A 144,179-nucleotide genomic window follows, 5' to 3' on the forward strand; every position below is an offset into this window, starting at 1 on the left:
TCCTTAAAAATTCCAACTTGGAACTAGAATTGGCGAAACCTTGCTAACTGTGCGAAATGACAATTTTAAGGCAAATTTATTTGGAAAATACATCTAAAATGTAAATGGCAAATTTATTTATAATTGAAATCTAGTTAAGACTAATAAAGTTGTAGGAATTTTATATACTAATCACTTTTAACATCCAACATATTCTGGGTGATCTCATTCATATTTGTAGGTATTTGTACGTTCATTTTTGAACGTTTAGTTAGACACTGATAGACCTTACATCTAAAACTATGCAAACTTTGAGAAAATCTTTACATTTACATTTGGCAGATGCTTTTATCCAAAGCGACTTACAGTGCACTTATTACAGGAACAGTCCACCCGGAGCAACCTGGAGTTAAGTGCCTTTCTCAAGGACACAATGGTTGTGGCTGTGGGGTTCGAACCAGCAACCTTCTGATTACCCGTTATGTGCTTTAGCCCACTACCACCACCACCACCACTCCTCCAAATATATCTAAGACTAATAAAAGGATATTATTTGCACTCTTTGTATGACTGAATTTAATTATCATCAGAGTTCAGCAAGTGTGAAATATAAGTAAACAGTCAATGTTACGTTTTTGTGAATTAAGCTGTTACAATGTGAAATGTAACTGTGTTAAATAGATATGATGCTGTTAAAGATGTTAAATTAATCTAATTTATTGGAAATGCATTTAAATACAATTCAATCTAATTGACTATGCTATGAACCTCAAAAGATTTGTGAACATTTGGACAGCTCTAAAGTTGTACATGCAATGCGTTTACACTTCAGAAGCCCTCCATACCTTGAAACATTTACATGTGTGACTAGCTAAACATTTTATGTTCGAATACCTTTAAATACTATCACACAAGATCACATTGAAATATTAGCTCTGTTGGCAATTTTACAACAATTCCACATCCGTTCTTCAAACCTGGAGTGTATTGTGTATCTTCCATTTCTATTTAAAGCATTAGTTCCTAGGGGTTTTTCTCAACAGTGAATGCAGGTTTTGTTCAGGTCCCTGTGGGATGTGTGCCTCCGTAATGAAAAAGGTTCCTGCTCGGATTTTTAAGTGTTTGGACCAAGTGGGCTAGACACTTTCTAATTTAGAGGAAATTTGGTAAAATGGCTAGATTAGTTTTGTCCTCCACTCGGCCTGAAATGTCTTGTTGTGGTTTGTGTTTTCTGCCCTGGAGTGGAGAGAAATGTGGGTCGTTTCCAACCCAACTGTAGGAATTAGCTGATAGACATCAAGGCAGATAACTGAGACCTGCAGCATTAGGATGGGAAAGCACATTAATCTTTCCAAAATTAAAATCTGCGACATGTAGGATTGAGGCTACCACATACGCTAGCTGCCCGACCGCCAGTTTTGATAAAACTGTTTAAGGAGAGGAGAGATTTAGATAAATTGCCCGTGGTGCTACTATAAGTGCGGTGGAACAGAGGAGGGGAGGGGAGGGGTCCCTGTTAACCAGGAACACATGGATTCGAGATGGCTGTTTACCAGAACCCTGGTGAGGCCGTCAAGACCACCAAACTAATAACCTGCTGTTATTGATATCAGGGTGCAGAAAGCCAGCGCTATCTGCATGTGTTGCATACAATGCAGAGTTTGTGAATGATGTAGGTGCATGTTTGCGGTTTAAAGGTGCATGGAGGATTCTTGGGTCTCTTGTTGGTGGTTGACACTTGTGTGGATTTTTCGGTGGCCTGTATGGCAAAGCCATATATTGCATCAATTCCTGTGAGGCCTTGAGAGCAAAGGATATGAGTATTCCTCCATTTGAATGTTCCCCAAGACCACAGAGCTCGGCCTGCGAGATCATGGAGAAAGCTGCACTGCTTCCCGCTCCAGCAAACACATGAAGTGTGTATATGTCAATCCGGCTAGCTGGTGGGTTTTTCAGGATTACAGATCTTTCATGCGGTTACTGTAGCGAACACATACACACAAGATGAGACAGTCACAATGTCGGATGAAACTGCTTTATTAAAAGAAAGCAGTGCAGGCGAATAGTACAAAGGGCAAATCCAGTGAAGGGTTGTCGAGGGAAGCGTAGGGTCAAAAGCCGGGGAATCAAAGTATCAACAAGGGGCAAATCCAATGAGAATGGTCGAGGGAAGCGAGGGTCAAAAGCCGGGGTAATCAGAATAGAGTAGCGGGAAGGACTAAACAGGGGAGCTAGGGGAACAAGAGAGCTGGCAAGCTAAGGGGTAACGAATCAAAGGGGGGTCAAAACTAGATGAGACTAGCGGGGGGGTCAGAACTAGACGAGACTATCGGGGGGCAAAGATACGGGAAACTAAACACAATAACCAACACCCGTGAAACGGAAGTGCTGTGGTATTTATAGGGGAAGGTGCAGGTGTAAACAATGAAAGGTGATGAGATGAGTGCAGGTGAAACTAATGTGCAGGAGGATTGGAAGCGCATGAGAAACTCGAGGAAGGGAGATAACCTACGAGCATGTGAGCGAGTAGGAGCAAAGTGGGCGTGAGGGCTCGAGCGAGCAAAAAGAGTGTGAAAAGCTTGAGGGGGCAGAGCGAGGGAGTGAGGTCGAGGGAGTGAGTGTGTGTGCGACGAAGCGGGGATGGGGCAGAGGAGTGGGGTTCGTGACAGTACTCCCCCCTCTGAATAGGACGGCTCCTGACGGCCGCGGGAGGCGGTGCAGGATGATCCCAACAAACAAAAAAAATCCCTGAACAGACAACCCACAAAACACACAAACAAAATTGAGGGCAGTCCAAGGGGCACAGAGGGAAATGAGACAGTCCATGGGGTCAATGGGCAGTTTCAAGGCAAGGTCAGGAGGAACATAGCAGACAGGCGGGTGGTCGGGAGATCTAGGGGGCCGCCATAGGGCAGAGACTGGGTCAGGGGGTCTGGAAGGCGACTGTAGGACAGGGACTGGGTCCGGGGGTCTGGAAGGTGACCACCGGACTCGAACAGGGTCAGGAGGCCAGGGAAGAGGCCACAGGACAGGGAGAGTATCAGGGGGCCACCGGACAGGGTCAGGGGGCCAGGGAAGAGCCGTGAAAGGCGGAGCCGTGGAGGACTTGGGAGATGGAGCCTTGGAAGACAGAGCCGTGAGAGACTTGGCAGGCGGGGTACTGAGAGGCTGAGGCGGCGCCATGGGGAGCCCAAGAGACAGGGCAGAGGGAGGTGGTGCCGCAGGAGGCTCTAGAGGCGGAGGCCTGGAAGGCTCCGGAGGTGGAGCCGAAGGAGGCTTTAGGGGTGAAGGCCTGGAAGGCTCAGGAGGCGGAGCCAATGACGGTGGCGCCATGGGCGGCTCCAGCGAGGGAGGCCTGGAAGGCTCTGGAGGTGGAGCCGAAGGAGGCTTTAGGGGCGAAGGCCTGGAAGGCTCAGGAGGTGGAGCCGATGACGGTGGCGCCGTGGGAGGCTCTAGCGAGGTAGGCCTGGAAGGCTCTGGAGGTGGAGCCAAGGGAGGTGGCGCCGTGGGAGGTCCCCGAGGCGACGACCTGGCAGGCTCTGTAGTCTTGGGGGGTAGAGCCGTAGCAGGCTCGAGGGGCAGAGCTCTAGAAAGCTCTGGAGTCTTTGGGATCAGAGCCGTGAGAGGCTCGGGAGGTGGAGCCGTGGGAGGCTCTGGAGGGGAGCCGTAGGGAGGCCCGAGAGGCGGAGCCGTAGAAAGCTCTGGAGTCTTTGGGAGCAGAGCCGTGAGAGGCTCGGGAGGTGGAGCCGTGGGAGGCTCTGGAGGGGGAGCCGTGAGGAGGCTCCGGGGAGGCAGAGGCCAGTAGGAGGCTCGGAGAGGAGCCGGAGGCCAGGAGGCGAGGCCTCGGGAGGCTGGGAGCCAGTGAGGAAGCCTCGGGAGTCTCTGGGAGTAGAGCCGTGAGAGGCTCGGGGAAAAAGGTCGTGGAAGACTCGAGAGGCTCTAGAGGTGGGGCCCTGGAAGGCTCGAGAGGCTCGAGGGGGAGAGCCATGAAAGACTCGAGAGACGAAGCCCTGAGAGGCTTGGAAGGGGGTGGAGCCCTGAAAGACTCGAGAGGAGAAGCCCTGAGAGACTCGAGAGGGGAAGCCCTGAGAGGCTTGAGAGGGGGAGGAGCCCTGAGAGAATCGAGAGGCGAAGCCGTGAGAGGCCTGAGGGGTGGAGCCATGAAAGACTCGAGGGACGGAGCCCTGAGAGGCTCGAGGGGAGGAGGAGCCCTGAAAGACTCGAGAGGGGAAGCCCTGAGAGGCTTGAGCAGGGGAGGAGCCCTGAGAGACTCGAGAGGCAAAGCCGTGAGAGGCTTGAGGGGTGGAGCCATGAAAGACTCGTGAGGGGAAGCCCTGGGAGGCTTGAGGGGAGGAGGAGCCCTGAAAGACTCGAGAGGGGAAGCCCTGAGAAGCTTGAGAGTGGGAGGAGCCATGAGAGACTCGAGAGGTGAAGCCGTGAGAGGCTTGAGGGGTGGAGCCATGAAAGACTCGTGAGGCGAAGCCGTGAGAGGCTTGAGAGGTGGAGCCATGAAAGACTCGTGAGGAGAAGCCCTGGGAGGCTTGAGGGGTGGAGCCATGAAAGACTCGAGGGGAGAAGCCCTGAGAGGTGGCGCTCTGGGAGGCTCAAGAGGAAGAGCCCTGGGAGGCTTGAGAGGAGCCCTGGGAGGCTTGGGAGGAGGAGCCTTGGGAAACTCGAGAGGCAGAGCCGTGGAAGACTCTGGGGGCGGAGCAGAACCCGGCAGAGCCGTGGAAGACTCTGGGGGCGGAGCAGAACCCAGCAGAGCCGTGGAAGACTCTGAGGGAACCTCTGCGGTCTTGAGCACAAGACGAGACTGGGGAGAAGGCACCCTCTTCCTTCTCTTATGTCTTCAGCCAACAGGGGACGTGGCCATGGGGACGGTCGAGGCTACAGGCGCTGGCTCTGGGGCGGTTGAGGCTACAGGCGCTGGCTCGCTGACCGTGGCGGACATGGGCGCTGGCTCGCTGGCGTGGCGGCATGGGCTGGCTCGTTGGCGTGCGGGCATGGCGCTGGCTCGTTGGCGTGGCGGGCATGGGCTGGCTCGTGGGCCGTGGGCGCTGGCTCGTTGGCCGTGGCAGGCATGGGTGTTGACTCGCTGGCCGTGCCAGGCTTCGAGGCTGGGGCCGTGACAGGCCTCGGGACTGGGGCCGTGTCTGGCTTCAAGACGGGGGCCGTGTCAGGGAACGCTGGTTCAGTGTCTGCCTCCCCTACAGTAAACGAGGAACCAGCGTACAGTAGGGCGAGGTCAATAAACTGAGCCAGGTTAAGGGAGCAGCGGCCACCAGGCATGAATGATGAGGCTGGCTCATTCAGTCCATGTTGAAAAATGGTTTTCAGAGCCACCTCATTAAAATTCACCTGGTTGGCCAGGGCACAAAAATCCACAACATAAACCTCCAAGGGTTGACTCCCTGACGCTAACCCCACGAGTCGGGCCGCTGGCTCCATAATGTCGAGGGCGGGGTTATGAGTTACACAACCGCTGCCTCGCATAAAAAACCCTTGGTCAGCGTCCGAAGAGCCATAAAACCTCTCCGAGGGTGGAGAGTGCACGGCGCTCAGAAATGCACTGGAGGCATAAACGGGCCCAGGGGCAGACACAGGTGAAATAGGGTGAAACAAATCAGAAATAGCGCATACCTGCTGCCCCTGGGCCGTGAGCGCGTGGTCATCTCTCCACACTGTAGCTCCTCGCGCCGAATGTGACGTGCTTCTCCGCTCTAGTGAGCTGCGCGAATCCCTAGAGCGGGGCATTGTGACTGTCAACGGTGAGGTTGGTTATTCTGTAGCGAACACACACACACAAGATGAGACAGTCACAATGTCGGATGAAGCTGCTTTTTTAAAAGAAAGCAGTGCAGGCGAATAGTACAAAGGGCAAATCCAGAGAAGGGTTGTCGAGGGAAGCGTAGGGTCAAAAGCCGGGGAATCAAAGTATCAACAAGTGGCAAATCCAATGAGAATGGTCGAGGGAAGCGAGGGTCAAAAGCCGGGGTAATCAGAATAGAGTAGCGGGAAGGACTAAACAGGGGAGCTAGGGGAACAAGAGAGCTGGCAAGCTAAGGGGTAACGAATCAAAGGGGGGTCAAAACTAGACGAGACTAGCGGGGGGGTCAGAACTAGACGAGACTAGCGGGGGGCAAAGATACGGGAAACTAAACACAATAACCAACACCCGTGAAACGGAAGTGCTGTGCTATTTATAGGGGAAGGTGCAGGTGTAAACAATGAAAGGTGATGAGACGAGTGCAGGTGAAACTAATGTGCAGGAGGATTGGAAGCGCGTGAGAAACTCGAGGAAGGGAGATAACCTACGAGCATGTGAGCGAGTAGGCGCAAAGTGAGGGAGTGAGGTCGAGGGAGTGAGTGTGTGTGCGACGAAGCGGGGATGGGGCAGAGGAGCGGGGTTCGTGACAGTTACCTGCAAATAATTTGCAACGGCAAGTTGCTGCTGGGTCACCAGTGCTGGCATCATAATAAAATGATCAGACTGAAACTTGCACAATGGGGTTTTTCTGTATAACTGTGACTGGGTATTTATGCAGTGAGTATTTTTACATTCAAAAATTGGCCCCCATTTACTTCCATTGTAAGTGCCTCACTGTAAACCAGATTTTAGAAAAGGTGGGGCGCAGGGACCTAGGTAGCTCAGCAAGTAATGACACTGACTACCACACCTGGAGTCACGAATTCGAATCCAGGGTGTGCTGAGTGACTCCAGCCTGGTCTCCTAAGCAACCAAATTGGCCCGGTTGCTAGGGAGGGTAGAGTCATATGGGGTAACCTCCTAGTGGTTGCGATTAAGTGGTTCTCGCTCTCAATGTGGTGCGTGGTAAGTTGTGCATGGATCGCGGATTGTAGCATGAGCCTCCACATGCCTTGGGTCTCCACGGTGTCATGTACAGTGAGCCACATGATAAGATGCAGGGATTGACTGCCTCAGAAGCGGAGGCAACTGAGACTTGTCCTCCGCCACCCAGATTGAGGTGAGCAGCCAAACCACCATGAGGACGTACTTAGGAGTGGGAATTGGGCATTCCAAATTGGGAGAAAAGGGGATAAAAACGTAAAAAAGAAGGTGGCAGTTCCAAATACATTTTTGTGGTAATCAGTATTATGCCACAAATGCTGTCCATTGAGCTTAATTTGTACTGAACCCAGAATATTCCTTTAAACTTTTTGCATTGTGACTTTATTTTCAGGACACTTACAGTAAGCATTTTAACCTCCAATTTTCATTACCGTACGGACAATTTACGTTCACTATTCACATTGCTTTCGATGATGATTCTCATTACAATAACACAGATGTTTTTTTTTACTGTATTATTTTATTGAAATTTGTGAAAATACAAGGCAGTACCAAGGAAGTACTACTATAATGCAGAAATATATATATATATATATATATATATATATATATATATATATATATATAAATTCACTTTATTGAGTATATGAGAATATCTAATGACCATATTTATTTAGTTATTGCATTGTAATAAAAATGTTGGTGTAAAATGTGCATTACTGTCCTGAAAATGATGTCAGTAAAAGGCTTAATTTTCTATAGGCAAAATATAATTTCTTAATTTTTTCTTTTGGTTTTGGAGTAAAAAAGTTCCAGGACATTTTCTTGACAAGTTTCATGAATATCACTCAGTTAATTTATAGAGTTTGGAGTTCACCTAAAATGAACATTTTGTCATCATTTACTCACCCTCATGTCCTATCAATCTTGTATGACTTTCTTTCATGAAGCAAAAAAAGATACTTTAGGCACAAAAAGCTTTCAGAAGAATTTGAATATATTCAGGGGTGTAAAGTAACGAATTACAAATACTCACATTACTGTAATTAACTACTTTTTCCTAAGAATTGTACTTTTTTATGTAGTTTAAAAACTGTATAATTTTAATTTTCCTTGAGTTCATTTTAAGTGCTGTAACTGTTTTTACTGCGCTATTTTCCCATCGTCTGTGTTTGCTACTACTCTGTCCTGATTTTATTTTTATCTATCAACATTATTGGCTAGGGAGAGTCATGTGATTCCCATCCAATCAAATCACAGGTAAAAATCTTGATCGGCAGATGTAGATGTGGCACCTACTGTAATGGATGTGGAGAATGCCTCAAGCACATTTCAACACCTGAAATGGCTTTTCTCTGTGAAAAAGGCCAATTGCTTGATCGTGTCATGTGAGTTTAACTTGCTCAAGCCAGATATCAGCATTAATCCTGCCTCTAATTTGAGGAAACATATTGAGGTAAATTTCATATTTCTTCTTACTAGATTCTGTGTGTAAATGAACTATCTATCACTGAGATTATTGGGTTTGATGTGAGAAATTAAGGCGATGTTATCAATAGGGCTGGACAATAAACTTGATGTTTGTCTGAAAAATAAAAAAAGAGAGATCGATATTGATGATAAACTTTTGAGTAATTTTCTATTTTTAGCCTATGTTCTACATCCAGAAACAGGGGTGTTCATTACAATGATTGCGATAACAAGACAAACACTGGTTGGTTGATCTATATAGAATATAAGAGATTTACTTTTTATTTCCTGACGTCTGTAGCTGCTGTTTGATTGACAGGCGGTTAACATTTGAGCGCTAAATGATCAAATACACTTTATAATTCCACCAATGCCCGTCTTGATGAGGATTTAATGTAAACACAGTCGGTTTGGTTAAAAGTGAATGTATGTTGTTGGACATATCAAATGTCAGACTTGAAGTGTACATGTAACTGAATTGAGCTCTGTCTCGTAGGCTGTGTCATATAAAGGCAATTAATCAAACAACAGAAACGAGGAAACCATTCACTACTTTTGGCTGAATAACTTGAGTAGCTTTAAAAGTATTAATGTAATAGAATAAAACAGTGGCATTTTATAATAATATTTTTAATTATATTGTTAGTTTTTAATAATACTGACCCCTAATGTAGAGAGTGTGTTAATTGGTATAATGAATTGCCAGGAAAGTAGAGATGATATTCTTCTAAAAATCTTAATTTGTGTTCAGCATAAGAAAGAAATTCATACACATCTGGGATGGCATGAGGGTGACTAAATAATGAGAGAATAAAAATATTTGTGAACTATCCCTTTAAAGCCCGATGTGGCCCCTGTACCAAACAACTGCTCTATTGTGCCAAGTGACCCCTTGCTTTAATCATGTCGCCCTTTTATTTATTTGTTTAAATCAGATTCATGTAGTGTTTACAGTATCATAGATAAGTGATGTATTTTAAAAGTTGTCAATCACAAACACATATAAAGTACCTATATTTTTTATTCTTTCTGGCAAACAGACATAAAAGGGAATGTAAATTATGGTATGTGTGCTTCATTTTTAAATTGTAGCATAGAGTTATTATTATAAAGGGTCATAGCTTTCACAACTCACTTCTCATGAGTACTTCTAAATGAGCAACTCTTTTACTCTTACTTGAGTAGATTTTAGGACAGCTACTTTTACTCTACTCAAACTACATTTTTTACATATTCCCTGAATATAGTGCACAATTCGTATAGACTGCTTTTAGGCTTTGGGAGTTTAAATCACCATCCACTTTCATTGTATGGAAAAGGACAGTTTAGAAAGTTTGCCTAATGTCTCTTTTTGCATTGGAAAAAAAGAAAGAAATAAAGGTGTCAGAACGAAGTGAGGGAAAGTAAATGATGTCAATATTGTCATTTTGAGATAAATATTCCTTTAAGACAATAAAATGCATGAATGTGTCAAAGTTGCTACATCACGATAATTAAACCTTTTTAGCAAATGTTTGCAAAGACTGGTAAAACACGGTGAATGATCTTCTTTGTCGAAAATCGTACACTTGCAAAACAAATGCTAGTATTTCCGTTTCATTGTAAGTCATCTTCCAAACATTGATCAGCAGAGCATCTTTATGGTTCGACTCAGAAGTTGCAGATATCAAGTAGGACATTAGTCTCAAAACACCTAACTATCTAACTATCCTTGCTGAGAGCCAGAAAAATACATGGATGCTCTCTCTGACCACTCCCATGTAATCATAATCTCCCCAACAGACGGCCATGAAATTGACATTTAAGAATAACTGGACAATTGGAAAGTAATACAATTCTGCAAGGTACATTTCAGCTGTACGGACGGTAATATGTCCAGAATGGCTCATTTTGGGCTGCATCTTTGTATGTGTGTGCGACTGGATGCGTGGGGTGGTTTAGGATGCCGATGGCAAAAACAGGCAGATTACCAGGCTCATGTCGGAAAGATAGAGCTACCAACCCAGCTGAGTGGCTTATCTCAAACGGCCAGCGCTGGTCTGGGACCTGTCTGACGATCCTCCGCACCTGTCCCACAGCCCACCATTGACCAGCTCCCCTCCCCTTCAATACACAAGCAATTACTGACCCAAACAACTGTCAGGGACTATGATCAAATAATTTAGCTAGAGTGAGGGGACCTTAATTCAGGTCAATTTCACTCTGTTAGGCATGGTGGCTGAGGGAAACCAAGGGATGGCATTTCCAGCCTGTCAGGAGAAGGCTATTGCCGAATTTAAAGGTTACATGCTGCTATCCTGAAATATACTATTCCACGCAGAGCCAGAATACCATCCGAACCACAAGCCACGGAACCAGTTCTACATTATGTGTAATCTGTTGTATGAATGTTTAGGTGATAACTGAATAAGATGGTGGGGGTTTGGTATATGAAAATGACAGAGAGCTAAAACGAGTAAATATGAAGTAGTTACACTACAAAAACTAATTTTAATATTTCTAAACATTGATAGGGGTCCAAAAGTCTGAGAGCACTAGTTGTTTGTATTCTTTGCATGATTTGAGAATGTTTCATAGAGTATCTTGTGTGTTTCAATGGAAGCAGGGAAATCTGTCCTAACATGGCCAATGTTACAAATCTGCTTATTTGATTAGTGACCAGGGCTGGATTGGGAAGAGAAATCGGCCAGGGATTTTACATGGCAACTGGCCAAAAAGTTGTTGAGCGTGGGGGTTGGGTTGTTGGGGGTTGCTGTCCTTCTGCATATCGCGGCACCGTTTTGTGGTCTATTCTGCATAACGCGGCGGGTCATTTTATCTTATCGCGGCCCATTCGGCACGTTTCGCGGTTGACCCACCAACCGGTCCGGTTCTCCCGATGCCCAGTCTGCCCCTGATCGGCCCCAAAGTGCGTCAGCCCACAGGGAAAATGCCCGGTATGCCAGTTTACCAATTCAGCCCTGCTAGTGGCATAATATTGCAGAATCATAACAGAATAATCCAGGTTCAATACAAGATAAGCTCAATCGACAGCATTTGTGGCATAATGTGGACTACCACAATAATTAATATAGACTTGTCCCTCCTTTACTTAAAGAAAAAGAAGCAAAAATCAAGGTTAGAGTGAGGCACTTACAATGGAAGTGAATGGGGACAATATATGCAGGGTTTAAAGGCAGAAATGTGATGCAGATAATTTCATAAAAGCACTTACATTAATTCTTCTGCTAAAGCTAATGTATTATTTGAGCTTTACAGTTGTTTAAATCAACGTTTTTGCATGATTAAAGGGTTTATGGAGTTACATTGTCATGACAATGAAGTTTAAAATTGGATATAACTTTACAGAGAAAAGGTTAGTACAATAAGTGATTTTATCACACTTAAACATGTTAACATGCATATTGTTTGCATTTTGTGGCTACACTTTTGAAACAGTGAGTGTTGTAGTATGTACGGATTGGCCCCACTCACTTCCATTGTAAGTGCCTCGTTTATACAAAGATTTGAGCTTTTTTGAAATAAAAATGATTTAAAAAAATTGTGGTAATCGCTATTATGCCATAAATGCTGTCAATTAAGCTTAACTTGTGAAACGAAGAAGAAAAACTTACAGCCTACATCTTAGCTGTTCTTTGTTTTAAATTTGTCAATCTCAGCTTTTCAATGTGGTCTCAGACTTTTTAGACCCAATCCCCGGTGAACCACTCTCATAATATTTACCTTCGAAACGAGCTTGCCATGCCATTTTTGATGGCCCATAAAAATTATTTCAGTTTCTGCAGGTGTTTGGAGTTGGCATGGCGAATATTAGCATTGTCGAGATTCAACTAATCTTGCTCAGCCTTCTCCAAAGTACAATCTCATCTGCCATCTAACCTTGGTCTAGACCATTATCAGATCTGGATCTAATTGAACCTTCATAGAATAAACCTTGTCCAGCCACAGGGCACGGAAATCTTGATATACTCCATAAGAACTGTCCATGACATGGGGTCTCTAGCAACTAACTTTGTTCATTTACACACTTTACCACTTTATCGGCAGTCTGTACTGGCCTTTGTCTGTAACTGTATTCAGTGAGCACTGTGAGAATTGAAAAGATAGTTTGTTAATTTTTTTTGAATTAATGTTGTGCTACAAAATATATCTCAACAAATATAGGCTTTAAAGAAAATAATAATTAAACATTTTTGATAGTAAACCATTTGGTAAGCCCTGGTTGATGGCTTTATCCTTCTTCTCCATCATGTGATTTGTCTTTAAATAGAAAAGACAAGGCCTGGAGCCTTTCGCGAGCTTATTATGGTAATAATTAGGAGACTGATTTTATCTCAGGCTGTACAATCACAGTGAGAGGCAATGGCTAAATAAACAGCCAAAGTCCTTGTGTCCCCAAGGGCTGTTCAATGTAATTAAAATCAATAGGTTCTTCCTCTCAGGGCCTCTTTAACCCACCAAGCTAAGCCAAGGTTCTTTTATTGTTAAGCAGTTCCCATCCAGTTCTCACACCATGACATAGAGCATTCTGATGGTCACATTTCCATGATGATAAATTGATGTGTAGACTTAAAAAATGTGAATAATTTTACGGATCCTTTTTAGCATCATTAGGGAGAGGCGAGACAGCTTTATCAACAATCCAGCATCCAGTTACACAGTAAAGATTGGCAAGGTTAGATCAACCTTGAGAAGGACTAGCTACCCTTGCAAAGATTTGATGGAAACACTATTTTGTTATTATGCTGGTTTGACAAAAGCCAACATACCGATATTCTATTGAAACTATTTAATTACGATTCTTCTTCTTTGACCTGTCAACTGCTTAACAGTGCCCTACTACCCACATAGATCACCTAAGCAACCACCCGGAACACTCTAGCAACCACCTAGATACCACCCAAAACACCATAGCAACCACCTAACAAAGGCATAGCAACCACATAGAGCGCCTTAGCAAAAGATAAGCAACCCCCTAGCAACCACCCAGAACAACCAACAACATTATAGCAGCCACCAGCCATTAGAACACCTTAGCAAAACCCTAGCAACCACCTAACAATGCCATAGCAACCAAATACTGTGGAACACCTTTGCAACCACCTAGTAATGGACAAGCAATTGCACAGAACATATTAGCAACTGTCATCTTAGCAACAACTTAGCAATGCCTTTGTTGCCAACCAGAACACCATTGCAACTACCTAGCAACTGCATTGCAACCACATAGAACACCTTTGCAAAAACTTAACAATCCCCTAGCAACCATCGAGGACACAATATCGACCGCCTAGCAATGGCAAGCAACCACATAGAACACCTTAACAAATGCTTAGCATGGCCTTTGTAACCACCCAGAACACTCTAGCAACCACCCAAAACACCCTAGCAACCATCTAGCAATGGCATTGCAACCATAGAACACATTTCTATGTACTATTTGTTGTTTAAAATGTCTAATTGTGTTTTTTATGTGAATTTGTTGGTGCAGCCATCTTGACCAGGACTCCCTGGGAGAAGAGATCTTGTATCTCAATGGGACCTTCCTGATTAAATAAAGGATAAATAAATAACAATTAAATTATGGTTTTCTTGCCATTCACAGGACTGTTGTTAGCCGTTCATGCATTGGTTACACAGGTTTTGTGAGCCGCACATTTCATCAAATGTCTTTAGACTATAATTTGCCATCAGTTAGTGAAAACGCCAGCAAGCTTTTTTTGTGGACTCCCTGGTTGACAAATGAGATATCAACGGTTGTATGAAGCTCAACGCGAGCTGTCCTTCCTGTTCGTGCTATGCACATCAGTCCTCTGATGCAGTTGTTGCACAGATGACAACATGGCATCCGTGCAATGCCAGATCCTCTAATAGCCCTCCGCCTGACAGACTCTGTCGTGATGAATCGCACAGCTCTTCCCTGCCTTTTCAGACTTAATTTTCTGAAGATTGCTTGCCCATTCAAGAGGAGAGAGACCTGATTCACACTCCTGTCCAGGAGCCTGGGGCCCTGATGAGATGTCACTATTGTTCAGCAGAGCCTTTGGCATGGAGGCTTAACAACTAGTGGCTTATTTTAAGACATTGGCCTGAATTACTTGACTGGCAAAGCTAAATAGCAATTAGACAGCTCGCCCTCCAAACGGAAATTAGAAATTTGCCAGTGAGCTTAAGATGGGACTGAGTTTTCCTGCCTGTGCAAACAGTTTCAAACCACCTACATGAGCCTATCAGAGCTGAAATGGCTTCATGGGTCATTTTACCACTGTCTGAATGGTATTCCTCACCCCTAAATCCACTACGGAGCAGCTTTCTCTCTTGGAATCTCCTGTGGACACTCTGAATGTGTTTGGTGGTTAAATTGGATTGCCATAGGCAACATTTACTTTGGGGACCTTTATTTTTTTTTTTTTACCATGGATTAGTTTTGTTCCCACCACTTAATAAAATAGTTAGGGATGTTTTTAACAAGCAGGAATCAGCTCCTACTGTTTATCTGGATCCATTGTATTTCGTTTTTGTGTGCTAAAATGTGTGGCAATCCAGCAGTGGAGATTTTTTATGATTTGTTAAGTGGTCGTTTCGGAATATCACGGAAAGTTACAGCTCTCAGATGCGCTCTAACGATTGTTTTTCCGCAACTCGCTATTTTGTTCACAAAAATGCAAACAAATGTTGCCTTGCCCTTGTTATGCATCCACTGCCTTTTTGGTTCATTTAAAAATAAAAACGTAGTTTTTAGGGGTAGATTAGAACTAATAAACAAATGATTAATCATGTACCACAAGATGTACGAATGCTTTTCATAGGGAATCTTCATGCATGCTACGTAGTCTATTAGACAACATCACCTTGCATTACAGGCGATAAAATCACAGTACAAAGCTGCGCGCGCTCACCTCAACATTTCTTGCACAAAACGTGATGTCTGTATGAACCAACAGGTTTTTATATATATTTCTATTGTGAATAAGTCCTTTTTTAGTCAAAATAAACTTTTGACTCCACAAAACAGCAAGTTACCAATTGTAACAAGAAAATAATAAAAAACGAATAAATAACTGCAAACTGTGAGGCAAGCTTATTAATTATTCAAGCCCAGCACAAGCTGGGAACAACAGCTTCGAAAAGTTACGTAAAATGTACTTATTTTATTTAGCTGTGAAATTTACTCCAATTGGCGAATAAATATGACAACGTTTTCTTCTAACTCATCTAATTTGATGACACATTGTAAAGATAACAAACAAAAAAATGTACTTAAAAGCGAGCATAAATATATTATTTTTCATTTTTTAAGTATAAATGTAGAATTTACTTAATATTTCCAAGTTCACACTTATACTAGCATATTCAGTGTAGAAAGTCTTTCTTTCTTTCTATCTTTTCTGCTTTATTTATTTATCTTTACTTAAAGATATTTTTTCAGTGCTGTTGAAGTTATGAAATTAAATATAACTTCCTTGAAGCTATTGAATTGGTCAGCAAGAATGACAGCTTCCTTAAATCAATGAAACTAGGCTTTATGTCTAAAAATGCTATTGAAATGGTTGTTGAACTGATTTTGTTTTGACAGTAGTAAATGTGACGTAATCCTTTACATCTCAGTTATCATGTACAGTAAATACTCTACTACAGACCTGACCTTTGGATCAATACTTCACATAGACTACTTATGTAAAAAGTACATAATGATGCATCATTTAATGAATATTGAAAAGCGAAGGCTTCGGTGTGCTTTTAAAAACATGATGCCAATGCCCATGTGACTTGCGCTGGAATATTTCAATATACTTGCGCTAAATATGGTGTTTCAACAAACTGATATGTTTTGTCATCTTGCATATCATAGTTTGTCTATCAAATGTTAGATTATGATAATCTCTCGCCTGTCCTCCACCTTCCGAATTATAGTAATCATGATTCCCTGACCACATGCGATTCTCATCCGATGCAGAGGTAATGTTTGATAAACAGATGCAATAAGAGCAGTTTAGTAAGTCTTATTGACTGAGGATATCCTGTCAACGGCAATGATCTCTCATTCACTGAGATGAGAGACGGCTATATTTTACTGTAGTTGGATCCATTTTATCCAGTCACATTTGCATGAACATTATTTTGTTTACAGTTTTTTATAGGAAAGGCTGTTAGTTTGTAACATTCTACCTACCAGATTTTGTCTTGCATGGAAGAAAGAAAGTCACTGGGGGTTTTGGGGTGAACTTTTACTTACAAATGCTTTTTTAGGGGGGCACTGTAAATGCTCTATAGCCTACTGATTATTACTTCAAGGAAACTTTGATACAGGAAAAGGGAACATTTTTGACTTTGTGTGCACAAGCTCAGTGCTGTAGAACAAACGGCTATCAGACTCTCTGTTTCTTTTCTTACTGTGATGGTAGAGTGAAATGCAGCCTGAGAATGAATCAGATGGACAGAATGAAATCCTGCAGATCTGTTCCTCAGCTCTAATCCACTTGTTCTCACTTATCTCGTGCGACAATGAGACTTCCTTTCAGACTACAGGACTTTTCCGTTGTTGTTTGTCTTCCAAAAGCAAATTTGTCTTGTCTAAGTGTCTTATACCTCCAAGACAAACCGTTTTCTACTGTCAGATACAGATTTTGTCAATGCTTGAATGTTGACTGTCAGGTAATCTCCTCTTGCTGTTGGAAGAGTGCCGACTTCCCGCAACAGATATCTACATGTCTTTCCTCAAATGCAGGGAAACTCCAAAAGTGAATACACCAACAGATCAATTTACCTAAAGCCATCAAAGGCACCAAAGGGCATTTCTTCCAGTCAGTTTTTGCAAAGAACTCAAAGCAAAATAACAACAAGAAAAATACTTAAAACACACTTGGACCTTGTTTGAACACACCCTTAAAGGAATTGTTCACTGTATATGGGTATATACCTTATTCACGCTAGCACTATCCCTTGCAGTTTAAAGCGTTATTGGATCGTTCCATGGACAAAACATTGATCAAATATCTGTCCAAGAACATTCAGTATACAAAGACCTTGTGGAAAATCAGATGTGATCTAGGAGCTTTATAAAGATTTATACCATTCATGCCATTGAAGAGATGGTTAGTGTGTCCCTCACAGCCTCGTTTTCATTCCCATTCAAAATCAGTGATGGCGTTAGCGTGAATAAGGTCTATTAATGTTAAGCCTGAAAAGTGTTGAAACTATTGCAGCTATACGTCCAAAGTGAAAATTCTAACCTGTTTACATGGGCGTTGAACGGGGGGTCCCCCCCCCCCCCGCACTGCTACAACTCTGCTTCGACGTGCGGTGTGCAACAGGCATTACCATAAAATTCAATCGACATCAATAAACCCATAATATGTAAAACTACGACTACATGCCCTTTTCCACTTACTTGAGGCGACTTTTCCCTTGTTGCATTTGCATTCAACAAACGGAACCACCATAGTGATGTCATCTAGTATCGACCATTTTTATTCTGATGTTATTTGCACATATGTTTCAATAGCAACAACAAAATCAACAACACCGACGGAGGACGCCTGGATCAGAGCTACATTTTTGTTTGTTTAGGGCTGTTTTATGCAAAATGTTGCTGCACCAGAAAACGTCGGCAGCTGCCTTATCAGTTAATGGTTTAAACAACAGTGTTTTTGGATGAATGGAACTCTCTGAACAGTTTAAAAGGCACCTTATTTCATCCTACCTTCATCCATCCTTGTACAGCCTCTCAAGGCAGCATTTACAAGTTTTGAGACACATCTTGTGTCTTCAGGTTACACTTTAAACTGGTGCGCAGGCCGCTCTGTGCTCCCGCCAGAGAGATGAGGCGGTGAAAGTGCGCTTTAACCACAAAGCACACGCTGAACTCAGTGGCCATTATGTTGAAAATGCACTATAAACCTATTTATCAACACAATCTTTTACAATAAAGGCTTTTATGACTCAGCATAAATTACTGTATTGAAATACTCATTGACTTAAAAAAGACGTCTTGATGAAAGTTAACCATGCAGTAACAGACACTCACACAATACTTCCCTCATGTAAGATTTAATGATGGTTTAGTGTATAATAAACGTCTAGGTTACGTATGTAACCTCCGTTCCCCGATGGAGGGAACGAGACGTTGTGTCAGAGAAGCGACACTAGGGGTCTCTCTTGAGCGCCGATATCCACCTCTGATCTATGAAAAAAGGCCAATGAGAGTTGGCAACCAGTATTTGCATGTCCCGCCCCCGGACATACGGGTATTTAAGCGGCGCAAATACGGGAGTTCATTCAGGATTTTTCTGAGGAGCCGGAAATGGTCCAGCCACAACAGGGGCTCGGCTCAGCGACGTGGCAGGGGAGACACAACGTCTCGTTCCCTCCATCGGGGAACGGAGGTTACATACGTAACCTAGACGTTCCCCTTCTGTCGCTCTCTCCACGTTGTGTCAGAGAAGCGACACTAGGGGTCCACTTAAAAAGAGCCATGCGCTGAGCCATGTACGTGATCTGCTGATACAGGAGCGAGCAGGTATTCCTACGTGCAGAACGACCAACTGTATCAGGCTGCACGTACCCTTCCCCAATGCCAGCCTGGCTGGGCCTCTTTTCTCTCTATGTTTCTCGCATAGAGCAGCTACGGCCGGGGCCCTTACTCGCATTGAAGGAAGGGGGTCTTAGCCCTTAGTAGGGCGGAGAAGACCCTGCGGAGGCCACACCTACCCGCGAGGGGAGGCAAATTTTGAGTGGCAAATACATCGCATGGCCTATACTTAGGTCTTATGCGGAACAGTAGTGCGGTGGTAGATCCAGCCTCGCAGAGGGGGGAAGCATACAGCACGGCACCCGAGGCAGCTGTAACTGCCTAAGGAAAACACGGAGTCAACTCTCGTGAGGGGACAGAACCGTGGTTTTACACACAGGGGAGTCCGAACAGGAGGCCTTACCTGTGGGGCACCTATACCAGTACAGGTAGCTAGTGGTACCCGCAGTGGTTTGGGTCGGCGAGTTCCTCCGCAGAACTGCGACCCACGAGGGCTAGGGAGGAGTCAACCAGTGTCCCAAACCTGGGATCTCCTGGGAAAGAAGGCGCACTGTTTCCCCTGGTTAGGGGGAAGGGCGCTGGGTGCAAGCGATTCACCCGGTCAGATCGTGGACGTGCCACCGAAGTTCTCACGGGCTCGGTACCTGAGAGAACACGGGACGATACTGACTCAACTCGGAGATTGTAGAATCTCGCAAAAGTGTTAGGTGTTGCCCAGCCCGCTGCTCCACAAATGTCTGCTAGGGCAGTGCCCCTAGCCAGTGCCCACGAGGACGCAACACTCCTGGTGGAGTGGGCTCGGACCCGCAAAGGGGGGCACGGCCTGGGTGTGATAAGCCAGGGAAATGGCGTCGACAACCCAGTGGGCGAGTCTCTGCTTGGAGACAGCATTTCCTTTCTGCTGTCCCCCAAAGCAGACGAAGAGCTGCTCAGAGCGTCTGGTGCTCTGTGTGCGGTCCAGGTAAATACGTAAGGCACGTACTGGACACAGCAGTGAAAGGGCTGGGTCTGCCTCCTCCCGGGCAGCGCTTGCAGGTTCACCACCTGATCCCTGAAGGGTGTGGTAGGAACCTTGGGCACGTAGCCCGGTCGCGGTCTTAGGATCACGAAAGTGTCTGCCGGACCGAACTCCAGGCAAGCGTCGCTAACAGAGAACGCATGCAGGTCCCCGACCCTCTTGATGGAAGCGAGCGCGATCAGCAGGGCGGTCTTGAGAGAGAGGGCCCTGAGTCCAACTGAGTCAAGCGGCTCGAAGGGGGGTCTCCGGAGTCCCATAAGGACGGAAACAGGTTTCCGTCCTCCGGGGGTCTCCGGAGTCCCATAAGGACGGAAACAGGTTAGGCCGGGAGGGAGTCATCCTCCGGGCACCTTTTAGGAACCTGACGATTAAGTCGTGCTTACCAAGAGACTTGCCATCTACCGTGTCGTGGTGGGCTGCGATAGCGGCAACATACACCTTGAGGGTGGAGGGGGACAGCCTCCTCTCCAGCCTCTCCTGAAGAAACACGAGCACTGACCTAACTGCGCACTTCTGTGGGTCTTCGGCTCGGGAAGAACACCAGTCCGCGAACAGACGCCACTTCAGGGCGTAAAGATGCCTGGTCGAAGGGGCTCTGGCTTGGTTAATAGTGTCTATGACGGCCGAAGGTAGGCCGGCTAGATCCTCCGCGTCCCGTCCAGGGACCAGACGTGGAGATTCCAGAGGTCTGGATGCGGATGCCAGAGCGTGCCCCGTCCCTGAGAAAGAAGGTCCTTCCTCAGGGAATTCGCCAGGGAGGGGCTGTCATGAGGAGCGTGAGATCCGAAAACCACGTCCGGTTGGGCCAGTAGGGGGCCACCAGAGTGACTTGCTCCTTGTCCTCCCTGACCTTGCATAGCATCTGTGCAAGAAGGCTCACTGGGGAAAAGCATACTTGCGCAGCCCCGCGGGCCAGCTGTGCGACAGAGCATCTGTCCCAAGGGGAGCCTCTGTGAGGGCATACCAGAGCGGACAGTGGGAGGTTTCCTGGGAGGCAAACAGGTCTACCTGGGCCTTGCCGAACCTGTCCCAAATCAGCTGGACCGATTGGGGGTGGAGCCTCCACTCTCCGCCGGGCAAGGTTTGTCTTGACAGTGCGTCTGCTATCACATTGAGGTTGCCGGGGATGTGAGTGGTGCGCAGTGACTCCAGTCGCTGCTGACTCCAAAGGAGGAGACGACTGGCGAGCTGTGACATGTGGAGGGAGTGTACTCCACCTTGGCGGTTTATGTAGGCCACCACCATGGTGCTGTCTGTCCTGACTAGGACATGCTTGCCACGAATCAACGGTAGAAATTTCTTCAGGTCAAGAAAAACGGCCAGCAGCTCTAGGCAGTTGATGTGCCAGCGCAGCGGGCCTCGGTTCCACCGGCCTGCGGCTGCGCGCCCATTGCACACGGCGCCCCAACCCAACTTGGAGGCGTCGGTTGTAACCAGAACGCGACGGGACACCTGCTGCAAGGGTACTCCTGCCCGTAGAAAGCAGAGGTCTGTCCAGGGTTTGAAGGTTTGGAGGCAGGCAGTGGTAACTTCCACGCCGTGCGTGCCGTGGCGCCATGCTCGTCTCGGGACTCGAGTCTGGAGCCAATGCTGAAGTGGTCTCATATGCATCAACCCCAGTGGCGCGGCCGCCGCGGAGGATGCCATATGCCCCAGGAGCCGTTGGAAACATTTCAAAGGGACCACGGTGCCTGGTTCGAAAGAAGCGAGGCATTCCAGCACTGACTGAGCACGCTCGTTGGAGAGACGTGCTGTCATTGAGACTGAGTCTAACTCCAAACCGAGAAAAGAGATGCTCTGGACCGGGGTGAGCTTGCTCTTTTCCCAGTTGACCTGAAACCCTAAACGGCGGAGGTGCTCGAGCACCTGGTCTCTGTGTGCGCGTAGTAATTCCTGCGAGGAGGCCAGAATGAGCCAATCGTCGAGGTAATTGAGTATGCGTATGCCCGCTCCTCGTAGCGGGGCAAGAGCCGCCTCTGCGACCTTCGTAAATACGCGAGGGGACAGAGACAGGCCGAAGGAGAGGACCTTGTACTGATACGCCTGGCCGTCAAACGCGAACCGTAGAAAGGGTCGATGTCGAGGGCGAATTGAGACGTGGAAGTACGCGTCCTTCAGGTCTACCGCTGCGAACCAATCTAGATGCCGGACACCAGACAGAATTTGTTTCTGGGTAAGCATTTTGAACGGGAGTTTGGACAAGGTCCGATTGAAAACTCGCAGGTCCAAGATCGGTCGTATGCCGCCGCCTTTCTTGGGTACAACGAAGTAAGGGCTGTAGAAACCCTTCTTTGTTTCGGTCGGAGGGACAGGCTCTATCGTGTCCTTGATTAGAAGGGAGGCGATTTCCTCGCGCAGGGAGTGGGCATGTTCGCCGTGCACTGCGGAGGAACGAACGCCCATGAAGGGGGCGGAGACCTGGCAAACTGAATTGCGTAACCGAGTCAGATGGTCCGGTGCAGCCACCGTGACGAGCTGGGCAGTGAAAGCCATGCCTCTAAGCTCCGTGCTAGGGGCACCAAGGGGACGAGTATTTTGGACGTACCCGGCGGGGCTTCGCAGCGGTGCGGAATAGGTAACGCGGCGTCGGGAGGCGCTGTGGCATCCCGAGGCTCTGGTGCTGAGAATAAACTCAAAGCACTTACCTTGTTCCGCGCACCCAGCAGGGGCCGGGTTCGTGACTGAGGAGGAGGTCTGATGCTGGCGTCCTCTGGACTCGTCTGAACCGGCCGGCCGGGGAACAGTCGTGGGGCTGAGGGCGGAAGCACCGCATCCTGGGCGCCGAGACTGTTGAGGCCTGAAAGCAAGGTGCCGTGAGGACGGCATTTGCGGGCCATGTGACCCAGAGGTAAAGGAAATAGCTCTTTTATTGAGAATTTGGGTGGCAAATGAAAAAACAAAAGATTCTCCTCCCGACCCTCCACCGGGGGACGGAGCGGTCTTACCATCTCCGGAGCTAACTTCTCGTCCTCTGGGTCCGCTGTCTCAGGGACGCCTGGGAGCCTTCCGGGTCCTCGACGGGGTCCGTGAGGCAGGGGGCGTACACTTCCTGCGGTTTGCTCGACGCCGGGGCTGAGAGCTGGGCCCAGGTTGGGGCGGAGCAGAAGGTCTTCTGGCCGCGGGAGGACGCCCTCGGCGAGCAGGTGGGGCCTGGGCCGTGGCGGCAAGCTTACGCCGCGGCATGATGTGCGAAATGGCCTCCGTCTGCTTCTTCACCAGGGAGAACTGCTGGGCAAAGTCCTCAACGGTGTCGCCGAAGAGGCCGAACATGGGAGACAGGGGCTTTGAGGAAGCGAGTCTTGTCGGCTTCACGCATCTCAACCAAGTCCAGCCATTGCTGACGTTCCTGGACCACCAGGGTGGCCATCTCCTGCCCGAGAGCCTGCGCTGTGACCTTCGTCGCTCTCAGGGCGAGGTCGGTCGCTGAGCGCAGTTCCTGCAGCGTGTCGGGATCAGGGCCACCCCCGTGCATGTTGCGAAGTGCCTTGGCTTGGTGGACCTGCAGGAGAGCCATGGCATGCAGGGCGGAAGCGGCGCATCTGGTAGCGCTGTAGGCCTTCGCGGTGAGCGAGGATGTTGCTCTACAGGACCGGGAAGGGAGTACAGGGTGGCCCCGCCAGGTGGTAGTGCTTCCGGGACATAAGTGGAGCGCAACAGCTCTATCCACCTGGGGGATCTCCGTGTACCCGTGGCGCGCTCTGCCGTCGAGGGTGGCGAGGGCGGATGAGCAGGTGGCGGTGCGACGAGTGGAGAGGGGTGCTCTCCACGAAGACGTCAGCTCATCATGCACCTCCGGGAAGAAAGGAACCGGGGGGGGGGCGAGGCTGTGAGCGGCGCCCCATGCCCAAGAACCAATCGTCCAGCCGTGATGGCTGTGGGGAGGATGGAGGGTTCCAATCCAGGCCCACGCTGTTGGCTGCCCGGGAAAGCATATCGGACATCTGCGCGTCGGCCTCCTCCTGGGCGTGCAAGCCCGAAGGCGGCAGCCCAGAGGAGCCCTCAGCGTCAGAGCCCATGCCCTCCGATGTCGCGGCGAACTCATCTGCTTCCATCGCAAGAGGGTAGGCAGACTGGCTGTGAGGCGAGTCGCCGCCACCTCGAGCGGGGACGGGAGTCAACGAGCGTGCCGGGGCGCGGGTGGTCCGAGGGGGCGTACCCGGCGGAGCTGCACCCGCTGCCATCCCCGAATCGCCTCCATCACCAGCCACATCGTCCTCAATCCCGTGGGAAGAAGGAGCTACGCGGGGGGCGGCTGGAGTGGCTTGCTTACGGTTGTAAGCAAGCCGCGACCGCAACGTTGTCATGGTCATGTTCTCGCAATGAGAACATGAACCATCCACAAACGCAGCCTCGGTGTGATCGCTGCCCAGACACACGAGACAACGCCTGTGGCCGTCGGAAGCGGAGAGTACTCTACCGCATCCAGAAACAACACAGGGGCGGAAAGGCATCTTTAAAAAGACGCGTCCTTAAAAGAACGTTCAACGCCGCTGTGTTTTTGCTCTTTTAGAGGAAATTACTCTTTTAAATAAAATCACTCTTTTATGAATGAAAGACTCGTGAGAGATCTTTCTTATCTGCAACTGTCGATGCGCTCAGGGGCAGGACGTGCACAGCCGTGCAAACAGGAGAAAGCCGCTGTTGTGCGCCGTAGAATCCAACAGCATGCAGCAGAGGATAGCAGGAACTCGTGTGTAATACGCAGCAGTCTGCAAACACGACCATCGGCTCCGAAGAAATTTTCTGAATGAACTCCCATATTTGCGCCGCTTAAATACCCGTATGTCCGGGGGCGGGACATGCAAATACTGGTTGCCAACTCTCATTGGCGTTTTTTCATAGATCAGAGGTGGATATCGGCGCTCAAGAGAGACCCCTAGTGTCGCTTCTCTGACACAACATGGAGAGAGCGACAGAAGGGGAAGTTAAATTACCCACTCTCGATAAGTGTCTGATTGTTTATATCTGTCATCTAGAGAGGGTCTGGGTAGCTTAGCGAGTATTGACACTGACTACCACCCCTGGAGTCACGAGTTCGAATCCAGGGTGTGCTGTGTGACTCCAGCCAGGTCTCCTAAGCAACCAAATTGGCCTGGTTGCTAGGGAGGGCAGAGTCACATGGGGTAACCTCCTCATTGTCACGATTAATTGGTCCTCGCTCTCAATGGGGCACGTGGTCATGTGAGCGTGGATTGCAGAGAGTAGCACGAGCCTCCACATGCTGTGAGTCTCCGGTGTCATGCAAAGCGAGCACGTGATAAAATGTGCGGATTAACTGTCTCAGAAGGCAATTAAGACATGTCCTCCGCCACCTGGATTGAGGTGAGTAACCGCGCCACCATGAGGACCTAGTAAGTAGTGGGAATTGGGCATTCCAAATTTGGAGAAAAGGGGATAAAAAAAACTATTAAAAATTAGTAACCAAAAATCACTTTATTTTCTGTATAGTCACACAGTATAGATGCGATGAAAATTCAAATAGTGTCTCCCGATGAAGACACACACACAGATGTGAAACGGAGGATTCTCTTTGGATACTTTGTTAAATGTTATTTCTGTAAAGGGAAATATAAGCACAATCCTCTGAATAGCAGACTAGCAGCTGGTTTGTTTACTAACTGTGGCTGTGGAGCTCCTCTCCTTTCTAAATGCAGGTTTTTGACCATTCACCGGCAGCAGCACCTCCCACAGTCCCTATACTCCCTAAGTATCTGCCCCTGAGTAGGAGCTAAAAATGTTATCTAAAACGGTTTCGAGGAACTATAGTTCCTTATGTGCAAAAGCAACGGATTGCATTACAAATTTAACCTAAAATGGGCAATAGTACCGCCAGTGGGAAAGGCCCTTATAATAGAATATTAGGAACAATATCATATGTTTCAAATTAAAAAGAACTCGCTACAAAGAAGAAGAACTCAATACTCAGAACTCATTTTTGCCCTGAGCTCCTCTTAAAGGAATATTCCGGGTTCAATACAAGTTAAACTCAATCGACAGCATTTGTGGCATAATATTGATTGCCACAAAAATTTATTTAAACTCATCCCTCCTTTTCTTTAAATAAAGCAAATATCTAGGTTAAATTGAGCCACTTTTTGGATGGATAAAAGTCTTTTCCAATATTCAGTTTCCATGAATTCTTCTGTTAAAACTTTATTTTAAAATTTTTAAATTTAAGTTATTTAAATCATAATTTACCAGGATTACAGGGAGTACAGCATTACGCCGTCAAGTCAGATGCTGATTTATCTGGTTGCTATTCTTTTGAAAGAGTGCGTATTTTAACGTTTATGTATTGCCATATTCACTTCCATGGTAAGTGCATTTTTTTTTCATTCTTATTTTTGAGGCAATTAACATTATACAACAAATGCTATTTATTGTGCTTACTGTAACTTGTATAAAACCCGGAATATTTCTTTATTCCAATTTCTGACCCTGTTCAAAACCCATTTGCTGTTATTTTTTCAGTGGAACACAAAAATAGAATTTTTGAAGAACCTGCATGCAGCTCTTTTCCATTTAGCAACACACAATAGTGAATATGGTTGTCAGGCATAAAAGTATTACAAGTATTTTGAAGCAATTCTACAGATTTGTAGTGAAGAACAGACCAAAATTCTAGAACATTGTGGTGTCATGCTATTATTACCTTAAGCATGTTTTTGGACTTGATATAACTCTTAAAAATGACTTTGTTGGTGTAACCTAATGCTAAGTTTGATTTAGTCACAATAATTGTGAATTGAATTATTAAGCCTGTTAATTTAGATGTTATCACAGTTTAAAGTTACCTTCCAAAACATTTCCACAGTGTAGGAACTACTGTTGTATAGAAAAGAGCTGCGTGAAGATTCTTCAAAAATTCTCCATTTGCATTCCACTGAAGCAAGAATATCATACAGGTTTGGAATGACATGAGGGTTGCTAAATGATGACAGAATTAAATTTTTAAGTGAACTATCCTTTAATGTGACCTGTGATTGTATTGCACATAGCTTTATGGTTTGAACCCTACAGTCATGATGCAATTCACAATTCCTGAGTCCACGTATAAGCTGGGAAGCATTTTTTTTTTGGTGTAAGTTGAATGGCAGTGGTGAGCATCTTAAAACAAAGCGTCCCCATTAGAAAGTGACAGGGAGAAAACAGCCACAGCAGTCACTCGCTCGCTTTGACAAAGTGTAGCCATTATGCAAGCGTGACAGTGTTTCTATGAAGGCAATTTCAAAAAATTATTCCAACAATGTAACAAGTGAAATGTCACCACTCGCTAATTATGTTTATGCTAATTGTTAATTAGCCTCTCAATGAGCATTGTCTTAATTAACAATGGCCATAAAAATATGTGCAGGGCAGAAGAACAATAAATGAAATCCAGTAATTACCAACATGCAGTGATTAACACAGATATATTGGGGTTTTACGGCTTTTGTTGTAATTTATTTTTATTTTCATTTCTGCTAATAATTTCTCTGTCTACTTAATATCCTATTAGGTTTGAAAAAGAGAAGTTTATATCTAGCTTTTGTGATTGCAAATTTGAACACTTTAAAGCATTAAAAACTCTTTTTTTCTGTATGCAAAAGGTTATAAGCCTCTCTTTCCATATATTATGTTGACTGTATCCTATACCTAGTTGATAATACTTGATTATGCCACATGAATATTACATTAGTTAAAGAGCTCATAATATACCTTTTATCCAGTGGAGCTTCAATGCATTAGTATGATGCAGATGTTAATTTTACACAATACATTAGAGCTCCATTGAGGTTAACTGGGCTAGTTGACAATGGTTTAGTTCTATGTTTTAAAAGTACATTTATTATCAACAAATCATTAAGTATGGGACTATTGGCCAATGCCATACACTTTACATTAAGCCTGTATACTGTATATAATGCACTATAAATGTATTCATAATTTGCATTTGCATTGTAATTATAAAAACCCACAGGGATTATTTTGCGATAATGACCGGCTGGCTGTACATTATCTCTTATAAAACTGTGGTTAGAATTCATACCATGATTATGAGGTTTATTATAAGGTATTATGAATGCATGTGTGCAGCCTGATCTCATGGAAATTCTGTGACTCTAGCGACATTTTTGCAAAAAGATTACGCGGTTCCTTACACATATAACGGCAGTTCCGTGGTGAAATGTCCACTGAGTGGTGCTAAAAGAGAGTAACATTTTCTCCCAAACAGATTGAAGGTTAATGCTTTGTCATTTTTTAAATCAACAAAACCTACCTTAAACCTACAGTAAACCGAACCGATGGTGTCATAAAAAGCAAATGTGAAATGAAAAACGCAATTCCTGAAGCAACCATGTCATTTTTTAACACTTTTGGCTTCCTTGTCGAGTCGCATGCTCTTCAGGACTAGTGCAACGCTCCATCAGTTGAGCTACTGCGCAATTTTATGACACTCAAACAAGCTTGTAAATGTAGTTTTTCCTTGTAATGCAAATGTTAATATGGATCACATTACAAATCATGTGCAATAGGAAAAGCGTTTAGATGTGATAACACAGCATTGTGTGAGAAACAGGGTGAAAAGTAAGTGTTTATGACATGATAATCTGCCCTTTTACGCATGACTTGTTTAAAAGGGGATGAAAGTCATCGTTGTCGTAGTGCCTCTAGTGTTTATTTCACAAGGAAACTGCAGCTATACATTCAGCGAGCCACATTAAAATCGTTTTGCAAAAATGGAGGTATAGTAAATACCTACTATACCTACCTATACCTATTAAATCTGGGCATCACAGAAACTGTGCTGGACTGGTTGACCTCCTATCTCTCAGGTAGGTCCTTCAAGGTAGCCTGGAGTGGTGAGGTATCCAAGGCACATCAATTAATTACTGGGGTACCTCAGGGATCAGTGCTTGGACCACTTCTCTTCTCTATATACACAACATCACTGGGACCCATCATTCAGTCACATGGTTTCTCTTACCACTCCTACGCTGATGACACGCAACTCTACTTGTCTTTCCAGCCCAACGACACCACAGTGACCGCTCGAATCGCTGCCTGTCTGGCAGACATCTCGGCCTGCAGGAGGAACACCACCTGCAACTCAACCCAGCCAAAACCGAACTCCTTGTCTTTCCAGCCAACCCTGCTGTTGAACACAACATCACCGTGCAGCTGGGTCCAACTACAGTTTTGCCTTCCAAAACGGTCAGAAATCTAGGGGTAACCATTGATAACAAACTAAATTTCACAGGCCAGATCTCAAAGACTGCAAGATCATGTAGATTTACACTCTACAATATCAGGAAGATAAGACCATTCCTCTCTGAACATGCCTCACAACTGCTTGTTCAGTCACTTGTCATAACTAGACTGGACTACTGTAACTTTCACATCAGGCCTCCCTGCATGTGCAATCAGACCCTTGCAAATGATCCAGAATGCATCAGCAAGTCTGGTCTTTAATGAATGAAAGAGAGCACATGTTACACCACTCTTTGTCTCTCTCCACTGGCTGCCTGTTGATGCATGTATCAAATTCAAGGTTCTGATGCTGGCATACAGAACAGTCATTGGGTCTGCTCCAGCATACCTAAAAACATTTCTGCAGATCTACATGCCTACCAGAAGCCTGCAGTTGGCTAAGGAACGTCGCCTTGTCGTACCAACACAAAGAGGCACCAAAACACTTTCCTGGACTTTCAGTTTCGTCATACCATGTTGGTGGAATGACCTTCCCAACTCAATCCGTGAAGCAGACTCACTCTCTGTCTCCAAAAAACGATTTAAAACATCTTTTCCATGAGCACTTAACCAGTCACTGTTGCACTTTAATCTGTTTTGTATACTATTCTGATGCTAGTGAAACGTTGTAGTATGGCACTTTTCATATGACTGTCTCCTTAATATGATTTGCTTGTGTTTTCCTCTTTTGTAAGTCGCTTTGGATAAAAGCGTCTGCCAAATGCATAGATGTAAATGATTCTATGGGATCAGGTTGCAATGAACAGTTATTACCCATAGGAGCCACTATTGTCTGACTATGAGAATGTTGTACAATTGCTTCCAAGTGGAACATCTTGTATTAATTATCCATACTAAAAGCCATGGATAGAGCTATTCAGAGGCTTGATTGAATTTGACATGAACAGGGCAAGCGTTGTGAATGAAGATTACTGCAGTGCAATACTAATGACTTTTCAAAAATGTTAATTTCCGTACTCTGGTTTTAACAGTACATCCTTTGTATCTTTCTACAATATCAAGGAACCAAATGTTTGGTTCTGTATTTTGGTACACATTTTATTTACAGGTCTCTAAGTAGACCACAAGTTGTAGATCTAGTTTTAAAATGAAGCAGTCCATGTGTGCCAAATGGCATTTTGTAGACAACATTAAAGTGATACTTTACAGGTAGTGTCACTCCAGCCAAATAAAAGGGGATTCATGGTAGTTGCAGTTGGCAGGGACAATAAAAAAGGAAAACAATTATAAGGAGCCACCAAAGCTGTGAAGACATCTTATTTTTTGTTGTGTTTTCTTTTGCAGTAGTCCAGATTTTATCCACTGGACCAAAAAAAAAAACTAACACAAAGAACAACAACATTTTTAGCTCTATCTTTCTGTCTCTGATGACACACAGATATATCTAGTATTGGGGATGATGATAATCTGCCTCTTTAAAGTGAGACATTTTTGTAAATGTTTCACCTCTCCACACATGGCCGAATGTATCTACCACAGTACCACAGTTGCACAGAGAATTTCACAAAATGTTAATAGTGGACACATATATGCAGAAATTTGAATGTAATTTTTAACGTGGCTTCGCAAGGGCATTCATATGAAACAGATAAAAACAGATATTTCCTAGATGTCAAAAAGATTAAATGGAGCCTTTTGCTTCTACTTCTAGTGAACTTTCAAAGCCTCAAATTGCTGTTCTCTCACCTCTCTACAATGTGCATTTTCAGTGGATTTACAGCCATCATTCTGTCTGTTAATTTAGCTTATGGTATTCCTAGTTTCAATGCATTTAAACAACTCCTGTCTGCTGTGATGCACAATTTAGAGCTGGATCTGCAAGTGCAGCTAGAGATACCAGCCCATCCTTGCATAAATCCCCCGAAACAGTCTCTCGGCGTGGAGAAATAAGACGGCAGCAGAGGTAAGACAAATTCAAACTGTCATCAATACGTCCCCCTTGCCTCACTTCTCAGGGAATGTTTATCAGAGAGCCAAACGGCCGTATTGCATATTGACTGAGGCGCCATAACCTCAAGCTGACACAATAGCAGAGGCCTCTAACCCCAAAGCAGAACGATTGCCCTTAGCGCACCTTTTTATTATCACTTTGAAGTGTTCATTGTTTATAGGTCCTGGATTTTGATGCTGGTTGTGTCCTTTTGTCTGGCCTCAAGGGAGATGTCAGTAAATGCAGCTATTGGTTAAAAAACAAAGAGGAATGATATTATGCTAATTGTATTGGGTGGATCTCGTGAAAACATGTTCAGGTCGTCTTTCACCATACAGAAAAATAAATAAATTATATTTTGCAAAAAGGTAAAAAGAACGCCAATTTTTAGGATCATTTAGATTTTCATTTAATTAATTAATTAATTACTTTTGCATTGTGTCATTATTTTCATGACAACTGAGCATTCAAATCCTAAAAATGTATCACCATATAATAAGTCTAGACGTTTTAGGCCACGTCCACACTAAACCGTTTTCGTTATAAAATGCATTGATTTTGCTACGCTTACGCCTCTCATCCACCAAAAACTGAGTGTTTCGAAAACGTGATCTAGTACCACATACTTTGCGAAACGATGATGTTAGAGAACTGAAGACAAATTAGTGTAGATGAGGCCCTATGAGGGGATATTTGTTTAATTACTAGTATTTACAATGTTAATTCTCATTAGATTACTGTAACATAGTCATTTTTACTTTAATTCTGTAATAAAAATTCTTTGATACAGTGAATTTTAATAGCCATAAATTAAAGACCGTACAACAAATACATTATTAATTTTTTTACAGCATTTATTAATTTAGGTTAAAATGAATAAAACAAAATACAAATGTTCATTGTTAATTCATGTAAGTTCATGAAGCATTCATCTTTCATTTCAAAAATGTATTATTATATGTTGAAATAAATAATAACCAAGATTGCAAAAGTATTGTTCATTGTTAGATCATGTTAACTTATGTTACAAAATACAAACTTATTTTGAAGTTTTAAATGCTTCGAATAATATTTATAAATAATATAAACACATATAATATACATTTTGCAATACAGTAATAATAATGAAATTTTTTTGTATTATGGTAATGATAATCTTTCATTTTCTTTAAGCAAAATAATTTAAAAAAAGATAATTTTACCATATAATGAAATGTCAAATTATTCACTTACCAAACAAATCAAATACTTTCATCACGTATTTTTTATTTGATAAAATTTTTCTGTTTTCTCATCTCCATGTTTTCATTGAAGAACCTTTTGATGTTTATACCATTGAAAACTCCATAAATACATTAAGTTGTCATTTATTTAAATCATCTTAATTTCTCCTCTGAAATATGCATACTGAGTTGTGTAATGCCAGATTAAATACTGCAGGTTCAAAGAGAAGCACAACGCCCCCTTCTGGCACATTAAAGCATTGTGAATAGCATCAACTGCTTTCTTTGCAGTACACACTTTGTCTCCTTTGTAGTATTAATAAACAGGACATACAATAAAATTTATTTAGACATATTTGTGTATATTTCTGGACACTTTAAACTGTCCATCAAAGCAATTTTATATCACACTAATGTAGATTTCAACCAAAACATTACATTTAGAGACGAAAACCATCCATTAAGATGAGATTATTGACTTGTTATGAAACAAGATGTCATGTCATTTTGAATTTCCTTTTGCTTAACAGCATAAATGCACCTTAATTCATAACCGATCGTTGTTATTTGCATGTTTTTCTCATTCTTTTTCCTCTATTCTCCTCTTGTCTCTCCTCTCTCTCTCCCTCTACACTGTGTATATTTGTTCCGTTCACAAGCCCTTGGTGCTAAGATTGGAATCCTCCTTTCTCATTACCAGTCTTAATAGACTCCTTCGACCTCCCCTTCCAGTCTCTGATATTATCTGATCCATAGAATTAATTAATTATAGCCCAAATATTATAGATTATTAAAAATAGCATAAGTAATAGTGTAATATCTCAAGCTGTCGAGTTTAATAGTCAACATTGTCTTGGCACCTCTTATCAGTGGGAGACACCCGGTCAGAATATTGATTTCTAGTCGTTTTAACCATCATCTGCTGTTGTGATGGAGAATTGTCAGCCTTTTACTACTCTGTGCTCATTTAAAATCATTAGATTGCTTCTGACGCCTCGACTGAAGATGTCTTTTCTCCCAGAGCAATGGAACGGCACAATATTTTATATTGGTGCAGTTGTGTTGTCCCTGCAGGAAAAAAGACAATAGCAGCACAGTGTTATTTAGTTGTTTATTTAGAGCTGATATTAGTCAACAAAATATCATATTGTGTTCTAAATATCTGTGATTTTGTTCTTCATGAAAAAAGGCCTACTTTCGACCTGTCAGAAAGTTTTAAAAATCAGTCATGGATCTAAAATATGTAAACATTTAAATTTGCTTTTCGACATATAAAGTCTCCTGTAGTCTGCATTTGTTATAGTTCACACAAAAATGATCGTTCTGTCATCATTTACTCACCCTCGTGCTGTTCCAGAGCAGCATCAGAAAGTTAGTCCCCATTTACTTTCAATGCATCTTTCCTCCATTCAACGAATGTGAATGGTGACTGAGGCTTACGTCTACTTCTGTGCTCCACGGAAGAAGAGCGCATTCATAGGAGTTTGAAACAGCATGAGGGTGAGTAAATGATGACAGAATCTATTTTGTTGTATTTTTGGTTCAACCCCTAAGAGCTTTAGCCCCATTCGCTTTAACTCAACAGAGGTTATTCTGGTCAATTTAAGTGTTTTGTGTTATTCTATGCCATTTGAAAATATATAGATTTATGCATTTTATATTAATAGCTCGATCAAACTGAAAGAAATTGATCAAATGATGTGGAATATGTTACTGAACATGTTGGATGCAGGTGTGTGCTTTCAGAATGGTTTGGGATGCTGTTGTAGGAGCGTCTTGGTTATTAAATTGTCGATGATGAACATGTTATTGTCAATGATTTTCTCACTTGATGTTGGTTGAGGCCGTGAGCAAGTTGGTTTTAATGCGTTCTGTGGGTTGTAGACTGGGAGGTCTGTGAATAGGACAATTTACATGCAAATTGTCATGCATAATATGATTAAATTGCCAAAATCATTCAACGTGCTACCAGGAAAACCTTCTAATTACAACAACAATTCCCCAATCAGCTGGCAAACCAGTCTGACCAACTCAGCAGCCAAATCACTTGCGTCTTCATGGATAGACATGTCAGACAAGTCAATTTAGGACAGTTTCAAAGAACAAAAACCATCATTTGCATTGTAAAACAATTCAGCTTCTTAACATGCTGTGCTATTACCTGCTTGATGACTTTCATGAATGGCTCAGGTTGACTTAAGTCACATTGAATGAATTGTGTTTTTGAAGTCTGAGCTGCATATAGGGATGTTTTAAAGTGGTGAGCTTTAAGATTTGCCTTTATGAGAAGATGATTATTAAAGATTATTAAGCTTATAGTTTTTTCAAACCTCTCAGAAGAGATGCACAAAATTGTATGTTTTAGCACGTGAAATTGGGACACACACATGGGAAAGCCTATTATGATCACTAGTATTCAGATCCATGATAGATCAGTTTTAAAGTTGAGCGTCATGGTCTCTGAGGCTGCAGTATTGTTGAAGGGGCTTATCGTTACTCCCAGGGGCCCAGTGATGATGGGATAATCATGTTCAGTCTTACAGCTGATTGTTTTACCCATTATTTTGTGCAACTTTTAATTTCTTGCTTCCAAAGGATCATTGCCCTCAGTAATTGCAAAGAGCTGACCTTGTTCTTGTCACCCGGTCTGAACCAGACAAAGGAAAATTCAATTTTGTTGCACATCTACGTTGTTTTTGTGTGTAAACGGCACCATTAGGCTTCTACACTGAAGGTTATTATGAGCCTCAAATCTTAAAGGAATATTCCGGGTTCAATAAAAGTTAAGCTAAACCAACATCATTTGTGGCACAATGTGAACTACCACAAAAAAAGCAAAAATATGGGTTACAGCGAGGCCCTTTCAATGGAAGTGAATAGGGGCCAATCTGTAAATGTTAAAATACTCGCTATTTAAAACAAATAACCACGAGGTAAACAATATGCGATTTAAGTGTAATAAAATCACTTATTAGCCTTTTCTGAATAAAATAATATCTAGTTGTACAACTTTTGTTGCTCCATAACCCTGTAAACTCTGAAACAACTGTAAAAATTTGATTTAAACAACTTTACAGCTCAAAAAATACACAAGTTTAACAGAAGTGCTTTTATAGAATTAGAAGCTTCACATTTCTGCCTTTAAACCCTCCAGAAATGATCCCTATTCACTTCCATTGTAAGTGCTCCACTGTAACCTCAATTTGTACTTTTTTAAAGGGACTAGTTTAAATAATTTTCAGTAATTGTATATACTGTATATAAATCCAGGTTTTTTGTTGTTGTTGTTTACCAGGGGGGCCCATGGGGGGCCATTGACGTATAACATAGGCTATAGATTTTCTAATGAATATATTTCAAAGTTTATTTCTCAACATGGTTTAAAGCATTTTGTAAAAGTGTTGAAGTTAATATACAATATTACTGATAAAATATGACTTGTTTTTACTCCCCCCACAACAGTCAATTAACGATTAAATATTATTTTCTATCTGTCGTAAATGCTTTTGTTTTGTTGTAGTGCTCTAAATGCATTATAAAGACTCACTCACTGTTAACCACTCCAAGACTGCTTTTAAGCGCCCCATTTTGTCATTAATTTCTCTGGAAACAATCATTATCCCAACCTTAACCTGGTCCGGGGAGATGGGAGGGAGAAAGTAAGGAAAAATAAGCCTATTTAGTGACTTTCCAGTCCAGTGCTCTCACATTGGGTGTGAGTTGACAGCTGTGTATATCAGGAGCCACATCATCACTCTCCTCTGGTGCTCCTCACACTCGCAGATGGAGATAATAGGCTATTAGAGGCATGGGATTAATTTGTAGCCAATTACCACTCACAGTAGAATATGAATGCATAAATAAGTCATGGCTTGTGTGTCTAAGTTTTTGGCAATGATCAGAGGAGGGTAAAGAGGAGGAGGGGGAGCCAGCCAAGCCAGCCAGGCGTGTGTGTGCGACATAAACGTTTGGGGTGTCCTAAGGGGAATGGTTCAAACCCAAAAAGGACCTGAGCAGGGGGGACATCAGCATCAGCACCCAGAGACCGACTGGATCAACTCCTGTGCGGTGACCAGCTGAAGCGCAGCTTCCAACGGGCATTTAAACAGCGCACTGCACTTATTTTGCCGAATTTTCAACAGTATGTCTCATGTCGAATTAAAACAGTAAAGATAGTCTAAAATACTAGTCTGAAAGCTGTCCTGACCTCTGGAGAGCTATGAACAGGGAGAAGGTGCAGGTCGGCGACTCCATCGTGCCTACTGCGCCCGGCGTTATCGTGGTCGCTCCGCAGGACGGCATGGACGAGAAGCGCCTCGCTGCAGCTGAATTGCCGGTGTTTTCCTGCGCTGGAGGGAGAGACGCGGAGAGCAGAGACACCTCGCCGAGACATGAACCTGCGCCCCCGGGCGCGCCGCCAACCGGTCACCGGACCACCTCGTTCTCGGTTCTGGACATTTTGGACCCGAATAAGTTTACTAGTAAGAGGCAAGCGCCCAACAGGACAGAATTCGCGTTTGGTGAAGAAAACAGAGGAAACGATGACTCGAATCACACGATCGAGCACAAGTCTTATCCAGAGGACTACGACTGTAAAAAATCGTCGGGAATTTTAAGTAAGTATAAATGTTTTTATTCCCTTCATATTCTGGGTATGTTCAAAATTAGCAGTTATTACAGCTTGGGTAGGTAGTTACATAACATGGGCATTTAGCCTACTTTTTAAAACATAGAGGTTTGGTTTAACATGCAGTTATTTGACTTATGGAAAGTTATTTGAAAATGATTTCAAATGCTCTGTTAAATAGAAAGTGTATATGTAACTGGCGACTAGTTCCTAGTTAAGTTGTTGTTTGTTTACTTAGTTCAGAGGTGTGATAAATTATTCTTTAAGTACATATGTACCAAGTTGTCTGTCAATTATTAAGAAGCCATAAAACTGCATGCAAAATTATTATGCAATGTTTGCTAAAGTGTTTAAAATAGTTTTAGATGAAGTATAGCATGTCCCTGTGCTTGTTATGCGTTATTAACTGCCCATATTCACATCTTTTATTGACAAAATAATAATCTGTTATAATGGTTAATATACAAATATGCCTTAAACCCTATTTTTTCCTAGTTGATTCCTAAAGAACAGCTTTAACGAAGGTCTATTACAAAATTATTAAAAAGTGTCTCTTTAAATACGTTTTTGGAGTGAAACGAGGTTCAATTAAAATGTCAAATCTTTTCTCAGTTAGATTTGTTGAAATGTAATTAATCTAATTAGAATTTTCTCAGCATTTATTTCTAATTGTGTGTCTGTCATGTAAACAACTTTAAGTCAGATGAGTCTTCAGTTTGAGACTTATTTCCCAGCACTATTTTCATGCTGTTCCAGCACCTTCTGCTGTTTTTTAGAGACCGGTGATCGATATCTCTCCTTATAAGTATAATAGGTTTTAATCTAGTAATTATCCGAATTTTGGCCCTATAATTTAGATGTTGAAAGTCACTTTGCAAGATGCCTGAAAGAGACATACTCATTTCAATAATAGGATATCGACCAGTCTGGGCCAGATCCCCCCATTATCAGCGTCTTTACGCAGGAACTTGCGTTAAATTAAACGCAATCGAAAGGGTCTAATTGTTATTGTTTTGTTTTTTAGATATTTTGGTGCTTTGTCTCGAGTCTAAATGGTGAAAATTTAGAGGATTGTCTCGGGCAGTAGCTTCATGACCATCATCTTATTATCTGCGCCTGTATTTGCAAGGACAAATATGTGTCAGCCCATATGATTGATTGGAGGCAACGCGCGCAAGCAATTTTCAATAAACAGTAATTGTAGGCTGCAATAATTTGATAAGGTTTGTGCTGCCGCTTTAAGTGGATGAGTAAATTGTGAATTATCGATTGGACGGCCATGCTATGATTTAAGATGTCAAGACGAATTGTCACGCCAAAGGAAGTGCCAACTATTCACTCTTTACTTCAAATACAAGGGGAAATAAGATAAAGAAAGAACAGACTAAAATAGCAATGACATTTTTGATTAAAAAAAATGCAATAAAACTTAAAATAATTAAATGTGTTATGATTTAAAATAAGTTTACAAAAATGATGTACATTGAAAACGTTCAGACATGTTTAATACATTAAATAAAAAAATAAAAAAATTGAAATCACTGTTCTAAATTGATAAATATATATATGTGTAGATGAGAAAATTAAGGACTAAAAAATGCAGAAATTGATAGTATCCATTATAAAAAATAATCAAATATCAATTTAGTTTTCGTGTTAGTAAAATTATACTAATTTAATTAGGCTATTAAATAATTACATTTCATAATGCAGGAAATTAAGATAACATGTGGGTGAAACCAAACCCAGGTCAGTGCGTTTAAATTAAATTGACATTTTATCACATGGGCATTTAAGGGAAATTCCGGGTTCAATACTAGTTAAGCTCAATTGTAACATAATGTTGTTACCACAAAATAATAATAATAATAATATTAATAATATCCCTTCCTCTTCTTAAAATTAAAATTAAAATAGAGGTTACAGTGAGGCACTTACAATGGAAGTGAATGAGACCATCAGTAAACTTTAAAATATTGCTTTCAAAAGTATAGGCACAAGAACAAAAAGGTGCGAAGCTGAGTTTTGATAGCAATGTTTTGTGTTCCTACAGAGGATGGGTTCGTGTTCCGATCAGATGAATGTGAGAATGATTTTCCCCGAGGGAATCAGTCAGACAGCGAGCTTCAGGATGATTTGTGCAGCGAGGAGAGCAGCGCCCTGACTGGAAACAACGACGCTGAATTTGGACATCATGAGGACGACGACCCGTTAAATAAAAGCCCAGACGGACAGCAGAGTCAGCAGTCAGCCTCAAACGGACAGAATCACTCAACCAAACCCAAACGGAAGCGCACCGGCTCGGACTCAAAGTCTGGCAAACCCAGAAGAGCCCGGACTGCGTTCACGTACGAGCAGCTGGTGGCTCTGGAGAACAAATTCAAGTCGACGCGCTACCTGTCCGTGTGCGAACGGCTCAATCTGGCGCTGTCCTTGAGTTTGACAGAGACCCAGGTGAAAATATGGTTTCAGAACCGCCGGACCAAGTGGAAGAAACAGAACCCGGGCGCGGACACGAGCGCACCGACCGGTGGGAGCGGAGGGGGACCGAATGGCCTGAGCAACGGTTTGGGGAGCCTGAGTCCACTGAGCCAGTCTCCTCCTATGAGCGGCCACCTGTCCATGCACACCAGCTATCCGGGTCACACGCCCGGAGGACTAGTCTGTACCGCCCAGTTGCCCTTTCTACCGGGCCATGCAGTACTGTCACCCTTCATGCTGGGCTCTCAAACTTATGGAGCACCAACATTTTACGCGCCGCACTTATAAGCACAGAACTATAGGAGAAATACTAATGTCCAGTCCAGTGTGACAGAACTTTTCAACTTGAAGCACTGTCGGTGTTATAGATTGCAGAGACACTGGATAGGGTCGTCTTGAAAAGCTAAAATACGTGTCAACCTTGTTGCACTGTGGTAAATCCAGAGACGTGTTTACGAATAATTTGCTATGTCCGGCAATATGATTAGGCCTACGTAAGAATAATTTCATTTCAGTTTGCTTCATTTTGATAAAATGTAAATATTTCTCTAGGTCAAACTGTAAATATTCAGTTATTATGAATATGTGTTTAGACATTAATTTTGAATGCACATGCACATGTTGTAGGGAATAAAACGGATTATGCATTGAAAAAGAATGAGCTTGTTCCACTGAAATATTGCACAGATATATAGGCCTAATGAGAGGTTGACCTGTTGTTTATTTTACTGTGTAGGACATATTATTTATTTCAAAAGTTGCATATAGACTATGCTTTTTTATTGTTTCGCACCATGAAAAGGTTTAAATAAATGACACTCAATTTTAGATGGCAACCATTTCGATAACATTTACCCGATGTTTATTAACTAAATGTAAAATGTACATAGTTTAATATGATCTTGCACAATATTTAAAGAATATTGGAAGTCAAGCAGCTGTGACGACAAACGAATGAAATTGAACCGCTTTTAATTTCGCTGTGAGAAACTCGAAAATGTCTTTCCATTTCTATGGAAATATTTGCAATGGAAATAATGACATAGAAAGTCTGTTCGCCTTTATGTTTAAGTGTAATAGCTCTTATCTGGATTCGATGATTGTAAGATTGAACCAATCAGCTTTATTTTCAATGAACTTGTTAACAATCTAAGAACAAATGAGAAGAAATGAGAAACATGTTTAATATTTAGAAAATAAGGGCACGTGTCCGCTGATCTTGTATAACGTTAATTAGGCTACATTAGTCCTAATTGTTTAGATTGTTTAGAGCACTAATGACATACATTCCTAATTAACTTCCTGCTTATTGATTTGATAGTGGCTTATATATCCTATATGGTCAGTTGTCATGCATCTGCTTTTTTGAAAGTTAATGCAAGTAATAAAATTAGTATAAGTATCGATTAGGCCTACATTCTTTAATCTGGTGTTTGTTTAAAATATTTTGGATAAAATGCCATTCCTATTTCGTATGTTAAAGTCATTAGACAGTAATGTAAGGGTGTAGGCTACTCTGAAATATTTTGTCTGAAATTTGTGCACACTTTTATTAAATATTATGTGCTCCAACATATTTAAAATACATTTTCTTATGCTGCTGAAGATGTTCTACCTCCTTGAAGCGATTTAAGTTTTCCGTGCATACTTCATATTTTGCTTCTTTAATTATTTGATATTAAAAACTCGTAAAATAGTATGTTAAATATACTTATATTCCACAATCCGACATTACAAACTAGCTATTTATGTAGCTACTGTACTCATATAGCCTACTCGCTTATAATTTTTTATTTTGTAGGCCTATTACATGTGTGCATTTTGACAATTTAATTTCTTATTTCGTGCGTTTTGTTACGTTTTCCTGCCTAGTTTCATGGTCACACATCTAAACAGCGTTTTCAAATGGTTGTGAAAGCAGACTTGCAGAGGCTGACGTCATATTAGTTGCGTACACTCATTGTGGTTATTAATGTTTTCATTTGTTACAGTTGCTACAGAATAGTATTTCTTAATGTGATGCCGTCAAATAACGTTTCACTCACACGAAAACATTTCGAGATTATTACGCGTATATTATAATACAGAATTAGCTCATTTGATGACGTGTTCCAAAAGAGTTTGAAGTTTATCTTACAAAATGTCAGTAGGCTAATTTGTCTGAGATATCACGAGTTTATATTTTAAATACATTTTGAGCTGTGATTTTTGAAGTACGTGAATACGATGCTCTAAAAAGTGTGCATATTCTGTTTGGAGAGTTTATATGGAAGGTGGTTGAGAAGAGGAACTTGTGCAGCCTTCAGTTCCATCATTACAGTCGCCCTATTAAAACCTCAAAGCACACCGAAAAAACATTTATTTCTTCTGCCATAAGAAATGGCATTTCTTCAGCAATGCACTCCTATCCTGAAAATGTTGCTTCTATTTAAGTGTATTTACAAATCCTAGTTAAATAATTCTGTAAGTCATTCTTCTCTGCTTTAAAGTGGTATTAAAAATGGATTATCACTATACTAATACATTTAAACTATGCAGTTACTGTTTCAGCGGACCAGTTAAAAAAGGGAAACTGCAATTGTAACTTGATAACAATGCAAACCTCAACATTAATATATCAATAAAGTTGCACATAGAATTATTCTTTGTGAGAGTATTCTTAGCGGCCTTATTCTTGTGTAAACAGCTCAAATAACGACATATTTAAAGTAAACCATTTCTGTAGCATTTCAATGTACACAATAAAACATATATTTTTAAAAAGTCAAAAAAATTACAACTATTAATTGTGCTATCAATAATATTCAAATTATTTTTGCATACATTGGCAAAACATGCCGACAAAAGTACAGTAATATTAAAAAATCTTAATCACATATATTAAAATCAATGTAGCAACAATTAGAAATATGGCAAAAAATACATTGGATTAAGATGGAAAATATAATTTAACATCTGTTAAGATATTAGATATTTACCATACATATGTAAAAAATATAAATATATATTTAATTCAACAACAAGCAATATACAAATGATAATCTACAGTGTTTACATTTATTAAAGTTTATTCAACTTTATTTAAGGTGCAGCTTTTTCCGCTTGTCCCTCTTGTTCATGACCTCTGTTACTCGTCTTATGGAGCTCCTATAAGCAAATCATCACTCTTAATACTTAGAAAACATATTGTTGTTTAATATCCAACAGATAAATGTACTTCTCTTCACTAGAATCCACTCCTATGAAGACACCAGCCCTGTTTAGAGGTGTCTTCAGTTACTTACTTGTTAAAGACTTTCTTCTCTAGTCTGGCACGTGACGTTTTGGCATTTTGGTTCAAGTCTGTAAGGTTTGGGTACTTCTTTTTCTTTCCTTTGTTTCCCCTTTTTTTTCATCGATGAGCCCAGATCTTCTTCCAGTCCCTCATGAGTTCAGGGTCTCGCCAATCTAAGCCAATGAGAGAAGCATTGGGTGATGTTTCACTTTATGCAACAATATCAGTATCAATGCACCATTTATGACATTTATGAGTGCTTCTTCAATGAGGGGCACTTTTGAATCCTTAAAATGAAAAAAAAAAAAAAAATAATTATAATTTTAATTCATGAAACTTTTTCAACCTATGTTTCATCTACTGCATGTTAAATCATGTATTGCATATCCTGGAAGATCTAATCATGGCCACTCTCAGGTGGATTTTATTATGTGTTAATGTGTGATGATAAAATGTGACGGTAATGACATTTTTCACTTTTTGGAGAAAGTCTGGGAAAGTGTTGGACCAGCTAACATCAAAGTTCTTCACATATCAGAAATTAAAAGTCAAAGAAAGTGCATTAAAATAAATAAAAGTTTCAAAAATGTATATATAGTATATTACATAAAAATATAACAATAATAAAAAGTAAAACATTCATTTACACAAAAGTAAATAAAAAATAAAAAATATTTTATTCTAAAATAAATGAATTGTTTTTGGCCATAGTGATATTTCTGTTATAAATAAACTATGAAAATGTGCAGTAAAATTTGTGTTATTTTTTAGCACTTTTATACATTTATTATAGAGGGGAAGTTAAAAAATCTGGGTAGGAACAAGCCCAAAATTCAACACTCTTAAAAATGTGGAAATGAAGAATAAAGCCAAGTTATTGTGATTTTTTTTATGATAATTTTTTAATTTTTTTGAATGATTATGATACTTTAAATCTTTTTAAAACTAAAATATCAAAAAAAAAATAATGGTTCAATCTGTCAAATGTTTAATGTAAAGCAGTAGTAATGGTTGCCCCACATGAGAGTTGCTGATTCCGCATATTCCGTGGTACGTAAATCTTTCTCATTGGCTTGCGACTCAAAACTTTAAATCATTTAACTTTTTATTAAGGATGTCCCTTAATGTTGACACATCCACATCTTGCGATGATAAAAACGGTAGCTGGTAAATTATTTACAGTCTCCAAAGTGTTTAATTGCACAGACCACTGCGGTTCATCAGTCTGTACTGAAACGCATGCTGCAACAAACAGCTTTTTCACATGCCTTTCAAATGAATATGAGGGAGTTGGTCTTCCCTATAAGGATTTATGGAGGTGAAAGGCCCCTGTTATACGAGTGCTACGATCCGTCCCTGCTTACAAGTCCAGCCTAAAGGGGCTTCATTCCTGCTGTGATGATGATGGGGGGCCCTGTATTTAACTTAAGATGTGCAGCAGGGCTCACTACTCTGTCAACAGCTCGCATCTGCATTAGTCGGGGACAGGAACACACACATGCAAGCGCATGCATACACACGAGCATCACAGGCGACAGCTGCAGACATGTCAGACTATTTATTTATCTCTTCATAATCCATTTAAACATGATGAGATGATACGATGTTCATGAGGTGTGTTGTAATACTCCTCCTTGGGTTCTTCATTGCAATCTAGATTTTTTGAATGTTACGAAGACAAACGGCAGATGTAAGGCCAGAAACATACACAATGCTAGTACGAAAATGCAGACGTGAAAGCTTGGCCTTTGCATTGCAAGAGTACATAATGTACTTAATGTTGTGCGTTCTTGCGTTACTGTGATGATACACATCTCAACAGTTTAAATATCTGTAACTTGCTCAACGGTTGCATTGCCATGACTAGTAGCTGATCTGAAAAACTGACTGAAGAATACGTTTACGTTAATGCCTACTACAGCACCCCTTGTGGCAATGATGAGAATGAGACGTGCTTTCTTTGTGTTATGAACTGTTTAAACTAAGGCTGTTGTTTTAAAGCTTTAACTATTAATCAAGCTGTACGTAAATTCCGTCACATCCCCAGCTAATGCATGCATGCAACAAACCACGCTTACAGAGAGCAACCAGCACAAAAAGAGTACAGGAGGACTGGGTTCTTGTGTTCAAAGACAGCTGGACGGAGCACAACTCCGAATGCCGGGGTTTCAAACTGCATTTAACTTGACACAGTGTACTAAAAATTCAGGGTTCATGGCACGAGACACTGAAAACCAGTGAAACACTAAAGCATATAGACACTCTAAAGCGGAGGGGCAGCTGTGGCGCAGGTGGTAGAGTGGGTTGGCCACCAATCACAGGGTTGGCGGTTCGATTCCCGGCCCACAGGACTCCACATGCTGAAGTGTTCTTGGGCAAGACACTGAACCCCAAGTTGCTCCCAATGGCAGGCTAGCGCCTTGCATGGCAGCTCTGCCATCATTGGTGTGTGAATGTGTGCGAGAATGGGTGAATGAGTCACAATGGGTGAATGAGTCACAGTGTAAAGCACTTTGAATACCTTTAAGGTTAAAAAGGCGCTATATAAGTGCAGACCATTTACCATTTAAAAGCAAGCAACAAAAATAGGGAAGAGCGTGTCGTTCTGTCACAACTGGTATAATAAATTGTGTTTCTTTACCTCAGATTATGCTAAAAAAGCATCTTGTACAGCTAATGCACATTCTCGTGTGTGTTCTCGAGTTGATTGACAAGCGATTACTTATTCTAAAAGGTGAGATGGCCATTTTATCTGTAAGGCAGGTTGACCTTTGGCTGCCGTTTGGCATTCCAATTTCTCCCATTCATTTTAATAGAGTGGCCCATCACTGCTAAATAGTCTGTTTCAGAAATGTTTGTGGAACAACTATGTCATTTGATGTCACCAACGAACAGTTCTTGAAATGGTCTACATTGAACTTTTTTACTGAAAATCTGCACTTTCAATTTCACATTCAGCCACCTACTGGTCAAAGTGGTCTGCACTTATATAGCGCTTTTTTAATCTTAGCGGTTTTCAAAGCGCTTTACACTGTGACTCATTCACCCATTCACACACGCACACACACACACACACACACACTCATACACCAATGTCGGCAGAGGTGCCATGCAAGGTGCTAGCCTGCCATTGGGAGCAACTTGGGGTTCAGTGTCTTGCCCAAGGACACTTCGGTAGGCCGGGAATCGAACCACCAACCCGCTCTACCTGAGCTACAGCTGCCCCGTGGAGATTTATAGTAAAAAAACACCTCTCACCAACACCTGTCATATCACTTCTGAATACATGGATTTAACCTCTGGAGTCGTATGGGTTACTTTTATGCTGACTTTGTGTGATATTTTGACCTTCTGATTTCTGGTCACCATTCACTTGCATTGTATGGACCAACAGAGTTCAGAAATTCTTCAAAAAATGTTTGTTTGTGTTCAGCAGATGAAAGAAAGTCTGGGATGGCATGAGTGTGAGTAAATGATGAGAAAATTAAAATTTTGGGGTGAACTATCCCTTTATCTAATGCAAAAACAAAATGTTGTGCTTATTGAAACATTTATGGGCATTATCTGGCCTCTTTTAATGTAAATCTGTGGGATTTTTCTACCATTTTATCATCTGCCAGTCGAAAATCGTGCATCCGATCTCTTAGTAAACAGTATTGGGTAGTAATGGACTACAAAATCTACATTTATTTACATTTACAATCAGTTTAATTGGTAATTAGATTACATACAATTTTTAAATGTGTGTAATCAGATTACAGTTATTGATTGTTTGAGTTTGTTCACAACTGTTCATCAAAACATGCACCAAATAATCCAAAATTAATCCAAAAGTAATCAGATTAAATTGCATAAACAGTGTAATATAAAGGATTAGGTTATTGATTACAATTTTGCAAACTTGTAATTAGTACTAGATTACATTCCAGAAGTCACCCAACACACTGTTACTGAAGTAATAGCACACCTCTCCTCAACAAACAACATGATTTGAAGCATCATTCAAGTCCATATCCTAAACGGTCTTGGACAAGTTATGCACTTAAGTTTAAAACGTAACAGTTAGGGGATTGTTCAAATCCCTAACCCCAAGTATGTGCAATAGCAACAGTGATGCTTGCCTTAGCAAACCCCACTAATGACACTAACGAGAAACGTATGCCGTAATGTTGGGAAGGCTGAATCCTGTTTAGAGGCTCTGAAGCAGAAATCAATGGCCCAGCAGGCGAGCGAGTGTTCAGTCAGTGATGGACGCTACGTGCACTGGCAGCACGGGAGAGTGGGTGGGGTGTCCTGTGGTTACCGTGACAACCGGCATGTCGACGGGCAGAGGGCGTGATGGAGTCGCGGGGGGATCGATAGCTTACTTAGTTACAAAAGATGCTATTTCACAAGCCAGTGGTCAGCGGGCGCCTGAAGTCAGTTCCCTGAGATAACTGTTTGTTAACAAGTAAACTGTGGCCAAAGAAAGTGCATCCGACGCTCCAGTGACAGCACAGAGACACGACTTAATTGGCTTTTAGCACCCGAGTCCACAAGAAAAGGAGGAAGAGAGAGAGAAAGAGAAAGAGAAAAGTGAGTGAGTGAGATGCAGCCTGTCCTATTATCAGAGTATTGATGATGACTGGGATGGGATTCCATCAGTTCACCCCCACCCACCCACCTGATTGGTCTGTTGTCCACTCACTGTGTTATAAGGAAGGAACTGTGGGTAATGGATGTTTAGGATTTGGTCTGGTTACTGGTTACTAAAGGGCTTTTGACAAATGTAAGAGGGCTTGGGGTCTTCAAGCACTAGGCTGAGATTCAATCCATCCGAACATGAATGAAAAAAGATTATTGTGCTTTCAGGTGTGGTGTGCAATGCCAGTTTGGAAAGGATGTACAAAGAGGGACTTAAAAATTCTGTCATCATTTACTCACTCTCATGTCTCATGTGTGACTTACTTTCTTCTGTGGATCACAAAATGAGATGTTTTGCAGAATGCCCGGTTGCTCTTTTCTACTCAATGAAAGTGAATGGGAACAGATGCTACATAAAAGCACTACATCATGTACATTCAAATATTGCATGTCAAGATGCATTGTACCAGGTTTGATGTCAATGATGCCAAATGGTGCTGGTTCACGAGAGTGTCGTAACCAAACGTGAAGTGCCATGTTTGCATATGTGGAAGCACGAAGGAGGTTTGAGAGCTACAGTGGAGGTGAAGATTTTCAGTGAATAACGTCTTAAAATGTAATCTCACACAAAGCTATCGTATGGCTTCAGAAGACTTGGAATACTTTTATGGCGCTTTTTACAGTGTGTTGTATGGAAAAGTGCAGGGCAAACATATTGCAAAACATTATTAATGCACCTCTGAAATGACATGAGAGTGAGTAAAAGATGACAGATTTTTCATTTTTGTTTGAACTATTCCAGTAAATGTGAGATAAAAAAAAAACCTTTTAAAAAAAATGCCATCTAGTTCTGACAGTTGAGTAAAATTTGTTGTATATGTGTTTTCAAACCTGGCTGCTGCTCTTCGCGTTGTCTCTTTTGTTTCTCCAGTCGCAATGCACCTTCTGGGTTAAGCGTCCATGGAACGGGCACTGAAATTAAACAACATTTAAAAATCACCTGTTGTCTTTTGATCATTGTCTTGATCACACATATTTTTTCTGATACCATGTAGTATGATTTGTTTTTTTACCATTCCACCAATTATAGCTAAACTATGGCCACATTTCTTAGTATTACATGTATTATTTATTTTTAAAATTAGGACATTTTTACTGTTATTTTTCTAACCTATACTCTGTCCTGATGCTCACACAGAGACCAATTTGGCATTGGCGCTTTGCACTTGTCCCACGAAGGTGATATATATCTAGACTTCATCTGTGCAGAAAGCTCCTTGTTCTCCACTTCCTCCTCCACCTCATGAGGCACCCAGAACTGGTGCTGGGAGTTTTACCTGAAACCAGTGAAGACAAGAGGCTCTTACTGCAGAGTAGGTCTGCTACACTTACTGTTAAGTTTGGTGATTTTAATGTGTTTTAATTTTTTTTACAAAAAACAACAACAACAAACAACCCTCCACAATCTATATTAGGGTTTCCTACACCTTTGAATATTTTGAAATTTTATGTATTTTTTCCAATTGTTCAGGATCACTGGATAACAACGTTTGTAAATATTTCTCTACAGATTGCACTCATAAAAAGCAATCTCTTAGCTAGGAAAATGCATATTCACTTTAGAAATTTCCATGATTTTTTTCATGACTTTTCTAGGCCTGGAAATCACACTTTAAAACTGAGCTGATAGTTTTCCATGAGCGTGGGAACCCTGTATATTGTGCATGTAAACATTGTCAAAACCAGTACAATATTATCAGCACTTAATTTATGTCAATAGGAAGTCACTGAGTAACAATGGTGCTCTCTAGTGGCCACTTCACCCAAAATGTTAAAAATCAATTTATACTTCAATAAGAAAGTAACTAAGAGGCTGACAAAATTGGTGATAAACCAAAGTGAGAAATGATCATGGAAAATTGTAAAAGGATTTAGAGTGTCTTTTACTCACACTAATTATACAACAGTATATTTCAGAAAAATTATACTACTTGAAAAATATGTCTTATGAATGTGACTGCCGGCAGTGGGCTGCTCCTCACCCCAGTAGTAAAGATCCACACCAAAAGGAACCACAGGGGCTTTATTGTTGTTCATATCCTCCAGATCAGTGCTACTACCCGCGGGCTCAGCAGAACCTTCCGGTACACTGAAACAACCAGGACAGGGCATAAATCTCAAGTCATTCAAATAAACTCTTCTCTAACAAAATATCAAATGACCAAAACATCGATACCAACAATACATACATTTCTTTATGAATTTTTTAAAGATTAAAAAAAAATAAAAAATTATATACTGTAAATATATAATAATAAAAAGATGTACATATAAAAATAAATATATACAATCTGATTATATATATATACATATATATTTATTTATTTATTATTATTTTTTTTTTAAGTATTGCAATATATCTTTGAGTTCCATTTAATTATTGAATCTTCTGAAAACTGAAATTGTGACAGCGCACAAGTCTAAGTCACCATTCACATTCATTGCACTTTTTTTTCTCCATAAAATGAAAGTGAATAGTGACTGAGGATAACATTCTGCATCTCTATTTGAGTTCCATGTAAGAAAGTAAATGATGACAGAATTTAAATTTTTGGGTAAACTATCCCTTTAATAGCTAAAGTTAGTGCGTGGAGGGAGGGACAGATCACCTTGTGGATGTGGCGGACAGAAGCTTCTGTTTGAGCACACGCAGGGTAGCGGCAGCACAAGTGGGGTCCTCTTCATCATGCATCTTCCTCTTGAGTCAAGCTAGGCTGGAGGACATGGGAGGAACAGAAGTTCTATCGGGAAGACACGCAGGCTTGGGTGAAGTTTAAGATGCCATTTATTTGATGAATGTAAAACAAAGTAATGTCTCTCTCTTTGGAGTAGGCCCCGTCCGGCGGTCCGAGGGAGTTGTACCCGGAACCGTCATGTCTTGCCGGAGATAGGAGGCAGGGGCGAGGAGCCTACCCCATGCGGGACAGAGCTCAGCTGGTGGTGGTGGGGTGGTGGATGTTGCCTGCGTTTTAGCACACTGAAACAGCAATGTGATAGATAGTGAGCAGACTTATAAAGCAATGGCTTACGTGCGATTGGCTAGGAATTACCCAGCTAATGATGTGATGATGTACAGCTGCTAGTCTTCCCGCTAGAACTACGCTGCACTATGTTGCACTTCCATGTCTTACCGCAGGCATAGAATGGCTTTGGTTTGGCCATAGATGTTGAGGGAACTTCACCAAGACCTATAAGAGACAACAAGAAAAAGGATTGTGATGTAATGTGGTGGTGGCATAGTGGGCTAAAGCACATAACTGTTAATGAGAAGGTCGCTGGTTCGATACCCACAGCCACCACCATTGTGTCCTTGAGCAAGACACTTAATCCAGGTTGCTCCGGGGGGGATTGTCCCTGTAATAAGTGCACTGTAAGTTGCTTTGGATAAAAGCGTCTGCCAAATGCATAAATGTAAATGTAATGTTCATGGCACGTCCATATATTTGCATACATTACATACAGTTGCACATGTTTAAGAAGAGGTCTGAATATCTACCACTGCTAACACAGATATAATTTGAGTATTGTATTCAGAAAACAGCAATTCAATAACATTGAAGATGAAGAGTGCAACTTCTGCGCCACTAGCGTCACCAAACGGAATTGCGAAAATAATAACTGTTTTCAAACAGATTTCCCAAACACTCCTCCCGACTTACATCTGTCGACCAAAATAGATAGTTCCGGTCAATGTTTATCTGTCTGGCTTAAAAGTGCAGGGTTTTTTAGTTTTTTTTGTTAACGCTTCGCAAAAGTCAAATTGTTAACACTTTTCGCTGGAATCAACCTACGGATGGCTTTCTTATAGTTGACTCTGCATATTAAGCTGGAAAACCAGAAATAATTTTAGCATTGAAAAAATTCAAACACACTTTATAAGCTTTATAAGGAGGCTTTTTCTGTTGGCTTTCATGAGAAAACACCATTACATCCACTTCAGCAGCTTTGTTTGAAACTCTCTCTGTAGTGCACTGCGGCAGTTCTAGCAGTAGTGTGCAGGGGATTAAGATGGTCTTAAGAGCGACATAAAGATCCAAGATCCACTCTAAACCTGCCTAGCATCCTGAGGGAGATGAAATTAAAACTTTAAAGTGACACCTGACCACAGCACACATGGACCATCAATGGGCGTATGAGGACTTAAATCCTTCAGCTGCAGTCCAACTCAAAAAAACATGCTCACTTCAACGAGGTCTGTTCCTATTTCATAACAACATAGATTGAGGAGACCACATGGATTTGTGTTATTATTGATTTATATTTTTCATAAAGAAACATTGTGACAATCACTAATCAAATGTGATACTTGTTAACTCTTTTGTACAAAAGCAAACTCTTTTCAATTGTTTCCATTAATGATTGATTAGTACTTTCAGTCATTTTTTAGAACATTGAAAAGCGCTGTATTTTTTTGTGGTGTAAAATCATAAGAACTGCCTCATGAAAGAAATGCCATAGATTTGGTTTGAACATGGGGCGGGGGGTCCAAATATAGGTCTGGGGATTGCGAGATGGGATGTGTTTTATCGGTTAGTACCGGGGCATGCTGTGGATGGAATTCGGTTTCAGCAGTATTTGTAAACTATTATAAAAATCCTCATCCAGCAAAAATAATCTATTGTGATTGGCCCATCCAAGCCAGCGTTGAGAAAAGCAACAGGTACCACATGTCAGCAGAGTCAACGTGCTGTTTTGCATTTAAATTTCAGAATGTTTTATACCAACAAAGACCGACAATTACAAGGATTCATACCTGTAAATGGAAATCTACCTACGCATTATCTTTAAAATAATTTTTACAAAATCCTCATTCAGTAATAATAAACGACTGTGATTGCCCCATCCTGATCATGAAAATCATACGGTTGCAGTACTATTTAAAAAAATGGGTTTTTGGTTCCTTTTCTCTACTTTTCATTCAAAATGTTATGCTGATAATAGAATTTTAATTAATTTGTTTTATTAAATTAGAGAAATAGGAGCATTTTTATGACACATGCACACTAATATGTTTTCGTATCCACACAAGAATGCCATTGTCCTCCACAAAAATACAGACACTTTCACTAAAAGTGATGTAAAGTGATAGGAAACAAACAAGAGAGTTTTCCAACAAAAACGTAAGAGTGTGGATGCCTTTTTTTGGACCCCCATTGTTTCTAACTTTCACTATAGTTTTAGTTTGTAGTAGTGGTGGTGGAGTAGTGGGCTAAAGCACATAACTGGTAATCAGAAGGTTGCTGGTTCGGTCCCCACAGCCACGACGATTGTGTCTTTGACCAAGGCAACTCCAGGTTGCTCCAGGGGATTTTCTCTGTAATAAATGCACTGTAAATCGCTTTGGATAAAAGCGTCTGCCAAATGCATAAATGTAAATGTAAGTTTGTTTTAGCGTACATTTTGTTTCCTTACTTTGAGAGAAGAATAGACATGGTGGGTAGTGGGTAAACAACAGAAAATATGTAACAATATTTGGACAGGATGAGAAACCTTTGGCCTGAATCTTACAATCCACATCATGATCCTCTGGCAATACAGTTAATCCAGGTTCAATCCCTTTCAACGACTGACTTCATCGGGTGTGCGGAATCATGAAATGCGACCAAATCTTTTCTTTTTCTGTTCAAATTGACCAAAATGGTAGCTATTTGTCTGAGGCAATAAAGTTGCAGGTGCTAAAGAGATAAATCAATAATAGGAAATAGAGAGGGCCAACAGCAGACATAGAGTGAAGCTGCCAATGGTGGCGTTATTGATTTTACTGAGTTCAGCAGGCCTTGTAATTAAAATGTAAATTTTGAGAGAGATAACGTCCTGACAGGAATGCTGGGATAAAGGGATAGATAAAAGCTTGGTGGTGAAAGGAACAGTGAGAGAGAGAACAGAGGAGAATGAAAGCTTTTCTCTCCAGATGAGAGAGCCAGAGTGGTTTTGAAAGAACGGAGGGAAAGATTAGTCAGAGATCAGCTGAAGTCCTTAAACAGGTTGATGTAATATGTAATGAAAGTGCTGATACTAACCTGTGCTGATTGATAAATAGTTAACTTGGCAGTAAATCAGAATTATATTTCTTATGTAACGTTTTAGGAGTGTTTTAATGATATTGCGAATGGTTGCAACTTGCACTCTTAATGAACAATTTTCATTTCCAATTTATATTCTTCTGCATGTCGACTACTTTCTTCTGCTTTTCACTTTTAGCTCAATAGCAAAGAAAGAAAATACAGCTGCTCAAACCAGCCTCGGATCTGATGTTTATTAGTGTATTTGCAAAACACCAAACTCCTAAACCTAAGTATAACTAAGTGAAGTTCAACTTTCATCCCTCACCGTTTGTGTTACGGACATGAATGATACATCAAATAATGTGCCTTATTGAGGAGAGGTGTGCTGTAACTTTCCTAAGTGATCAGACTTGCCATTTTTGCCAGGTGAATAATAAAACAGCACATACATCCCATTAGATTTACAGTATTTTGAAGGAAGGCCCAAAAAATATTGAGGGACCAGAATATCATAGAGACTTCAGGGTGTCCTCTATTGACTTGTGCCAGTAAGCAACTACCTAACAACCACAAAGAACACCCTAGCAACCATTTAGAAATGCCCTCGCAACCACTCTGTTTTAATATGTAGCACAATTTAACTAGTCCAAAATTAAGGGTTATTTTTGCATAATATGGTCTTGTTTGGTAAATGGTCTGCACTTATATAGCGCTTTTTTTAACCTTAGAGGTTACCAAAACGCTTTACACTGTATCCCAATCACACACACACATTCACACTCACACTCATGAACCAATGGTGGTAGAGCTGCCATGCAAGGCGCTAGCCTGCCATTGGGAGCAACTTGGGGTTCAGTGTCTTGCCCAAGGACACTTCGGCATGTGGAGTCGTGTGGCTCAGGGATCGAACCGCCAACCCTGCGATTGGCAGACGACCTGCTCTACCAACTGAGCCACAGCCGCCCCGTTTAGTCTGTTAACAGATGCTGTCAGAGTTTTAGGGCACTGAGGCAGGTGAGCAGTGTTAAGTGCAGCTCTAATCTAATGGAAGCTCATTAACACCATTGCATTGTAAATTTGGCATGGCTGGTACACTGATCATTAAATACTTTAAAGCAGCTTGGCTCTGTAGAGTCGTAGAAATTATATCCTAATGAATCTTCAGTTAGTGCCTGCTTAGCACGGCCAGAGAAGGAGAATAAAGAAACAGAACAGGAGCGGGTGGAGAAATCATATTCTATCTCATAATTAGTGTTCAGTACTATAGAGTTCATCATATGTTACCTGGAGAAGTAGACTACTTTCAAAGTGCTACGTGCTTCCTGTTAGTCAGCTTTTCATGACAGTATATTCAAAATTGGGTGGGATTTGAGGTCAAATATAATCTGAGGTATTTAGCTTAGGTGTGACCTTTTGCTTGACCTCTGTCTTTTGCCTGTGGCTTCTTGTCAATAGAGCTGTCCTTGCACAGATGGACAAGAATCTTTGCATGTACAAATAGTCAGCTGTCAAAACAGATTTCTATTAGTCGCCCCAGGTTATAATTGATTTAAACCAGGCTTAAATTGATTAATCACTTTACAGAGAAACACCAGGTTTTATTAAATGTGCAGCTGTTTGTACAATTATTTTGGTTATTTCGAATTGACCAGGGCACATAAAGACAACTATTTTTCAAGAAAAAATTAAATGAAGCCTATTTTTAGCTCATGCTCATTGCCAAAGTGTGCCTGGACTTTTTATTTTTGGATTTTTCTGTTAATCCCATGATCCTCAAAATTGATTCTCATGAGATTCTTGTTCAAGCAATCCAACATTTTATTTTTATTTTATTACAATATACACTGGCAGCCAAAAGTTTGGAATAATGCACAGATTATGGTAAGAAATTGGTACTTTTATTCACCGAAGTGACATTTAACTGATCTCAATGTATAGTCAAGACACTAATATTGTGAAAAATTACTATTACAATTTGAAAAAATGTTCAGAACTTCTTAAACTACTTTGAAAAGTTCTCATCAAAAAATCCTCCACGTGCAGGAATGACAGCTTTGCAGATCTTTGGCATTCCAGCAGTCAGTTAGTCCAGATTCTCAGGTGACATTTCACCCCACACTTCCTGTAGAACTGGCCATAGATGTGGCTGTCTTTTCGGGCACTTCTCATGCACCTTACAGTCTAGCTGATCCCACAAAAGCTCAATGGGGTTTAGATCCATAACACTCTTTTCCAATTATCTGTTGTCCAATGTCTGTGTTTCTTTGCCCACTCTAACATTTTTGTTTTTCTGTTTCAAAAGTGTCTTTTTCTTTGCAATTCTTCCCATAAGACCTGCACCCCTGAGTCTTCTCTTTACTGTTGCACATGAAACTGGTGTTGAGCGGGTAGAATTCAATGAAGCTGTCAGCTGAGGACATGTGAGGCGTCTATTTCTCAAACTAGAGACTCTGATGTACTTATCCTCTTGTTTAGTTGTACATCTGACCTTCCACATCTCTTTCTGTCCTTGTTAGAGCCAGTTGTCCTTTGTCTTTGACGACTGTAGTGTAAACCTTTGTATGAAATCTTCAGTTCAAGCATTGTATAGCCTTCATTCCTCAAAACAATGATTGGCTGATTTTACAGCTTTGTTGCCATGATGATGTAATGTCAACAAACCCTAAACCCCTAAAATGAACTTTACAGCTCAAATAAAACATGAGTTTTAACAGAAGAATTAAAGTAAGTGCTTTTATAATATAAGCTTCAAATTTCTGCCTGAAAAAATCTGTGCAAAAATTGGCCCCATTGACTTCCATTGTAAGTGCCTCGCAGTAACCTCGATTTGACCTTTTTTTTAAAAGAAAAGGAGGGACGAGTCTAAATAAATGTTTGTGGTAATCAACATTATGACACAAATGCTGTCGATTGAGATTAACTTGTATTGAACCCAGTCTTTTTATTCTGATAAACCAATATTAATTGCTATAACATTGCATTCACAGTCAAGCTGTTATTCATTTTAAAACTTAAACTCATTGCTTTTCAAAAAGAGCACAACGACTTTTCTGCCTTCAAGTTTCCATTGTGCTTTAAAGCTTACTCTATAGCTAATCATTTCAACTAAACTTGCCTTTGTTCTTCTAATTCTACATTTAAACTTCCCCTTCTGCCTTTAAGCCTACACATACAAACAGTCAGGCCTCCCCAGAGGAAGTTTCAGCTCGTATCTGTTTTCAAGCAGACACTATAAGTGTGTGACGATTTCCTATGTGGGATTATTTGGATTATTAGAGTACCTAAAGTGAAAGTCAGTCCCTCTATTAATTGGTTTGTCTTATTGCGTCAGACTTCATATCTGCACCTGAACAAACTCACCGTACTCTGCCCGCAGATGTGGAGGAACATGCAGTTCATAGCCCTCCTTCTCTGGCACCTCTTCAAAATCATCATCACCCTCTACTTCATCCTCAGGAGCTCTCATCTAGTTTGGAAAAAGAGAATCGGTTTTGCACTATAATAATAAATCATTTTTGTAATAAACTAGGGAAAAACCTAACTATAAAAAATAGCATTTTAAATACAGTACAATGAAAATACTGCAAAAGAACTGTTGTGAAAAATGCATCTTTTTTTTCTCTCGTTATCTCTAAATAATGTTTTTCTAGATTAAAATTTTCAAAGGACATTCTCAATTCTCTCATGGCCGAGTATGTATTCTACCAAAAAACTAATTTTGTAAAAAAGGCCATAATGTGCAAGGGAAAAAAGTAACCACAAGCCTGTTTTGCATTTTACAACAACAGCATTTCAGATACAATGCAAATGCTGTAAAAACTTCTAATGTGCAAGGAACCTTTTTTGTAATTATGGGTTTATTTTCCATGGTTTACTTTATAGTCTTAAACAACAACGGCCTTTTACATCAATGAAAACACTAAAAAGTACTGATGCGAAATATTTCTCTTTTTTGCCGTTTTTCAAAACAATGGCCTTATTACTGAAACAAGATTAGAACAAATTTGGCGTAAATCCTTCATGAATCCATTGTTACGTAAATAGTCCCATTGAATTCAATGTGCATATTTACATAAGACTGGTCCAACTAAAAATGTATGAACAAATTTGCTCTATTCTCATATTTGTATTAGGCCCAATGTTCACTAGGTCACAGTTTACAAAGGTGATCTGCAATTCTCTCCTGGCTGGGTTTGAATTCATCAAAAAAATATTTTCATATCTTCATAATGTGCAAGGAAAAAATTTAAATACTTGTCTATTTTTTTTTTCTCGGTTTGCTTTAAAGTCTTAACCAACAATTGTATTTTACAACAATGAAACACCATAAAAACTACTGATGCAAAAATAAATAAATTAATAAATAAATACAAATCTCCTATTTATTTAGCAGTTTTCAAAACAATGTTTGTTTGCTGACAGTTTAGAAAGGAAGTCTGCAATTCTCTCCTGGCTGATTAACACTCAGATGGGTTATTCACCGTGGCCCCGGGATATTCCCGAGATTTACAGCACCCTGAACGGCAAACTCTGCAGTAACGTGGGACATCTTAACATTTTAATTCAAACCCTTAATAGGATTTCCAGTTGACCACATCCAATTTTTTCTAATGGTATTCAATCTGAGTATTGTCCCATCTAACTGTGACTGTATAAAATAGTGCTTGTTATGTTAAGTAGACTTTTTCCAATTGAGCACAGGTCAGCATGCAGAGGAGACAACAGCAGTTTGCAATATCTCTCTTTTATATTGTATCAGAATCTTTAGGTAACTATATCAGGGTATAACCAGGCTTACATGGAACTACTGGCAACCCAAAAAAAAACGAATAAAAGCTTTTTGAGCTTTTAAGCAAGAGATGGCGAGGTTGAATTGTTACTGATAACATCTTGGTGCAGGTTGTTCTACAAAGGAGAGTGGCGTATGAGGTGACATGATTCTTACTCTTTAAGTTCTGTGTTCACATCCTGAAATCACTTTAAGGAGATCAACTCAACAGCAGGTACCAGATAAATCAGATAAATCCATCTTAGAGGCGACCCAAACCAGATCCATGACTAGAAGATTTCTAAGTCTGAAAACTGTTCTGGTTTATTGTGTCTATGCCGAAGGTGAGCCTCAAGATCTGAAGTGACAATAAATGCAACATTTGACTATGTTGTATTACATTAATAAATCTTATAAATGACAAATAAAACTTGTTTGTCATTTTTCACATTTATGTGACATTACAAAGTGGATTTCACAAATGTATGATACTCTACAAACTACAATTCGATTTTCTGGATATATTTCAGATATAATGTCCATTCTGATTACATATTAAATAAATGTTTCTCAGAAAATGCTGTTAATTATACAGCGGACCTTCTGACTTGGTACAGTATGAAAATATTAATTGTAAAAAATGTCTTTTATCAATAATGTTTCATTATTTTGGTCAAATTTTAGCCTTTCAAAAATGTACAAATTCCATTTATCCTATCAATAAATAAGATGTCTTGAAATTTAATTTTTATACACACACACACACATGTATACAGAATATATATATATATATATATCCATCCATCCATCCATCGTCAACCGCTTATCCTGTGTACAGGGTCGCGGGGGGCTGGAGCCTATCCCAGCTAACATTGGGCGAAAGGCGGGGGACACCCTGGACAGGTCGCCAGTCCATCGCAGGGCTATATATATATATATGTGTGCTGTAAATCAAATTGAACAAATTAAACACACCGTTTTCTGATTAATCACAATTAATCATGGTACATGATAAATTGCAACAAACATTAAAAAATTATCATAAATATATTTACTTTATACTTTGGTTTATTATCAAATAACTTGAAATAAATTAGTTTGTCATTTATTTTAATTATTTAAATATGTACATGTTTTTTTTGTTGCAGGTATTAATCTTTGATACAAGTATATGTATATATTTACATTTATGCATTTGGCAGATGCTTTTATCCAAAGCGACTTACAGTGCACTTATTACAGGGACAATCCCCCCGGAGCAACCTGGAGTTAAATGCCTTGCTCAAGGACACAATGGTGGTGGCTGTGGGGATCGAACCAGCAACCTTCTGATTAACAGTTATGTGCTTTAGCCCACTATGCCACCACCACTCCACAATGTATACATGCCATAAAGTCAGCGAAAATGCTGCAATTAAACGTTGCGCAAAATCTTCCGGCATTTTCAATTGACTATTTTTTTTAAAAAGGATCAAATGGGCCGATTCAATTCATATCAACGTTATTGGCAAGATAAACTTAAGTGTACATTGTCAGATAAAGATATAAAACTTATTGAATGCTTAGGTTTCATTTGCAGAAGTTTAAAATCGTCTCACAAATGTGTTTTGGTGGAGCGTACATTAACATGAGTGGAGTCAAAAGGCTTCTTTTCTGCATCTGTGCTATGTGGGATTGGAATGAAATGTTACTTTTTGTGTTGGTTTAGATCAACAGCTGACTGTAAAGACCAGAAAGGGTATTAAAAGGGAAATTATTCAATTACAAATGGATTACGTGGATCTTGTCTTTGGACACACATTATAGGGAACGAGTAAAACCAAACATTTACTCTTATAAGCAGTGAAAGTATCTCGGTCCTAAACTACTCCTTCGACACTAATCAATCACTGGAGAGTAAAATCTAGTCAGTAGGTAATCACAGACATTTTTAGTGGAACAGTGCGATATTTGGGCGCATATGTAAGTGATTGTTGAGGGTTGCGCATATTAGATTAAAAGATTGATCTTGTGATTGTTAGAATCGATATCGTTCGATATTTATACCCTGCCCTATTCATGACGCCACCTGAAAAGGAACATTGGCTTTAAAAAACCATGCACCCATGAATAATTCACAATAAGACAAAAACGTGTAATAAGAAAGTATAGGGTCAATTTTTATTTCATTGATTTGTAAGTATCTGGAAAATATAAAGCTCTTTAAGTCTATTGCAGGTGTCTTGATGGATGGCAACTGGCTGATGGTTTAAGTAGGCAGGTGAGTTTCATTCTGCTCCCCCTGAGTGCCTACTGGCACCATCTGCACGTGCTCATCCATAACTGGCGCTGTAAGTTTTGTTATCACTCTAACACTAATCAAAAGCGAAAACTGTCACCGCCACTGACCTGTGGAAACTCCCAATTATGCTCTTCAGGAATGACAGCAGCACTTAACTTCCTCTGCCGGGTAAATGACTACCATCAATCTATACAGAATAGCAATAAGCCACTAGGCTGCAAATGATTTTTTTTTAAGGGAAAGAAATCCCCAGCCTGGAATTTATGAAAGGTGAAAAGCAACTCAAGGCTATTTTATGCCCCTCCTCTGGGGCCCTGCTCCTTAAGTGAGGGTGCTCGCACTCACGGGGCCTGAGGAGACGTCTGCATTAGCGCTAAACAGAATTTATGCCTTTTAATCTACTCAAAAGGTGCTTAAGCATTCCTTGCGCTACAATGCAGAACAGAATGCCAGTTTTTAAATATGGGGGTCGTTTTCATAAACCGGTATACATAATCTGTGTGCCCTTCCTTTTTGAGGGCACTGCTATAGAGCGTTTCTCTAGAGTGCCTTTTCCATTTATTCTGTCTAATTGTCTCTGTGATAGCCTTAACATAAAGTACTAAAGATCCAAACTCGCTTTGCTTTATTTTTTTATTATTTTCTTTTCCATTATTGCAGGCCGCCTATGTTGACAAATCCAGATTGTCTTTGAATGAGGTCTCAATTACTTGCACTGGTGGCATTGGTTTAGAAATGAGGTATGCTCTAGAGAGCAATATCTGTGCCTTTTGTGTGGCTATGTAAGGAAATAATCGCTTAAACTCTTCACATTTTCATACCTTGGAGTCTCTCCATCTAACTATGTAATGTAATGATTACTTGTGTTAAAAAGATACTTTAAGACAAATATTCTGAAGTCAAAATTGAGCCAATTTACTTTCTTAATGCACATTCCTGGTCTTATTGTGCATGATTCATAGGTCCACATATAATAGTTTAATCAAAATGAAAAGGCTTGCTCCGCCTCTAAAACAACTTTCCTTTTCAGGTGACATCACAAATCCCTCTTGCTTTTTAAACCCCACCCGTCCAACCACTTGGCTACATTCTGGTATTGAATGCCCACTTTTAAAAATCCAATCAATTCTCAATGGATAAATCCCTGCATTTTATCTCATTGAATATTCTGTCTCACTCGGAAATATGTCAGATTATAAAAAAAGTAAAATTAATTGCGAACGACATTTCATGTTGACTTCACTCACTATCCGTGGCTGAGCTTAAATAGTTACATTTACTACATTTGTAACAGTCTTTATCACATGTGAACAACACTTTTAATAACAGAGTGCATTGTGAAAATGGGAAACAGGAAAGTCTGTTACTAATTTGAAATATAGAGAACATCCTACTTGCATTGAAACATTGATTAGTCATTAGGTACAATAAATAAGTGCAGTTAACTTAACATGATTTAAAGACAAAGGGAAAGTGCAATCTCCAGCTAATTACAAACTTTAAACATCATTTCAACAATCCCCTACAGTTTTTTTTATTCCTCATTGCCAGCAGCGCCAGAACAGAACATTTTGTTGTTTATAAGTGTTGCCTTTATTAAGCCCAAGGCAGATACTTCAACCTTGATATATTAAAGTGTGTTTGAAAAATATTACTTGCACAGTGGAAATTGTAGACTAGTAAACATTATTTTATTTCTAATTCACTTTAATTCTGTTGTGATAAAATCAGCACTGTCAACTTGTAATGGCAGTATTATAAGTCTTGAACTGGATTGTATACGCAGGCTGAGAAAGAGTCTCTATGTAGAGGCGTTTTGCTGACACAGGTGTTGCTGACATATGGAGCCCACCTCCAAGAGTCTCTTTGCATTTAAAACAATCCTTTCTCTTGACTTCCACCATTATTTGTGTGTAGAGAAAAACAAAACCTTAAAGATAAATCCTGTAAGAAAGTTTCCAGAGAGCGATACAGATGTACAGATCTAAAAATGTATAGAATTTACCATATCATTTTGGTTCTACACTCCCAAACTACCAACTTTAATTTGGGAATAATTCATTCATTTTAATACTTTAATATATTAATATATTAATAAATAAATTATTAGCATGTTAATTACATTAATATACTAATATAATGACATAATATTAATTATATAATATTAATGATATATTTAGTATGATGTAGTTATTGCAGTAGGATGTAGTTATTGAAGTTAATAAACAATATAATCTTTATTTTAATTTGTAATATACAATGTTAAATGATTACTAAAAATGTTAATTGTATTTGTTAACTGAATTCAGCTATTTATTAATGTTATATAAATACTTTAATATGTAGTATATAATATAATATTTATTGATTTTTCTTTTATTAAAAACAATACTTAAAAAGGGATAGTTTCTCTCATCATTTACTCATCCTCATGCCATCCCAGACGTGTCTGAGTTTCTTTCATTTGCAGAACAAAAACAAAGATTTTTGGAAGAATATTTCAGCTCTGTAGGTTCACAAAATGCAAATGAATGGTGACCAAAACCTGAAGCTATAAAAAGCACATAAAGGCAGCATAAAAGTAATCCATAAAACTCCAGTGGTTTAATCTATGTCTTCTGAAGATATCTAATCGATTTTGGGTGAAAACAGACCAAAATATAAACATTTTGACATTATACATATTACCATTGCAGTCTCTAGGCACGATCGTGATTTGAAGCTTGACTACACTTCCTAGTGCTTGACACATGCACAAAGCCATAGAGGGTGCTAAGAAGTGTAAATCATGATCGCCAAGGAGACTGCAATGGCAATATGTATAATATCAAAATTTTTATATTTTGGTCTGTTTTCACCCAAAATCAATTAGATCTCTTCAGAAGAGACATTATTATTATTTCAACCAAGTGGTGGTGGCATAGTGGGCTAAAGCATATAACTGTTATTCAGAAGGTCACTGGTTCGAACCCCACAGCCACCACCATTGTGTCCTTGAGCAAGACACTTAACTCCAGGTTGCTCCGGGGGGATTGTCCCTGTAATAAGTGCACTGTAAGTCGCTTTGGATAAAAGCGTCTGCCAAATGCATAAATGTAAATGTATGGATTAAACCACTGGAGTCTTATGGATTATTTTCATGCTACCTTTATGAACCTTTTGAAGCTTCAAAGCTTTGATCACAATTCACTTGCATTGTATGGACCAACAGAGCTGAGATATTCTTCTAAAAATCTTCATTTTGTGCTCTGCAATAAAAAAAACAACAACAAAAAAACAATAATAATCATATCTGGGATGGCATGAGAGTAAGTAAATGCTGAGAGAATTTTCATTTTTGGGCAAACTATTCTTTAAAAATACTTAATTTATAAATAATTGCATTGTTTTAGCTTTTAATATGATCATTCAATAGGACAAAAGTGCTCTAGTACTAGTGACACTCAGTAGTAGACTATTTGTAGTGTGTATAATAAGTATACAAATGTTTAATGTAGTTTATAACATTTTAAAATACAGATATTGTCCCTCAAAAATGTCTGACTATTTTGTCACCATTTACTCACGCTCATGTTGTCCCTAACCCATTGTCTGTCTTTCGTGGAACACAAACAGAGAATGTTAGGGACTAACAATCACCATACACTACATTTGATCTTTTTTCCGAACAATAAAAGTGAATAGTGGCTGAGGGTAAAATTGATGATGCCAAACATCATCTTTTGTGTTCCATGAAAGAAAGAAAAGTCATACGTGGTTTGGAATAACATGAGGGTGAGTAAATGATGACATCATTTTCAATTTAATTAGAACTATCTGTTTAAGCATTAGCAGACGGGCCTATAATAGAATAATGTAGAATATTTATAAGACCATGAACTCCCATGAGTGGACTATTGGCAGACATTTGCAGTGAGCTCTATTGATCATGGTGTGGCCTCTGTCGTCCACACTGAGAGGAGTCCAGATAATGAGCTTCCGGTTAAATGTCCTCCACTTACAGGGAAAAACACATTCCAGCAGGGCTAGAGTGCTCCTTACGCTCCTCCCAATATATTTTGTACGGTATAATTAACTTTGTAAGCAATCTCAATTACTTTGTGCCCAGGGAAGCGTCAGCCGGGCGCACACTCCTTAAGCAAGTGTGTTATCCTTTTAAAAAATGAGGCGAGGAGGCAGCCCTCGGACAACTGAGCCATCCACTTAATTTGTCTTTGGCCAAGTTGGATGGTTATGCGTTTAAAAACTCATTCAATCTTATAAACCAAAAATTAAATGTACTCAGCTGTGATGGTCCTCCATGCATCTGCTATTAATATGCTAATCTCCTCTCTTATGGAGAAAATCTTGCAAATTATTACAGCAAACCAATAACTCAGGTGTATGGACTAGTGGGCAGACCAGAATGAAGCGCCCTTTGTCATAAGGACACGTTCTAGGCTGTCTGGGGTGAGAGTTTGAAGTTCCCCACTAGATTCTCAATAGGCAATTTGAACTATTTTTTGCCCCCATCGTAAATTTCAGAGATGTGCTCACTTTAGAAGCATCCATGTGTGTATATCTCACTTCGAAAACGCATAGAGTTGCATGTTTTGATGGGTAAAAAACATCAATGATAATAGGCGCTGAATATAAAGAGGAAAAAAGGCAAGAACAAAATGCTAGATATTCAATTCCTATGGAAAAAATCAAGACCCGCCCTTCTATTTTTTTTTTTGTTTTTTTTGTTGACTATCCTATTTCATTTAGAAATGTCACATTACACAGATAATATAGGTTACGAATGCTATTTCAAGTTTATCTTGTAAACAAATAAAAAAATGACTTGACTTGGGTGATGATCATGTTGGGTACTTTCACATAAAATAAAATACTTAAAAGGAATATTCCGGGTTCAAGACAAGTTAAGCTCAATCGACAGCATTTGTGGCATCATACTAGATTACCACAAAAAAGTATTTTGACTTGCCCCTCCTTTTCTTTAAAAAAAAGCAAAAATAGAGGTTACAATGGAAGTGAATGGGGCCAATTTTTAAATGTTAAAATACAAACTTTTTCAAAGTATAGCCACAATTCGTAAACGGTGTGCATGACTTTAGTGTGATAGCATACACTTACTAACCTTTTCTGTGTAACGTTATAGCCACATTTACAACTTCATTATCATGACGTTGTAGTCAACAAACCCTAAAACCATAAAATGACTGTAAAAATGACAATTAACACAACTTTACAGCTCAAATAATACACAAGTTTAAACAGAAGAATTAATGTATGAAGTGCTTTTTATTCAATTATAAGATTCAGATTTCTACATTTAAACCCTCCAAAATTTGGCCCCATTCAATGGAAGCCCAGCGTAGTTCTAGCGGGAAGACTAGCAGCTGTACATCATCGCATCATTAGCTGGGTAATTCCTAGCCAATCACATGTAAGCCGTTGCTTTATAAGTCTGCTCACAATCTATCACATTGCTGTTTCAGTGTGCTAACACGGCAACCTCCACCACCCCACCACCACCAGTTGAGCCCTGTCCCGCATGGGGGTAGGCTCCTCGCCCCTGCCTCCTATCTCTGGCAGAACATGGCGGTTCCGGGTGCAAATCCCTTGGACCGCCGGACGGGGTCTACCTCAAAGAGAGAGACATTACTTTCTGTTTTACATTTATCAAATAAATGGCATCTTAAACTTCACTCAAGCCTGCGTGTCTTCCCGATAGAACTTCCATTATTAGTGCATCAGTGTAACCTCAATTTTTGCTTTTTTTTTTAAAAACAAATTGTCAAAATGGGGGTGTCAAAATACATTTTTGTGGTAATAAACATTCTGAAACAAAAGCAGTCAATTAAGCTTACATTTACACTTATGCATTTGGCAGACGCTTTTATCAAAAGAGACTAACAGTGCACTTATTACAGGGACAATCCCCCCGGAGCAACCTGGAGTTAAGTGCCTTGCTCAAGGACACAATGGTGGTGGCTGTGGGGATCGAACCAGCAACCTTCTGATTAACAGTTATGTGGTTTAGCCCACTACGCCACCACCACTCACATAAGCTTAGCTTGTTTTGAACCCGAAACATTCCTTTAAAGGAATATTTCACCCAAGAATTCAAAAAATTTTATCTGTGGAAACAAAATGAGATATTAGGCAGAAAGTTTGCCTTTTCCCATACAATGAAAGTGAATTGTGACGGTCAGTCCCTAATATTCTCCTTAAAATCTCCTTTTGATTCTGTTGTGGAAAGAGAGTCATTTGGGTTATACAGAACATCATGAGGGTGATTAAATGATGACAGATTTTTCACTTTTGGTGACTACCCCTTTAATCAGATTTTTATTTACGTAAATCCACAACTAAAGCTAATAGTCAATAGCATCCTTCTAAATGCATAGAAATACTTTGACTAATTATATTTTTCTGTTTGCCTTTATTGTCAAATGACAACTCTTCACGATTTTTTAGCTCCGCAATCAGCAGGAGTATTTGAGTCAAAAGCAATTCCTCCTATGTCAGAGCAATGATCCAGGGAATAAAGTAATGGAATGCTTCAAGGCTAAAAAGGAAAAACTAATTATGATAAAGGCCTTTAAGTTGTTGCTTTATCACAAAGCACTGACTTTTTGCATTGAAAATCGTCAGTGAGACTGATAAACCTCTCTGGCGTGCGGTAAAGTGCTTTGTCAATGTCACGCCCCTCCTTTCTCTCCATCCTGCCTGTTCTTTCGCGGCCAGTTAAAAACGGATATCATGTGTCATAATGATGTGTCTCCTAACTGCTCACTGTGTCCCATTCCACCCGAGAGTGAGCAAATCTCCATTAGCACATGAGCGTCGCCTCCCCGCACAAACGCCCCCGCATCGCTGGAGAGATGCATGTCTTCAGAATTTGACCAAATATCATAAACAGTCTAATCTGAAATGTGCACACTAATATTCTTAACATTTGAATGAAGACTCAAAATGCACATGATCTGCAAAACGCCAGTGTCTCATATATGATGAAATTGCGCCCTCCTGTGGTGAGAGTGCATTAATGAAGAAGGCCCAATTACACATTTGTATTGTTCGGAATGGAATACTAGCTTTACTGCTTACTGCACATGATATACTGTCTACTACATAGTGTTTGTGAAACAGTACGTATTATGAAACAATAAATGTACTGTAGTAAGCTATATTGTGTCAAATGATCTCAATATTTTGCATGTTTATTTCAGCAAATGGCGTCCAGATATTCTCTTGGAAATAAAAGGGTTATCAAAAGGGTTAGCATTTTTATTCCAAGTGTGCTTGAAAAAAATTTTATTAAAAAATTTGAGTCAAGAACTAGATATTTTAAAACATGGCTAATATTAACATTCCAGGCACACTGAAAACAGTCAAGTTAATTTCCTCCAAAAATCAGCACTGAAAATGTGAAAAAGTCTGCAAATTTCATCTGGGCCTGCATATGTAATACCATCTCCATTAGCTGATTTGTTTACATTTCCACGATGGAGGAAAAACTGAAACTCACCACTGTTCTTATAGTATATATGAAGATGCTCATGTCTTTTCAAAGCGTTCTCCGGTGACTTCTTTAACTCCGTGGCTCTTCGTATCAGGTTTTCCTCTACGCCTACCTTTGTAAATTCTGGAGGTAAATCCAAAAATTGGAACCCCTTAATAAAGGAATTTGTCAATACAGTATACTCACAGTATCTGAAAAGTATGTCACACAAGTCAAAAATGAAAATTCTGTCATAATTTTCTGTCATTTACTTCAAACCTGTAGGACTTTATTTTTTCCACGGAACACATAAAATATATATATATTTTGGTATGTCCAGAGTACACTTTTTTATAATGGGGACAGGGGCTGTCGAGCTCCAAAAGGGACAAAAAAGCACCATCAAAGTAGTCCATACAACTTGTTATTCACTGATAATATTCCCCCCCAATACCATATTTGAAAATAAGCAAATGTGAATAAGATATGGGAGCTTCGTAAAGGTGAATTTAGTATTCAAGAATTACAAAGGATTTACCGTGAATAACAGTAAAAATTCAGTCCGTTCCTCACAAAAAGCAATTGTGTGACTTCCGAATACATGGAATATAGCACATGGTTTTACTTTTAATTATTTTTGGCGTTTTAAGCAACAGTTCACCCAAAAATAACAATTCTCTCATCATTTACTCCATTTATGCCATCCCATATGTGTGATACAATACTACATTATTCCTCCCCAGAGGGAAATTGAGCAGAGTCATAGATACCACAAAAGAGAACAATAGCAATACAGTTAATGCAACATAATACAATAATAAATATGAAAAAAGACAACAACAAAAAAATTAAGTTAATAATCAAATCACATCATCATACCGCAGTAATAATAATAATAGAAATTAAAAAATGTAACATGAAGAAATGTTATGTAAGCATGGCAGACAGTGTTCAGTGGATTAACCACTAGAGACATATATATATTACATTTATGCTGCCTTTATGAGCATATTGTAACTTTAAAATTTGGTCACCATTCACTTGCATTTCATGGACCAACAGAGCTGGAATACTCTTCAAAAATCTTTATTTGTGTTCTGCAGAAGAAAGAAAGTCATGCACATCTGGGATGGTATGACCACATTCATTATATGGAAAAGAGCCACCTGGACATCTCCTTTCAAATTCCATAGAAGAAAGAGTAACATTTGGATTTCGAACAATATGAGGGCGTGAAAATGATGACATTGGATAAATTAACCCTTTATGATGGTCTCCTGATTGGTCAGATGGTTTACCTGGATCCAAGATTGCCCCAGAGGCATGTGTCTGGTTGAGACGAGTCTATGAAGATCGCTCACAGTGTTTACTAATGCCTCATTCTCCTCAGTCTCCCTCACTTTTAAATCTCTAAACATGTTTCAGATGGTTATACACAAATGTTAATAAATAAATATATATGACAATTCATCTGGACCTGTGGACAAACTGAGCTCCAGTTGATATTGATGAGACATTAAATCAGTGCTGCGGAGAAACGCGTCCTCATCTGGAACCTCCACCATGATGCTTTCATCACTAGACTCGTCTTTTTGCTCTTCCTCATTATTCTTCTATCAACTGTCTATTCTGCTATTCTTGAACTACAAGTTCAAGTCATCAGGAGTGAGCAGTTTTATGCAGTTGTTCATCTCAGTCAAGTTTTCCTCAATCCCAGTGGCCATTTCTTAATGGAAGAGATTGAAATAAAACAAGCATTTTAGCAAAGACAAAAGGATTGTTTAACAGATGTGAACAAATGTACCCTCATTTCTCATCTTTAAATGGGGAATTTGAATCTGTATGATACTCAGTTTCTCCAGCGTGTTATACATGTTCCATACAGTTTGTGCTATGGACATGAAGTTTGTGCTACAGAAATGGAAGACTGAAAGAGAGACCATTAAGTACGGTCAATTTCAACTTCGATTAAATGAACATTTAGCTCTGAAAATGTTTATTAGTGGATTATTGTAGAAGCTACAAGGTTCAAAGCAGTCATAAACGCCAAGCTTTTAAGCATGTGTGTTCAACATGTTGAGCGTGGACTTTACCCTGAGTTTGACTGGCTTTTGAAAGGATATTATCGAAATGCAATAAAGCTCATACATTCAGCAACACTGAATTTAAATAAAGTTTTGAACACCAGCAGTCTAAACTTACATACTGTGATTCATTTAATACATGAAAAATAACTTGACTTATTCTTTAAATGTCATTTGTGCAAGTTAGATATTTAAAAATATTATTTCCATGACATTTCTTGAATGTATGTCACCATCTGCTTTTCTCATGTTTTAAGTATTTGTGTTATGCAAGTATTTTGAGGCACTCCAGCAAATCATTAACTTCTTCTGGCAAGGCCTTTGTAGTCAAGATGTAAGCAATTAAAATGTTTGGTTTACTGATTTATATAATTGGGCAATGTTAAAATAATGTATTATGTTATCATTTTCCAGGCTACTTTTACTTATTGCACAGTACATCCTGGGAACTACCTCTCAAGATAAGCAAATATAGTTAAACATTAAAAGAGTTCAATGGGAAATCCTGATACTGATAAGTATATGCGTCTGAATATGCTATTGATCTCAACGCCAGAGAAAGCGAGGCCAGCAAAGCAAAGCTGGCTAATGACAGTTTTGTCTGACCTGTCAGAATGTTGGGTTAAAGTATTTTATCAACATAAATTCTTCATTGATCATAATGTACTTGTGCAGATGAGTCATTATTCCCAAAGTGGGATTGTTAGTACACATATAGTGCATCCGGAAAGTATTCACAGCGCTTCACTTTTTCCACATTTTGTTATGTTACAGCCTTATTCCAAAACGGATTAAATTCATTATTTTCCTCAAAATTCTACAAACAATACCCCATAATGACAACGTGAAAGAAGTTTGTTTGAAATCATTGCAAAGTTTTTATTTTTTATTTTTTTTTTGCTGTTAATTATAAGGTAAAATTAGTGTCAATAAATGAACATTATTAGCTTTCCATTATTTTGTAAATGTGCAGTATTTTCATGCTCAAAAGGCAACAAATAATTATCTATATTTGTTTTAAATCTAATGCCTGGGTGCTAAAAATGCAGTTTCACAAGAGTTTTGTGACTATGTAAGTTTATACCTTCCATCTCCTTTTTGGCCTTGTCGAGCTTCCCTTTATAAATTCTTTTCAGTCTCTTCTGTTTCTCCTCTTGCTCTTCCTCTCAGCTAGTGTTCTTGCTTCAACATCATGGAAATCTACCTGGTGGAAAATAGACAAAAAGCACTTTAGAAGACATTCTATCATTCTGATGACCAAACATGTTTTAATAATACTGCATACGACAAGTTCATGAAACCTACTCACATAATGTGTAGTCTGTAATCAATAAAACATGCATTATAAATCTTAATGTTTGTTTTTTTACAAAAACATTGTGGAAAGTCTTTCCATGTAATATGATGTATTGGTCCCTCTATTACAACTGTTTTGAACTGATGAACTAAATAACATGGTATTGGAAAAATGAATAGAATATAATTCCTGAATATATTCTTTTTTATTTCTTTCATTTCTCAATCTATTGCCATCAGGAACACAATATCTTTTACAGAACATATTTTTAATAATTACATAAGTCCTGTCATGTAATCAGAACAGCTGTATGGTTGAAATTGATGGTTTTAAAAGGGATGGTCACATTTTTAATCCGTTTAAGGAAGTGATATCCCAGAGAGAGTTTCTTATACGGCTCTCCATACCATGAGTTTTCTCGCCACCTCTTTGGGTGGAGGCAGAGGCTGCTCCACGTCTGTTTCCACGGTGAGCTCCAGGAACTCCTGAAGGTTTGTGATGAGAAGAACTCGGAAGTGATGTGATCGGCTGAACACCTCACTGACCATCTGGAAGGCAGAGAGACGGATCTCTGCATGGTTTTTGTTCAGTTTGGTCATGATCAGGTGGTAGAAATGTTCAATGTAGTCACTGGAAACTCTTTGAACAGAAAAAGCATTGAGATTAATTCAACAAGGAGCATATGAGCATACACAAAAACTGTGATTACATTTAAACACACAAAGCCAAATGAATGAAGGCACTTGAGTAAATAAAACATTTGATTGTATTCGCTTCTACTTTATGATGAATATGATTTAACAACTTAAAGGGATAGTTCACCCAAAAATGATTTACTCACCCTCATGCCATCCAAGATGTGTATGACTTTCTATCGTCTGCTGAACACAAAGATTTTCTCAGCTCTGTTGGTCCTCACAATGCAAGTCAACAGGGTCCAAAACATTAAGTAATTTGTACTGCTCCAGTAGTTAAATCTATATCTTCAGAAGCGATAATGATAGATGTGGATAAGAAACAAATCAATATTAAAGTTCTTTTTTTACAATAAATCTCCACTTTCAAATAGCCCTCCAAAGAGCTCTTCTCTCCGAAGAGTTCTTTTTAGCGATTTGCATTGTTCTTCCATATCACCACCTACAGAGCAGGGAGAATTTAAAGTAAAAAAGACTTAAATATTGATCCGTTTCTCACCCACATCTATCATATCGCTTCTGAGGACACTGATTTCTCCATTGGAGTCATATGGATTACTTTTATGCTGCCTTTATTTACTTTTTCAGCTTCAAAGTTTTGGTCACCATTTGCTTGCTTTGTATGGAACTACAGAGCTGAAATATTCTTCTAAAATCTCCAATTGTTTTCTGCAGCAGGAACAAAGTCAATAACATCTGGAATGGCATGAGGGTGAGTAAATGATGAGAGAATTTGTATTTTTGGTTTAACTTTTCCTTTAGGCACCACTGACAATGCTACAGTATTACAGTAAATGGGTAGTAGACACAAATGTCCATGGAATTTTTTTTTAAACATAAATATTTTAAGTGTAAAGAAAATAAATGAATGCGTAAGGGAAAGTGTCTGTAGCCACTTCTTCAACATTGTTAATTACCTTTTTGCCTCAATGTCATTTTAAGCGGTCCTGCTGTTTGAAAAATAAAATGTTAAAATTACAAATATTCCATGTAGACTTTAAATCAATGACTTTGTAAAAGCTAATTATATAAAAGAATTAGCAAAACGTTGTCACATTGCAGGACATGCGTTACGTCCCACCCCAGTCTAGGGTAGGAGTAACAAAATTAAAAACCTTTGGGGTTCCTGTGAGAAATATGAAATTGTACATGCTGTTCTGCTCTGTGTATGTGTTTCTGGCCTTCCATGTGTGTTCAGTTGACCCCAGATGCAGGCCGCAGTGCGCACGTTAGTGAGTCAGTATATTTAGCAACTGCTGACCGTTTTCTTCAGTTCCTCTTTATGATGTTCCGCATACTTATTTCTGTGAGATGATTAGGTCATATTCATGCTCTTGAGGTGAACAAGGTCAGCCGTAATTCTGGTGCATCTGCATATGGCCCTTTTCATGTATTACTCCAGAGCACCCATTTCTCCCCCTTTGAACCTGGTTGTCACTTTCCTATTGGCTGATTCTTTGTTCCTTTGTCTTATGAAGAACATAAATAACATGCTTGCTGTAATAAACATTGAGTAGATTGAATACAGACCGACTGTGTGTTGTTCTTTCTACTTCCTTCGCAAAGTCTCCAGAGACTCAGACTCACGACTGCACCTCACTGGGCACGAACATAGAAAGACAGGACCGGGGAATTGGAGATCGCGACTAGATCCAAACTATTCCTAACGGTTCCCCTTCTCCCATCCCAGCACTCAATGATCACTTGAGTTTAAAATCCAAAACATTTTTTACAAGTATTTAATTAAAATAAGAAAAAAGTAAATAAATAAAAAAAAAAAAAGGCATCAGGATGGGACAAAGGCCAAAATAACAAACAAAACTTACATATCTGTTGGGGAGTCAAAACTACATTACCAAACAGAAAAAGTGCAAATAAACATTAACTTTCCAACCCTCACTAAACAAAACACAGGAGAAAAGATAAAAGGTCAAACAAAAATGGCACCCACATCCCTACAGCTGCCACACTTAACTAGTATTTACAATATTTAATATTACATTATTTAATATTTAAACAATGATTAAGGTTAACTTCAACCATCAACTCACTATTTACAACAATAGATGATGACAACAACAACAACAACAACAACAACAACAACAACAACAACAACAACAACAACAACAACAACACTAAATAGCAGCAATACATCAAACACAATCATCTGGGATGGGCAGAAAAAGGAAGTTCCATTGCAATGAAGATCTGCTTGGGATTTATCCTGTTTCACTCTCCTCATCAACCAATCCAGACAGGGGAGTGATTGGTAATCATCATTGCTGACACCTGATGTTAATCACCCTGCAAGGAGGCCGGAGGAAGAGAGAGATAGAGAGAAAAAAACAGGAAAACCACAACACAAAGTGGAAAAAATCTCCAATTGCAATAAGGCCAATGCCATACATCTATAGATGTAATTCAACAAAGGAAGGAACCAATATAAATACATCCTGGGACATAACACATGTCAGCTACCCAAACACATGCTAGACAAGGCCAGTTCCTCATCCTACGATTAGATCTACGTAAAGAAATCAATATTGTGCTGTTTATTTGAAATCATCAGGTTTTAACAACTGCAAAAACAAAACAGTGGTAAAGATGTCTGCTGAAATCAGTAATCTCTCTCATACTTGCACATTTTCTTCACTTCCTTCATTTTGTCATGATTCCGCTGTGGTTCTCCAGACATAGCCAGCTCCTCAACCAGTTCTGACAGCTTATCCCGTGTTGTTTGGTCCATCCTGATGGAAACCTGATGAAAGATACTGGAGTATATGTCAACTCAAACATCAATGAGAAATTGTGCATTTCCAGTTTGATCTTAAGTGATTTCCCACCATCATTCTGCACATTTGAAGAATCAACATCGGTAACAAAAGTGTATTTAACAATTTAAATGATCTAGGACAGATAGATAGATGGATGGATGGATAGAGGCAGGCAGGCAGGCAGGCAGGCAGACAGACAGATATAGGCAGGCAGGCATGCATGCAGACAGACAGACAGAGATAGGCAGGCAGGCAGAGGCAGACAGACAGATAGAGGCAGACAGACAGACAGACAGTCAATTTCAAGAGGAAAATTGTAAAATAAAAAGTCATATATACAGAATTACAATGATCAGGTTTGCCTGATCCCCTTATAAACAAATAAATAATAACTAGCATAGGTAAGATTTAGATGATCTAGGACAGACAGACAGATAGATAGAGGCAGGCAGGCAGGCATACAGACAGACAGATATAGGCAGGCAGGCATGCAGACAGACAGACAGACAGACAATTTCAAGAGGAAAATTGTCAAACAAAAAGTCATATATACAGAATTACAATGATCAGGGTTGCCTGATCCCCTTATAAACAAATAAATAATAAGATCTATGTTGCTAATATTCACCTGATTTAGACACTGTTAATTCAGCATAACAATCACCATCACCTGACTGTCCACCAATGACTGAAAGCTTCAGATGTGTCTCTGAATTGTCTCTTAATGTCTTTGGATGGGACAAAGGACACAACACATACCTCATCCACCTGTTATAATAAAGAAAGCTCTATATATTTGGTGATATTATAACACATTTATGCTTACGTTCAGAATGAAAAAATACCTAATTTCAGCTTCTCTCTCGTCAATTTGAGTAATGTACTTCTTCTTCTTCGGTGTTACGGCGGGTGGCACCAATGTTAAGGTGCATTATTGCCACCTACTGTATTGGAGTGTGGACCAGAGTTTACCCATTTCGTAAAAAAAACGTAATTCTCTTAATCAGCTCTGTTCTCTTGAGATAATGAAATACACTCTCTAATCCATGAATAATTATATTTATTTCTTTAGCTTTATTTCTTCCTCTCCCACCTTTCTAAATTTCCTCTTCATTGTTTCTCGTTCATTAGAATACTTTTGACAGACACAAATAACATGCTCTACTGACTATTCCACAGTGCTCACACAATCCTGTTGGATGTTTATTTATTAATTTTAAAGTTTTATTCAACATGGTATGCCCAACCCTTAATCTTGTTAAAATATTTTCCTCTTTGGTGCTTCTTTTAGCTAACCTCGCTACTCCTACTTCTCTTTGTATTTCATAGAGTTGACATCCTGTGTTTCCTGTATCCCATTTTTGTTGACATTCCTTAGTAGCTTTAATTATTGCTTTTGCTTCATATTTACTAAGTGAGATATTCATGATCTCCTCATTTTCCAAAGCCTGTTTTGCTAACCCATCAACCACTTCATTGCCTTTTATCCCCCTATGAGCTGGTATGCACATCAATATTGTCATGATGTTCATATAATTAAATCCACACAGATTTTCATATATCCCATTGACTGTGTCCTGTCTACTGTGAGATGTGAATGATTGCAATGACTTTAATGCCGGATAAGAATCTGTACAAAGAACAACCTTTTTGATTTGTGTCTCTTCTATCCACTGTAATGCTGTTGCAATTGCCATCATCTCTACAGTGTATACTGACATGTGATCTGATCAGCTATTAACTGATCAGTTCTCCTATTAACAGAAATTTGTATGGATGGAATATTGAAAGCAAAACCTGACTTAGTCATTTCTCTAGCTTCTTTGTCACTAGTCCATGCAAAGCACTTCTGTTTAGACCTTTCCTTTTCCCAGCACGGAAGGAGTACCTTTACTGTTGGATGATGGTCTTCTGAATGACCTTGAAGATTTACCCAATAGCTCACCATTAACTGCTTGCGTCTGATTTGTAACGGCATTTCACCCACTTCAACCTGAAGAGCAGATACAGGACTTGTTTTAAAAGCACCACAACAAAGTCTCAAAGCTTGAGCTTGTATTTGCTTCTTCAATAAAGTTTTTGATGCTGATTCATGAGCAATACTTCTATAGTCTAACACTGATCTAATCAGTGCTATATAAATATTTCTCATTACAGATCTACTTTGCTCCTTATGAATAGCTTATGAATATGTTAATTCCATGTTAATTTTGTTTCAAACCACACAGCCAGAAACTTAAAAACTATAACTTGTTCAATATTTTGTCCGTACATCTTTATCTGTGTATTACTGCCTCTTTTCCTAGTGAACATTAATGTTTTGGTTTTCTCTACTTTGATTAATATTTGGTTCCTCTCCTTCTCCTGAAACCACTCTGATGAGGAGATAGAATTCCTCTACTTTCCAAATAAAATGCTTTTCTTTCCATTATCATTCTTTCCATGATCTTTCCTATATTGTTAAGTCAATGCTATTGGTCTATAATTCTTTGGATTTGATGGGTCCTTTCCTGGTTTCCTAATAGGAATAATCACTGCTTCTTTCATCCAGTTGGTAACTTTTCTTTTTTCCAAACTTAATTATAAAAGCCTAACAGCTTTATAGATGCCAAAACACCCAAATGTTTTAACATTATTTAGCAGATTTCATCCTTCCCCGGAGATGTTATTCCAGTTCTTGCTATTGTCCTCTTCATTTCTTCTATAGTGAAAGGAGCATCCTTTGAGCTGTTCATTTCATTCCGTCTCTCAAACCTTCCAGGATAAGCTGATTTTGTTAATTAATTTCCTCTCCTTACCTGCTCAGTCAGGTTATTTGAGCTATGGATTTCAATGAGTGCCTTTGCTATCATTTCTGCATTTTCTTCATCAGATACTGCTGCCTTTTCCCCCACCTTCAGCACAGGATATTTCCATTTTCTTCTGATTCATCTCATGCTTTTAATCATGTCCCATACCTCTCCCACAGGTGTTGATCTACCAATTGTATTACAAAATGTCTGCCAGCTTTGTCTTTTTGCATTACATATAATTTTCCTAACCTTTGCTTGCATTTGCTTATATTTAATTACGTTTTGAAAATGATGGCTTCTTCTTAATATTCTTAGAGCTTTATTTCTTTCTTTAACTACTCTACTAAATTCATCTGTCCACCAAGGGACCACCTTTCTCTTAAATTTTCCATTACTTTTAGGAATTGACTCATTTGCAGCTTCAATCAATACTGTTTTCATTTTTTATAAATCTCTTGAGTAATGTACACACAGCTCAACTCTTAGAAAAACGTAACAATGGCGTCGATTTTACCGTTTTCAAAATAAGAGTCTACCTCACGTGAAAACGGAATGCTCTACAATTGATAATTTACAACGAAATTGATAATAGAATTTATGTGAATTCTATTATGTGAATTATGCGAGCGTGCGTGTGTGTGTGTGTGTAGCCGTGCGTACTGCACCTGTTCCTCACGCGATATTACGAACGATTTGGCATAGCTCATGATTATTAACGACGTAATTTGCCGTTATTTGGTAGGCGGCCAGTCTCGTAGCCTAATTAATTTTTATGTGAATTGTGCGAGCGTGCGTGTGTGTGTGTGTAGTCGTGCGTACTGCACCTGTTCCTCACGCGATATTACGAACGATTTGGCATAGCTCATGATTATTAATGACGTAATTTGCCGTTATTTGGTAGGCGTCCAGTCTCGTAGCCTAATTAATATTCATGAGACAAACTTTTATTGAAAATTCGCCCGCTGACTACCGCTCGCTTGTCTTTCAGCCAATCAGTAAGGCCAACTGTCCAAAAGACACGTAACCTAATTAATATTAATTAAAACTAGTCTTCTACGACTGGAGTGACGCACTTTGTAAATTTGTAAACTCTTTGTGGGTGGGTACAAAAGCGCAATAAATAGACTTCACTCAGACCCGAGGGCGATTGATTACACAGTCAAGATATCCCTCTACACATATTATAATGCTGGCTCGGATTTGTTTGGTATTCTGCTTGGCAGGTGAGGTTTTTAACTAGTTTTGGGCATTAGGAACATCAAAAGTCTGATGTTTTCGTAATGCTTTTCACTAAAACCTTCTACAATGGGCATCTTGTGTGTTCTACGGTATTTACAATATTTGTTTCACATTCATATTTTCTCTAAACAGCTTTGGCAACAGCAGCTGTCATTCCTGATGGCTCAAAAGTGGTGAGTTGATGGTTATAGCCTATTCATGTTGTAGTTTTGCTCACCTGTCTTTATGGGATTTATGTAACTGAATGCTTCTGTTGACAGCCTGACTGTTCTGCATACCACCTGCCCATCTGCACCCGAGAGTATAACCCTGTGTGTGGTACTGATGGGTTTACTTACCCTAACGAATGCTCACTGTGTCTGGAAAATATGTAAGTCGCAATTAGTTTGTGGTTTGTTTTATCCTTTATCTACAATTCAGATGTTCATAATGTTCCATGCAATGTCTCTTGACTCAATGCCATGTAGTTTGAATTCACAGACTGAAAAACATGTTGTTGTTTCACTATCTTGTCATAGGGAGTTAAAGGTCAACACACTGATCTCCAGAAAGGGTGAATGCTGAGACCCAAATACGCCCATTTTTTTGGGGAATGTGAAAAGGCTTTGGTTGAATTGCATCTTTTATTTTTAACCAAATTAAGTTTTAACCCTAAGTTGAAGCGTTTGATCCCTTTTATTGTATATCCATTCAATTTTAATCGAACAAATGCATGAATAAAGCCTTATAAGTACTTGCTTTTCAGTTTCCTTTTTTATTATAATAGATGTCATTTAAAGGTACACTATGTAAAAACTAAAAGGAAAATGTATGTATGTATGTATGTATATATACACACACAGCACTGCACAAAAGTTTTAGGCTCTTAAGATGTTTTACTAAAACATTTGTCTTAAGATGGTTATTTATATCTTCAGCTTTAGTGTGTCAATAGGAAAAATACATTTTAGACTCCCAAACATAATTTTTCCAAATGGAAAAGATTACAAAAGAAGAACAGGGAGCCCTGCAACAGATGTCATTGACTCATTGCCCCCCTTAACATTGAGTCAGTCTGAGATTACATAGAGACAAAAGCAATTGAGACAGAAGAAGAACTGTGGTGAATTCTCAAAGACGCTTGGAACATCCTATCTTCCAACAACCAAGAAAAAATGTGTCCAGGTGTCTTTACCACTGAGAAAGCTGACAGCATCTCTGCTTCGATGTGGCAACCGGTGATCTCACACGCTCCATCTTTCTCTCTCTCTCTCTCTCTCCACACACACACACACACACACACACATCCATCTATCCTTGTTTATCCAATAACTTGTTCGAAACCGCACAACTGTGATACTATTTCTGAAGTATGCGCTCGTTCTTGGCTGACACCTAGGGGGGCCTGGTTGTAGCATCCATTTAAATGCAACAGTTTTCAGTTAACAATGTCATTGTAAAAATTCCCTGTTCAGTCAGCCATGATAAATTTAATACATGAGTGAAAATGTCCAATAACGGCATTTATTATAATTTGACCTGTTTTTGGCTGGTCATGTGATCATAACATGGCAGTCCCCATGAGGGGACCCTCTCCATGCAGAATAAAACCACTTTGATAAAGGGATGGTTCACCCACAAAATGAAAATCCTCTCATTTACCCACCCTCTTGGCATCCCAGATGTATATGACTTTCTTTCATCTGCTGAACTCAAATGAAGATTTTTAGAATATATTTCAGCTCTTTTGGTTGATACAATAGAAGTGCCAAAATTTTGAAGCTCCAAAATCCACATGAAGGGAGCATAATAGTAATCCATATGACTGCAGTGGTTTAATCCATGTGTTCAGTCATGAAAGTATAGGTGTGGGTGAGATAAAATTTTTTATATCATGTGAGTGGTCATGATTTTGTTTTTTTGTATCTTTAGTAATATTAATTTTTTTTTAATGAGGAAATAATTACTGTGTGCACCTTTTTAGCATTAACTGAAGTAATGTAAAGGGCTTCCTAGCACGTTATAGGATGAATTTGAAGCATAAAAGTGTTCCTTCTAACAGTAGTTCTCAATCCTAGGTTGTGAAATATGTTCCATTTGTTATATGAACGCTGTGCATGTACACAGTCAACTTTAGAGAGATGAGAAGTGTTGTTGTAGATAATAAGATAATATATCTGTGACACATTAGGTGCGTGAACTGTTGCTGACTTGGATTAAGTGCATTGTTATGTTTGGAATAGCATACTATTACTGTTTCTGCTGTATCTAATACACAAGTCAAAATTTGGCCAAGCAACTGTGTAGAATTTATAGAGCTTTCATATCTTAGATGCTAGTTAAAACTAATAGTCCCATTAGGGATGTTATCTTCAAATCCTAAACATATAGACCAGATCAAATTATAAACAAACAGCAACAATGTTCCTTCAAATTTTGCTAAGCAGTTGCAAAATCACACTTTACTATTAAAATAGACTGTTACACTGGATAGATGGTCAAAACATATGGTGTCATCTTCCTGTACGATTTGTCATATCTCATATCTCTAAGCTAGAAATGATGAGGGTAAGCAATAGTCCAGAGAATAAAAGTTTCGTAGAGTTAGAACAGGACAAACTGGTTCATTTGTGGAGCACTTCAGCAGGTGTGACCCCAGGTAAAAGAGTCTTGAAGGGAAAATCAAATGTCATGTGGCTTGGAAACATTTATTTGGTTACTTTAAATACTTCCCTTTTACTTCCGATAATGCATTGTTTTAGTTTTTTTTCTGAAAAGGGAGAAAGGAAAATACAACATGTCCATAGCTACACCACACTGATATAGGGTTAAGTAGTGAAGTACAAAACAGCACTGCAAAACATTTACTGAAGGACTGAATTCCTCCTGGAATGGATAACTTGTTAGAAACATTTAAGGCTTGACTGGATTTACAATCCCAGTAAGCAGTAAAGCTGTTTTTGCAATTTCATTCATTCAAATTTGCTAAAAAATATATGATGTAAATAAGAATATTTTAAATAAATGAGAATAAAAATAGAAATATATATTTTGAATGACAAAGTTTAATCTTGTGCATTTATTTGTTACTTATGGTTACTATCAAACAGCATGTTGTTGCTGGGATATTAAACATTTAATCATTGCGCAACTGAAGAAGAATTGAGATTATTTACTTTCAGTTCTGATTGATGGTTCAGTTAATATAACAACTTTTCCTTTAAGGTGTATATACTTTTCGTGTGTGTGTGTGTGTGTGTGTGTGTGTGTGTGTGTACATGCATACATACGCAGTACTGTGCAAAAGATTTAGGCACTTGTGAAAAATGTTGCATATTGAGGATGCCATAAATAGTTTTTATTTATCAATTAATGTCATACAAACTCCAGTAAACAAAAAAGCTAAATCAATATTTGATGTGACCATCTTTGCCTTTAAAACAGCCCAAATTCTTCTAGGTACACCTGGACACAGTTTTTCTTGGTTGTTGGCAGATCGGATGTTCCAAGCTTCTTGGAGAATTCACCACAGTTCTTCAGTCTATTTGGGCTGTCTCAGTTGCTTCTGTCACTTCATGTAATCTCAGACTGACTAGATGTTCATTGGGGGCTCTATGGGGGTCATGCCATCTGTTGCAGGGCTCCCTGTTCTTCTATTCTAATCTTTTCTGTTTGCAAAAGTAATGTTTGGGACTCTAAAATGTATTTTTCCTATTGACACAAAGCTGAAGATATAAATAACCATCTTAAGACAAATGTTTTAGTGAAACATCTTAATTGCTTAACTTTTGCACCGTGCTGTGTATGTATGTATATTACACCTAAAATTTAAATTTCACTTGGAGGAACTGCAGGTTAATGAAATAAAAGTCTGAACTACACTCTATAAATAATACCTCCATTATTTCATAAACATTTTCCTGATGGTGGTCAGAGAAGCTAATTCCTGGGGATAAGAGAGATCAAACTGTTATCTTTGTTTAGACCGTTTTATGTTGAACTTTGTGTCCTGTTGCAACCAGAATGACTCATGAATTCACGTCAGAGCAACACATTTATCCACCATATGTTGGATCATTCAGTTTGTCTTTGGATCACTCCCTCAAATATTGTTACAAAAACCTAATACATTTATTATAAGTTTATAATAAACTCATTTATTCCTTTAGCAGATGCTTTCGTCCAAAGTGATTGGAGGAATGCCTCAAATATGCATTATGCGAGTATTTACAATAGCTTAGTATATAGACTCTCTCTAGTCCGTGTGTGTGTGTGTGTGTGTGTGTGTTATCAAACATTGGGGGTGTATCCTGTTGCAATAAAAAGCCCAATCAACTCATCACAGCTCAGTTTCATCACATCGGCTGACTTGTGTCTCGGGTCATGCATGATGTTTGCACAGGGTGTCCTTGTTCTTCTCTGTGTTCTAGATGAGTGCTATAATTATTCATTCTACAATAATCAGGATGTTGCATACTGGCCCCAAAATGGAGTACAAGATACATTGATTATTATATTTCTCTCCAATTTAATTTGATTAATAAATGTTTTACAAATGTTTATGAAACTCAAACACATTCTTCAGAATTTTGACTCTAAATTTGCTGAAATTAAATAATTTGCTTTGGGTATTTGGTCCACTTAATATACTCATATAAATATATGAATGTATTTGCATTAGATAACAAAATATTGAACCAAGTGGCACTTATTTTAAAGAGGAGATGCACAAATTGTACATGCATACACTTTTATGTGTGACTCAAGTACTTTTGGGACAACAGACAGGATGATCCCTCTGCTGGTAACAATGTTAATGTGCATGTTTAATGCAGCCTAGTATTTACAAATTAAACTCCCTTATATGAGTATTTGCTCTTGCCATATCATAACAAAAAAAAAAAATACTTTGTGGTTTTCTTTCTTGGCACAAACAGTGGCCATATCAGATGTTCGAAGTAAATTTTTCTCACCCTCTACTGGTACAAATAGCAAATGTTTTCCCCTCTTTATGTCGCCAGCCTCTGGCAATGTACTATAGTAATATAGTAAAAGTACTACTAAATACTTACTAAAAAGGCTGGGTTACTTAAAGATCTGTCACAAGATTTTGTTAGGATAAAATATGTCTCTCTTTAACATTTTTAATGATTTCTTTCAAGGGTATCACATAAAAACATCTTTATCTGGAGGCCAGGCAGATGTTGAATCAAACATCTGTATTCGTGTCACAAGAATGCACCAAGTTTAACTGACTTAATTTATGCCTGAATATGTAACGGTTTAATCCATAAATAAATATCATAGAAGCCGTTTCGGAAAAAAGCGCCTGTGCATATTTAATAAAACACATTATATATTTCAAGTGTAACTTTCCTTTCTGTACGTGACTTGCTTTACTAGTACTCCTTGACCAGCTCCTTATCATTTTGGGTGAACTGTCCCTTTAACAGGAACATTTACGTTTGACATCTTTACAGGTGATTATAATTTAATGTTGTAATTCAGTATTATTTTAACTTTTTGGTTGAGGTGATTCTTGCCATTGCTTTACTTGTAGTCCAGATATACAGTAAATGTATTTTTCTCATGGTTCATTGATTACTGAAAAGAATTGACCCGCTATTTGTGGTTTAACTTTTTATAGTGGTCCATTGGACAAAATGAGTACTAGGAAATTCCACTGTTTAAAATATGAATAAAATCCAGTTTCCACATTTGCAAAGTCAAAATCTGAAATAGAAATCTGACATTAAACCACTTCTACCACATCAAATAAACATGAAAGATTTTTTTGTTCTTTACTTAAAATGTTGTCCTCCAGGTACACATCACAAATGACTTCACACAAAGGGGAAGGATGTGTTTTAGTGCAGAGTTTACCTCTAGATATAAATGCAACAAATTCTCAAACCCTTCAACTGACATAAAACAAGTCTTCTTTTCTCCTTTAACACCGCAATCAGAATCTCAAAACAAATACAAAACAGTTATTTTTATTTAATATCACAACCACATTTGTAGCCCCGTATATTAAAGGATTAGTTCACCCAAAAATAAAAATTCTGTCATGTTTTACTCACCCTCATATGTTCCAAACCCCTATGACGAGTGAACAAGCGTCTCTCACAGTGCTCGGAAAATATTCAAAAAAAACATTTTAGCCTATTTTTAAGACTGACACATTTACATTTCATGACAAAATTCCATCAAATTAAATTGTGTAATGTTAAACAAAATTAGATTAATAAAACGTCAAATAAATCGTTTTTTATTTATTTATTTTGAACGATTATTCAATTCAATTTAATGGAATTCTGTTAGGAAATTTATATGCGTACATTTTTTTACAATGTATTCTTGTTATTATTACTATTTCAAATAAGAAAACTTCCTCCAGTCAATTTTGTAGTCACATGGACGACTATTATGATACTTGTGGATCCTTTTTTTAAGCTTTAAAATGAGGCACTCCCCACTGTCATTGTACTGAATCTACGGACTGAGATATTCATTAAAAAACCTTTCTGTGACACACAAGAAAGAAATTCATACAGGTTTGAAATGACATGAGGGTGGGTAATTTTGGGGGTGAACTATCTCTATAATCAATTGCTTGTTAAAAACGTTCTTTTTGCATGTCCAGGTCCCTCTGAATCATTTTAATATTTAAACTAACACCTATACAAAAACTCTCAAATATGATTGTCTAATCCACACACTAAAGAAAGGCACTAATAATATCTGATTATCAACTGTTATCAGACAAACCTTTGTAAATCCTCATAATCCATGCCTTCATTTACATTTGTCTTTAGATAAAATGTTAAAACCAGAGTTGAGATAAATATGGACAAGAGCGTAATGCTACACAAATCAAAGCTACATATACATGATATTAAACCATAGCTACCGAGTTTTTGGCTAAATCCTTTGTTGTAGCCCCTTCATGGCCTGTAGGTTTTGATAACGTCTTTTATGGGTCTACGACAGATGGGACAACACGAATTAATCTGTCTCTTGAGTCTCAGTCCGCAGTCATTACACAAACACATGTGTCCACACGTATAGATGACAGTGTCCACCTCCTGATCGAAGCAGACTGTGCATTCACTGTTCTTGCTGCTCAACGGTGTGTCTGATGAGGAGAGAGTGGGCGAGACAGGTGGACTGAGAGGTGAGCTGGGAGCCGTCACTGAAAAATAACACGTTACACAACATCAGAAACCCACTTCAGTTTAAAAACTAATTCATAGTGCTGTAACACAACAATTGATCAAGACTTACCAAGAGAGGACTCGGAGGCAGAGGAGGATCTGTTGACACTGAAAGCCAGATCAGAGTCACTGTCGTCAGGTGTTGATCCCTGGGACACTGATGAGGAGGTGGGTGGATTGGCCTGCATTGTTCCTAAAAAAGAAAAAGAACATCATTTATTACAATGGACATCTGCTGACATGAGAACAAAGCCAAATGTGCAAACTACTGTATGCCTTAAACCAGGGGTGTCTAAACTATGGCCTTTTAATAAACAACAGAATTAGCCCTACTATTGTGAAAACGACATGAAATTCCTTTTAAAAAACATATGAAACAAAAATTGGAGTGTTGTCATTTTTAGGTTACGCCTGTTAGTTTTAAGGTATATGCTACTCTTTTTTTTTTGTTTTTTTTCCCTCCCTAGTTTGGAATACCCAATTCCCAATGTGCTCCAAGTCCTCGTGGAGGCGTAGTGACTCGCCTCAATCCGGGTGGTGGAGGACGAATCTCAGCTACCACCGCATCCGAGACCGTCAATCCACGCATCTCATCACGTGGCTTGTTGAGCGCGTTACCATGGAGACGTAGAGCGTGTGGAGGCTTCACACTATTCTCCGCGGCATCCACGCACAACTCGCCATGCGCCCCACTGAAAGCGAGAACCACATTATAGCGACCACGAAGAGGTTAACCCAACTTGACTCTACCTACCTTAGCAACCGGGCCAATTGGTTGCTTAGGAAGCCTGACTGGAGTCACAGGTACAGTACTGTGCAGTAAAAGTTTTAGGCACATGTGAATAATGGTGCATAGTGAGGATGTCTTAAAAAATGGGGGTCATGCCATCTGTTGCAGGGCTCCCTGTACTTCTATTCTAATCTTTTCTATTTGCTAAAGAATTGTTTGGGAGTCTAAATGTACATTTCCTATTGACACAATAAAGCTGAAGATATAAATAACCATCTTAAGACAAATGCTTTTGTGAAACATCTTAAGTGCCTTAAACCTTTGCACAGTACTGTATATTCTACTCATAAAATTGTAAAGTTTTTAATTGAATTATTTGAGTGTTCTTGGTCATGCTTTATATTAGGTGGCCTTAACTACTATGTACTAACATTAAATGCATACAAGACTATGTGTTTACTGTGTAACTACATGTTGTTCTGCAAAATATCCACATTTGCTGATACAGAGGTTGAGGTACGGGTAGGTTTTGGAATAAAGGTATGGTTAGGATAAGGGGTTAAGTGTTAACTGTGTTAGGGGTAAAATTAACTGTGTAACTACAAATGTAATTAAACGCAGGTACTTTACATATAATTACAATTCAACAATATGTGCATAATAAGTACATTGTATCAAATGGTTAAGTACATAGTAGTTAAGGCCACCTAATATAAAATGGGACCATCTTTTTCTCCAGGGGAATAAAAATAGACCAAAATTGACAGAGGTTGGAAAAATTTGGATACACTAATGAGAGCAAAGATTCATGTTACTACACCTGTATTTTTACTAAATGATTTTTGCATAGCTCCTTGTACATATCATGGCTATTTCCTGGTGAAATTAACACTAGAGGCACAACAACAACAACAATTACTTTTATTCACATTGACACAAATCATGAGTAAAATGGCAGATTATCAGTTCATCAGTTTCCATTACATAACCTGAAGTCCTGAAGAGCACACGAGTCAACATATCACGTCAAGTTTCAAGTCAAGTCATTTTACTCTGTAAAGCACTTCACAACAAAGCAGCTATACAGAGAATCGTGCTGTAACAGAAAATTAAGCTGTAAAATTTTTAAGTCCTCGTGCGGTGAATAGCGTGATTTAAAATCACGTCTTAAAATGAATCTCTTTAGGTCTCCAGTTAGCCAGCCAAAGGTGACTGTGGCAAGGAATCTCCATGAGATGTTAGTTAATGGAGAAAAAACCCTTGGGAGAAACCAGGCTCACCTGGAGGAGCCAGTTCCCCTGTAGCTATACAGCATGACTATAATGACAATAATAGTTATATACACAGTGCATTCAGAAAGTATTCAGACCCCTTCAATTTTTTTAATTTTGTTATGTTTCAGCCTTATGCTAAAATGCTTTAAATTATAATTTTTTCCACATCAATCTACACTCCATCCCCCATAAGGACAAAGCAAAAAACTGATTTTTGATAACTGCAAATTTACAAAAGAAAATAAAACTGAAATATCACATTGACATAAGTATTCAGACCCTTTGTTATGACACTTGAAATTTAGCTCAGGTGCATATAGTTTCTCTGGATCATCTTTGAGATGTTTCTACACATTGATTGGAGTCCACCTGTGCAAATTCCATTGATTGGACATACTTTAGAATGGCACACACCTCTCTATATAAGGTCTCACAGCTGAAAATGCATATCAGAGCAAAAATCTAGCCATGAGGTCAAAGGAACTTCCTGCAGAGCTCAGAGACTGGATTGTGTCGAGGCACAGATCTGGGGAAGGCTACAAAAATGTTTAGGCTGCACTGAAGGTTCCCAATAGCACAGTGGCCTCCATAACTCTTAAATGGAAGAAGTTTGGTAAAACAGGACAATGACCCGAAGCACACAGACGAGACAACACAAGAGTGGCTACGGGACAACTCTGTGAATGTCTTTGAGTGGCCCACCCAGAGTAACCCAATCAAACAACTCTGGAGAAAACTGAAAATGGCTGTCCACTGATGGTCCCCATCCAACCTGAGCTTGAGAGGATCCACAGAGAAGAATGGCTGAAATTCCCCAAATCCAGGTGTGCAAAGTTTGTTGCTTCATACCCAAAAAGACTTGAGGCTGTAATCGCTGCCAAAGGTGCTTCAACTAAGTACTGAATGAAGGGTCTGAATACTTATGTCAGTGTGATATTTCAGTTTTTTCCTTTTAATTAATTTGCAAAGTTATTAAAAATAATTTTCTTTTTTGCTTTGTCCTTATGGGGAATGGAGTGAAGATTGATGTGTAAAATATTTATAATTTAAAGCAATTTAGCATAAGGCTGCAAATAACAAAATGTGAAAAAGTGTCTGAATACTTTCTGAATGCACTAGATATAGTACAAGTCTTGTTTTATGGAAGTAAACTGAGTAGATGTTGGTGGACATTGTTTAAAACTAAAGGATTTCATATGAACTGTTCAGCTCGGAACTGCTGCAATACGTGTAATATATAAATATGACAATCAACTTGCGAGGGATCCCCTCCTATAATATCTACAGGTCGCTAAATATTTGTGTGGATAAAGACCAGAGAAAAATTCGGGAAAATTTTGTGTGATATAATAAAAAAACAAATGATTTAAATATTATCTGTGGGGATGCACCAATGTCAATTTTTGACCAAATTAAAACCATCAGCTATAACCATATTAAAAACTGATTGTTTATTTATCATTGGTTATGTAAAGTTATTGCATTGTGTCACGTTTATAAAAACATTTCTGTGTTTAATAAAAAAAATACCTACCAAAATAATTGTAATCCAAAAAAGTAAAGCAAGTCAAATATAATAATTCATATTAAGAATTCATAATATGTCAAATGTGAGTTCTATAGTTTAAAACCTCAAAAACAGATGTGCAAAAATGTTTTAAAAGTGCAAGTACCCCAACACAAATTGTTATGTTATACTTTTATTGTGGCTCTCTTACAATTTTGGCCTGTAATTTGTTACAGATCCAATCCAATAATTTTTTGACAAAATAAGATAAGTTAGCAGCAAAATATTGGTATCGGCCAATAGTTTGTTCTTAAAATATGCCCCATATGTCCATATGGGAGGATCCATAATTATACTGAAAATATTTATCTTAATTTTAAAAGTATGTTCAGAGCATATATTTATTTATCCAATAATTAAGAATTGATTGATTAATTAAATGTATAAACCTGAATAGAGACATTTAAATTAATCAGAAATGGTAATAATGTTAAACACATAGTAATGTTGCATTTAGTTTTTCACTTTTTTACATTTATGAGCACTTTTTTCTTTCTCTGAAATTGTCCGCAGACCCGCTAGCACCCCCTCGCGCCCCCAGACCCCAGTTTGAAAACACCTGCGCTAGAGCAAAAAGTGTCATTAAAACATTTAAATTATTACAGCCATGTGGGCTTTTACTCCTAATATTTGTGCGCATCTGGCCCCCAATAAAAAAAGTTAAGACACCCCTGAAGTAAACTGAAAATAGCAGCACAATTTCAAACTAAACATCTTCTCGATATTAAAGAATGTGTAGCCTAAATAAAGTAGGCTATGTTACATAATCTGTAAAAAAAAAAAAAAAAAAAAAGATGACAGCATATTCCATTTTCCATTCTGGGCAGGAATGCCACATTCCAATTGAAACTTTTTCAATTGTCCCATGATGTGTTTTATTTCTTACATATGGAATGTTTAGAGTGCATGCTCTTCATCACTTAGAACCAAGTGGATTCAAATGAAAGCAACAGAGAAAACTGTTTTAACCACTGATTTTCCCCCTTTTTGTAGCATGTCATGCTGTTATGAATCATATAATTGGACTCAGGGGGAATTATTTCAGAGCACTGGAATAAGAAAAGTGGCATCGTGAAATATGGCTGGCTGTAGGACACATGTTGGAATGTATTTCTAAGTGGAAGAGGAACCCTGGGAGAAAAACAGTGTATGATCTATTTTATTTTTAAGGTGCTATTTGTTGGAATGAGCTCACTGTCACTAGCTTATCCACAATTAGGTCATTCCAAAATTGCAATAGCAAATGTTGTAACTCACTTAAGCAAAGCAAGAGTTTATGCCTACTCCGAGCAGCATTGAACAGTCTGTGTAAATGCACCTAAATGCCACTTCAGATGCAGCCTTTGTGCCACCTTTGCAATGTAAAGATGGCTTTAGGTAATAACATAGTTTCTATAGCATGGCAGGAAGACAAGAGCATAATATCATTCCATTTGTTTGTAGTTGGTGTAGTTTCTCAATTTGTGCTACATGTTGTGTTGGCTGCATGCATCAAGTTCATCCATTCAACCCTAAGTTATTGTAAGACAAATGATCAAACAAGCATTCTTCGTATATCCTTAATGCATGAAAAACTACAAACAAACATTTGGTGCAAATCAAGCTAGGCCCTGAGTGAATTTGTAAATACAAACCTAATATCCTGAGTCGGTTCACGGCCCCGTGCAGAGTGAAGAAGGCCCATAGAACTTGAGACGAGTCAACACAGAGCAGACGGCCACGCGCCCCTCCGTTAACGCCGTGATGTACCTCCCCATTGGCCAGAAAAGTAAAGCTGAGCACATCGCCTGCCGCTGGCACAGGAAAACCCCTGTACACAACCCAGTACTCCTTACGGTCTAGAAGAACTTCCGGGTCAGCGGGAAGCTCGCCCGCATTGAGGGTGCCTGGATCACAAGAAGTCATACCAAATAGAAACGCCCCAAAATATGGCAAACCTAGATGGCCGACCTCCATATACAGAGTCTCGCCCACACGAACAGGCCTGTCGCTGAACATCAGAGTTCTGCTGCTGTCCAGAAAGTGGGTGCACGCGACCATTCGGTCATTAGAGAGTACCACGTCAGGACCTCGCACTGGGTGAAAGTGTAGGTCAGTGTCGAGGGGCGAGGAGAGGCCACGGGCTGCTCTCTGGGTGCTGAAGGCATTGGATGAAGAAGGGGTAGAAGATGTGGAACTGCTGGGGATAAGCTGGTTGTAGTTGCTGAGCTGAAGCGTGGCAAACTTCGCTGCGGCGGCCTGGTTGGTCTCGAGCTGGTTGTTGTTGTAATTGGCCGAGTCGTGGTTGCTCTGGGGCAGATAGGCACTGAGTCGAGCCGCGCTCAGACAGCTCGTGCCCACGCTCTCAGCAAATGTGCTTTCTGAAAGAAGAAAGAGAGATCAGTGAGTCATTACAGATTAAGAAGTCACTTTAAATTCTTATGCTCTAATAACAAAAGTGCATCTAATGTCTTAGCGAAAAATATTAACGAATGAATCTCCAGCATGATCAAACAGGAAGTCGGCATGTTGTTTCTGAGAGTTCTGAGTACACTAGGAATGGCCAGATTATGCCGACTCACAACACAAGCGACATATCCTATCAGATATTTTTGCATGGGCTCCAGTGCGTTTACCATCCTTTGCAACACGACTGGAAACGTGTTGCATCAGCAGCGTGCGAGACCCAGCTTTGTATACCACGTTGAAAAAAGGAAGATAATCGCAGTCAAATAATCAGTGACTAACGCGATTCAGAGGTTGCATTTTTCCCTAGGCTACATTTTTACTCCACTGATGGTAAATGTGGCAGGGCGGAGGGCAGGGCGGGGTAGTGATCCTACACACCTGGTACCGTATTAGGCTAATCAAGCCTCCCGAGAGGGATAAAGGTCGACTGCAGAGGATTGTGCGGGAGAGAGAGATAGTTTACGGACATGTCCGTCATGTGTGTTTGTGTCCTTGTTTTAAGTTTCTCATTAAAATATTATTTATATCGTCAAGACGGTTCTCGCCTCCTCCTTTCCATTGATCCCTTTACAGTAATGTTTCCTCTTCACTGTATCATAGCCTGTACAGCTGGAATACATCCATATGCCCCCAACAAGACTTACAGATTTCACCACTGGGGGCAGTGTTTCACATTTCAGTAAGTACAGATCGATTTTAGCTAAAGAAAAGTAAAACTGCTGTTTCCGATTTCACTTAGTGATCAGCCTGCAATCTCACAGTAACTGTCAAGATTAGAGCACAGAAGTTCCAGAAGTAAAAATCCCATTAATTTTTGCCATAGACAAAACTGATCATGTTAAATAGTGGAATTTCTGGTGAAGAATTACACTACCCATGATCGTAAAGGGAAACAATCCATGAATCAGAGAATCACGGCAAACCAACCACGGAAAATAAGCTCTGCAGCGAACACCTACTTCCATGACGCACTTTTAAAATATATATATTTGATTTGCAATAAAATCAAAATGTATATAAACTTTTAGACAACTACTTAAACTTCAATAGTTTTATATATTTCCAATGATATTCATTCAGTTGTAGTTCATTCCTTCACTGAAGACATTAAGTCTTCAAATCTTGTACCTTTGTCTTAATGTCCAATTTTCAAATCCTTTTTTTGCTTAGAATTAACGTTTGTAATGTTGTGATTCACCTCAGCTGGTTGATTTGAATCATGGCTTAGAACGCTTTTATGAAAGATTTTAAGAAATCCCTATGGATAAAATACTTCTAGATAAAGATGGCTGAAAATGTGGTCTAGCATTGTTGCGCTCTAAAGTCATATTTCACCCCAAAATCTAAAGAAAAGGGGAAAAAAGTAATTTTGTATTAAGAAAACAAAGCCTAATTTTAAGACCAATTCCTTTTCTTCTCTTTTTACTGACATCATTTTTATCACAATTAAGTAAGGAATAATGCACAGTTTGCACTCATTACCTCAAAATAAACTTTGATAGAGTGATCAGGATCTTGATGAAAAGTCGAGTTTATTTTGTAGGGCTTAATTTTGAGATAATGAGCAGCTGACTATTATCCTGCTAATTACATGGCTACTTAACAACTACACAGATTATTGGACAGGAAAAATTTATCTGAGTTTAAATTATTTTTCTATGTCAGAACAAAGAGACCATATAGTGATACAAGAGACATGAAACTAGCAAAGCTAAGATCTAAAACAGTTGCTTGAGGCAATGTTCAATTTGACAGTTTAACGGTCATTAAACTAAAACATTTGACCATAGATTGAAAAGAAATGTGAAATTGAACTGAAAGTACTGAATTTAGCCAGCACTGTCCAGACAGAATAGTTTTAATTTCATACTGTATTACAGTAAACTCAAAAGTTTAGTAAAATTGTGATGTTGTTTTGTCAAATACCTAATTTGTGCACTGTCTATCTAAGGGAACCAAATAACTTCAGTTTTAGGGCCTCTGCTATTCTCCTTATAAATGTTACCCCTGGGAGATATTATCAGGAATCCTGGAATAATTTTCCATGGTTATGCCGATGATACCCAACTATATATTTCTTAGAAACCCGAAGAAATTTCACAATTCTCCAAATTAGCAGAGAGTATCAATGAAATCAAAGATCGGATGGCCAGAAATTTTCTTCTACTCAATTCTGACAAAAAAGAGGTACTAATTATTGGACCAAAAACCTCTAAAAATAAGCTGTTAAAATATAATTTGACTCTCAATGGATGTACTGTTACTTTGAATTTAGGTGTTATATTTGATACCAATTTGTCCTTGGAAAATCAAATGTCCAATGTATGTAGAGCAGCATTCATCCACCTCAGAAATATTGCTAAGTTACGACACATGCTCCCTGTTGCTGATCCCAAAAACGAATTCATGCCTTCATGACCTCAAGACTAGATTATTGTAATGCATTACTGGGAGGATGTACTACAAGTTCAGTGAATAAACTTCAACTGGTTCAAAATGCAGCAGCTAGAGTGCAAACTAGAACCAAGGAGTATGATCATATTAGCCCCATTTTATTATCGTTACATTGGTTTCCTGTTAAATTTCGTATTAACTGGGTGGCCTATGTAGCTCAGCAAGTAAAGACGCTGACTACCACACCTAGAGTCGCAAGTTCGAATCCAGGGCGTGCTGAGTGATTCCAGTCAGGCTTCCTAAGCAACCAATTGGCCCAGCTGCTGGAGAGGGTGGAGTCACGTTGGGTTAACCTCATTGTGGTCGCTATAATGTGGTTCTCACTCTCATTGGGGCACGTGGTGAGTTGGGCATGGATACTGCGGAGAATAGTGTGAAGCCTCCACACGCGAGTTAAAGTGCTCAACAAGCCACGTGATAAGATGCGCAGATTGATGGTCTCAGGAGTGGAGGCAACTGAGATTCGTCCTCCGCCACCTGGATTGAGGCGAGTCACTACGCCATTACTTAGAGCACATTGGGAATTGGGCATTCCAAATTGGGGAGAAAAAAAAAGAAAAAAGAATCGTATTAATTTAATTTTGTTAAATACGTACAAAGCTTTGAATGGTCTAGCTCCGCAGTACTTAAAGGTGCTATATGTAAGATTGACTACAAGTTTGAAATCCAAATTCAAAATATTGGAGAGTGGTCTGCCCCACCCCAGACTCGAAGCTCGTGCGGGTTGCCAGAATGTTGACATGCAAATTAGCCAACTCAGCATCCGTTTTAAAGGATTTATGGGCTTAAAGCTGTCTCCATCTTCCAAAGGAATCTCCAATATTTATCCTTGTATTCCTACGCCTCTAGTCATGGTGGTTTTTAGATGGATGGAGAGGCTTTTAAGGTCGGGTGGAATCTGTAATCTCTGATCCAGTTCATTTACTGGATTCCATGGCTGCAGCACGCAATGTTGTTTGCCTGCAAACTTGTTCAAATCTGGCAAACCAGAGGTGTCAAAATACTATTGGTGAGTGGGCAGTGGGTGGGATCACACAGGCAAAAACATAAATATAAATTCTGGAAAATTCAAAGTAGAATAAACTGGCTGTAGCATTGTTATCGGAGAAGCCAGTATTTCAACTTAGTATGTTTCCTAATTCTCTCATGACATATTAGTCATTTTATGATTTAGTACAGTAAACATCTTACATGTAGCACCTTTAAGTGACATTCTACCACACTATATTCCATCACGCTCCTTGAGATCACAAAATCCTGGCCTGCTAATAGTTCCTAGAATATCTAAATCCACAAAAGGAGGTAGATAATTTTCCTATTTGGCTCCTCAGCTATGGAATAGTCTCCCTATCACTGTTCGAGATGCAGACACACTCACTCAGTTTAAGTCTAGACTAAAGACTCTTCTATTTAGCCAGGCATACACCTAATTTATCCTTCATCTCACAATTAGGGTGCATGAGTTAGGTCTGCCTTAACCATTTATCATGGTCTCTATCTCTGCAAAAAAATGTATGGCATCTACGCTAAACTGATTCCATTTCTTTCAATGTCTTGGACTTAGCATAGACCTCACTGAAATGACCTGCCGGTTGAAAGGTGACATACCTCATTAATCTCTGCCTGCATCACCTCGGTCTAATGATGGACTACACTCTTGAAATGGAATACATAGATTATCAATTAATTGCCAACAAAAGCCTTCATCAGCCAACTAACAAAGGACAATGGATCAATGTGAACTTCTGCAGTTAATCCAGGATGGACTTCAAAGACATTATTAGTCATTAATCTTACAGTTCTTACAAAATCTTTGTATAAACACTGGCCCTTAACACTTACTTAGTTTACTCATTTTAAACCATGACTTGCACTGCACACAAATATCTAATATTGACATTATAGTCATGATGTTAGCCAGAGGAGAACTGGCCCCCACAGTGAGTCTGGGTTCTCCCAATTTTTCTTCATTAACCAAAATCTAATGGATATTTGTGTTCCTTGCCACAGTCACCTTCATCTTGTTCACTGGGGTTATAAATACAATTATTATTTAAATATTTATTTTTATACACAATTTACAATCATATTTATTCAAACTACACAATGATCACTGTAAGACTTTATAGATATAACAGTTTTCATATTCTGTTAATGCTTGATTTTCTGTAAATGTGTGTCGTGAAAAGCGCTATACAAATAAGAATGACTTGACTTGGCTAAAACTCTGCTAAACATCTCTGTTTGTGTTCCACAGATGACAGAAAGTCATACAGGTTTGGAACAACATTAGGGTGAGTAAATAATGAGCAGAAGTAATAATCCCTAATAAGTAATACACGTAATAATGCCTACTTGCCTTTGGAAACAACAATGACTATCATAGAAGGGGAAAGGAACTAACTCCAGCTTAATATGGAGTAAAGCCTTAAGTGTCATAACCAAAGTGACATATCCCAGATGACCCTTCTCTGACATACTTGGAGCTGCTACAGTTTATGAAAACATATCAAACTGAAGCAACTCTTGATAGCTTTTGGATGAAGACTTGTTAATAACTAGTGTAGTGTGTTGAATGACATCAAAAGCTATAATTCTCCAGGGTCTATTGGACAATTGATGTTTCTGTAACATTATAAAAGTAGGACAGCATTTTCAGTAGATAAATACAAAGGGATGCAAAAGTCAACTAGAAAAAATCCTTTAAATTTGCACTCTTTTTGAACAACTTTAAACAAAAATTACATTGTCAGCATAACAATGAGAGTAAAAGATTTGGGTAAAAGGTTAAGACCTTTTTTTGAATTTCAGAATTTCTTGTTATTTGAAAGTCATTACCCCATCTGAAGCAGCTAAACTGGGTCATTGGATGAAAGGTAATAAAACACCAGTATTAAACCCACAGCAACCCAAAAAAGTGATTCATTTACCCGCACAACGAAATACCCGACCGGTAGCCCATGATGGAGAGAATGCATGGATGAAGTAGGCTCATTGCCAAAGAGATGTTGCCCTTCACAACTGTTGAAAAGCCATCTTTCAGAAAGTTGAACAACACAATTTTAATAGCTTTTTTCCAGTTTCATTAGAATTTTAAGTTCAAATAAATCTAAGCTGAAATCAAGCTACCTTGTGTAGGATATTGCTTAACGAAAATTACCCCATAGTACCACTTAGCGTCCAACCAGCGGTAAAACTTGTGTTACTAGGTTTGAATGTGAAAACCGCACCGGTGTGAAAATGATGATACCATGGCAAGTCTAATATGCATAGTATGAATTTGTTATGTTTTATCAAATACAGTACATGCGTGTAAAATGTTGTTGAAATGAGTTTTGTTGTTTTGAAAACCAAACAAATAATTGAAAAATGTTTTAGAAGAACAAAATCTTATTTTTAATCAATCATCATGTTTTCATATAAAAAAAAAATTTATGTTTATCTTCTATGTATCTTTCATTGTTGGCTCGCTTTAAAATTTTGGCCTGTCATGTGACCAAGAGAAATCATTTATTATTAGAAAAGTAAAAAGCTTTTGTATCTTAAACAATGTCCAACAATAGAGAGTGCTTCAAAAGTGGGGTATAAACTCAATAATTAAAAAGCCTTTATTGTCACATGGCTACATACAAAAGATAAAATAAATAAATATCATTTATTTAAAAATCTCCTACGCATTTTGGCGTGGCCTTATTTTTTACATTTTGTAATAATATGTTTTTTTAATTATTAAGAGTGCCATGGTTTTTTTTTTTTTTTTTTTTAAGATTTTGTACCTCTTTGTAAATTTTTAAAGGGTCATTTTTAAGTAAAACCGTGATCTGATGGCAAAATAAGGTTCATGGCAAAATATCAGTATCGGCCTACAGTTTATTTGTTATAATCGCCATCGGCTACATTTTCTTATCAGTGCATCCCTACCAAATACTAACCAATTCTGAAAGAAGACATCTGAAATTCCTGTATAAGTTTGACCTTTTACAATCTGTAATAAAAATATTAGTATTAAATTATAAAAGATTGCAATTTTCACTAGTAGACTTTTGCAACCCACTCTAAATCTGAGTACTCACCTAACAATGTAACTTCCTGTGTGATTCCATAGATGTCTATGATGGCCCAGAGCGGACAGGCAACACTTAGACCGCAGTGAAAGAGGATGGGCTCTCCATCATTGATGCTGTAAAAAACCCGCCCGTGTCGGTCAGCCCAGAAGGACAAAACATTGTCTCTAGTGGCCAGTCTCTCAGGCAGGGCTTTGGCCCAGTATCCAGGCCGGGTCACCAGGTCAGGGCAAGCATATTTGGGGATGTCAGCTAAGGCAAGCTCGCTAGGGTCTAAACTAGTGAACCCAAAGCGTAGAGCCCCACTCCAGCCCGTGTGCACTCCCGAGAGATGCAAACGCACCTTCTCGTACAAGCGCACGGGGCGTTGACTGAAGGTGATGCCATTGCAGAAACTGTTCTTGCGTGTGGCCCGCCGCAGTTGTGCATCCAACCGGATGTTTTTGCCCTTGGCGTGGGGGTGAAAACGGGGTGACTCGACTCTGATTGGTGGGGCAGATGTGCGACGCTCCACTCCACTGTTAGAAATAGCACAGAACTGGCGGTTGGCCACCGGGCGGTGCTGTAGACTGGCATCTGTTTGAGCAAAGCAATAGAGCACATTAGACACATCACATCACAGGGTGCTTGTATTTCATTACAAACAAATGGCATGTATGATTTATGTTTAAAATCATTTCCAATTAAAGTCTTGAAGCAAAGGGTGACATAGCTTATACAAAGTTATTCTGATATGAATGTACATTTTTCAACCTTTTATTTAAATTATAACACTGATAATATAATTTGCAGTGCAAATTTTTGTATAAAATTAGAAAAAGATCCAAAATAGAAGCAATTAAACATGTGGTCTTGAACTTTTGGACCCCATTCCTCAAAGTGATATTGTGAACAGCATGAGAGCATTGGTTTTTACCATAAATATATACAACATCAATTTCTCAAAGGCACTGAAAAGGCATTATTCCAAGAAACGATGCAATACAAACAGCAACACTAAAGATTATGATGATGACAATATTGACAGTGTGGCCATAAGCCACTGCACATATAGCACTATCAATGTAGAGCAAATCAACAGCAATAAATCCTTTGTACTGTGTGCATGACCGATTTCTCAGTGCAAGGAATGGTTGTGTCTAAAATAGCACAAGAATGAACCTACTTAAATCTGATCTGCCACGGCCATTATGAAATTGTGTGAATCTCACGAAGTAATGTCCAGGTCATATCCACTCAGGGCTGGACTGGTAATCTGGCATACCGGGCATTTTCCCGGTGGGCCGGCGCACTTTGGGGCCAATCAGGGGCAGAATAGCCATCGGGAAAACCGAGTGGGCAGGTGGGTTGGCCGCAAAAGGCTAAATGAGGCTAAAATGAGCCGTCGCATTATGAAGAACGGACCACAAAACCACAATTGTGGTGAGAAGAATATTATCTAGACAGCTATTCTGAGATGCGGGTTGGTGCTGTTTTAGCAGCACGAGGGGGACTTACACAATATTAGGCAGGTGGTTTTAATGTTGTGGCTAATCAGTGTAGATACAGCTCTGGAAAAAATGAAGAGACCGCTGCAAAATTGTCAGTTTCTTTGGATTTACTATTTATATGTAAGTAAAATAAAATAAGTGTATATTTTATAAAGTACTGACAACATTTCTCCCAAATTCCAAATAATATAGTCATATAGAGCATTCATTTGCAGAAAATGACAACTGGTCAAAATAACAAAAAAGATGCAGTGTTTTCAGACTTAGGAAAAGTTCAGATATCAATATTTGGTGGAATAACCCTGATTTTCAAATCACAGTTTTCATGAGTCTTGGTATGCTCTCTGCCAGTCTTTCACATTGCTGTTTATGCCACTACTAGTGCAAAAACTCAAGCAACTCGGCTTCCTCTTCATCCCATTCCAGAGGTTTTCAATGGGGTTCAGGTCTGGAGATTGGGCTGGCCATGACAGGATCTTGATCCAATGGTCCTCCATCCACACCTTGATTGACCTGTCTGTGTGGCATGGAGCATTGTCCTGCCAGAAAAATAATCCTCAGAGTTGGGGAACATTGTCAGAGCAGAAGGAAGCAAGTTTTCTTCCAGGATAACCTTGTACGTGGCTTGATTCATGCGTCCTTCACAAAGATGAATTTGCCCGATTCCAGCCTTGCTGAAGCACCCCCAGATCATCACCGATCCTCCACCAAATTTCACAGTGGGTGTGAGACACTGTGGCTTGTAGGCCTCTCCAGGTCTCCATCTAACCAGTAGACAACCAGGTGGAGGATCAGTGATGATCTGGGGATGCTTCAGCAAGGCTGGAATCGGGCAAATTCATCTTTGTGAAGGACACATTAATCAAGTCACATACAAGGTTATCCTGGAAGAAAACTTGCTTCCTTCTGCTCTGACAATGTTCCCCAACTCTGAGGATTTGTTTTTCCAGCAGGACAATGCTCACCAGATCAAGACCCTGTCATGGCCAGCCCAATCTCCAGACCTGAACCCCATTGAAAACCTCTGAAATGTGATGAAGAGGAAGATGGATGGCCACAAGCCATCAAACAAAGTCGAGCTGCTTGAATTTTTGCACCATGAGTGGCATTATGACACCCAACATCAATGTGAAAGACTGGTAGAGAGCATGCCAAGACGCATGAAAACTGGGATTGAAAATCAGGATCATTCCACCAAATATTGATTTCTGAACTCTTCCTAAGTTTGTGTTGTTTAAAAATGAATATGAACTTCTTTTCTTTGCATTATTTGAAGTCTGAAAACACTGAATCTTTTTTTATTTTGACCAGATGTCTTTTTCTGCAAATAAATGCTGTAAATGACAATATTTTTATTTGGAATTTGGGAGAAATGTTGTCAGTACTTTTTAGAATAAAACAGAAATGTTCATTTTACACATACCTATAAATACTAAATCCAGATAAACTGGATTCCAGTGGTCTCTTATTTTATTCAGTGCTATATATATATATATATTTTTTTTTTTTTTTTTTGTGGAATGAAGATGTATTTAAATTGGATGTCACGGAAATATATATATATATATATAGCTATTGATTTTGCCATAAAATATGACAAAGACTTTTCTTGATGGTTTCCGTGACATTCATCCAATTTAAATACATCATTCCACAAAATATAATAATGTTTTAAGAAGACTGTTCGTGAAACATGCCAAATCAACTATAAATTCCCATTTAGTTCTTTCTTAATTGTACAGTAGTGTTTCATTTTTATATTTGATTACTTACGGAGTACCACATTTTATTAAGCAGTGATTTGATGGGAGATATGCATGATTTTAGCTGACTGAACTACTGTTTATGTACCAATTTGCTCTGATCTTTGTACAGACAATCAGTGAAATGTGCCATGCCATATTTCCCATGTTAGACATTATACCTAATTACATACAAACCATGATACTGCCATTAAACATGCAAACGTAACATCTGTAGCATCTGTGGTTTCATTTGTCAGGGCATGTCATGGCTATTGTGATTTCCTGTGTGAATTATTGTGGATGAACTCAGCGTACCATCATTTTGATTGAAAATTCCATTGTCCTTCAGTGAAATATAAGCACGTTATGTAAAACAAAAGACATTATGAACAAGACTTGCATGAAACATGACATGCTTCATATTTCTGACAGAAACAGATTGTGGGTGTGACATGATACATAGAATACATATGAAATATATAGAACTGTTTTCCATTAAGTCATTGTACTTTCCATTGCACTGCATTTAGAGTTTGGAGACAGGTTGGAATTGTAAGGTTGTAGTCAAACAGCGTCTTCCATAAACAGATCTAAGGCAGAAGTCATAAAATACCACAGTCACCTCCTCACATTCTGTGATTAAAGGAGCTCTTCCCCGATTTGTGTATAGGCTGAGGAAAGATGAGAACATAAACTCCACTTGTGAAACAGAGCATGCTCTTTCCTGCCTTCCAAATATAGGCCTGCGCTATCCAATCAGAGCTATGGCTAATGACAATGCAACTGGCCAGTTCCGCGCACACACACACACACACACACACACACACACACACACACACACACACACGTTGTGTTTCCATGTTTTATGGGGACTTTCCATAGACATAATAGTTTTTATACTGTACAAACTTTATATTCTACCCCCTAAACCTAACCCTACCCCTAAACCTCACAGAAAACATTCTGCATTTTTACATTTTCAAAAAACATAATTTAGTATGATTTATAAGCTGTTTTCCTCATGGGGACCGACAAAATGTCCCCACAAGGTCAAAAATTTCGGGTTTTACTATCCTTATGGGGACATTTGGTCCCCACAAAGTGATAAATACACGCTCTCACACACACACACACACACACACACACACACACACACACACACACACACACACACACACACACACACACACACACACACACCTACCTCTCTATGCCATTCAGTTTAAAAAACGTTTAAGGATTTCATGACTATATTAGCCGTGTCTTTCTAGAAATTAGTGAATAGTAATTTGCGCACATTCAAACATTAAGGCAGGTGCACAATCAAAAAGGTGCCTCGTGCCGCCCTGCGAGCAAGATGCCGCCCTAGGCGACTGCCCATGTCACCCATGCCTAAATCCACCCTTTTAGATAAGACAACGTTTCGACCATTGAATCCATTTATAATGTTAATTGTTAAGTTTCATTAGCTTTTGTAATGCATTTTTGATGCTGTGATATTAGTTTTTAGGCTTGGTATTAGTATTAATTATAGGTCACTGTGGATTGTTTTTGACAGGATAATTGACTTTTTTTATGTCCTCATTGGATAATTGTTTGCTGCCCACACCCCCTGCTAGGTGTGAGTCTTCAATACCTGATGTTTTTTACTGCCTGACAAAGACCCAAGCGGCCGACATGGTCTTTTCTATTAAATCACATGGGAGCATTTATAGTGCCATTCTCTCCTTGTTTAATGAATTTCTAGAAAGTAGTCCAATATAGCTGCATACTGATGCAAGGCTTACAGAGCATATCTGACCACAGCCTTTTTGATGGGTTAATTCTTATTAGAGCTGCTGGGAAAAATAATTTCAGCGATGCATCGCGATTCAATCTCAAACGATTCTCAAAAGAATCAGAATCGATTGTGAGTTCAGTTTAAATCACAGCAGAGCAGTGGTGCATGCCAAAGACAGATGTGGAAACAAAGACGCAAAGAGTGAAGTGCATACACTAAAGTTAAGTGCACAAACGCGACTGTTTGCAGACCAGCTGTATCGAACACATGAACATTTGTGACCGAATGAAACTACGATCCTGAACTTCTTCCACAAGCACATGCACATAGCAACGGGAGAGTTTATTCGTCATAACAAGCCAACAAACAACATGAAAGACGAGCTTGCACCCATAACTGCACTGATTTGCACACAACGGGGGGAAATACAGAAGAAAATAATGACGAGGCAGCGGTTTGGGAGATGTTGGTGATGTTTTCATTTAATTATTTTTTTCTTTTATTTTTGATTAATTTTAAATTATAATTAAATACTATTAAATTATTTACAATGTTTAAACAAAATAAAATAATAGTCAGTTGAAGTAATAGTATTCAGTGTGTTTTGATGAAGAACCAATATTTTTTGTGATTTTAAGAGATTTTTTATAATGTTCTAAAGAAAGAAACTGAGATACTCTTTTAAACTAAAGCATTTATTTCATCTTGTGGATGTTCCATGTTTTGTTCACAGCTCATACTGAATGTTAAAGGCCAGTTTATGTAATGTGACTCATTCTGATTTTTAACAGTTGTTAAATAAAAAGCTGAAAGGGAAAAAATAGAGATTAAAAAATACATTTTGAAGAAACCGAAAAAGATATTGAAGGACAAGATGCATCGTGATGCATCGAGTATCGTTTTATAATTGAATCGTTACCATTTGAATCGTAATCGAATCGAATTGTGAGGCCAGTGAAGATTCACACCTCTAATTCTTATGTTGTCCAGATGTACAGTAGGTTGTACTATTTTCAAGCCTAAGATGTTTGCTGGTCTTAGCTGGTTTAAGAAGGTCTCCCAGCCTGACCAGCTGAAAAGTACCCAAATGCCCTCTTTGACCAGTCAAAAAACCAGCCTCACCAGGTAGGGAGCACTCAAAAACTTTCACAATTGTCAGTTTTACTGAATCCTCCCTTGTTCATATTACTCAAACAATTAATAAAATCAATTAAACTTAAATAAAGTGAGTTGTTTCAATGCTTTCAAGCTTTCCTAAATGTGTGTTGGGACTAGGGATGGGCATTTTGGAAATTTTTTCTACTTGAGTACTCATCAGTGACATGTACATATATGTGATAGTGACATGTACATATATGTGATACACCTTTGGCTGCTGCATTGCGCCTTGTTCTAGTCTCTCGCATATTTATTATTATAGGCTGTTAAAACATACTCGGTTACAATAAGTACAAAAGGTGGCATAATCAAAATCGCTGGCTAATTCAATGAAACAATGATCAGATCGTGCGTGTCTGTTCTTCCTTCAGGTTACCGTAATAAGCTTAGTTAATACGCATCAATGTTTCTGAACCATCCATCTTAAAACCGCAGTTGTCATGACTGGAAACATCATTACCATTGCATGTTTAAAACACTGTGTTAAGTTGAAAATAGTTTTGAAAACCTTACGTTGTTACATCCAGCTGCACTCCAGTTGTTTGAAAGAACAACTGGAGTTGTGTGTGTGTGTGCGCACGGTTTCTAGAGTGTAGAACGCCGTCTCTGCCCTGGACAGAAAGTCACGCTGCGCTCTGATGGAGTTGCTGTGATGGTTTATGCTGCCTCCCATTTAATGCATGTTTGTGATGCCACGCAAACATGTCGGCACTGAGGGAGATATACAGTCAATGATAAACTTTCACTTATATAATTTACTTTCATCTTAAATAATATACATTAATGAGTCAAAGTTTCTACATTACACGATAATAAAACTTGTTCAGCAAAAGTTTGCAGAGACAGGTGTTCAAAGCATGGCGAATTTGTCTTTTTTTTGATTATCGTAAACATGTAGAACAAATGCTAACAATGCAGCATTGTTTATCAGTTCGGTTGCTATGAAACGTCTCCGTTGACAATCAAGGTACAGCTTAAAATCACAAAAATCACACGTAATCAATCTCGAAATTAAAAATAAGGCCTGTCTTAGACACATTTGTGTTTAACTGTCATGTAGTTGTCATCTTTACATTCTTTTCTAGCACCTTCCTGTTGGCTGCTATCAGTCTGGACCATTGCCTGTCCACATGGGTGGTGGTATGGGCCCGGAACAAATGAACAGTACTGAAGGTAAAGATATTCTGCCTGTTTTTATGGATAGTGTCAGTCGCCTGCAGCCTTCTTTTGGCCATATTTCGGAAAACAGACTTTGATGTTAACAAACAAAAGATCACATGTTTAAATATCTATCCGAATGGACTACAAGCATACAAGAGTCTGGTAATGTTCCGTTTTGTGTAGGTTTCCTCCTTGCCTTCATCATAATCTTTGCTTCGTACCTAGCAATTGGAGTACGAGTTCAGCGCCACCGGAAAAACAACAAACTCAAACCGCTTTGTATTATCCTGGCTGCCTTCTTTTGCTGGCTTCCATTCTTTATATTAATTTTCATTCATGTGTGGATCCATGAAAGCAACTCTACAAACCCATCAGCTGAGCTTACAAGATTTAAGGAACTTTTAGACTCAAAAAGTCTAAGACTCTTCATAGTCAGTCTTGCCTACTTCAACAGCTGCCTGAACCCCATCTTGTATGTATTTATGTATGAAGATTTCAAGAAAAAGCTCAGACCATCTTTGGTGATGGTGTTCGAGAATGCGTTTGTGGAGGAACACCTGGCTCTCCGCTCACATTTGCAATCCCCATTCCCATACTGGAACAGAGATGGCCGATTCATTAGCACATGAGAGTTAAAACAAGGCTGCACTTGCCGAATCGCAAATGGGGTACGAAAAAATCATTTCAGCGATGCATCGCGATTCATACTCAAACGATTCTCAAAAGAATCAGAATCGATTGAGAGTTCAGTTTAAATTACAGCAGAGCAGTGGTGCACGCCAAAAACAGATGTGGAAACGTAGACGCGAGTTAAGTGCATACACTAAAGTTAAGTGCACAAACGCGACTGTTTGCAGACCAGCTGTATCAAACACATGACCAGTTTTTATTGTAGCTGTTTTTTGGGTGTGTTAGCTCTAAGATCTGTCCCAACACATGTATGATGCAGCCAGTTGGGCAACAGCATCTAATAAATCACCAACAATAAGAGAGAAAAACATTAAGTTGGATGCATTTAGGACTGCAACAACTAATCGATAAAATCGATTATTATCTATAATGGAAATCATCGACAACGGATTTCATTATCGATTAGTCGGATATACTTTATGAGCACAGAGAAGCTCTGTCATTGACGTAGAGGCAAGCGCAAGCAGGAAAACCATGACCCAAGTTGTTCAGCACACGAGAGCACTTTATAAACACTTTAAAGATAATAATAAGCATAGAGTTTAATGTGGAGCAGTTGCTGCATCAGGTGCTATTTGATGTGCTTAAGAGTAGTTTCTCTCCAGCACATGACTTTCATTTTACTGCTATTTTCTGTTTTATAATGTATACATGTTATAAATTCAAAATCAGGTGTGTATTTGGCAAAACTGTTTGTTTTTACCACATATAAGTCTCCATTAAATTTCACAGAGCAAGCGAGCGCGCGCATCCACGTCATCAATCCAATCGCAATGGAGAAAGGGAGCGCCATCATTTTGATTAAACTTGTGCAACATCATATCTTGATTTCAGTTTCAATGTAATCAATTGTGCAGCTTTCATTGATGTCACACTGATGTCTCAGAGGTCAAGGTGTGCGGTTTAAAGTGTTTTAATTAGATTGTTTCTCATGTGAGTGCATAGTGAGCACTGGGATGAGTCTTTTCAGCTCAAGAGTGAATCTGCACTGTGTTTAAAGATGTCTGTACTGTATTAAACTGTATATAATGCTGAATATAATACATAATAATGCTAAGGGTCCTGATAATTGATCGTCTTGATTATGCTAAATGTAATGTCTGATTCCACTAGTAAATTTATACCATGGCAAACATTATTTTACTGGATAAACATACAAATATTTTTTTAAAGAATAGTTTAGAAAAAATGTATCAGCGACAATACTATTTTAAAACCCACAATATTAATTTAAAATACTTCAAATGTATGTAATAAGTGACAGTGTACAATCATATGTATCTAACATAATTATGAATTTTTCAGCTGGGCAGAATTTTTCATATTTCTATTCTGGTGTCGCCATTGCCCTCTGCTGGGCTGATGTTTTGTCCCTTTCCATGCCCAATGGATCATTTTACTCTTTAATGAACAGTACTTTTAGTTCTACACATTTTTACAAGTAATGAAATGAACTGTTTTGCATTTGTACTTAAAGTAATAATAATAAAAAAATGTATCTTAACTTTTCATAATTGAGGCTTAGTTCAAAGTTTTGTGAACACCCTATATCATTTCTGTTTTTTAAAATATTATATTTTAGGGGGCCTGGGTAGCTCAGCGGGTACTGACGCTGACAACCACCCCTGGAGTCACGAGTTCAAATCCAGAGTGTGCTGAGTGACTCCAGCCAGGTCTCCAAAGCAACCAAATTGGCCCAGTTGCTAGGGAGGGTAGAGTCACATGGGGTAAACTTCTCGTGGTCCGCCCTCGATGGGACACGTGGTGAGATGTGCATGGATGCTGCAGAAAATAGCGTGAAGCCTTCACATGCGCTATGTCTCCGCGGTAATGCTCTCAACAAGCCACGTGATAAGATGCGCGGATTGAAGTCTCATATGCGGAGGCAACTGAGATTCATCCTCTGCTACCCGGATTGAGGCGAGTCACTACGTCACCATGAGGACTTAGAGCACATTGGGAATTGGGCATTACAAATTAGGGAGAAAAGGGAAGGGGAAAAAATCATATTTTAATAAAATACAGGAAATATATTTTTTTTAATCCGATTATTCAAAGAAATAATCAAAGATGAATCGATTGTAAAAATAATAATTAGCAGACATAGATGCATTCATGTGTTTTCCAGACCGTTTGAAAATTTCCTGTGACCTGTTCCAGTATTGTGTCCATTAAATGACACACCCAATCAAGGATGGTTTCTGAAGACTGTTAAATTTCAAGCATATTTAATAAAACATAAGACACAAATTACAATTTTTTCGAGAAATAAATCAAGAATTACTCTTTCTGTGGTCTTATATAACCTGACGTAGACGGTGTTAAACAACCTCACTGAAATATTATCCAGTTTATCCTTTTAAACGCAGCCGTGTTTTGTACATATAAAGTCACCTATACAATGCTTTTGTGAACAGTTAAATGCATTGGTTCTGGAGGGTGGGGACTGAGCACACAATGAGAAATAATGGGAACCAGATAGAGCTTTATTATTTGTGAATTTCAAAACCAAGAATATTCTAGAGGTCAATTAGCTCCAGGACTGCCACTGCAACTTGTGACTCACTCTCATAAACCTTTTGATAAATGCATGCACACTTTTGAGTTAACATGTGCTGAGCATGTGCATTTTCTTAGAAATTATCAAATGTCTATATTGTGCTGCTAATGAAGCACCAATTAAATATCTCAATAAACCTAGTTTTAATTATCAGTGAGACGTATTTACTCTTATCAAAAGGTCTTCTAGAGTAGGGTCTAATCTGAGACCACTAGTGAAAAAGTTTCTTTACAAATTACATTATCAGCATAACCATTTCAGTGACACGTTAATATGAGTTTGAGAATTTTGAAGTATTTGATAGCAATGTATCCTTGCTGAGCACAGTTCTACAACAATGTGCTCTAAACAGCAGGCAGATACAATAAGTTCACTTAAGGGCCCTAGACCCCCCTAAATGCATTATTTCAAGATTCAGCTTGCCATAAAAACATTTGCAGGGTAAATATAGGCACTAAATAGAAATTGTGTGTCCATAATGTTTGCTTGAGGCATTCTCTGTATTTTTTCTGGGAGATGGAGACAAGTGTGTACAGAACAAATGTAGCATTTATCAACAAAAAAAAATAGCCATGACTTTCCCCACGGATCTCCACTCAAAATCTGCTCTGAACTGTGCCTAGTTCATCATCAGCATCAACTCTTGTGGTCTTTTTAATGTGGGCTAATAAATCAGCCATCTCTCATTAGAGAATATAATGATCTGTTTGGTTGATCAAAAACATAAATACAGCCAAATATGGCATATACAAACTCTATTATCCATAACCTAAAGGCAGCTGAACATTCATCACCAATTCGCCATGCACTTGGAGAAACATGGAGACCAACTCTACAAATATTCACTCAATTTGCTTTGAAAACCAACATTTGAAATGGAATATTAGCACAAAACCTGGCTTTAATGGTGAAGCATTGCCTACAGTACTAAATAAATATATGTTACCAATGACACATTTTCAGGATGTCTAAATAACTTGAACATCACCCATCAAATTCTCACTCCCACGCAGCGCGCGCACTGTCAGGCCAATAATGTTCAGAACCACATAATATTGCGTGATTCAGTATTTGCACAATATATCAAGACATTAAACATGTTTACCCATATGAACTCATATAAAGATGTATCCGATACTGTTAGAAGACCAGATCAACCGAGGCACAACCATGCTATCTCCTACCTATGAGGGGTTTGGGTGTTGTGTTCCCCATTACTTCCAATAATTCCTCTCCCTTGGTGACAAGTGGATCGTGAATGCTGCAGCTCCCGGTCCGTCCATTTATTTTAAAATACACGGAATATTCTCGCAGTCACAGCTTTGTGAAATCTCTACGCGTTGGTAAAGAACTGAGAGTCGCAGCGTCTACCTAATATCATGCACACTTCAACCCATTGGCGTCTATTGGCGCATTGGCCAGCCAAACATTCCCCACGCCTTCCCGACGTACAACCCATCTACACTGGACGCGACCAACTAGAACGCTCCTGCCAACGCAGCTGTAGACAGTGCAAGCCCGCGACGTCTCCTCGAACAGCCCGAAGGGGGGCGTTCACAAAAGGGACCTTCTTGCATTAAGGGTCCATTCACACAGGATGCATTTTTGCGTGCGCCAGAGCGTTTTGTTTTTATTATTATTATTATTACTATAGTTGTTTTCTATTGTAATCACGCGCTAAATTGACGTCTTTGACCTTTGCACCGCATCTCGCTGTTATTTCAGCGTCTCGCGCATTTTGTTTTAAAGGCGTCTCGAGTCACCTGCGTTCTGTTCGATTAGTAATAGTATTCGTGTCCAACCTTTTGTTGTAGCGCAATGACGTGTTCGGTGTGAACGGCCCCTAAGCCTCGTAACGGAATGAAACTGAACACAGGATCTCAAGAGGCGTTTTCAAATTTGAACAATTTGAACTTGATACGACGTCTTAAATACGCAATGCTAATGGGGCGAGATGTTATTAATAGTAGGCTAAGCAAAAACAGCGAGAAAACGCTGCATGTGATGTGAGTACATACTAGACCAGTTTAAAAGCGCTATAAGAACGAAAACGCTTCCTTTGTGAACGCCCCCTGATGTGTTATTTAAATATTTGAATGCTGTGATCAAGGTGTTCTGGATTGTGAGCGACGCAAGTCACGCGACAAACTAGAATGTGTAGTAGGCTATAGACGCATACAACGGCAGCGTGTTTTGTCGCGTGGCGACCCTGGCTGTTAATTATTTCTCTAAAGCTCTTATAAAAAGTACTGTTCCAGTTTGGGATGCCACCCGTCCCGTATTTAAAAGATAAAATTATGCGATTCACATAATTTCGGTTATGTGAAATCCCGGTGAAATCGTTCCAGATAGCCAATTCAACATTGATACAAATTGGAAAATGTGCCTATGTAAGGGACCATCTGAAAAGTCCACACATTGTGCTAAAACGTGCTAATGCTGTGGGGGGGGTGTGGTAAGGGACCGTCTGAAAAATGGTGGTAAAACTGTGGAGTTTACTATATCGATGTTCAATAAGATCAAACAATGTATGAATACAATCATAAAGACAAGTACAGGTGAAGGAAAAAATAAACAAATAAAATAAATCCAAATAAATACAAATTTTTTTTATAAACCATCCAAAATGTATACATAAATAAGATAAAGAAGACAAATAATTGAGAATATTAAAATAAATATATTTTTAACATATTTCTATTTTATTATTTTTAAAGTCATGGGTCAGGAAAGTTCTTATTAGAAAGGATATACAATTTGTATTAATAATGCATATTAATGGTGGAGGATGTGGTTATTTTGAGGATATAAGTCTATCTTGATTTTTCATGCCTATAGAAAACTGTTTGAAATAATTCAAGTCAATCCATTTTTATTTGTATAACACCTTTCACAACAAACACCGTAACAAAGCAGCTTTGCAGAAAGTCAGACATTAACAGAAGATAAAACTTGAATATCTATAATGAGTCATCATTGTGTAGTTTGATTAAATATTATTGTAAATTGTGTATAAAAATAAATAAGTCATAATTAGACTTAGAACATCAGTGAGCAAGCTGAAGGAGACTGTGGCAAGAGAAACCAGACTCACTCTGGGGGCCAGTTCCCTCTGGCTAAACATCATGAATATAATGCCAATATTACTTATGTTTAGTGCAAGTAATGGTTTAAAATGATTAAACTAAGTAAGTGTTAAGGGTCAGTGTTTAAACAAAGATTTTGTAAGAACAAATTGTGGGTAGTTTTGAAAATGACACAAGCCCTTATGAGGAAATCCCCTCTCCAACCCCGCCCCCATCCTCTGTCCTCATGACCTTGACTGCTGGGATCTTTGCAAGCTGCTTCCTGTCTTGTGAACTGTAGCTGTCTCTAAGGAGCCCTGTCCAAACAGACCTAGCCCATGATTGCCGGCCACAGGCCAACGTCTATTAAATCTGCCCCAAATCTACCGTGGAGAGCTTATCCTCACATTATGCACAGCATGTCACCTGGTGTGACAATTCAGACAGTTACAAGGGTGTGTTCATTCCACACCCATGCATGTGAAATAATCTCAAACTGCTTAGAATGGGGTTTTAGTTTTGGTTGATGTGGCAAAGAATGACAATTAGGGTGTGTTCACACTTGTAGTTCAGTTCTCTTGGTTCGGACCAAAAAAGAAAATGATACATTTAGTCCTGGTTCACTTAGCGTTCGTTCACACAGGCATTTTTAACACCAAACCTAAAGATACAAAACAGAAGGCATAAGGATAAGGTCACAAGCTGATTGGATAGCTTTTATGACATATGACGATTTTGTGACGGAACTTGACGAACATCCAAAACAATGCTGGCTGCTGGGCTAAATGTTCTCGTTGGATTTATGTATATATGGTGGTATTTTTACCAGCTGAGATCAAACAAAGTGCTAATAAAATGTGTAAAGAAGTCAAAACAGCGGCAGGAATTCCTCCGTTGCACACACAAATGAAGATTTGCTGCAAGGAGACGGCAGTTCTGACGCCTGTACTGAACTGTAATGGGCAACATATCTCCTATGATGAGAAGAACCAGGTATGCTTGAGGTCGGTATTGAAGGCAAATTACTTCCTGTTATTGGTCCATTTAGACGTCTTTGGCCCATCAGTCGAACCTCACCAAAGTTTGTTTGGAAGCGGACCAAGACACACTATTAAGGGTTTGGTGCGCACCAAGGTTCGGATGGCAGCGTTTACACTTGTTCAAACGAACCACACTAACAGCAATAACACCAGAGTTCATTTTAATCGACCCAAACCAGCCAAGAGTGAAAACACCCAAGTCCGCAAAAGTGGGTGCAAAAGAAATTCTGTTGGATTATTTTATTTTTGGGGGGATTTTTTTCCCCTTTTTCACCCAATTTGGAATGCCCAATTCCCAATGCACTTTTAAGCCCTCGTGGTCACGTAGTGACTCGCCTCAATCCAGGTGGTGGAGGAAGAATCCCAGCTGCCTCCGCGTCTGAGACTGTCAACCCGTGCATTTTATCACGTGGCTTGTTGAGCACGTTACCATGGAGACGTGTGTGGAGGCTTCACGCCATCCACCGCAGCATCCACGCTCAACTCACCACGCTCCCCACCGAGAACAAACCACATTATAGCAACCACAAGGAGGTTACCGCATGTGACTCTAACCTCCCTTGCAACCAGGCCAATTTGGTTGCTTAGGACACCTGATTGGAGTCACTCAGCACACCCTGGGATTCAAACCAGGGGTGGTAGCCAGCGTCTTCACCACTGAGCTACCCAGGCTCCCTTTCTGTTGGATTATTAATGCACATCTGGTTTTGGAGCAAGATAATTCTTATAATAATCCATATAAAAAAGGATATCTTGCAGTGCACTGTAGTATTAAAGCTAAATAGCAATGTCAAGTTCAATAAATCAGATAAGGTTTGATTAAGTTTTATACATTTAGTAATATATTGATATGTACAAGGAAGAAATAGTGACCCTCCTGCAATGCTCCGTGTATGTAAAGGCAGGGCCAATGCACAATGGAATTCTTTGATGCATTTGTCACAATTCTAAAAGGAAAGGCGGCAACAACTGTGGTTTACATGTGAGGAATGTTTGAGGCGGAGACTATTTGCACAGTAAACAAAATAGCACATGAATATAAGCTCTTTGTTTGGGAGAGAATGATATCTTCTAGAGTTGTCGTGGGATGAATTCCATTAGCTACTCCTGCAAATATGCAACAAAAGGTTTTTTGGGGTAAATGTCATGTCAACTTAAGGAGTTTTGTGTTCCTTGCCACAGTCGCCTTCAGCTTGCTCACTGGGGTTCTAAATGCAATTATTATTTACTTATTTAATTTGTATGCACAATTTGCAATATTTAATCAAACTGTACAATGATGACTCTAAGACTTTATAGATATTACATTAAAATAAAATTGAATGCATGCTTTCCTGTAAAGTGGGGTGGTATTCACTTTATGAGATTATGAGAAGTTTTTGCAAAGCATGCAAAGAAAAACAAACACTATTTATTTCTGTCGTCCCAGAACAAGATTTTTTGCCCAATGTAACCACATCAGTCTGGACTGATCCTCAATTTTCAAACATTTTTCTGAACATTATTGTCCATGTCCCCTCTCCTCTGGGAACAGCTAACACAAATCTGTCAGTCTGATTTCATGAATGTCTAGGAGCCATTGGCATGGTCACGGATGGCAATCAGGACAATGTTACTCGAACAAAAAGGAAATGTATGAAATAACATCTCTATAAGACAATGCTGGAATGGGTGGACTTCTAGGGAGCATTGTTTGGCAGAAGACTAAATTTGCATTAGCAGAAGGCATGAGATTAAGGCTGGTGTGCACCGTAGTTCAGAAAATCACTTTAACACCAACCGAACTCTGACATGAGATGGACTCCAAAAGTGTCCAAAATGTGTAGAAAATGGTGTGTATACCAAAGCTAACCTAAGAACAGAACTCTTTTGTCAGTGCAAAAGCATTATGTTCTTTTGAGGGATGATGCTGTCACACTGTGGTTAGACTTGGACTATGGTATCAAAATTGCTGCCATACGGTGGAGTGACTAGTCCTTGGACTGCAAAGTGTTACATTAGCACTTTTCTAATTCCCATCAAGTTTCAAAGACACAGAATAAATGCTAAGCAGATGGCCAACTGGAAGGACTGCATGTGGTTGTCTGAGCAGCAGGGAAATCTTGTCCAAGCCCCAAACTCACAGATCTAATGACAAAATGAGTCATAACCACAGTCTGAGAGGACGCAATGTTATCAATGCATGTGTAAATAATAAAAACACCATTTATAATCCAAATTAGATTATACAAATAATCTCTGCAATATGATTTCACTCTGATACAGTCTTTGTTTCCTGTGGAAAGATACGTTGTTAGGATGTTAGTTTGAAGTCCAGCAATTGTGAGCTGAGGAATGTTATATAATGTTGTTATATATACATCATTACGAATTGTTTTTGTTTGACGCACAAGATCTAGGGGTAAATAAACTAGTTTATTTAAATTCATTTTTATTATTAAAGGTAAAAAAAATATATATATATACACTCACCTAAAGGATTATTAGGAACACCATACTAATACTGTGTTTGACCCCCTTTCGCCTTCAGAACTGCCTTAATTCTACGTGGCATTGATTCAACAAGGTGCTGAAAGCATTCTTTAGAAATGTTGGCCCATATTGATAGGATAGGATCTTGCAGTTGATGGAGATTTGTGGGATGCACATCCAGGGCATGAAGCTCCTGTTCCACCACATCCCAAAGATGCTCTATTGGGTTGAGATCTGGTGACTGTGGGGGCCATTTTAGTACAGTGAACTCATTGTCATGTTCAAGAAACCAATTTGAAATGATTCGAGCTTTATGACATGGTGCATTATCCTGCTGGAAGTAGCCATCAGCGGATGGGTACATGGTGGCCATAAAGGGATGGACATGGTCAGAAACAATGCTCAGGTAGGCCGTGGCATTTAAACGATGCCCAATTGGCACTAAGGGGCCTAAAGTGTGCCAAGAAAACATCCCCCACACCATTACACCACCACCACCAGCCTGCACAGTGGTAACAAGGCATGATGGATCCATGTTCTCATTCTGTTTACGCCAAATTCTGACTCTACCATCTGAATGTCTCAACAGAAATCGAGACTCATCAGACCAGGCAACATTTTTCCAGTCTTCAACTGCCCAATTTTGGTGAGCTCTTGCAAATTGTAGCCTCTTTTTCCTATTTGTAGTGGAGATGAGTGGTACCGGTGGGGTCTTCTGCTGTTGTAGCCCATCCGCCTCAAGGTTGTGTGTGTTGTGGCTTCACAAATGCTTTGCTGCATACCTCGGTTGTAACGAGTGGTTATTTCAAGCAAAGTTGCTCTTCTATCAGCTTGAATCAGTCAGCCCATTCTCCTCTGACCTCTAGCATCAACAAGGCATTTTCAGCCCACAGGACTGCGGCATACTGGATGTTTTTCCTTTTCACACCATTCTTTGTAAACCCTAGAAATGGTTGTAGCGTGAAAATCCCAGTAACTGAGCAGATTGTGAAATACTCAGACTGGCCCGTCTGGCACCAACAACCATGCCACGCTCAAAATTGCTTAAATCACCTTTCTTTCCCATTCTGACATTCAGTTTGGAGTTCAGGAGATTGTCTTGACCAGGACCACACCCCTAAATGCATTGAAGCAACTGCCATGTGATTGGTTGATTAGATAATTGCATTAATGAGAAATTGAACAGGTGTTCCTAATAATCCTTTAGGTGAGTGTATAACAATTTTCACTGTTTCATAATAGCTGTAATGTGTAATTTCTGGCCACTAGTAGCATCTAACGGAATTACAAAAATAATAATTGTTGCCACATATTTTCCCCAAACACTAGCACCTTCTGCCACTGGTTAGACAAACAGGTAGTCCCACCCTAAACTCACACCATTGGTTGAGCCATTGTTGCTATTTCGGGCCTCTCAAATAATCAGAGCAATTTTGAAAGCACCACAGTATTATACTTTTCATGGAAATCAACCTACAAATTGCTTACTTTAAGTTGACTGAAAATTAAGTTGGGCAGTACCGCCACTCCCTATACGCATTTTACACAGTCTGCAGAGGGCACCAACTTATATCCTAGGGTTGCACCAGAAACTCCACCAGCTGCCCTTCCTCGCACTTTATGCATTATTCAAAGACCCAATAGCAGTCACGGAACACAGACGATCGCCTCATTACGCAGATCGCAGAACCGGGCATCAATTTGGCCTACGCCGGCCCTGAAGCTGGGATAGGAAGAAGTATTTTAACAATAATAAAAATTTTAAAAACAAAACAAAAAAACAGTAGCTTTAAAGTCGTCTGTACAGACGAAGCAAAGTAAAGTTGGAAGCATAACTAGTTTTAGTTATTTGGGGTTCTCACAGCTGTCTGAGTGGATTCATGTCAAACTCTCTATATGCTCTCTTTGCATGAAATCACACAAAGGACACATTCTTTCAGGCTAGAGATGCATGTGCTTAAATGAGCTGATTGCTGTGGGGCTGTGGCATACTTAAATTGTCTTTTTGAATGACTCAATGATTTTTAAAGCACAATGATATAATTTTGTGTTAGGTTAGTCAAATGAATGTAGTCATCATGAAAGAAAAACCTATATGCCCAAATGCTCTCTCGCAAATTTCCAATATATATGTTGCTAAAGTGATGATATAAACTCAGTTTATAAGGTTCTATCTTGGATTTTCGTCAAATAAGCACATTCACCTAGTCAGTGCCACTTCATGCTCTTGTGTGGTTATTTTAGAATTTTTTTTTAAATCATGCATCTAATATTTAAAAAAGTCAAAAGCTCTATCCATGTCTGCTAGCTCTGTATCCCAATGCAGGTTTTGGGAGAGATAGAACCAAGTAGAAGGTCACAATATGACTAACAACAGTTGAAGTCAGAAGTTTACAAATTCCTGATTTTAATCGTATAGAACATTCCCTGTCTTAGGTCAGTTGGGATCACCGCTTTATTTTAAGAAGGTGAAATGTCAGAATAATTGTAGAGAGAATTATTTATTTCAGCTTTTTATATCACATTTCCAGTGGGTCAGAAGTTTACATACACTTTGTTAGTATTTGTTAGCATTACCTTTAAAATGTTTAACTTGGTCAAACGTTTTGGGTAGCCTTCCACAAGCTTCTCACAATAATTTTGGCCCATTCTTCCAGCGGAACTGGTGTAACTGAGTCAAGTTTTTAGGCCTCCTTGCTCGCGCAAGCTTTTTCAGTTCTGCCCACAGATTTTCTATCAAATTGAGGTCAGGGCTTTGTGATGGCCACTCCAATACCTTGACTTTGTTGTCCTTAAGCCATTTTGCCACAGTTATTGAGGTATTCTTGGGGTCATTGACGATTTGGAAGACCCATTAGCGATTGAGCTTTAACTTCCTGGCTAATATCTTGAGATGTTGCTTCAATATATCCACATCATTTTCCTTCATCATGATGCATCTATTTTGTGAAGTGCACCAGTCCCTCCTGCAGCAAAGCACCCCCAAAACATGATGCTGCCACCCCCATGCTTCACGGTTGGGATGGTGTTCTTCAGCTTGAAAGCCTCACCCTTTTTCCTCCAAACATAACGATAGTTATTATGGCCAAACAGTAAAGTTTACCAAAAAGTAAGTTCTTTGTCCCCATGTGCACTTGCAATCTGTAGTCTGGCTTTGTTATGGCAGTTTTGGAGCAGTGGCTTCTTCCATCCTGAGCAGCCTTTCAGGTTATTGCGATATAGGACTCGTTTTACTGTGGATATAGATACTTGTCTACCTGTTTCCTCCAGCATCTTCACAAGGTCCTTTGCTGTTGTTCTGGGATTGATTTTCACTTTTCGCACCAAACTACATTAATCTCTAGAAGACAGAATGCGTCTCCTTTCTGAGCAGTATAATGGCTGCGTGGTCCCATGGTGTTTATACATGCTTACCATTGTTTGTACAGATGAACATGGGACCTTCAGGAATTTGGAAATTGCTCCCAAGGATGAACCAGACTTGTGGACGTCTACAATTGTTTTTCTGAGGTCTTGGCTGATTACTTTTGATTTTTCCATGATGTCAAGCAAAGAGGCACTGATTTTGAAGGTAGGCCTTAAAATACATCTACAGGTACACCTTCAATTCATTACACCTCCTATCAGAAGCTAATTTGGCAAATTATCTAAAGGCTTGACATAAATTTCTAGCATTTTCCAAGCTGCTTGAGGTACAGTTAACTTAGTGTATGTAAACTTCTGACTCACTGGAATTGTGATATAGGCAATTAAAAGTGAAACAATCTGCCTGTAAACAATTTTTTTAAACATTACTCATGTCATGCACAAAGTAGATGACCTAAACAACTTGCTAAAACTATAGTTTGCTAATATTAAATCTGTGGAGTGGTTAGAAAATGAGTTTATATGACTAGGTGTATGTAAAACTTCTGACATCAACTGTATAATCCTTATAGTCAACCATATCTATACAAAACATATAAAATGCCTTGCGAGTCGATCTGAAGTGCTTGTAAAGATCTGCAGATATACCATCATTAAACTATAATTAATATTATAATGGCCTGGTTTAGTGGTAAACTTCAAATAAGGTATTTATTTGAATGAAAAGGTTTATTTTAACCAGATCACATCATTAAAAATTTATAGCCTAATTTGGGAAATAGCCCCTAAGGATTCTGGGGCAATCCAGTCCCTCAACCACGGCCCAAAACTTTTAAAACATGACCTTTAACTGATTCACAATATATTTGGTGAAATTAAAATCTCAAATCATGTCTTGCTTGTGGTTAAAAGAGGGCTGCCTTAGTTTATGTGATTTGTGGTTAACCATGCAATCATTTATACTCTCTTTTTTATAGTTCACTTGTAAATTATTTCCCCTCATTTTCCTAAAAAAGTAATCAGTACATAATATACTATCTAACGCTTTTAGTTGCATTAGCCTGGCAACAACTGAAGTTAACATATTTGTACTTGGGGGTGGGGGGTGGGGATGTAGCTACTGGATGCAAATTGCAAACCTTTGCCTAAAGTTAAAAAATACATACATTTGGAATGCCATGAGTGATGAAATGAAGAAAATAATAGTTTTAGAGTCTAAATTATGTTTATATATATATATATATATATATATATATATATATATATATATATATATATATATATATATATGTAATTATACTGTACATAAACCAAGCACTAATATTGCAATCCTGGTAAAAACAAAAATACCGAATTTTGTCATGTGACTTGAAAAATGTGTTTCATATGTAAACATCTAAACCAACTGACTTAAAATTTACAAAAATGTTTAACCAATAGACACCAATAAAAGTAATTAAGGTTTAGATCAAGTAAAAAATAAATCTTAAAGATAACAACACATATCCACTTTTTTTTTTTACATTGAACAAAATTGCATTTTAAAAGGATCAATTTAAATCTAGGAAGGTGAGTGCTAATATACATTGAACAAGATAGAAAATGTTTATCTCAGAAAATAATGATACAATGGATTATTGGATAACCAATGGTCATCCACAGGTAGGTCGCTTCACATATCCTGTCTGGCAAAAACCCCAAATATGCCCAAAATAAGTCTTTAAGTCTTAAATATCAGGTTGAATGAGTATCAGATAATTCCTTTGACAAGTAGGTGGTTAAGTATTGTGTTCTTTAGAGTGCCATTAAGCACAAATAAATAGAAGGTCAACAAGGGCCAAATACCAAAGCAATATTTTAACGACGGTCCTAAAGTATTTATTTATTTCAATGTAAAGGAATACAAAACTGACCTGAGTTTGAGTGAGGCAGACCACCTGGGGAAGGAAGGTGAAGGTATTACATAACCAGCTTATAACAGTACCAAAAGAATATTATAAATCAGATCGTTCCGACTCTGAAATCTGATTGGATGAGACACATTTACCCCATTGTACTTCAATTAAATTCTATATTAAAGCGTCTATATGTTGATATGTTGTTTGTCAACTGTGAGCAACATATAGAAGTACGGGATAATGTACAATCAGAATAATAAAAAAGACACCAATTGGTTGATAAGGATGTTCATGTTAGTACGACGGCGCTTTAATGCCACGATAAAATAAAATAAAAAATAAAATTCATATAGTCTTATAGTAAAAATAAGTCATATAGTATTACGATAATAAAGTATTCTTTATCAAGAAAAATCAATAGCTTTATGACATTAATGTCATAATATTTTGATGTAAAAATTATACGAATAAAGTCGTAGCATTATGGGAATAAAGTAGTATATTGCATGAATAAAGTAGAAATATTTTGAGAGAGAAAAAACATTTAATAACTATGACAACGATAGAACGGACGGCAATCCAGCAGCTTCATTAATGCAAAAGATGGATATGGAGGATTTAGTTCAATCATACTGTAGGATAGGATTTAGCAACAAAGAAATCCTTGGTTTTTTGGTTCTTTGAGTTATTATTAGTATCCGGACACTGCAGCGGTTTGGTAGGGAATTGAATTTATTCAGGAGAAAGAACCAGACAGACATTTGCGCAGTGCCGCTCAGCACGGGTAATGCTTGGTCTGCTTTTTTGTTGGTTTTTGCTCTCAAAACAACAGTATCACTGAAGGGATGTTCCCATATATAATGCCATTTAAGTCACAGCAGTTCCAGATATCTTTCACTTCACTTGAGCCCTTGACAGGCGCCTAAAGGTTGAAAGCCCCAGTACTAATGCACATCTCATTCATGAACAGAGATCTTGCAAAACATCCTACAAATTCAGCTCGGCAAGTTGCATAGCCAATGTTATCTCCGGGGTAAGTGGAGTTTACTGTAACTCAGATGCACTTTACTGTTGTTTCTCAAAATAATGTGACTTCAATCTCATAATGCAATGTCTTTACTCTCGAAATCATAGTTTGTTTTTGTTTTGTTACTTGGCACTAAAATGCTGCTGTATGATAAGAGTACTCCAGAAGGCTATGTAATAATGAAATATATAACTTGGCAGAAATATTTTATATTCTGATTATTATTAGTATTATTAATTTATGTAAAAGTTTCTTAAACATTGAGGCCTGTTATAATATTGTAGTTGCAACTGTCTAAGCAAAAATTCATAAGACGAATCCATTGTAAAATCCCTATAACGCACGGCCTCTCATTGTTTATTTCTTTAAAGGAAAACACCAGCTACATCAGAGAGCTGTCAGTGGCTTCAAAATGTCGTGAGTACAAAGGATCAGCGTGTGGTAGTTAGTGTGCACATATGGATCCCAGACACAAATGTTTCATTGCAGTCACTTTTCATCAAGAATTGGTAAAAATAACAAAACAAAACAACTCCCTGTGGATCAAATTCCTACAAAGCAAAAATTTTGGATACATTGTAGATGTGGAGTTTAAATGTGTTTCCATGGCATGTATATGACCTATGATGTTTTTATTTAACTTGCCTTTCCACTGAGACATGGACACCAACAACTAGCCCAAACCATGGCATCTGATATCTTGAGGTCAAAGGTAAAACTTGGGAACCAGCATAGGTAAGGAATAACTTTCTTGCAATTTCTGGTTCCTCTACACAGTGAAAGAGATGTTAGAATCCAAATTACTTCACACTGTTTACACATCTTTTTTTCCATCAGTTGAACTTGACATTCATAACAATCAACTTCCTCCACGGAAAATCAAAGTGATGTTTCAGAATGTTCATGTACCCTGAAATCAACCCCATTTGCATTATGGCAAATTAGTGACAATCACTGTCCCCCATCAGACGTTATCGCATCAATTCAAACATGTTTACCATTCCCAAAGGAGAAACTGATCAAGTGTTGCATGTACAATCTCTGACACATGCGTTCTAGTTCAGCAGAAACCATGAAGTAATCTCTTTCACTCTGAGACACGGGTTTGGGTCCTGTGGATATCAGGATGTAATCACGCATAACAACGGTGAGTGTGATTCGAAGTTTGCATTTTCATTCTAAAAATACTAATTTTATTCCACCAACACCAACAGGGTTTGGGTTATTGTGTATGGTTACTAACACAAGCATCGTTGTTGACTGAATTACATAATTTACAACCAAAATTACAACTTTTGCCACCACCGTGTGGACATTTCCCTTCAACCTCACTTCCAGGTTCAGTCTGCAATCATTTCTGTCATTTCTAATAGATTTCATGAGTTTTGAGAGTTTCAACAGTAATTAAATTCAAAGGCATTGCAACAGTGGCTGTTTGGCTGAAATTATGATTGCTTGGATTTAAAAAAAAACAATCACCCTTTTAAGCCTTTTCAGAGCAAATAAATAACCATCAAGAGATATTGAATATTGTCAAAAGACAGAAAAATATAAAGAATTGTTTTAGCAATATTGCCCAACTTTGCTGTATATATATATAAAAGGGTACAAGCTAAAAAAAATAATAAATGAAAGGTCCTGTCCTATTGAACAACTTAGGACTGCTGGTAGTTCTCCCTCCTACTGATACAGCACAATGCTGTTATTGCAGAGAATTCCGCTTTTGAAAACCAGTGGAATGTAGCCATGTGTTCTAAATAGAGCTTACACATCGTAAGATTTAATGGGAGCCATGTGAATTTGAGATTAATGAGAGGTGAATTTGATCTTTTAGTAATACTGCTGTTCCTGTTGAGATTCAAGAGAACCCTATTTAACCCGTCTGCAATGTGACCAAATGCTCTTTAAAAAGATGACAAAACACTAACCAGAAATGTTTATATTTTTCGAAGAAAATAATTGACAATACAAAACTCACAGCGACAATGATAGGGTGTTGTGGGTGGTTTCCAGGTCGCTGTTATGCAGTTGCTAGGGTGTTCTGGGCGGTTGATAGGTGGTTGTTTACTAGTCAAAAGAGTCCACTCACAATTATCTATGATATTCTCTCGAAGGGATGGGTATTGACAGATTCCAAAATTCGATTTGGATTCACAAGCTCTCAATTCAATCCAATTCCAGTTTAGATTCGATATCGATTCATATGAGAATTTTTCAGTTATAATGTGCCTTTTGCTTTCATAAGGGTCCCTTCTTAAAGGTGAAGTGTGTCATTTCAGTGCACTAGCCCCACAAAACCAAACTGCAAACATAATGTCATGCCACAAACTCACAGCATGTTGCTCTTTACAATTTTCGGGGAATCAGCCTGCAATGGCTTACTATACTGGTTTCTGGAACAGGAGAAAGTATTTTCAAATTAAATGACACACTTTACCATTAAATGCAAGTCCATGAGGTTTTTTGCACACTTTATAATTTGCAATGTCTAATTGCTTTGTACAAGCCACACAATTTGAGATATTATTCATGTCTGTAGCACACATGGTGTGGAACAAGCACCAAAGTTAAGCAATAGTAAAAGTGATGCTTTAGAAAACATAACTACTTACTCCAAACAATATGGTTTCTGCATGGCTAAAAACTAAGAGACCAACCCTGTGAGATACTTACATGTTTTCAAAATGCCTTTACAATAACATATGTAAAAAAAAAACAGCAGATATCCATATAAATCAAGTTTTCAACATTTCATTTTTACTTTTTTAGGCATATGGTATTTTGGTAAGAAATGTTTCTGGTGCAGTTTCTCAAGTCTCACAGTCGAATGCGATCCCTCAAGGCCATCAGTCATGCATCCCTCATGTCTGAGACCCAAGATCAACAAACAATGTTCAAATGGGTGCTTTAGCCCAAAAATCCCCTGCAATGTCTCTATCCCATGGAGAAAGCCATGGCCCTCCTCCCTTGAGGGCCCCTGTGCTCTTGTGACAGCTCTCAGGGTATTGTTAACCTTGTGAAGGAGGGGCGACACGAGTCCTTGCGGGCCAGTTTGGAGTTGCTTTACAGAGTATTAAAATAGCATTCAAAGACACAGGAGGACAGAACAGCTGTTTTATCTGGGGCTACTGAGATAAATACATCTGTAACTAGTGACATCGCTGTTATGTGCATGCCCTGGTTCCAGGATTATACAACATTATACGTTGACAGAATGTATTTGTCTTGTACTGTAATATGTTAATAAAAAGATTATGTTATGGACTGTGGCATGCTGAAGTGCTTCTTATTAAAACGTATACATATCTCATACAGTTGGGTTCTCAGTTTGCTGAGGCAACCATCACTATTACCATTGTTCATGTTCAGGAGAAATTATTTGAAAAAACCACTAAAGCTAAGTGGACAAGAATGATATCTCAAATCATGTTGAGTAGAGGTGTGCTATTACTCTTCTAAGTGATCAGACTTATGATTTTTTTATCAAATGGGCAAAAAACCTATAGACTTGCAATGAAATATGGACACGAGCCACATCTGGGCACCGGAATATCCGACATGATCACACAAGTAATCAACATACTGCTTCCGAATGTCCACGTACCCTGAAAGTAACCCCATAACTGCCAAAAAACTGACAAGCGGCATCTCCTTCAGACATTTTGCATCAATTCCAATGTGTTCACCTTTCCCTGTGGCACTACTGACAATCACGTTGACATGGTTTCAGGTCTCATGGAAATCAGAACGTACTTGGGTTTACAAAAACAAAGGTGAGTGTGGTTCGGAGGTTGCATTTTTGCTCTAAAATTACATATTAGTTCTCAGGTTAGGGTTTAGGTTAGGTTGTAGGGTTAATAAAATATGCATTCCTATAGACCATATTAAATCATTCACAAATACAACTCGCTTTTGGTGCCACCCTATGTCCATTTCACCTCTCAACAACTCTTCCAGCTTCTACCACTAGGGGCAGTGGTTCGAATTTCGATAAGCGCAGAACTATTTCAGCCGAACTTTCAATCTCCTGTCAATGAAAGTGGGATCAGTCTGCAAAATCTTGGGAGTGCCCTCTTTTGATTTGGGCCAGTAGACACCTAGCAACCACACAAAACACTGTAGCAATTTGCTTAAAACCACTCAGAACACCTTAGCAACTGCTTAGTAACACCTTAGCATTGTGGCAACGATTTTACACTGGCAAGCAACACTTACATTTTGTTCAGGAAACCTAGTTATTAGCATATTTGGTGCACTAGTGCCAAAATTACAAACTTTCATCTTCAATTTTCTCAAGTTATTAATAAAATGAGTCAACGTCATGTTTTCTGCTCACCTTTGGTATTGATTACAGTGTTATAATCTTTCTAATTTTGTAAACATTTACAGTTCTATTTGACTCAAAATGGACTTCATCATAGATTTTGTTGGTTGCAAATGCATGTATGACCTATTCCATTTGTAGTAGATGTCTCCTGGAGAGGTGAACACAATGGCTGCAGTGGCCAACAATGGGATCGTGCATGCCATTGTTAGTATTTTGGCGGTTTCCAAGGCGCATCGCATGACTCGCTGTAACAGCTGCAGCGTGTGCCATGGTGGAAGTCTGAAGATAGCTTGCTTGTTTGCTTGTGATTAAATCTGCTTGTTTTGGCACCCTCTTCAAGTGTTCCTCCCTAGCACAAATGTTTTGTGAAGGGGACTTTTTCAAATGAATACAAAAAAGGAAAAAGGAAGTATCTATTTAGATACAGTGTTCTGTTTTCTCCATTTTAGAATCTTGCTTCCAAGTCATGCAAGTCACGTACAATCTGAGAATGTTTAAAAAAAAAATAATAATTATTACAAATTATATTATCAGCTAAACAGTTTAGGTGAAAAGTTGAGTTTAGAAATATATGTTAATTTCAGAATTTCTTAGTATTTTGTAAGTCGACCCTTTTGTTTTATTGACAGGATGCAATCGGCCTGTCGTGAACTCCATTAGTTTGTTCAAAACCTGATGATCCAGAAATCCAGATTCAAATGTTATCCCGCACGATTTGAAAATGTTCCAGAGAGCATCTTCTGTGCTTCAATGGAAGGAAGGAAATCAATTTCCACAAAAATACATTTCTACTCATTCCTCCTTTTCTTTAAAAAAACCCGCAAACATCAGGGTTACAGTGAGGCACTTACAATGGAAGTGAATGAGGCCAATCGTAAACGTTAAAATACTCAATGATTCAAAAGTATAGCCACAAGATGTAAACTAGAATATAATATCAATATAATTTTAGTGTGACAAAATCACTTACTAACCTTATCTGTGTAGTTACATCCAATTTTACAACTTCATGTTGCCATGACGAAATAAAGCTGTAAACCCTAAAACGACCATAAAACGACACGTGAACAACTTTACAGCTCACATAACACACAATTTTTAACATAACAATTGATGTATGTGCTTTTATTAAATTATAAGCTTCACTTTTCTGCCTTTGGCCCCATTCACTTCCATTGTAAGTACGTCATTATACTAATAAAAATAGTACCTCGATTTTTGTTTTTTTATAAGGAGGGACTAGCCTAAATTATGTTTTGTGGTAATTAACAATATGCCACAAATGCTGTTGATTAAGCTTAACTTGTATTGAACCCAGAATATACATAATTTATGTAAAGAAATATGCTTATATGATTGGTGACCTGGAAATAGTCCAAAATCTTAAATATTTATTATTCAATTTATGTCAGAATTTTTCATTGTTTGAAACTTGTTTTTTTCCAGGTTCAATTATATTAAGAATCCCAGATTTTCAACGTAGTCTCAGACATTTGGACCCCACTGTAGATATTGGACTGTTGTGAGGAGCATTTCAACACATTGCGTGATTGACGTGTTGGTGAACGCTGATGTCTTGCATCTAAGCACAATATGGGGAGTTAAATAACACAGGCAGCATTTTGTCCCTGGAGCCAACCCCCCAACCCACTGCCATAAATAGAAGACTAAACAACAGGTAAGAATGTGCCGTGGAGTCCACCCATTAAGAAGCACGGACACACAATTTTCCCTGACGAAACTGCAAAGATGAAAGGCAGATGAGGTGTTAATGTGCAGATTCACATTATGTAATAATTTCTCCAGCATACTGGTTAAATGCTGAGGGGAAATGAGCCATTGGTATCACAGATCCTTGTCACCTTTTGCTCCTCTGCCCCATTCTGACTTGCGTGCATAGCTGCCCTTTTTTTTCCAGGAAGGGATGGCAGGAAATGTGACTTCTGATATTCATGTTGTAACGGGAAGACTTACATAAATATATTAATTTGAAGTGTTTTAAATTAGTGATTTTATTATTAACTGAGTGTGAACTTTAATGCACATCATAACGTTACTTTACTGCTAACCACTTTCAGCATTCACTTTCATTTTATGGAAAAAAAGGTGCAATTAAAGTGAGTGGTTACTGAAGCTACATCCTGCCTAACTTTTCTTTTTGTGTTACATGGAAGAAAGAAAGTCTTACAGGTTTAGAACAATATGAGGGTGAGTAAATGATGACAGAATTTTCATTTTTGGGAGAACTATTCCTTTAATCATGATGAATTTCGAATATAATGTTAAATGGCTAAAATTTGCAATTTTTCCCAGAAATCACAGAAACATTACTACTAAACTGGAAAAAATGGAAACCTGCAATTGTGGATCTATTCCTATTTCTGCCTGACCTGAACTTGAATAAAACCTGCTGACATAGATGCTATTTGCACATTTTTAGGCTACCTGACAAAAAATGTTTTGATGTGAAGGATCGGTATTGGTAGTACTTGGCATGGAATTGAAAAGAAAATATGTAGTATCACCCATTCCCACTTTTTACTCCACAGTATGACATCCGTTTCAGGCATGTGTGGGAAACTCAAGGCCCCTCGCTTTTGCATGGGCCACTGATACACTGCAAGTGCTGTGCACTGGGCTATTTTAAGAAGCTGTAAACATGGGAACTTCCTCTGTGTAAGGGTATTTCATATCCCAAAGGATCTGAATTTACATTATTAACAACAAGCTTCAGGCACAGTAAGCCACATATGGAGTGGTGTTGGCGTAGTGGCTAAAGCACAGGGCTGTTAATCAGAAGGTCTCTGGTTCGAACCCCAAAGCCACCACCATTGTGTCCTTGAGCAAGACACTTAACTCCAGGTTGCTCCGGGGGGATTGTCCCTGTAATAATTGCACTGTAAGTCGCTTTGGATAAAAGCATCTGCCAAATGCATAAATGTAAATGTAAGCCATGCAGCCATATGCTTGGCTTTGTACTCACTAACCAGGACACTTATTATTCAGAACAGAGATTGAACATATGATAATGTTTGCACTATTGCTGATTGAAACAGTTTTACTCATGCAATGTGAGGTCAGCTGAGGAACAATTGTCTCTTAAATTGAGTGACCATCTAAGCTGCCTGTAGGAAGTTGTATGTGCCTTTATCTGATTTTTAAGTCAACATGAAATCAAAATGGACCCTATTTAGTTTCTTAATACTCAATTCTGTTTTTTGTTTTTTTGCACTCAGTTCATCAGTGCACGTTATCCTGAAGAAAAAAATGTGCCTTCATAATTTGTCACCAAAATGCAATAACTTGCTCTGCCTCAGATTATACCACATAGGCTTGCAAGCTATTGGTTAAATACCTATTTATTTAGACATTGTTTAAAATAATGAAGCCTTTTTTAAATCTTGCCAATAGTTAAATAATTAATTTAATGCTTATTAATGTTAATGTAATTAAGATTGCGAAGAAAACAAGATTACAGCAAGGCACTTACAATGGCATTGAATGGGGACAGTTTTTGGAGGGTTAAAAGGCAGAAATGTGAAGCTTAATTTATAAAAACACAGTAATTATTATGGTAAAATGTGTATTATTTGTCCTGTGTATTTTATGAGCTGTAAAGATGTCTAAGTGATAAGGTCGTTTTAGGGTTTATGGTGTTACGTCGCCATGGTAATGAAGGTGTAAAAATTGGATATAACTTTATACAGAGAAGGTTATTGAGCGATTTCATCACACTAAAATCATGTTAACACATCAGCTTCTCCAGTCTCACTAGCAAGACCAGAACTAAACAGTTTGGACTAGCAAATGGTCTTTACAGTAAGACACTTCCTCTTGGCACTGACCTTGGGGTTATGTCTTGTGGTTATACTTTTGAAACATTGAAGATTTTAACGTTTACAGATTGACCCCATTCACTTCCATTGTAAGTGCCTTTCTGTATCCTAGATCTTTCTTTAAAAAAAAAAAGGAGGGACGATTCTAAATGATCTTTTTATCACAGAAGCCACAGAAACAAATAATGCTGCTCTTTTGATCGGGTTTGGTCTCAAAATGATCTTTATTGGGCTGGGTTTTGGAATGAGGGGGCGTGGCTAATTCTGCAGCTCAGGCACCTGAACACTTCAGAATGCTAAAATCGCTGACAGCACCTTTAAGCTCAATCAACAGCATTTGTGGTATAATGTCGATTTTTTTATTTGCAGTTTACAAAGTCTACAGCTGTCACAGAGATCAGTGAGATATCTCAGGACACTTATTTCATTTATATCTTTAAGGGACTAGGAACATTTTTTGCATATTTTTCCATGAAAAAAAAAATCACTTACAGCACCTTTAACTTGTAACTCAGAATCTTCCTTTAAGAAAAAAATGCAAATACTGTGAATTGCTCAGGTGAGACTGTTAAGACAAGCATCTGCTCCTTTTTGTATTTCCTCTGCAGTTTTCTTTATACATTTGAAAAAGCACTCTTCATTTAACTACCCCGTTGAATTGATGTCAGCATTGGCGAAAAAAAAAAGAAAAAATCTTTCGACCAATAGTCATCAACATCAGCTTCTCCAGTCTCACTAGCAAGACCAGAACTAAACAGCTTGGACCAGCAAATGGTCTTTACAGTGAGACACTTCCACTTGGCACTAACCTTGGGCCAAAAACAATTACATTTTTACATTTACATTTATGCATTTGGCAGACGCTTTTATCCAAAGCGACTTACAGTGCAATTATTACAGGGACAATCCCCCCAGAGCAACCTGGAGTTAATTGCCTTGCTCAAGGGCACAATGGTGGTGGCAGTGGGGTTCAAACCAGGGACCCTCTGATTAACAGCCCTGTGCTTTAGCCACTACGCCACACCACTTTCATCTTTTTATGATGAAAAGATTACGTCATTGCATTGTTTCCTGATGATGCCCACGTTTGGTGTCTGGTCTCCATCACTCACTATACTACACTTTCATGACCCTTACTCTAGGATGTGTGTTAATCCTTATCCAACTATGTGTCTGTATTCTTGACTATCATACAATTGCTGCTACAAACCAGATATGTTTTAACTCACACTGTCTCCTGTGAAGCTTTCAAACAGGACCGTTAAAGGAGAGCTGGCCAAAGTCATGGGTGAATTGTGTGATTTGTTTGTTTGAACAGATCAAATTGATTATATATCTTCCCTTAAGGTATATTCACTCCCTTTAGGTATACAATAAATCTGTTACTCCATAAACAGTTTTTTCTTTCTTTTGGCTGGCTGCCCTTTGACTCAGTGGATGATGGAATGCAGACAAACTACTTACCTGATATGGAGCCAAGTGACTTAAACAATGTGTATTCAAAGAGCCATTGCGGAGTTAAACACATTAAGAAACAGACGTAAAGAAAATGTATTACAGCACCTGTGGCTGTCAACAGCAAATTTTACACTTTAAATTATGTCCACTAGGAGAGGACAAAGGAAACTGGCTAGCATTTCAAATTTCATGCAAACAATGTAATACTTTCGCACCAGTAGCAGTTGTCCACAAACACTACTGGGTGAATCTCAAACCAGCCAAAATCAATTTCACCATTAAATTTCACCTATGGTCATATTTCACCACAAAGTTGAATAAGTCAGCTTTTTTTCAAGAAAATAAAGCCAATTTTTAGGAAGGAAATATTTTCATGACAATGAGCACAATCCCCCCGCACCCCATTCTCATGACATTATTTAAATAGTAAATAATGGTAGTACTTGTTATACTGCCATTAATTCATGCTTATTTAAATAGTACATGATATATGACACTGTATTACAGTATTGAGAATCATGTGAGCAACAAAAAAGTATAACGTCCAAATACATTACGGTAATTAGAGTTTCTGAGGAAAATGTGCTTTAGTATTAAGATCATCAAAATAATTTCACAATTCATCAATCTTTTTTCCTGGTGACCTGGGCATGTTTTTGTTTAATGATATTTTTATGTTATGTGAGACATTGTGTTAAATTATTTCTTATTATTGCTATTATATATATATATTATATATATATATATAAATAAAAAAGTTTTGCCTATTTTTAAAGGGGTCATGACATGGGTTTTTTTATTGTATTATTATGTTCCCTTAGGTGCAATTATAGTATTAATATATTTTTTTTAAGAAAAACTTTTAAAATCTAGTGATTTATGACCTTTTCCCACCCTGTTTCTCATCCTCTGATTCAAACAGTCTGTTTTGGGGCGTTTTCCATTTAAGACTTCAGTGTTAACGCCCACTGTTATGATTGGCTAACGTCAGTGCCTATGTATCAATTATTGACGCCCCAGCCAGAACAATATGCAAGTAAACTAAGTAAAAACACTGTGATTATTCATAATGAATGAAATTGCGCTTTAAAAAGTAGTTTAAAGTTTAAAATAGATTACTTACAGTTTGCGTCGTCGTTGTTCCCAGAATAGTCGGCACAGACTTATCTTTGAGCAACAGTTTTCTGGCAAAGCCAGCATCATATTGAGATTTGTTCTCAAAACAGTCATCCTTAAAATGTACAGAACAAACGCTTAAGTTAACACTGCCGTGACTAGGTCGATCCGCAAAAAATAAACTGCATCCATTTTTCCCTGACGTCTGGATCTTTCGGCAGCTTATTCAGAGATTTTGTTTGACCACAGCCAGGAACAGCACATCCGTGTGGCATCGTAATTTTCCTGTGCACAAGTAGTCTCTGTCAGAGCTCGCTGTCCATCGACTGAACACTTGTGAGGCGCACGGCGATACTGAAATGAGCGTAGTTGTCTTGGCGCTTAAAGCGTAGTTATCTTGTGCTGGAGGCGGTCATATGCAAACGCTGGTACGTCACTTCTAACCGTCACGTCACTTCTAACCATGAATCCAGAACGAGCTGTATTTTGAGCTTGATTAAATAAATGATTCGTTTAGAATGGGGAGGACGTCTTAAAATATTAAACTTGCAGGACGTTTTAATGATACAAAGACCTCTTATATACCAAAAGATCAAGGCAAATTTGGTTTCTCATGTCAGGGTTGACCCCTTTAAGATTTATGCATCAAAATTAATTGTGTAATTTAACTAAATCAATTATTCAAACTTTATATTTAGGTTGTTTTAATTTGTTAAAGATTACTCAATTTGATGGAATTTTGTTATGGAAATGTAAATCTTAATTCTTTTTAATAGAATATAGTTCTAAATGTTCTTACAGCAAAATCTCTCAGAAATAACTGTAGGATGTAGCTCAGTGTAACAAAATGGCCATGGAGATGGTGTTAGGATCCATGTGCAGGAAGTTTATTAAAAGAGACACAAACAATCCAAAACAGCAAGCAGAGATACGTAGTTGTAAAGCAGGAAGATACATCCAATAAACCAAATAGACAGTCCAACCAGGCAAACAAAACAAAGGGTTATCCAAAAAGCAGTAAATCCAGAAAAAGGCAATGGTCATAATAAGAATCAAGAAACAATGGCAATAGACAAACGCTAGGTAAGGCAGGGTAAACTGGCATTTATACACATGTGGTAAACAGGAAATGGGCAGCAAAGAAATGGGAGAAGATCAGTATTCGGGAGAGGCTCCCTCTGGTGGTTGGTAGGATGGGTAACACCTCAGATGCACCTCAGATGAACCTGCACGATCTCTCCTGCAGTCCGTAGCCTTCCCAGACCACCAAGTATTGCATCTGGCTCCCTCGTTGCATTGAGTCCATGATCTCTCTGACCATATACGCTGGTGCTCCATCAACCTCAAATGGAGGCGTAAGCTCGGTATTCGGGATTCCAGGGACAGACGCTGGGTGGACTGGTTTCAGCAAGGACACATGGAATAAAGGAGCGATCTAGTAGTTAGCAGGAAGCCCTAATCGGTAAATAACTGGGTTTATTTTTGACGGATAATTCTAAAAGGACCCACATATCTTGGACTAAACTTCCTGCAGGGTAGCCACAGCTCGCTGTAGCTGGACATGCTGCCCAACACGTGCTCGCTCAGTTTAATCTAATCGTCCACCAATAAGAAATCGATGGACAGGTGGGACCATGGCCTTGGGGGTATTGGCAGAGGTTGGAGTTGTCCTGTGGGCAGTTCCCTGGGAGTTTTAGATTGTGCACACACTTGAAAAGTCTTCACATAGTTAGTAACATCACAAATTACAGATGGTCACCAGAAGGAAATACGTACCAGAGTGATTGTTCTTTGGATACCAGGGTGTCCTGTGCTCAATGAAGTGTGGACCCATTGGATAGTTCTCAGACATAGAGCTTGTGGTACAAAGTGCTTGGTTGGGGGGCAGACAGGTGGTGACGGTTCATGCCGTTGTGCTCGCATTTCTTCCATGATATCCCAACTAATCGGTGCAATGATGACAGATGGTGGTAGAATTGATCTAGGATGAGGTTGGATGTGGGGTGGATCATGCCTGCGTGAAAGTGCATCTGCTTTGCTATTCTTTCTGCCAGGGCAGTAAGTGACAGTAAAATTGAATCTGGTGAAGAACAATGCCAGTCGGGCTTGACGTGGATTCAGTCTCTTGGCTGCCTTGATGTATTCAAGGTTCTTGTGATCAGTGATAATTTGGAATGGGTGGACTGCCCCCTCCAACCAATGACGCCACACTTCGAGTGCTGTCTTCATGGAAAGTAATTCCTTGTTCCCCACATCATAGATTTGTTCAGCAGATTTTAACATTCTGGAGAAATGCAGATGAGAAAAGCTCGCCTGGGGTACCGTGACGTTGTGACCGGACTGCTCCAAATCCCACAGAGGCGTCTACTTCAACGACAAAAGAATGGGGTCAGGGTGTTTCAGTATAGGAGCAGACATGAAGCTTGACTTGAGGGAGACAAAGGCTTGCTATGTGGTGTCGTTCCATGGCAACTTGTTGGGTTTTCCTTTGAGCAATGATGCAAGTGGTGCTGCAATATTACTGTAGTTTCCGATGAAGCAGTGGTAGAAACTGGCAAAGCCCAGAAATCGCTGTAGTTCTTGGATTGTGGCAGGTCGAGGCCATTCGGTAACCGTGATTTCTACACCAGGGTGGCTGATATTGTAACCTTGGAAAGTGGTATGGGAGATATGAAACTCCTTTTTCTGCCTTGACAAATAGCTGGTGTTCCTGGGGACGTGATAGGACTGTCCTGACATGCTGGATATGTTGTTCATTGTTTTAGGAGGAGGATGATGTCATCACTGTACAGAGGGGGCGTTAGAAAGTCCCTACGGCATGACCAGATATTCATAGTGCCCCTGGTGGTGATAAATGCAGTTTTCCACTCATCATCTCCTCTAATTTTGATGAGATTATAAGCACTTCAAACTTATTATAAATCTTATCCTCACAGAGTTGTTCAAGGGCTAAGGGGATAAGTGGCAGTGGGTAACGGTATTTCAAGGTGGCAGAGATCAGGCCTTGATAGTCGATACATGGACGTAGACCTCCATTTTTCACCACAAAAGAAAAAACCTGCAGCTGCTGAAGAGGTGGAGGGACGAATGTTTCTATAGCTAGAGTCTTAGGGCATGACAATGGATAAGCCTTGCTTCTCGGTGGAGCTGCGTTAGACAGAAGTTCAATGGCAAAGTCCCATGGACGGTGAAGAGGAAGCGGAGTAACTTTGACTTTACTAAACTTCATTGAATTCTGCATACTCCTCTGGAATCATGGTTACTGTTTGGAATTCAGGGTTTTCAATGCTGGTGGTAAGACAAGGCATGGAGACAATGTTCATGACTGAAATTTGACCATTGCGTGAGCTCACCCTGGTTCCAGGAAATAGAAGGGTTGTGGTTGGCCAGCCAAGGATGACCCAGGTAAGAGCGTGATTTGGGGAGTTTGACATAGTGAAATGTTCTCCACATAAAATAGTCCAATCTTGATGCAAATGCAGCCTGGAGCTGTGAGACTTCCGCTGGATCCATGGTAGGCAAAGTATTCTGTAACGAACTGGCCATGGAGACAGTGTTAGGATCCATGTGCAGGAAGTTTATTCAAAGAGACACAAGCAAACAATCCAAAACAGCAGGCAGAGAGACATAGTTGTAAAAAAGGCAGATAAATCCAATAAACCAAATAGACAGTCCAACCAGGCAAACAAAACAAAGGGTAATCCAAAAACCAGTAAATCCAGAAAAACTGGCAATGGCAATGGCAATGGCAATGGCAATGGCAATGGCAATGGCAATGGCAATGGCAAAACGCTAGGCAAGGTAAACTGACAATACTTCGCAATGAACAATGGAACTGCAAAGCTATATATACACATGTGGTAAACAGGAAATGAGCAGTGAAGAAATGGGTGAAGATCAGTATTCAGGAGAGGGCTCCCTCTGGTGGTTGGTAGGATGGTAACAACCTCAGACGTTACACTCAGTTGCATATTACCAATTGGAAGGTCTTAGCTGCCATCTGCTGGTCAGATTATGCCATCAAGCAAACTGCCCTATCACTGAAGTACTACTGTAGTGAACAATTATAGTACAATGCAAGATGAAGCAGCACCAACAGAACACCACAAAGGAGATGCTTACCTTATTTATCTTAAAACCCTTTATATAAAGCTTCTGAGGTAAAAAAAAATTACCATAAATAATGTAATCTTATAACTTTAATCGAATTACACAGGAACTAAATGTTTCTCAGATTCGTCATTTCTCTATTATAAACAATTCTTCCTGCCCAAATGTTCTCATCTAGGTCCTGGGAAAGCCACAACCTTGCCAAGTATGCATAGCTTAGAGGCCAGCGGCCACCCCTCTCTCATCGTAGGAGTTACATTTCCTGTTTAACTTCTGGAACATCACTCATAGCATTCCCAAATATATAGGTACATATAAACAAACTCACACTAAAAATGTTTTAATAAAAATGTAAGTATACAGCCCCTATAAGTTTTCTCCATTGCTTTTAAATTAGATTTTTAGGATTCCTTTTGCAGTTTGACAGTAAAAAAGATTATATAATTCTGTGTGGTTATTATTATAATGCATAATCAAATTATTAATAAGCCATTTTTTATTTTATGACTTACAACAAATGCCCCAAAAGTATTTGAACACTTAAGGCACACTAAAATGTATGAATGACTGTGTAAGATACAAAATATTGGTTGTGTATAGGCAAATACATAAATAAATGTAATATTTTTTTTACATACTTTTTTATAATATTTTTTTTTTCTTGGGCATTAATTTCTTTTGTATTTTGACTTTAATATTTAATTTTAACTTTTAATTTAATTTAATTTACCTTTAATATATATATATATATATATATATATATATATATATATATATATATATATATATATATATATATATACTAATATTACATTTATTTATGTACTTGCCTATATACATTTATATATAATTTATTTTTTAGAAATGTTTTACATTTGCAATAGTGCAATGACAATCGTCGTTTTTAAGTGTGACTGAATTGTCCAAAAAAAAATTTTGGCCAGTACAAGTTATACGTACCACTATTACGCTATATTTTAATTAGACACACGTACCTTGCAGAACATTCGTTTGCCACTGAATTCTTTTCTCTTCCCCCGAAACCAGCGCGGATGATCCGTGATTTCCCATAAAAACAAATATTACAATTCACTAGGTTTAAATCTTATAAGCCTAACTCATTCCAAAGATCCGTAACAAACTGTCCATGTCTCCAGACTGTGGTGAACTCTGACAATATTAACTGAAATCCCCCCAAAACCCGCCTAAATTCAGTTTGAAAGATAAACACCTAGCACGTGCATGACGAGCCTTTATTTCCCGCGAACTGTCCAATCGCTGTTTACGGGCGCGTCATGTGAACGTTCCAATGGACTCGTGGAGGACTGACTGCTAGCCACTCCACTGTGTATGTGTGTATCAGAATATTTGGAAGAATCCTGTGCATTTGGGTAGGCTAACCGACAAATGAACCTATTTTTTTTCCCTTTGGCATTAAGCGTTGTTGTTGCCAAGGCTTTAAGATATGTACATATTAACAATTGACAGCCAATACTAAAGCATCCCTAAGAGTAAAAAAAAAGAAAAAGAAAAAAAAAAAGTGTGACAACTAGCCAAAATCGTCCTTTTTTTTTTTTTTAGCTGATAACCATTTTTCACCATTTTAACCCTTCTGTACTGATTTAATGTAATTTCCATCCTAAACATGTCCAAATCCATGCAAATGTCATTTACACTTAAATAATTTCTGGAGTGGGGTTTACTAGGAAACAATCTTGATGCAGAAACTGCTTGTAAATTTAACAGACATTATTTTCAAGTAAAAGCCACACAATTCTTGGTGGCTTTAATTATAAATTCTCAAGTAAAGTTTACTTTGCAGTGCTCAGTTTCAAGTCAGTTTACTCTTTGTTTGTACATTTTATTTAAAGCTACACTGTGTAACTTTTCTTTAATATCCATCTTCCAAACCATGTCTTAACCCAAATTTTGATAAACCTATAATAATTATATTATATTATAATATTTTAGAGCTGTCCGGACGGATTTCATGGGAAATTGCATACATACGCCATTCGCTGTGTCATGTGTGTGTGTGTGTGTGTGTGTGTGTGTGTGTGTGTGTGTGTGTGTGTGTGTGTGTGTGTGTGGTAAAATACAATAATTATACTGTTCACACTATACACTATATATAACACTTGTTATCTCACGTGTGTATTTTTCTATAAAACGACAATCATTTCTATAAATAAATCCTTTAGTCCTATACATTTCCTATTTTTAGTCCTAGGCTTACCAACCCAACAACTCCCATATGTGAGTCTTGAAATGATGTTGACCACTGTTTGGTAACAATGACAATCTATAAATTAGTTACTACTGTGGTCTATTTGGCCAGAATATCCTGCAGTTATAAAAACATTACGTTTGACCTTATCAGACTAGCAATCGTTATGTCTAATGTTAACGAACATTGCTTAACTTTTGTAATGTCATTTATTTCAAAACAATGTTTCCAATAAGTCAAAACAACAGCATAAACTATGGCACTTATCTGCTCAGATGACATGTTTTCAGATATCTGTCTTTTCCATTCTTTCATTATTTATTTGTCCATTGCTCTAATAAGATGTCCTGCATCCATGTGTACACCGGTGCCTCAAACCACTTTCATCCACACAGAGGAGCAGAGCCGAACCACGACTTACATCATTACCAAAACAATGTTCTTCCACAAGACACAAGCAGCTTTATTTTTTTAAACCGCTAGAGGGCCAAAAGTTAAATAGTGTTGCTTTAAGCAATGTAGCTCTGAATAAGCCATGCTTTTCAAAGTATAGCATTTAAATGTTTTTTTTTAATCATACTCAGTCATACCACATGATACAGAAGCCTTCCACAGGGGACCTTATTGCATGCGAGCAATGTAGTCAATTAGATATTAGACCTGTACGCTTGGTGCACATAACAATCAATCAATAAATAATTAATAATAACAACAAAAATGTATTTTGCATGCTGGGAACACCAGCTTCGAAAAGTTAAAGGGATAGTTCACATCATTTACTGACCCTCATGCCATCCCAGATGTCTATGACTTTCACCTGCAGAACATAAACAATTATTTGTAGAAGAATATTTCAGCTCTGTTGGTCTTCACAATACACCTTATTCACAGCAGCGCCATCTTTGATTTGTAATAGGAATGACAACTAGGCTATGAGGTACAGTCACTTCAACATACTGTATTGCAGTTTAAAGAGTTTTTAGATCATTCTGTAGACAAAACATTGAAAAATGTCTTTCTAAGAACATTCAATAGACAAAAGAGTTGTGGAAAATCATATGTGATCTATGAGCTTTATACAGCTGGATACTGTGCGTGCCATTGAAGAGATGGTAAGTCTATCCCTCACAGCCTCGTTGTCATTCCCATTAGAATCAAAGATGGTGCTACAGTGAATAAGGGCTATGTAAGTGAATGGATACCAACATTGTGGATCTCCACAATTCTCCAAAGGGAGCATAAAGTAATCCATAATTCTCCAATGGTTAAATCTATATCTTTAGATGTGATATGATGTGGGTGAGAAACAGATCAAAATTTCAGTACTTTTTTACTATATATTCTCCTCCCTGCCCAGTACGTGGTGATATGCATGAAGAAAGTGAATCGCCAAAAATAAAAGAAGGAAGTAAAAGTGGAGAGTGATGGAAATGGGACTTATATATTGACCTGTTTCTTACCCACACCTTTCATATTGCTTCAGAAGACCACTAGATTTAACCACTAGAGTTGTATGGATTACTTTTATGCTGCCTTTATGTGGATTTTGGAGCTTCTACATTTTGGGCAGTGATGGCTCAGTGGTTGAGGATCAGGGTTACTGACCAGAAGGTCGGGGGTTCAAGCCCCAGCACCACCAAGATGCCACTGTTGGGCCCTTGAGCAAGGCACTTAACTCCAGGTTGCTCCGGGAGGATTGTCCCTGTAATAAGTGCACTGTAAGTCGCTTTGGATAAAAGCGTCTGCCAAATGCATAAATGTAAATAAATGAAAGAAAGTCATACATATCTTGGATTGCATGAGGGAGTAAATGATGAGAGAATTTTCATTTTTGGGTGAACTATCCCTTTAAAATTGAAAGTTCATGCTTGAACTAAATGATTCAATGTAGAAAGTACTTACTGTATACTGTATATTACTTATACTTCTATATATATATATTTGTGCCAGAAGGCCTAAAGTAAAATTTAAGCATGAAGATCTACCATACAGAACAATTGGGAATGTATTTAAGATGCAGGAATAGGTTCAGTATAGTGATTTTAAAGTCATTTGAAAGAATTTGCATACATGGATATCAACGCTAAGCTATATTAATAAGAAAAAGTGATGTAATTTAACAAATAGCAATGAAAATGTGTGCTTTGTATTAACTTATGTTATAATGTTTGTTAGTAATTCTTTCATCTACATAAATCTGCATACGTTTCCATTCCATCCCGCTGTCTGGAGTTATCATGGGGGTTCTTGGGGAATTCATGGGTTTATTTTGATGGAATTACCTGGCCGGGTTAGCAATGCTGTGGGTTTGACATTTTCTCCATTTGAAAATGCTTTTCTGATCAGTGGAGTGAGTGACTGACTTCACATTTCTCTGAAATAGAAATCAAGTCTTTTCCATTCATCAACAATCTTTCCTCTTAGGGCCCGAGAGAGCTCTTTTGATCTTGGTGTGATTTTGTTTTACACCTCAGTTGCTTGTACACTGTAAAAAAAGTGGCAACCTGAAATTGTTGAGCTATTTCTACATCATCTAATCCTTTATGTTTATTAAAGTTGATTCTGTGACTTTAAATACTATTTCTGACTCGAATAAAAATGATTATTTAGATGCACAATATTTAGGGAACCGTTTTTATTGAATTAGAGCACTGGTTCGTATTGTTTATATAAGGCAAAGCTCTCTGAGTTCAAATGTCATCTTGATGTTTTTGATTCCACATTTAGGTATTTATTAATGAAGGTTGGATGCATGTGTACTTACTTTTCCTGCTCTTTTGATCTCTGTTGGTTGAAGTAGTAAAGGTGAGCGTTAAATGAAATTGAGTCTTATACTACTAATGTTAGATTTCCTTTTTCGATAAGTATTGCTGAAAATCACAAACCATTATGCAGTGTGCAATTGTTTTTCATATTAGAGGATATTCATGAATAGTATTTAATTCTGCACCTATAATTGTCTTCATATTTGTGAAATAAGCAGCCTGTGATTAAAATCAAACTTGATCTGTACAGCTGGTTTACAAGTATATATTGTGAGGCATATATTTTTCACACTGATCAGTCATTAAGTTACATGACTTTAGCACACACACACACTAGTTTTAAATTGAAGCGTTGTCCACCTGTTGTCATTAACTCAGAGTATCCTGTTTTCACAACTTTATTCATGTTTCAGCTATATGCACATAACAACACAAATTTGTGTATTTCTAAATTGAAACAAGATTAATTTAGTCCACAAATATTGAAACAATGTTTGAATCCCTTTACAAATGGTCAAATATAGCAATTACACTTTATCTAATGTCCGATGGAAATATATATGGTTATAAAGTTATATGCTTCACAGATTTTTTAGTATTTTTTAATTTATATAGGTCTAAACAAAAACTATAAACTAGAATGCAGGGAGATACATTTCACTGAAGAACTCCAGGGGGCGAGATTTACTCAAATATATTTGCATGCTACAGCCAAACTTGATATGTATGAATAATATAAATATTAAGCCATGTCAAGTGACATTAATTTTAAAGCAATGTTGATCACTTTTCAACTTTTTAAAAAAGTTTGCCATTTGGTTTGACATTTTGTTCCCTATGCAATTAAATTAGTAGTGTGACTGAGATTTTTAAGGATGTAAATATATGCTGCATCATTAGCATTCTCCTATTGTTTCTTCAATTTTAAAGAAATGTACAGTGTATAATATTTCATTGCTGTATTCAGGTTCTGTGGACCTCAGCAAATGTACACAAATCACATCACGTCATAACCTGGTCTGTGCATCCAGGCCCCTGGAAGCGTTCCAGACATTCCGATAACAAACTCTTCCATGTCTTGTTGCAAACAGAATGTGCATATAACCAAATTAGCAGTCTAAAAAGGCTTTAAATGAAGACTGACCCTTTGATAGCCTACATTCAAAAGTACTCTACAGTACTTTCAGGTTGTTTTAAAATTAAAAAATATAAAGTGTGATCTGTAATCCTCACATCTCATATGAACCATGCATGACATTAGGAAGAGATATAAGGAAGAGGTATTAGGGAGGCCAGCAGGAGGTGCTCACCCTGTGGTCTGTGTGGGTCTTAATGCCCTAGTATATTGACAGGCACACTACACTGTGAAAAAGGCACTGTCCTTTGGATGAGACATTAAAGAGTAGGGGTGTAACCCTGGTGTCCTGGTAAAATTCCCCCCATTGGCCCTTCTCAATCATGGACTCCTAATAATCCCCATCCATTAATTGGTTCTATCACTCTATTCTCTCCTCTCCACCAATAGCTGGTGTGTGGTGAGTGTACTGGTCCACTGTGGCTGCCGTCTCATCATCCAGGTGGATGCTGCACACTGGAGCAGGTTGAGGAGAGTTCCCTAATCCCAGTATAAAGCGCTTTGAGCGTAGTGTCAGAAAAAGCACTATATAAATGTAACTCATGTATTCATTCATTCATTCATCAGAGCAGCTCCTCAATCTGCTTTAATATGACACACACACAGACAGATTACCGGCAGCATTAGACAAACACAGAATTAAACAACACATCATTTAGACTGTCTGTAATTACCATCTGTAATTAATAATTATCCTTCTACCAATAGGTGCAAAATATTTTGAGATAAATGACCTTTGTGCACTTTATGACAACCACTCCACAATGACAAAAGCCTTCTCTCCCTCTCTCATTCTCTCTATTTCTGTCTTTGCATCAAATATATATTGATGCAAAGACAGAATTAGTGCCATCATTTAGATTCACTGTATGATGAAGGCAATTTGTCAGCTGTTTCATTAACTGTTTTAAGATATTCACATAATCTTGCTTTGACAGTTATGGTGAATTTAATTTTAAGTTAACTTCCTTTGTGAGCATACAGTAGAGATAAAGAGAAATTGTCTGCTGATTTAGTTTGTTTATTTGTGTGGCTGTACACACATGTGTGTATGTGTTGGTTGAGTGGAGTCTTTGTCATATGAGATTTATTTTGATCAGGGGTACTCCCAACCCCTAACCCCACCAAGACTAATGAACAACAACAAGCAGACCTCCCTTCAGAGGCACAAAAGATCAGTCTGGGCAGCAGGGAGAGCATATGCCACTAAAATCACCAGGACTTCATCAGGAAAAAACATACATTTATTATAACATCAGTCTAATCAACACATAATCTTATATTATTTTTGCTTTCTTTGTTTTATATGTCATG

At 38.9% G+C, this 144,179-nt stretch overlaps 3 protein-coding genes and 1 pseudogene across 5 annotated transcripts; 2 read left to right on the top strand and 2 right to left on the bottom strand.

The window, feature by feature from the left end:
• Window positions 1-36,433: 36,433 nt before the first annotated feature.
• LOC127617331 (NK1 transcription factor-related protein 1-like) lies at window positions 36,434-39,610 on the top strand. The gene is made up of 2 exons (XM_052089319.1): window positions 36,434-36,830; window positions 38,895-39,610. The coding sequence occupies exons 1-2, from the start codon at window positions 36,434-36,436 to the stop codon at window positions 39,608-39,610; spliced, it is 1,113 nt and encodes a 370-aa protein (XP_051945279.1).
• Window positions 39,611-42,399: 2,789 nt separating this feature from the next.
• Window positions 42,400-76,641, bottom strand: LOC127663262 (UV-stimulated scaffold protein A-like; annotated as a pseudogene).
• Window positions 76,642-78,563: 1,922 nt separating this feature from the next.
• On the top strand, window positions 78,564-79,439 carry LOC127617222 (trypsin inhibitor ClTI-1-like). Its single transcript, XM_052089158.1, has 4 exons — window positions 78,564-78,690; window positions 78,839-78,879; window positions 78,967-79,076; window positions 79,225-79,439. The coding sequence occupies exons 1-4, from the start codon at window positions 78,654-78,656 to the stop codon at window positions 79,268-79,270; spliced, it is 234 nt and encodes a 77-aa protein (XP_051945118.1). The 5' UTR covers window positions 78,564-78,653; the 3' UTR covers window positions 79,271-79,439.
• Window positions 79,440-84,310: 4,871 nt separating this feature from the next.
• Window positions 84,311-137,937, bottom strand: LOC127617285 (E3 ubiquitin-protein ligase NEURL1B-like). 3 transcript variants are annotated; one of them, XM_052089237.1, is made up of 6 exons: window positions 137,734-137,867; window positions 134,405-136,166; window positions 98,449-99,015; window positions 91,108-91,833; window positions 85,973-86,095; window positions 84,311-85,880 (listed from the first exon to the last, which is right to left on the bottom strand). In XM_052089237.1, exons 2-6 carry the CDS (start codon window positions 134,478-134,480, stop codon window positions 85,633-85,635), a joined length of 1,740 nt encoding a protein of 579 aa, XP_051945197.1. In that variant the 5' UTR covers window positions 134,481-136,166; window positions 137,734-137,867; the 3' UTR covers window positions 84,311-85,632. The 3 variants fall into 3 exon arrangements, with proteins under 3 accessions (XP_051945197.1, XP_051945196.1, XP_051945198.1); XM_052089236.1 differs by lacking the exon at window positions 134,405-136,166 and having other exon boundaries at window positions 137,734-137,937; XM_052089238.1 differs by lacking the exons at window positions 134,405-136,166; window positions 137,734-137,867 and adding an exon at window positions 110,208-110,704.
• Window positions 137,938-144,179: the final 6,242 nt, after the last annotated feature.

The sequence above is a fragment of the Xyrauchen texanus genome, chromosome 23 (assembly GCF_025860055.1).
Source record: "Xyrauchen texanus isolate HMW12.3.18 chromosome 23, RBS_HiC_50CHRs, whole genome shotgun sequence".
Taxonomy (NCBI): Eukaryota; Metazoa; Chordata; class Actinopteri; order Cypriniformes; family Catostomidae; genus Xyrauchen; species Xyrauchen texanus.

Bases quoted from the DNA above. Each gene is read 5' to 3' on its own strand.
- LOC127617285 (XM_052089236.1), bottom strand. From the start codon at position 137,809: ATGGGAAATCACGGATCATCCGCGCTGGTTTCGGGGGAAGAGAAAAGA. The intron at 86,096-91,107 runs GTTTGTATTTAC...TTTCTTTTTTAG, and splicing joins GAACCGACTCAGGATATTAG to GAACAATGCAGGCCAATCCA. The intron at 85,881-85,972 runs GTAAGTCTTGAT...GTTATTTTTCAG, and splicing joins TGCCTCCGAGTCCTCTCTTG to TGACGGCTCCCAGCTCACCT.
- LOC127617331 (XM_052089319.1), top strand. From the start codon at position 36,434: ATGAACAGGGAGAAGGTGCAGGTCGGCGACTCCATCGTGCCTACTGCG. The intron at 36,831-38,894 runs GTAAGTATAAAT...GTGTTCCTACAG, and splicing joins AAAATCGTCGGGAATTTTAA to AGGATGGGTTCGTGTTCCGA.
- LOC127617222 (XM_052089158.1), top strand. From the start codon at position 78,654: ATGCTGGCTCGGATTTGTTTGGTATTCTGCTTGGCAG. The intron at 78,880-78,966 runs GTGAGTTGATGG...TTCTGTTGACAG, and splicing joins TTCCTGATGGCTCAAAAGTG to CCTGACTGTTCTGCATACCA. The intron at 79,077-79,224 runs GTAAGTCGCAAT...ATCTTGTCATAG, and splicing joins TCACTGTGTCTGGAAAATAT to GGAGTTAAAGGTCAACACAC.